General features: G+C 50.4%; 1 protein-coding gene and 16 non-coding genes across 17 annotated transcripts; 10 read left to right on the top strand and 7 right to left on the bottom strand.

Annotated features, from left to right (window-relative positions):
• The first annotated feature begins 15894 nt into the window (after positions 1-15894).
• TRNAQ-UUG (transfer RNA glutamine (anticodon UUG)) lies at positions 15895-15966 on the top strand. The gene has a single exon. It is a non-coding gene; the product is annotated as a tRNA-Gln (tRNA).
• A 624-nt stretch (positions 15967-16590) lies between these two features.
• On the top strand, positions 16591-16662 carry TRNAQ-UUG (transfer RNA glutamine (anticodon UUG)). Its single transcript has one exon. It is a non-coding gene; the product is annotated as a tRNA-Gln (tRNA).
• Positions 16663-32338: 15676 nt separating this feature from the next.
• TRNAQ-UUG (transfer RNA glutamine (anticodon UUG)) lies at positions 32339-32410 on the top strand. Its single transcript has one exon. It is a non-coding gene; the product is annotated as a tRNA-Gln (tRNA).
• A 518-nt stretch (positions 32411-32928) lies between these two features.
• Positions 32929-33000, top strand: TRNAQ-UUG (transfer RNA glutamine (anticodon UUG)). Its single transcript has one exon. It is a non-coding gene; the product is annotated as a tRNA-Gln (tRNA).
• A 46-nt stretch (positions 33001-33046) lies between these two features.
• TRNAQ-UUG (transfer RNA glutamine (anticodon UUG)) lies at positions 33047-33118 on the top strand. Its single transcript has one exon. It is a non-coding gene; the product is annotated as a tRNA-Gln (tRNA).
• Positions 33119-46911: 13793 nt separating this feature from the next.
• TRNAQ-UUG (transfer RNA glutamine (anticodon UUG)) lies at positions 46912-46983 on the bottom strand. Its single transcript has one exon. It is a non-coding gene; the product is annotated as a tRNA-Gln (tRNA).
• Positions 46984-47029: 46 nt separating this feature from the next.
• Positions 47030-47101, bottom strand: TRNAQ-UUG (transfer RNA glutamine (anticodon UUG)). The gene has a single exon. It is a non-coding gene; the product is annotated as a tRNA-Gln (tRNA).
• A 164-nt stretch (positions 47102-47265) lies between these two features.
• Positions 47266-47337, bottom strand: TRNAQ-UUG (transfer RNA glutamine (anticodon UUG)). Its single transcript has one exon. It is a non-coding gene; the product is annotated as a tRNA-Gln (tRNA).
• A 15801-nt stretch (positions 47338-63138) lies between these two features.
• On the bottom strand, positions 63139-63210 carry TRNAQ-UUG (transfer RNA glutamine (anticodon UUG)). The gene has a single exon. It is a non-coding gene; the product is annotated as a tRNA-Gln (tRNA).
• Positions 63211-63370: 160 nt separating this feature from the next.
• On the bottom strand, positions 63371-63442 carry TRNAQ-UUG (transfer RNA glutamine (anticodon UUG)). Its single transcript has one exon. It is a non-coding gene; the product is annotated as a tRNA-Gln (tRNA).
• A 393-nt stretch (positions 63443-63835) lies between these two features.
• Positions 63836-63907, bottom strand: TRNAQ-UUG (transfer RNA glutamine (anticodon UUG)). The gene has a single exon. It is a non-coding gene; the product is annotated as a tRNA-Gln (tRNA).
• Positions 63908-64814: 907 nt separating this feature from the next.
• On the bottom strand, positions 64815-84391 carry LOC144114516 (uncharacterized). The gene is made up of 4 exons (XM_077648315.1): positions 84042-84391; positions 83715-83954; positions 83459-83537; positions 64815-64980 (listed from the first exon to the last, which is right to left on the bottom strand). The coding sequence occupies exons 1-4, from the start codon at positions 84271-84273 to the stop codon at positions 64815-64817; spliced, it is 717 nt and encodes a 238-aa protein (XP_077504441.1). The 5' UTR covers positions 84274-84391.
• A 16864-nt stretch (positions 84392-101255) lies between these two features.
• On the top strand, positions 101256-101327 carry TRNAQ-UUG (transfer RNA glutamine (anticodon UUG)). The gene has a single exon. It is a non-coding gene; the product is annotated as a tRNA-Gln (tRNA).
• A 20588-nt stretch (positions 101328-121915) lies between these two features.
• Positions 121916-121987, top strand: TRNAE-UUC (transfer RNA glutamic acid (anticodon UUC)). Its single transcript has one exon. It is a non-coding gene; the product is annotated as a tRNA-Glu (tRNA).
• A 3-nt stretch (positions 121988-121990) lies between these two features.
• On the top strand, positions 121991-122062 carry TRNAQ-UUG (transfer RNA glutamine (anticodon UUG)). Its single transcript has one exon. It is a non-coding gene; the product is annotated as a tRNA-Gln (tRNA).
• Positions 122063-126535: 4473 nt separating this feature from the next.
• Positions 126536-126607, top strand: TRNAQ-UUG (transfer RNA glutamine (anticodon UUG)). The gene has a single exon. It is a non-coding gene; the product is annotated as a tRNA-Gln (tRNA).
• Positions 126608-126651: 44 nt separating this feature from the next.
• Positions 126652-126723, top strand: TRNAQ-UUG (transfer RNA glutamine (anticodon UUG)). The gene has a single exon. It is a non-coding gene; the product is annotated as a tRNA-Gln (tRNA).
• Positions 126724-137193: the final 10470 nt, after the last annotated feature.

The raw sequence follows: 137193 nt of genomic DNA on the forward strand, positions 1-137193 counted from the left end.
ATATGGGTTCCTGCTCATGAGGGCATTCCGGGGAATGAGGCTGCTCACATCCTTGCTCGAGAATTATACATCCGAGCTGCTCTTGAAGTACCCCTAAGTGGGCATAAAGACCCTCTCATAACGTATAAAGAAATAACCGAAACACATAGACTGGATCGGATCGAGAACACTCTAACATCCGGATAGGTCACTCCCTTCAAAGGAGTGCAGGACTTACAGGAGGCTTCAGGTCAACAGATTCTTCCCGTACTCTATACTACACGATGAAGACAGTGGGGAGCCTGCGCTCTGCAGTAGGTGCCACAGAATGACTTCGCAAAATCACTTAATCTGGGAGTGTCACGATTCCCCTGGGGTGAAATCACAAAGCATCCCAGACCTTGCCACCTGTTAAGAGCTGATCCGGAGCCACGACCCGGATCAGCAGACTCCTCATCCGTCAGGCGGAGACAGACAGCTCACTATAAGACTCTCTCCGCGGTCTCCGGTGCTGAGCGCCTGCTGGGAGAGGCACCCCCCTCCTTCCTCATTGCTGCTCCCCGACCGTGAGGCCCCATGATGAAGGAAATAAAGTTCATTCATTAATTCATGAAACGAGGAAAAATGCGCCGTTTTTTGATATTCAATTAATTAGTTAATAATGAAAGTGTTACGCGTGAATTAGGCAAATTAAAGTGGATTGATAATGCATTAATTGTCAATTAAAGGTGTTAATGGTGAACAGGGGAGTTTATATTGAACTAAGGTTTACTGACGGTGAATTAAGGGAAATCAATAGTGCAACGTTGCGGCGCGGACGATGCCACGACAAGCGTGAAATGAGTATACGACCCATCCGCCTCGACGAGTCGCTCTTGCGCCTTTGGCGGTTTGCTTGCTGAAGTGACGCCATGATCACGTGAGACACTCGGAGCGACGGCGCACCAAAAAAATTTGATATGAGTGTACGGCCCCTTCCGCGCTTGTACGGCAGTCGGTCTCTCGCCGCTGCCGCGTGCAGATGCTGTGTGCGCGTGAGTTGATTCCGTGGTGCTCAATCGCGCGTTGCGTGAGCGTGTGGCATCATGTTTAAGCAGTCTGTGCCATCGCATAGTGCATCTTCAACGTCCAGAGCACATCTAAAGAGAGGAAAAGAGAATCAAAGAAAGGCGACAAGTGCCGAGGAGGCGTCAGTGCTTTCGCATTACTCCAATGCCGGTTGCCGCAGTGATCTCTAATTTTTCTGTCTGCGACTGTATGTTAACTGCAGGCACATTCCCTCTTTTGCAGACAGACTCGCAACGATAAACCCAGCCTAGTGGCGCCATCTGCTTGACAAGTAGCGGCAGAATCGTCACTCGGCCGCTACTATAGGTGAGGTGAGAAGAAGCGTCAGAGCGGTTCCCCATTTATGGCCAGTGAACGCGCTGCAAAAGGCAGCAACAACGACGAAACCATTCCGAGTCGAGGTGTCCTGATTCGAAGGGTGCCGCCATGTTTGCCGCCGCGGATTTTTTCAGGAGGCGAAAATCGGTCCCGGACCGATCGGCCTCGCCGCGCCGCTCAAATGCGGCCGAATCCGCTTCGCTCGTCGGATTTTTGGACAAGTGTGGACGCGGCCTGACGCGATCGTTCGGTGCCGCGGTGTGCACATGCGTGCGCTTTTTTAAGTGTGGCAAGTCACAAAACGATTTGAACTGCTGTCGACACCGAATAATTTTGGGCGACTTGGTGTTTTACTTGCTGGAACTGCATGGATGGGTGGAACAGCACCGATCGAGGACGCTGCCCAGCCATCCTTCCGAGCTCGTAATCGATATGCGTTCACTGCAAAGTTTTGTCTGTCATCCGCACGAATGATTAGAGCATAGTTAACGATACCGACTCTTAAATATAAAAGGTTGGCCGCAACGCGCATGCTCCCAGATTTGGGCCAATGAGTATACGGATACATTCAGACATTGCTTGAGCACTGTAATGCGCCGACGCTGTGAGATATGATGTCCGCCGTGCAGAGAACATGGTTCACTTCGGCCAACTGGGGTTCTTTAATGTGCAGATAAACCTCAAGGGCGTTTCCGCATTTCCTCTGCATCAGAAATATTGCCTCCGCAGCCAGGAACAGAACCCGCGCTCCTGTGCAGCGTTGCGGAATTAACGCCTCCACCGAAAAAGCACAGGGACCGAAAGAAAACCAAGTGTGCATTTGCGACGTTTTAAGGGCTAGTGCAGTGCACTCTTAGCTACGCGACGCGAAGATGGTTAGTGGAAACCCCTTCCTCCTGCCAAGCTAATGCTGGGCTGCTGTCTCCCTCGAGGCAAGACTGGCGTGCACCATACTTGCGCCACTCTATATAGTCTGGGATGTCGGCTGAGAGCAGTTGGCCACTTGTTGGCCTCAACAATGCCGGGCCACGAAATTCTCCATCCATAGTTCCATTGTGCAGCAAATTATGCAGCTGCATATTTGCTATAAATGTTACCGGCATGTCATACCATGTTTTGTGCCACCAAAATCTACAGCGGATGGAAACTTGCCACGAGATCGCCGACCGAAATTAATTTATCCGCTGCCATGGCATGTCCAGGGAACGCTGAGCACCTATAGAATTTTGAGTACCCGGACCAGTGCACAAGAAAACAAACCTTAGCACCATTAGTGCCGATGAATACGGAGCTTCCACCTGAACGAAAAGGCGCCTCAAAGTTTCATGGTGGGAGGAGAGCATGTTTGTTGATCAGCTGACACGCATGATGTACTCCAGTCATCTGTGCGCAATTTCTTGCGAGGGCTCGATGATGGAACGGCGTCTTTTTGTTTACAACAGGGCGTCCCCGAGGGCAGTGCGACAGCGCCGAGTGCGGGCCGCTTGCTTGAGTGCTTGGCACACGTGGCTGCAGAGTGTCGTTTTCTAGGAAGCTTTATTGAACTTGTCTTTTTTGTTAGATATTTTGGACACCCAGGAAAAATACTGGGCACACCATTCGCCGACACCACAGGTTTCTTGGGTGCATTTAAAAGTGCCTTGCCATTGCACTGGGCGTAGAACTACTTTATATCGCATATATGCTCGGAAAAGTGCTTCGCGAAGACGTGGTCGCTCGGTTGCAGTATCCTATCTACTCTGGGGACTGCCTGCCGCCGAAGTTCTAGGCGAGCAGAATCCGACGGAGCTTTGAAACATGACACTTTGTCCGGACAGCTCTGGTAGGCCGATTTGCATTTGGGTACGAAGCACTGCCTGCCCATATTCGCGTCTAGTAGGCTTCTGGACCCGGCTCGACCCCTCTGGTGTGCCACAGCTACGACATACACATATCAGTCACTATTGAATAAACCAAGACGACCTTCCACAGCGTCGGCCCGCGCCCCCATGCGCGTTTGCACTGCGATCTCTGCGGCTGGTCCCAGACCGGACACAGAAAGATACTTCTAGCAAACTTAGTTCGTGTGCACTGTGCCTACCACAACGTGGAAGCCAAGACCCTAGCTTCCACACCTTGTGATTCACTCTGTCAGCGCAAAACACCGGCAAAAACAGCCTAAAACGGCACCGACAGCCGTGCAAACCGCTTGGTCGCGTCTGCCGCTGCGCAAGCAAATGGCCACTAGGGACTCTAATCGCAACTAGTGTTCCCGTATATGCTCCCGCAGTAGCATATGCTCATTGTGAGAACATATACAGTAACACTAATGGATGGATAAGACTGAACCCTTTAAATCGGGCGGTGGCTCAACCCACCTAGTCATGACTTATAAAATTTTACTCTTGTCTTGATTTTAGCTATCCATCAGATAACCTTCGCTTGTTTACTTCTACCCGCTTAAAATCTACTTTCCCTTCACTGTCCTTAAACCCCAATGCCTTGGATAAATCAGCCCCGCTGCTTTCCACTGTAGGGCGAAGCCCTTTACAGAAGCCCTTTAATGGCCACTGCTCCACTGAGCCCCCGCACCGCAGAGGTCGGCGCGTGTACTAGAGGGCGAACGTAATCTGTGCGCGCTCTCCACTGCGGCGTGCGGTCAGTGTAAACACCTAAAATATTCTTACACCGTGATCTGGACTTAAAAACGAGCGAGCATCTTCACTTTGAACCGGCGGCAGCGACGGAACTCTGTAGCTGAAGACGCGTGTCCCTTCTTCTTCATGCAAGCTGGCAGTTAATATTTATAATTTCACTCCGTTCCTAGTCCCGTCTACAGGACTCTATTCCCTGTTGCGAGACTGCCTTGTATTGCTTTGCCTTGCTCAATAGTATAGGGCCTGAAGTAGTCCTGAAAGAAATGCGCACGTATTCAGGGAAGAGCAAAGAGAAGTCAACTCCAGCCTTGATTTTTTTTCAGCTTATGTTTTCAAGAGACGACCAGTGAGGACAAAGCTATTGCGGAAGAGATCGCCGAGTATAACAGCGGCGACCCGATGTTTCAAAGAACCCGCGAGCCGCGTACCCCCGACACCCCTCCGCCGTCTACCTCCCGCGAACGTGCAAGAGACGACCAGTGGGGACAAAGCTATTGCGGAAGAGATCGCCGAGTATAATAGCGGCAACCCGATGTTTCGAAGAACCCGCGAGCCGCGCACCACCGACACCCCTCCGCCGACTACCTGCCGTGAATGTGGACTCGCCTGTTTGCGTGCTGCGTTAATTCCGCCACGGTGGGCCTGCGCGCTTCCTTTCTATCAGTTTTCATGCCTATCAGAGCAAAGCTTGTGTTCACAGTGAGTTGACGAGGCTGCTCCGCGGCGGAGCCGCTCGAAGGGAACCCCCCTCACGCGTGCACGCATTTATTCTCTCCATAGCTATTTCGCGATAGGGGCAGACAATGCTTTCAGCGCCCTCAAAATGTCTACACTCAGAAATGCGGTTAACTCGACAACTCGTGAAGCCGCTGGATTGTGTTCTAACGGCGAACCCCTGTAAAACCACGCGAGTAGCTCAGATGCGCGTGGCGAGGAAGACGTGTCATGCAGTGGATCCGGAGCACAAGGTGATGCTGACCAGCTTGGAGACAGCGGACGCGCCAACAGCTCGACGATGCGCTGTACCAACTGACCAGAATTCAGGCTGGAAGAGAAGGCCTCGGCGCAACGGCATCACCGCTACCAACGCTGACACCACCTACATACAACGCAGCCCGACCAGAGGACGAGCGATGCTATCCTGGGGCAGCTCACGCAGGCATTCTCGACCGTGACACGCATTGATGGAGCGGACGGCTACGCAAACCGCGCGCCAACCATTCAAGTGAGTCCTGACCCGTCAAACGCAATTCGCGAATTCACAGGATATGACACCCATGTTGCGGCAGAAGAAAATCTGTCAGAATTCACGCATGTCGCTGACCAGGCTAACTGGTCAGATCAACAAAAGTTGACTATTACCCATTTGAATCTAAAAGGGACGAAGAATGGCTCACATCAGCAACGAGCTACTTAATGCCACAAAGTCATACGAGGAATTCGCTGAGAGCCGGAAAAGGCAGTTTTCTACAATGCGAGGAACCGATACAGGAAATTCAACACAAAACAAATCTCACCAAGAGCTCGGAAAAACACGCAGAGCTAAACTTCACTGCGCCGATACACAGGGTGTCCAGGCTAACTTAGCTAACGGTTATAAGATAAAATATTTGAGGCAGGCTAGGGAAACCACTTACATACACCTATACCAACCGACTTGCGCATCATTGGCAATTTTTGTTTTGCAATTAATTAATTAGCAATTAAGATTTTTGCTTTTCACAGTAAATGTTAATAGCAAAGTTGGAGACCACCTTCACAAAACAAAGTTCTATTTATTTGCGATAAAGAAAGCCCTCGAAATAGAAAAAAAATCACGTGACTAGCGCATTCATGCGCCACTATTGTGTTGCTCTAAATCCTGGCGCCCGAATGCGCTAGTCACGTGTTTTTTTCTGTATTTCGCGGGCTTTCTTTGGAACTCGCAAAAAAAGATACACGTGAGGCTTTCTTTATCGCAAATAAATGGAATGCGGGTTTCTGAAATTGCTCTCCAAATTTGCGATTCACATCTGCTCTCTAAAGTCAATATTTACGCGATTAGAGAAATTATCTTAATCATTGCTTAATTAATAGCAGTGCAAATAATTTCCTAAATGCGCAAGCTGGCTGGTAGCTGTATGGAAGTGGTTTCCCTGGCCTAGCTCAAATATCTTATTTTTTATCCCTTGGATAAATTTAGCCTGGAGACCCTATATAAGTTAAAGCAGTGGCGTTGTTAGCACCAAGAACTTCAATAACACTTCTGTCGGGCCTAGTTGGTGCATGATAACACTACAGATGATCGATGTGCGCAAAACGTCAGACAATCCACGTACACCTGTCCTTGTGTTTCTCTTGTGTACGTGAAATGTCTAATGTTTTGCGCACACCTATCATCCGTACCACCAAGAAGTTTGTACGCTCGAATAAGAACATTTATTTTCCCGCTTGAAGTCCTCTGTTGGCTGGAGAAAACACTAAGCAGTTTTCGTAGTCGTGACGTACTTCCTGAGGCCAGTTTCAGCCTAGTCTCCTCTAGTTACGTTTTATTTAGAAGCGAAAGCTTCACTACGCTAGGTAAAACCGCTCTTCGCATGTCGCTAAATTTGACCTTCCCAGAGCCAATAATAATAATAATAATAATAATAATAATAATAATAATAATAATAATAATAATAATAATAATAATAATAATAATAATAATAATAATAATAATAATAATAATAATAATAATATTAATAATAATAATAATAATAATAATAATAATAATTTTGGGGGAAGGAAATCGCGCAGTACCTGTCTCATATATCGGCGCACACCTGAACCACACCGTAAGGGAAGGGGGAAAGGAGAGAGTGAAAGAAGAAAGGAAGAAAGAGATGCCATAGTGGAGGGCTCCGGGATAATTTCGACCACCTGGGGATCTTTACCGTGCACTGACATCGCACAGCACGCGGGCGCCTTAACGTTTTTCCTCCATAAAAACTCAGCCGCAAGAGGTGATGCTTTCGCGTGGTTGATGTGTCCACCGAGATGTCGAGATCTGAGATCTACTGCGCCCTTTCCTTTCTTAATAATAATAATAATAATAATAATAATAATAATAATAATAATAATTGGTTTTGGGGGAAAGGAAATGGCGCAGTATCTGTCTCATATATCATTGGACACCTGAACCGCGCCGTAAGGGGAGAGGGATAAGAGAGGGAGTGAAAGAAGAAAGGAAGAATTAGGTACCGTAGTGGAGGGCTCCGGAATAATTTCGACCACCTGGGGATCTTTAACGTGCACTGACATCGCACAGCACACGGGCGCCTTAGCGTTTTTCCTCCATAAAAACGCAGCCGGCGCGGTCGGGTTCGAACCCGGGAACTCCGGATCAATAATAATAATAATAATTGGATTTGGGGGAAAGGAAATGACGCAGTATCTGTCTCATATATCTTTGGACACTTGAACTACGCCGTAAGGGAAGGGATAAAGGAGGGAGTGAAGGAAAGGAAGAATAGGTGCCGTAGTGGAGGGCTCCGGAATAATTTCGACCACCTGGGGATCTTTAACGTGCACTGACATCGCACAGCACACGGGCGCCTTAGCGTTTTTCCTCCATAAAAACGCAGCCGCCGTGGTCGGGTTCGAACCCGGGAACTCCGGATCAGTAGTCGAGCGCCCTAACCACTGAGCCACCGCGGCGCGGTAGACTGGCTGGGCTCGCGGCGCCTGCGCGTTCGTTCGCTGCTCTGTTCCACGCAAGACGATGGCAAGCGCCGACCGGCATGAGTTTTGCCGCTCCTATTTCGACGAGCTTGTGGGGCCTACGCGGGCTCGGTACGAATCCAAGGTGGAAATGTGCGGCGGCGTGGACCCCTACGCACTACGCGTTGGGACGGACTCCGCCCCCGATGCCGACATGCTGCCAAGCAGGACGCACGTTGATATCATCAATTACCTAGTGTTATCAACTAGCTACGTGTCTCTGGAGCAGATGAAGGCATACAAGTCTCTTGAGGCCCATAATTACTTCACCAGTGGACGGGTAAAAAATGTGACTGCCACGCGAGTGCCATCGACGCGTGTCGTCGTTCTGAGCGAGTTGAGCTTCCTTAACGTCGAAGCATGTATGCGCGGAAGCGCGCATTTGTGTGTCTGGGTATTTAAAATATCGATTTGTACTCTAATATTTGTGGCTAACGTGCCGTCCTCAGCACGCATTAGACTATGCGGTCGCTTTGTTTCGAATAGCAGATAAAAGTTCGCGTATGTAGGGTACGTGCGAGTACAAAATTATTGCAATTGAAAGAAATGGAGCTATCGGCATACATTTACAGCCTCAGATGAAATGCTGGAATGCACTGTAGCCTTAAATTATCGATGAAATTCGTAGTTGGGTGTTTGACGTACTCATGCTGTAGCTGGGCAACTAGTCATGCCGTAGAGACAGGCATGCCACTGACCTGAAATGTCCGAGACAGTGTATGAACGCGCATACTTCATCAGCTGGTAACATTACCAGGCAACTCGGTCACGAGGCAGTGGTATACAGTATTTTTTCCCCGAGGACACGCATCCCGATAACTTTTTCGGGCGATAGAATGTTTCTGCATTTTATTCCAATCGAAATGCGGCTGCCGGGGTCAGAATCGTGCTAGCAATCCTCAGATCAGTGACATCTTATGAAGTATGTGGATTGCTGTCAACACCTAATTACTGGTCATTTTTTCTCAGGTCACCCATTCACAAAGGCTAAGGGAGGCACCACTGAAAGTGTGGGTTCTGGCTGAGCCTGACGGAGCCATCGTGACAGTGCACTGCACTTGCATGGCCGGTGCATGCGAAGCCTGCTCTCACATTGGTGCTACATTGTTCACTGTTGAGACGGCAGTACGTCTCAGAGACTCACGAGTGTGCACGGACATAAAAAACATGTGGCTTCTTGCGCACAGCTCTGGGGCTGGCAATAAGAGGATCAGAGACATTGACTTTTCGTCATAAAAGAAAAAGGAACAGCATATAGATAGTATTCACCTGAAGCCAGGCGTTTAGCACGTACCTGAAGGCATAGCACAAGCATTGCCACCTGTGCCGCCCCCAACAGAAGAAGAGCTGAAGGCATTTTACGGTAAAGTTGCGGATGCTGGTGCTACACCAGCATTCTTAATGCTGCACCCACAGCACAGCGCCATGTTTGAGCCACCGTGTAGAAGAGAACCTCTTCTCCTTCGTGATTTGTTATGCTTAGAAACACAGCCGGAACACCTGCCTACACTCATCATCCGTGCTCAGAAAATTGTTGCCGAACTTTCGATCAGCAAAGAAATGGTGAAGAGCGTTGAGGAATGCACGCGGGAGCAATCGAAGTGTGCAAAATGGTACGCTTATCGTGCAGGCAGGATCACTGCTTCAGTCATGAGGAATGTACACTTCACAAGTGTGCATGAACCATCAATGATTTTACTAAAAATATGCTATCCAGAGCAACACACTTTTTCGACTCCAGCCACAGCATGGGGATTACAACACGAGGCTGCTGCAATCGCATGCTACGCCGAGGAAATAATAAAGAACCACACAGACTTCACCCATAAAAAGTCTGAAGTTTATTTAATTGTGAAGTACCCGTATATGGCAGCTGGTCCAGACAGTTCTGTCTTTTGTACATGCGGCGGAATGGGCATGGTGGAAGTGAAATGTCCCTTTTCACTCTGCAACTGTACGATACTAGAAGCTGTGAAGGACCGCAACTTCTGCTTGGAGGAAACTGATGGCTGCCTGCGTTTAAAGCGACAGCACTCTTATTTGTTTTCAAGTGCAAACGCAGATGGCAGTGTGCGGCGTTCCATACTGTGATTTTATTGTATGGGCTTCATTGTCAGTATTTATAGAAAGGGTGCAGAGAGATGACGCGTTTTTTTTTTCAGGATATTGTGCCAACACCATTACATTTTCTTACTCGTGCAATCCTGCCAGAACTTTTCGCTCAACACTTCTCAAAAAGGATAACAAGAAAGCCAACAGCTGACGCCAACATATCCTGCTACTGCCAAGGTCCAGAGGCAGGGAAGATGCTTGCTTGTGATGGCCCACAGTGCAGCTATGGGTGGTTTCATTACAGTTGCTTGGGGATTAAGTGAGCCCCGAAGGCGAAGAAATAGTTGTGCCAAGAATGTTCTACAGGAAAGAATGATGTCTTGCAGTGAGCTGTTTGCCTTCTTTCTGCAATGTTTCCAGCTGCAGAGCTTTACGCCTGCCGTAATGTATTGATAATAAACATTGCATATACTTCAAGTACAGCCTCATGTAACATACCATGCATTGCAGCCAAAAACACCTAAACAAGCCAAACAAGCATGGTACCACTTGGCCTCTTTTTGTACATCTCCACCTGGTGAAAAGCGCCTCAATTCAGTTAGTTAATTCACAGTTGTTCATATCAAAGATCAATGGAAACACTGCACTGCAGATATTGCTTGATATGTATGCAGCAAACACTTATCAGACTAGATTCATAATTACTAGGTTAGCTTGTTCCATGCTTTCACTTCAACCAGAAAACAAAGGTAACAAAATTTTACCCCTTTCCAATGGGTTCACATGTACACAGAGAAGCACTGATGAGACTTCAAACGCAAGGCATGCAGTAGTCACAAAACAGTACACATGTGCCTCATTTAGAGCACTATAAAGATGGCCATTTTCAGCCCACATTTAGTAAATAAATAAAATGGGTACACATCTACATAAACAGAATCACTAATGAGAATTCAAGGAATGCATGCAATAATAACAAAATACATTTGTCTGATTTAGAGCACTATGTAGGTGACCATTTTCAGTCTACAATGGACAAAAATATAATATGAACATACAGCTGTTCTTAGGAGTTGGAACGGCAACGCACCAGAAGTGAAAACAGCTCAGTTCCCAAGCAGTGCAAACCAAGTGGTGCTGGATACGTGCATTCTGCAATTGTTGAAGCGAGAATACCTGAAACGTTAAGCTGGTTTTGTGCTTTATATGAAGGCACACTTATTTTAAATAAGGAAGAAAACTTGCTGGTTCACTGTGAACGTGTTTGCATTTGATACTGAGCACATAGAAGAACATTTGTCTCCAGTTTTTCACATAAGCTTATAAGCACACTGCATGGCTTCATGACCAAGGCATTGTCAATGGCTGCACGATTAAACAGCAGTAACCACAACATTACCGCAGACACAGGCTATACAAGCATGTAAGCAGACTATCCGCAGTTTAAAAAATTCATGCGGATGCTTGCTGGTTTGCAGGTACTATGGATGGGCAGATATTTGTGAGGGCACAGCCCACCAACACATTTTTGTCTAGTGGAGAATACCTGTGTCCCTGCTTGCATGCCACAAAGTCTGTACAGCCCCCATGATAGTGTACTTATTCCGTACCATACCAATCACCCGTTTTACATGAATTCGTACATTTGCAAGCCGTCTGGTCGTTTCCACTTCTAAAGCAGTAAGCTGCCTTTTGACTTTAGTGAAGGCAGGAATGTGCAGTTTAGCGCAGTAGAGCACTAAAGTATCGGCTGTATCGGAACCCCTGTCTGCAAGGACAACGTCACCTTGTGTTAAAATATCTAAAATGCCACAGTTTTCAGTGATGTGTTTGTCACCTGCCCTGCCACCTCAGCCTTTTGAAATGAAGGATATCACTCCTTGTGCGCAAATTCCAATAAGATACTTTGAGGTATTGCTGCCCTTGTAATTGGACCACGTCTCACTCCTTGCCTCAAGTGATGATGGCCTTTCAATCCTGATTTCAAAACAGTCTATTATGACTGCCACCTTTGACCCAAAAGAATCGAGGAATGCCTGAGGCATAGTCTTTTGAATCTCCTGTCTCGAAGGCCATCTAATTTGCGATTTCAAACGCCGAAAAGCTGCGTGCAGCCATTTGTCGAAAATTCTGCTCACTGTCGGGTCTGAAACAGAGAAACGGTATGCAAGATCTTGCACAGGGAAATTCCACTTAAGCTTCATGAGGAACACAATAAATTCCTCTAACTTTCCAAGGCTATTTTGTGCAGTGTGCTTTACATGACATTCCACAAGCTCGAAAATAGCAAACAGCATGGGAAAGCTATTCAATCCCGTATAAAACGTAACCTTAGCGACGTCACCATGAAATGATTGCTCTGACATCTCTAGCTTGTTTTTTTCTGCCGTTGTGGCACGCAGCTCTGCAGCAAGTCGCTTGTTGTCGTCCTCAACAGCTTGGATGTCTTGTATAGCCATGTCAGTCTGTACTGCTATCTCTGCAACATGGGAAGTAAAATTATTATCATTAGCTCTACAGGTTACAGATATTGTAATATCTCACTTATGAGAATGCTGTGTTTTGTGTGTTAGAACCGACCTGCTCTCGACTCCAGGCGCAAACTGCAGCTTTCGTGCGGCGGGTCATCTGCAGGCGTCACCTCTGCAGTGCATTCGTCCTCCGATGGCTGGCGCGCCGCTGCATCGGCGATAGCTTTAGCGGCTGCTTTCTACTGCCGCGAATTCGTCCGTGCAATACGGGAGGACATGCCAACAGCTGGTCTTTCGCCGGGCCCGTAACCCAGGTGCTGCGTTGGCACCCAGTCCGTGTTCACGTCATCCATAAGGCCTGAAGGTCTTCCTGGAAAATTTAAAGTTGGTGCCGTGCGCACAATGTTACACATACTGACTCATTTTGCTACGAAGAACACCGTCTCAGCAAACACATAGGCGACGGCGAGGCTCGTGTACCAACGTTCATTACCAGCTGCAGCTGTCACGGTAAACATCTTCGACAGCGACCGTATGTAGGCTTATGTCTATCAATAAAGTTTACTTTTTCTTACCTATGATGAAGTGCCGACCGCATACGCGAACGTTGTCCAGGTTTTTCTAGCCTTTCCCGTTGATCCGTGCCAGCCAAAGGCTTCGGCGCTTCTCCGAAAGGAGCTTCGTGCGCTTGCACTGCCAACTAATCAGTTTCGGTAAACAGTGAAGTCCAACGCCCGGCTCGGTGTTTGTTTTCTGCGCAGAAGACTTGCTTCTGCTTGCGCAGCCGAACATGGAACTCATCGGCATGATGACACCGCACAGAACCAGAAATACGAACGCACGGACGGAACGCGTCCCCTGTTGCTTTGCTTGGCATGGCGCTCTGCGCCGGCCGTTCCGCTCAGTAGCTAAAAATGGCGACACGTATCCCAGAAGCCCTCGTATGTGACGTCCGTGAAAATTATGTATAGTTAAATCGCACCGAATTTTTTGAAGCGAAAAGCTTCACTACGCTAGGCAAAGCAGTCTTCGAGTAGGCCAGAGAATGACCGTGAACGACCTTCAGCCCAACCACGCGTATCCCTTCCGGCGTGGTTCGGGTGTTCTCCGACATATGTGAGACAGTTATTACGCGGTTTCCTTTAATAATAATAATAATTGGTTTTTGGGGAAAGGAAATGGCGCAGTATCTTCCTCAAAACGAATTTTCATTTACATTTCGGCGCCTGCAGTAAGCCGCAGTCGACTACTGATCCGGAGTTCCCGGGTTCGAACCCGACCGCGGCGGCTGCGTTTTTATGGAGGCAAAACGCTAAGGCGCCCTTGTGCTGTGCGATGTCAGTGCACGTTAAAGATCGCCAGGTGGTCGAAATTATGCCGGAGCCCTCCACTTCGGCACCTATTTCTCTCTTTCTTCTTTCACTCCCTCCTTCATCGCTTCCCTTACGGCGTGGTTCAGGTGTCCAACGATATATGAGACAAATACTGCGCCATTTCCTTTCCCCGAAAACCAATTTTTATTATTATCTTTAACGTGCGCTGACATCGCACGGCACACGGGCGCCTTAGCGTTTCGCCTCCATCGAAACGCAGCCGCCGCGGTCGGGTTCGAACCCGAAAATGCACGCGCTGTGTCCCCCTTTCCACTGCCAACAAGAATCTCAAATTGCTGCGCGTAGCAACAGTAACGTCACTCGTGCTCCAGATGGAGCCAGTGCGCGCGTCAGCGGCACGCGCGGCGACGCTACTTCGTCAGACGTCTCGTTGCAGTCGAGTGAGTTGGATGGCTCCCAAGCGGCCCAGTGATTCCACGGCAAGCGGTTCATAGAAGCACCAAAGGAAGCCCGTTTTCCCAATACCGAACGCCAGAAAAAACTGAGACACTTTGGAAATTCTAATGTGTGTTCGGCTAAATCTGTGGCCATTCGACTGGGGTGACATGTGCAAAAAAATTGGCTGTGGTTTAGCTCTGGTTAACCCTAGTTGATATGCAAGAGCTTCGATCGTTTCCTCGGCACATCGGCTACGCAGCGTCTCAGTCCGACGCCCTCGAGAACTCAAACCGGTCTCTTCCGCAGTTGAAGAGAACACTCCGCGACGTGGCACGACTTCTTCTAGGCGCATCTTCGTTACGACGCTTCTCCACTCGTGCGGCGGGTTACTCTGGCGTTCCTTGAGCGCGATCTCTCTTCCTCGATTCGTTCTGTCGTTGTTGCCTATCTTTCGCGTTCTATATATATATATATATATATATATATATATATATATACCCCACGAGGCCGCCACGGTGGCTGAGTGGTTATGGCGCTCGGCTGCTGGACCGAAAGACACGGTTTCGATCCCGGCCGCGGCGGTCGAATTTCGATGGAGGTGAAATTCTAGAGGCCCGTGTACTGTGCGACGTCAGTGCACGTTAAAGAGCCCCAGGTGATCGAAATTCCCGGAGCCCTTCACTACGGCGTCTCTCATAGCCTGAGTCGCTTTGGGACGTTAAACCCCAATAAAGCAATCCAAACCAAACACCCCCGCGAGCCGAAACCTCCTCTCCCTCTACCCCAGAGGAGCACATCTGGTGGAGCCAGCGGAGATGGCAACGGCGTCGACAGCGGCGCCATCTGTTGGAGCGCGGCTGCGGCGTTGCTACGCAACTTCAGCTCAAGGTCGTTCGTCGGCCACGGCATATGGCATACGGATGAAGAGCGCGACCAGCCAAAATGGCTCGTAGGCTGGCGTAGTAAGCTTTCGCTTTAAAAAAATAAGAGATGGGCATGGTCGGTCTAATGGCCACAGGGTTTCGCCGAACACACCCAATAAATTCCAAAGTGTCTCAATTTTTACCTCTCCGTTCCCTTTCACCCTCTAGATAAATGTAAAACGCCGTGTTGTGCGTGCAGGCTACTTGCCTTCTATTTACCATCGACGATCGATGCCTGTAGCGGCTGCCTTCTGTCACTACAAAGCCATGTGTAGTTGCGTACAATATCTAATTCTTCTTTACACCTCCGGCGTTTACGGCGCAAAAAAGAGTACCCGAACTATTTCTTCTATTTATTAAAGTCCACTGCGTAAACGAGACAGCTTTTAATTACCCTTTTACAGTGAAATTCGATGCGCAACTAAACTCGTGGCTGGAAATTTATTTTCTCGCGTTGGCCGTGCTCCATTTTTCGTCAGAGAGCAAAAGCGCCGCTCTGTGGCGCCGGTGCACATTTCGCTGCCGCGACCGCAACGCAGTGACATCTGCCACCGCTCACAGTCACAGCCGAACCGACATCCGCTTCCGGTGTATCGAAAAACCAGCTGTGTTCGCTGCGGCAGATTCTCACGCTTTTTATTATGACACAAACTCGGAATACGGACCGTGGACTCAGAATTCAGAAATCCTGCTTTGTCCAGCGTAGATGTGCGTTTATTTTTAGGTTTTTTTTCGGATATGTTTTGACCGCTCATTAAGCTCCCGAAAGCACAAATTTCCTGTGTGCCGGCGTGGTCTAGTGGCTAGCATACCTGGCTTTCAGCCAGGAGACCCGGTTTCGAGCCCCGGCGCCGGAGTTTGGCCTTTTGGTGTAATGGTTAGCACTCTGAACCAAAGTTTTTTTCGTTCCCGGGTTCAAACCCCGGCGTCGGGGTTTGGTCTCATGGTGTGATGGTTAGCACTCTGGACTTTGAATCCAGCAATCTGAGTTCGAATCTCGGTGGGACCAGCGTTTTTTCGTTCCCGGGTTCGAACCCCTGCGTCGGTGTTTAGTCTCATGGTGTAATGGTTAGCACTCTGGACTTTGAATCCAGCAATCCGAGTCCGAATCTCGGTGGGACCAACGTTTTTTTTTCGTTCCCGGGTTCGAACCCCGGCGTCCGAGTTTGGTCTTATGGTGTAATGGTTAGCACTCTGGACTTTGAATCCAGCAATCTGAGTTCGAATCTAGGTGGGACCAGCGTTTTTTTTTCGTTCGCAGGTTCGAACCCCGGCGTGGGAGTTTGGTCTCATGGTGTAATGGTTAGCACTCTCGACATTGAATCCAGCAATCTGAGTTCGAATCTCGGTGGGACCAGAGTTTTTTTTCGTTTGGGGTTCGAACCCCGGCGTCGGAGTTTGGTCTCATGGTGTAATGGGTTAGCACTCTGGACTTTGAATCCAGCAATCTGAGTTCGAATCTCGGTAGGACCAGCGTTTTTTTTTGGTTCCCGGTTTCGAACCCCGGCGTCGGAGTTTGGCCTCATGGTGTAATGGTTAGCACTGGACTTTGAATCCAGCAATCCGAGTTCGAATCTCGGTGGGACCAGCGTTTTTTTTTCGTTCCCGGGTTCGAACCCCGGCGACGGAGTTTGGTCTTATGGTGTAATGGTTAGCACACTGGACTTTGAATCCAGCAATCCGAGTTCGAATCTCGGTGGAACCAGCGTTTTTTTCTTCGTTCTCTTTTTTGCCACATTTAGGTTGTTTGAGCGAATGCTTTACAAAATAACTATAATTATTGTTCGAAAAAAGAAAAATATTTTCACAGGCAAACTGTAAGCCGAGGTGGAAGGCCGTTACTATGTAAATCATCATAATTAGGTAATAGATTCACCAAACTAATTAACATGTAACTATAACGGTCTGGTGGCTAGCGCCAAATTGAGTTTGAAGCGGCAGACAAGACGACACGTCTGCTTTTGAATCAAAGAATAAATGCTTTGAAGGCCTGCAGCGGGATGAGATGCGGCGTCTTTTGCATACAAAGCTATAACTAATCGCATATGACACGCAAGAAACCCGGTAGAAACGCAGCGTCCACAGATGACCTGTTGCAGTGCCTACTGTGCCCAAACAGGACCGCGGCAGCTGTGTTTCGATGGAGGCGAAACGCTAAGACGCCCGTGTGCTGTTCGATGTCAGTGCACGATAAAGATCCCCAGGTGGTCGAAATTATTCCGGAGTCCTCCACTACGGCACCTCTTTCTTCCTTACTCCTTTCACTCCCTTTTTATCCTTTCCCTTACGGCGCGGTTCAGGTGTCAGCCGATATGTGAAACAGCTATAGTGCTAATTTCCTTCCCCCAAAAACCAATTTTCAGCCGCCGCGGTGGCTCAGTGGTTAGGGCGCTCGACTACAGATCCGGAGCTCCCGGGTTCGAACCCGACCGCGGCGGCTGCGTTTTTATGGAGGAAAAACGCTAAGGCGCCCGTGTGCTGTGCGATGTCAGTGCACGTTAAAGATCCCCAGGTGGTCGAAATTATTCCGGAGCCTTCCAGTACCGAACCTATTATCCTTTCTTCTTTCAGGGGACTCGGACGCCGGCGTCGAGGAGAGTGGACGCATCCTATGTGCGCTCCGCAAATTTTCGATGTTTTCGTCGGTTTTGTCGTTTGTGCTCGCAAACTACTGAGCTATTTCAACGCCGGAAGTCTTCGCGACCACCGGGATGCCACTCTTTCGGCAAGTGCAGCCCTCTTTTGCAATTTCTACAGACTTTTGGACTCACGCCACCCGGCCAGGCTCTTAGCCTAACCTGGTGAGAGGCTCTTCGAGCCGCCCGCCGAGCGGACGCACAGGCTGGCTTGTCGCGGTGTAACTCAGCTGCGCCATGTCTCGCATGGAAGTAACTGTGGAAGGAGAGAGTATCCAGCCTAAAGAGCTTCACTCTCAAGTAGGTTGGTTTAAGGTTAATTATTCCAAAGTCAAGGCCCTCTCGAAGACAGGCGAGGGAGAGCAAGCTGGCGACCCGACCCGAGATGGGAGGCAAGACAAAGCTTCAGCGCACATAATGGCGATAAAGAGAGAGGGAAGGAAGCTGGAGAGGCAATCTGTTGACACGCAGCAGCCGCGCCTCTCCCCCGAGCTTCATAAAATAGTGCTCAGACCAAAAGGGGGTCTCAAACTGATCATGGAACGCACTGACGCAACAGTGGCGGACGCGGTGAAGATAGCGGCAGGTTTCAAACCGGCGGAAGTTAAGGAAGAAATCGTGCTCGTCAACCACAAGCAAAACTCGATTCTCATAGGCACTGACAGCCAGGAGAGGATGCAAAAGTACCTGAAAATCGGCTCCATTCCAACGCCAAAGGGACGCGTTGACGCGTTCGTCTACCTGGCTACTCCGGACGGCTGTGGGGTAGGAGTTATACATGGAATTCCGGTCTCGCACGCCGTGGAATTCATTCAAGATATGTTGAAGTGCTCGCGTAACCCGGAGGTGATGGGAGTCAGGCGACTTGGCCGTGAGTCTCGCAGCGTGTTGTTACTCTTTGTAGATGAGACAGTGCCGCACTGGGTTTATTATGGAGGTATGCCGCTACGCTGCCATCTCTACAAGAAAAAATATGAGGTTTGTGTGACATGTGGCCAACTCGGACATCGAGCCGACGTATGCCCGAACCCAGACAACATTAAGTGCCGAGGATGTGGTATGAGCAACCCCCCTCGGGAACATACTTGCGACCCAAAGTGTGCCCTATGTGGGAAAGGGCACATACTCGGAGACAGGAAGTGCCGGGAACTGTACAGAACCCCGCACATAATTAAGAAGCGACACTGGAAGGAACGAACGCAAGACAATGAGAGCAAGGCAACAACAGACAGCGAGAACAACGCATCTGGACGACAGAGCAGACCAAGAACCAGGGCAGAAGGGGGATTTCACATGCAACAGGACTGCTTCCCGCGCCTGGTGTCGGGGACAGGCTCTGGTGGTCACGGCCAGTCGACGGGACGCTCCAACTCCCGAGGTCGCTCGGGTTCCCGGGACCGCCTCAGCTGCAAGGGCCCTTCCAGCTCCCAGGGTCGTTCCAGTTCCCGGGGTCGTTCCGGTTCCCGGGGTCGTTCCAGCTCCTGGGGCCACTCCAGCTCTCGCAAGCGCTCCGCTTCCAGGGGGCGGGACAACACTGGCACCAAATGGAACATCGGAGCCCGGCCCAAAATCGAGGGACGCTCTGAGTGTCATCAGCAAGGGTCAACGCCAACCACGGACAAGACCAACGTGCCGGATGACCACAAGAGGGTGAGCTTTGTAGATAAGGTCTCCCATACTCATCCACCCGGTGGGTCTAAGGACATCTCACAACTTAAACGCATGGTGGAAAAATTAACCGGGGCGGTTACGGCCCTTCAAAATGAAAACGCGGAACTTAGGAAGCAGCTGCCGCTTAAGATCCAGCTAGATAAGAAACGACAGGAAGCCGAAAAACCTCCACATAATACCCAGGAGAGTACGATGGTGGTGGAGAAATCCCTACCATCACCCAGCAAGAGAAAATCGTTTGAGGGCGCACAACCCGAATTTACGCTGAAGGAAGTCTGCCATAAACTGGAGACCAACATTCAGACCCAGATTCAGGCCCTGGATACCAAAATACAAGCGCAATTTCAGGCATTGGAAACTAACATGCAAAACCAAATTCAGTCGATTCTCTCCGCAATACAGGGACTCACAGACGTAACACAAGGACACAGGAATGAGCTCTTAGCCATCAATATATGGCAGCAAACTGTGGAACATACCATTCAGCAAATTCAACATGGCCATATACACAAAGAATAACAAGTACTTGCTGTGGCAATGGAACTGCCGGGGATATCGGCGGAAAAGGCCGATCCTCCAGCAGCTCCTTGCGTCTCTGAAGGTCCACCCAGAGGTTAGCGCCCTCCAGGAGACTGGAGGCGCGTCAAAATTAATTGGTTATCAAGCTTTTAACGCCATAGGCGACAAACCTAATGTTACCACATTCGTTAGAAGGAACATTACGGCCATTGAACATGACACGGGCATCCGCCACATAGAGCACGTCCTCGTCGAACTTATTCCGGCCACAAAGGCTCAACGCAGTCTTTTCATTCTGAATATTTATAGCACTCCAAGTCAAAAGAAAGTTAAATTCGACTCCCTCTTCAGGAAAGTGATGCGTATCGGCAACAAGCACGCACTGGTTATTCTAGGTGACTTCAATGCCCACCACCCTGCGTGGGGCTACCCGCGGCCCTGTACGAAGGGGAGAGAGCTATGGCTAGACATACAGCAAATGGGCTTCACCCTACTCACGGATCCTCTTACCCCCCCAAGAATGGGTAACAGCGTGTGCGCTGACACGTCCCCAGACCTCACCCTGGTGAAGAATGCGGGTACAGCTAATTGGTCCAACTCCTTGCTAAACCTAGGCAGTGACCATTACATACTTGTCACGGAAACTGACGTTGGTCCTGCCAAGCGCCAAACGCGCTCCCCGCATATTATCGAATGGGACGCTTTCCGCGACGCTCGTAACCAGGACGGGAGAAAGGCAGAAATCACAAACATAGAACAATGGGCGGAGGAACTCCGCAGGGATGCCAAGAATGCGACTAAAACGCTCGACGACAACGCGGAACTTGAAGTACTAGACAGCCGCCTTCTTCATACGTGGGAGGCCAAAGCTAGTATGGAAAAGCGATTAAAGAGACAAAAGTGGAATCGCAATCTCAGAAGACGCCTAGCGCGCCACAACAAAGCGATTGAGGCATATGCACTCAGACTCTGCGATCAGAACTGGGAAACAATGTGCGACCAGCTTGAGGGCAATATCGGCCTCGCCAAAACATGGAACCTCCTTCGGCACCTCCTCGATCCAGAAGGTAGCAAATTAACATAGCGACAAAATTTACAGAAATTAGGTTATAAATTTGAAGGTTCGGAGCAGGAACTCCTCGATGCAATTCGTTGTCGATATATAGGCTCCGCCACCAAAACTACCTTACCGCGCTATGAGGGTAAATCCAACAGCGAACTAGACGCCCCTATTAACGAATTCGAGGTTCGAGCAGAAATACTAAAACTGAAAACCAAATCAGCCCCCGGACCCGATGGTGTAACCAACAAAATGCTTAGAAACCTAGATGACAAATCTATAACGGCGCTGACCAATTTCATGCAAGAATGCTGGGAGAAGGGTGAGATTCCCCAACACTGGAAAACCGCTAAGGTAATTTTCATACCTAAGCCAGGGAAACCGCTCAATCTAGAAAATCTAAGGCCTATATCCCTCACCTCTTGCGTTGGAAAACTGATGGAACATGTCATACAAACGCAACTAAACAATTTCATGGAAGACAACGACTTATACCCCCATTCGATGATAGGTTTTAGATCGCATTTGTCCACGCAAGGTGTCATGATACAGCTCACACATGACATATTAGACACTAAGTCGATGGATGCGAAAGTAATAGTGGGACTTGATCTCACTAAAGCTCTCGATAATGTAAAACACGAGGCGATACTAGAAAACCTGGCTCTTTTAAACGTCGGGGAGCGCACATACAACTACATTGCCAATTTCCTTTCGGACAGGATAGCGCGCATCCACTTTGGTGAAAGTCAGTCTCAAGACATACACTTGGGCAGCATAGGCACCCCTCAGGGTTCGGTACTTTCCCCTATTCTCTTCAACGTGGCCATGATACGGCTCCCGACGAGACTGGAGGGGATAGATGGCTTGAATTTCTGCATGTATGCGGACGATATCACTATGTGGATGACCCGTGGCCACGACGCGCACATCGAAAGTACGCTACAGAAGGCCATAAATGAGGTCGAAAACTATGTCAGCCGTAGGGGCTTGCAATGCTCGCCGCAGAAGTCTGAACTTATTTTTTATAGACCTCTGCATCAAAGACAAACTAGAACCATCCCTAACATCAAATTACAAACTCAAGGGGCGGAGATTCCTCATGTTGAAAAAATCAGAATTTTAGGAATGATTATACAAAGCAACGGGTATAACGGTGATGCAATAACTAAGATGGAAAACTGCGCGCAACAAACTATGCGGCTTATACAGCGGATTGCCAACAGAAGACACGGCATGAAAGAGCAGAATCTCCTACGGCTGGTACAGGCGTTCGTAGTAAGCCGTATCTCGTATGCTGCCCCCTTCCTTGATCTTAAAGTTTCAGAAAAGGAAAAGATAAATGGAATTATCAGGCGATGCACGAAACAAGCTCTAGGATTGCCCATCCGTACATCCACTCACCGCCTCCTAGAGCTGGGAATGCATAATACCCTGGAAGAAATTACGGAAGCAGTGAGAACGTCCCAAATCGAACGCTTAGCTGGGACCACAACCGGCAGGGCCATTCTAGAAAAACTCAATCTTAGCCGAGATAACAGAACAACCGCCAAAGTTGACATGCTCGGAAAAATTCGAGACAATATAGTTTTACCCCCATTACCCAGGAATATGCATCCTGTCCATCACTCAGTGCGCCGGGCCAAGCGGGCAGAGGCGCTAGAGAAACGCTTCCGCTCCTACAAAGACGAGGACGTGGTCTACGTGGATGCCGCTGAGTATGGTAAGAACACGATGACCGTCGCGGTCGTCAATAATAAACAACTCCTCAAAATCAGTGCCTCCATACTCTCGGGTAACCCAGAGACTGCAGAGGAAGCTGCCGTAGCACTGGCTTGTGTAGGCACAAAAGCGAGATACATCATCTGTGACTCAAAAGTTGCCATACTAAATTTCAGCAGGGGCCGGGTCTCCCCTCTAACGAATACAATTATAAGCCGTCATGTAATAGACCGGAAAATTACGCTAGTCCGGACACCAGCACATGCATCCCTGCCTGGTAATGAGACGGCCCACGAGTTCGCCCGAGGCTTTTCTTTCCGGGCGGACCCGAGCGAGGTGGTCTTTACAGACATGGATCGCATGGTGACCTACAGAGAAATTACACAACACTATCGTTTGCAACGAGCTAGACTTCCTCCAGCGGATAGATCCTTGTCCAGATACCAAGCCATCAACTGGCGCCGGTTACAAACTTACACATTTCCAAACCCGGCCCTCTGGAGTCTTATGTACCCAGGGCAATTTTCAGAAAAATGCGCGAACTGCGAACTTAGGGCCACCTTGGACCACATACTATGGGAATGCCCTCATGCTCCCCGGGAGGGACGAGGTATTAACACAAAAGATCAATGGGAGACCTTACTACTGAGCTCCGACCCGGCGACTCAGTTACAACTCGTCCGACTGGCCGAAGCCGCCGCCGAGAGTCAAGACCTTTCGGCCGTCGTCTAGGCGGGTAGCCCTTCGGCTACCCTCTTTCTGTTGGATATTAAAAGTTTTCCTATGCTATCCTATCCTATCTTCTTTCACTCCCTCCTTTATCCCTTCCCTTACGGCGCGGTTCAGGTGTCCAACGATATATGAGACAGATACTGCGCCATTTCCTTTCCCCAAAAAACCAATTATTATTATTACGCCCGCGGCGGCTGCGTTTTTATGGAGGAAAAACGCTAAGGCGCCCGTGTGCTCTGCGATGTCAGTGACCGTTAAAAATCCCCAGGTGGTCGACATTATTCCGGAGCCCTCCACTACGGCACCTCCTTCTTCCCTTTTTTTTCACTCCCTCCCTTGTCCCTTCCCTCACGGCGCGGTTCAGGTGTCCAACGATATATGAGACAGATACTGCGCCATTTCCTTTCCCCAAAAACCATATTTTATTTATTTATTTTGGGTCCTACAGTAAGCCACAGCCTATGTCAACTGTCCACCACAAGCGGCCGCCAGGCGTATCAAGACCACGGTGTAAGAATATCTTCAGGTGCTGACACTGTACACGGCGGCGCGGCCAGATCTTGTTCGCTCCTTTTTGCGCTTCTCTCGAACGCGAACAGATAGCGCCACACAATGAGGGTTTCTCTAGTCGCCGAGCTGCGGCGGCCGTTATGCAAATGTTTGGGCGCGTTCTCACGTGTCCTAAAATCTGGCTATCGAAGCGGATTCGCTCACCGGAAAACATGGACCTGTTCTCATCTGTTGATGCCTGGGCGAAGCGGAATCGCCGCGCCGCTGCTGTTTCTCGCTTTACCACACACTTCCCGGCCACCACGCCACCGCTCGCGCCGTACACAGATATGGATAGAAAAGAGCACAAATCGACGCTGTCTGTGTACCATAACCGTATACGCACGCTTACGTACAGTCACGGACAGAATAAAATTGTCTAAGGCTCCGGTTAAAAAGCGCGGGTCAGCGCCATCTAGTGGAAAAGCTGCCTGGTGTCGAGATCTATCCATGAGCATGCGCGCCTTATCTAACTCGAAACCTCTGCCAACTGCTCACTTCTGCTCGTTACGATCAAATCGTAGCGAGTAGCGCGAGATGTCGCCGCTTTAGGTGCCGCAGATGATGCGCTGTCGGAATGGCTTGCCGCGTGCAATCGTTCTTCCGCTTTCCGCGTCCAGCTCTTGGTTCTGGTGAAAACATTTATTATGTAACCATATATAGAGAGAGGTGTTGGGAGTGGAGACGATGGTGTTGGATCGGCTGTCCGAGTACCTCCAGCTCTTGCGGCAGCTGTCTCCTTCTGCGTCGGTGCCGCCGCCGCGGCAGCATTCATTTTTTCTACCGCGTGAAGACAAACCCGCATAGACGGAGGCCGAATGGCGCGGCGTGTCCCCTGGTAGGTTAGGAATTCTCTGTTAGCTGCGGGTCGCGAGAACGAGGGCGCACGATCCACTGTAGATACTGGCCGCACGGACACTGCAGGTTTTTTTAGCTGTAGATGTAGCTTCTTGCGTCTGCGTTTTCTACAGATAAACCCCACTGACCACTCTGCTCTTTTTTTCCCTGGAACATGAAGTGCTGGACGCCGTGCGAACCACACGTCAGGCTTGAAGTTCTACCGCTGAACTTTGCCCATGCAAAGTTTTCAACGCAAATGAATTCTATGAACGCCGTCGGCTCACTTGTTTGGTTTTTGAGGAAAGGAAATGATAGAGTAACCGTCTCACATAGGTAGGTAGGAAAGACTTTTAATGCTCTAGAAAGGTGCTAGTAGCAGACGAGAAAGAAGAGGTCCATCTTCCTTCTTCTCACAGGGTCGGTGCCCCTATTCCAGGGCTCCGCTGAGCTTCGCTGCTCGTTGGGCGTGCTGGATCAGACCTTGTTGGCAACCCAGATCGCCGCTGGAGAGCCGGCTCTCCCACTGTTCCGCACTCGGGTCTTTGCGAAAGCTGTCGTTTTTACTGCATTCCCACGTGATGTGGTACAACGATGGTTTGCTGCCACATCACGGGCAAGTGTCCCGATATTGCGTCGGGTAAATCTTGCTAAGGATATGCAGGTTTGGGAATGTTCCTGTCTGCAATCTTCGCCAATACACTGCCTCTAGTTGATTTAGATCAGGATGAGGCGGCGGATAGCGGATCCGTACCCCCTTATAGTAGTTGAGAATGTCTGAGTACGTAGGACTGACTCGGTCGGGTAGATCGTCCGATTGGGAGGAAGCTCGGCTCGTATACCCTCGAGCTACCTCGTCGGCGCGTTCGTTCCCCGCTATGTCGGTGTGTCCTGGCACCCAGTAAATTCTATGTATGACTTTTGGTGGGGTCGCGCTCTGGAGGAGCCGGAGCGCGGCGCGACCTATGCGGCCGTTCATGTAGTTACGGCACGCTTCTCTCGAATCTGTAAGGATGGTAAGGGACATGTTGCTTCGATAACCGGCTACCGCCGCTAGAGCTACGGCCAGCTCCTCCCCTTCGGTTACCGTGCAATCCCTCACTGAGGCGCTAGCTAATTCCTTTAAGTTCGAATCAATAACTACCGCCACTGTGCTGTTATGTGAGCTTCTTGTATACGGAGCCGCGTCCGTGTATACCGTTGTGGATTTTGTAGCTAGATTTTGTTGTACATACCTCGCCCGGGCTGCCCTACGGGCCGCATGCAAGTTGGAGTCCATGTTCCGGGGAAGGGAGCGAACCTTTAGCGTCTGGCGGATTGCGTCCGGTATGCTCGCAGTACGATTCTCGAATTCCGCAGTTCCGCCTAGCCCCAGTCGGCTAAGGAGCGAGCGCCCCGTAGGAGTCTGCTGGAGCCTAGCTAACTGCGTGACCAGTTGGGCTTCTTTGATCTCTTCGAAGGTGTTGTGAATTCCAAGAGCCAATAGTTTTTCGTTGGAGGTGTTCATTGGTAGATGCAGGGCTGTCTTGTAAGCTTTGCGGAGTATGGTGTCTGCACTATCCACTTCTCCTTTGTTGAGGTTGAAGTACAGGAGGGCGTAACCCACGCGACTAACCACCAGGCTCTGAACCAGGCGCAGGGTATCCCCCTCTCGCATGCCGCTCCGCTTCTGCGACACGCGCGTGATCATTCTGGCGACCTGAGTGGTCGATTGCTTGAGAAGGCCGAGCGTATGGCCGCATCGCTGGTTGCTCTGCAGCCACATTCCCAAGACGCGTATCTTGTCTCGTTCGGGAATTAGCTGTCCTTCGAGGGAGACATTGAGGGACCCTTCCTTGTGTTTCCCTTTGTGGACTCGCAGAAGTTCTGATTTTTCGGTGGAGCAGGCGAGGCCTCGTGCACTGGCATATTCTTCCACGCAGGTAGCCGCTGCTTGCAGTCGTTCTTCTTTCTGGCCGAGCGACCCAGTGGTAGCCCAGACCGTGACGTCGTCAGCGTATATTGCGTGCTGTATGCCTTCGATCTTCTCGAGTTGTCTTGCGAGGCCGATCATAGCCACGTTGAAAAGTAGTGGCGAGATGACGAACCCTTGAGGTGTGCCTTTGTTTGGGGTCGAAAATTTAGCGCTACGAAGGTCTCCGAGCCCAACCGTTGCAGTGCGGTTGGAGAGAAAGGCCTTCACGTAGCTGTGAATTTTCTCGCCGCAGTGGAGGTTGTAGAGTCCTTCCATTACAGCCGTGTGGCTAACGTTGTCAAAGGCTCCTTTGATGTCGAGGGTCATAACCACGTTCTCGCCTACGCTCGGGACGTTGGTGAGGACTTCCTCTTTGAGTTGTAAGAGGATGTCCTGGGTGGAGAGGTGGGCTCGGAAGCCGAACATACTGTGGGGGTACAGGTCTTCGTCTTCCATGTAGCTTTGGAGCCTCCGAGTAACGACTCGCTCGTAGAGGTTGCCTAGGCAGGAGGTGAGTGAGATAGGTCGGAGATTTTCGATCTGGAGTTTCTTACCCGGTTTGGGGATCATTACGACCTCTGCATGCTTCCACTCTTCAGGAACCGTTCCTGCGGCCCAGTGCCCGTTGAGGAAGGTGGTCAGTTGGTCGACCGCCTCGTCGCAGAGGTTGCGTATGAGTGCGTTCTGGATCTTGTCTGCTCCCGCCGCAGTGTTGCGCGTGCATGCCTTTATGGTAGCGAACACTTCTTCCCTGGTGATCGGCCTGTCTAAGTGGGTGTTCGGTTTCCCCAGGTATGGTTTCGCGTATGCCGCAGGCAAGGTCGTGCCGTAGCATTTCTCTTTGGCCTTATCTAGCAGTTCCTCTTCCGTACCCTCGAAGGTGTGGACGAGTCTGCGGATAGCTTTCCCGCTTTCGGCCCTGGTTTGAGTAGGGTCGAGGAGGGTCTTGAGTATACGCCACGTTTTGGCCGTGCTGAGGGTGCCGTCCAGCGAGCTACTGAACTGCTGCCAGCTCTGCCTGGCCAGTTGGGTCGCGTACTCCTCCGCTATCTTGGTGACTTCTGCGATCTTGAGCTTGAGCTTCCTGTTAAAGCGCTGCTTCTTCCAGCGCTTGGTGAGTCCTCGACGTGCCTCCCACAGCCTGATGAGCCGAGGGTCCACCTCAGGTGTTTGCTCGGTGCGATCCACTTCCTGAGTGTACCGCTTCTGGATGTCTTTAAGTTGTTGACACCAATCATCTATGGAAGTAATCCCCCCTTCCAGGTCCGCGCAAGCCTTGCGGAAAGCCGGCCAGTTGGTGATCTTGGCCGTGCCGAGCTTGCGCTTGATGTTGGTGGCTGCTATCGTGGTCTTCAGGATATAGTGGTCACTGCCTAGATTCTCCAGCAGATTCTCCCACGTTGCGTGCTTCACTCCCCTGACAAACGTTAAGTCCGGACACGTATCCGGGCAGATCGAAGTGCCAAGGCGCGCGGGATGAAGTTGGTCTGTTAAGAGGGTACATTGGATCGCTTCCGCCGCGTCCTCGACCTGTATACCTTTGTGATTATTAGTGGGGTATCCCCATTGCTGTCCGCGAGCGTTGAAGTCGCCTACAATGAGCAACGAGTTGCTTTTCGCAAGTTTGCTGGCCCCTAGAAAGAGTATATCAAAATTCGCATCCCGCTGGCGAGGCGGGCTATAGAGGTTTACTAGAAAGACACTCTTTTCCTTACGCTTCTTTTTGGGAATAATTTCCGTCACTAAGTGTTCAATTTTGGTGTTGGGAATTGGGTCATGGGCTATGGCTACCAACTTTTTGCTGACCAAGGTTGCCGTGCGTCCGCTATCGTAGCACGTATATCCCCTGAGTGACGGTGTCGTGTTAGTTTCCTGTAAAGCTATTATATCGGGTGTTGAACCTTGCGTATGTAAAAACTGCATTAGGAGTCCCTGCTTTTGGCGGTACCCCCTGCAGTTCCATTGCCAGATTTCTAGTGGAGTTTGTTTAGCCATTGTTTTGGGCATTGTTCTGATTGGAGCCTTCAGTTCCGAAACGGCGCTCGTGTATGAGCCTGTCCCGGGCCTCGTTTGTTATTCGTTGCGTATTTTGACTTTTGACGTGGCTGCGGAAACTTTGGTCCTGCAACGCAACTTTTTGCTGTAGTAATGTGATGTTCTGTTCTGACAGGCTGAGTTGGACCTGCATGGCATCTAATCTTGCATGAGTTTGTCGGAACTGTCCTTCGGTGCGAATCATGAAATCCTCCATGCGCTGCATGAAAGTTCTGAATTCTTCGGGGCTCACTTCTAAGGGGGTTGGAGATCGTTGCACTTCGGCCGCCGGAGTCGGGGGCCGCGGTATGTGCCCTGTTCTCTGAGCCTGCATCTCTTTAATGAGGTCATCGATTTTTTTTCGGAGATGTGCATTCTCCTCTCTTAGAGCTTTAATTTCCTTCGAGTTACGCGTAATATTATCCTGATCCGAGCGCGGAATCAGTGGGTTTGGAGAGCCCGCTCCCCAGCTCACCTTGACGCCGCCCTTCTTCTGTTGTTTCTGCGGCGGCTGCTGCTGCTGCTGCTTCGGCTTGGCCGTTGACCGGTTTAGCGGCGGGAAAGAGTCATCCCTGGATCGGCTCTGGCTGTGATCTCGCACGGTGCTACGGCCTCGGCTCGAGGAGCGGCCATGGTCCCGCTCCGAGCTAAGCCACCTGGGTCGGCGCTCTCGACTCAGGTGCGGGTTCTGTTGCTGCTGCTGCGGTTGTTGCTGCTGCGGCAGTTGGTGCTGCTGCTGCTGCCATTGTTGTTTCCGGGACTGCCGGCCGCCGGTCGTGCTGCCCCGGAGCTCCTCAGTAGTCTTGAGGCGTCGACGGCACTCCGTGGTGACGTGGTCGCCTTCGCACACCATGCATTTGGCCTTGCACGGGTGGCCTTCTGGTGGGTCGTGTGTGCCGCACGTCCTGCAGAGCTTGGTGTTCGGCGTTGGACAGACGTCCGAACGATGGCCTTGCTCTCCGCACACGTAGCAGATCTGTCTCGTAGGATGATATGGGTAGGTCTTGAATTCTCAGGATCGGTAGATGACCCACTGCGGGATATACGGGCCATCGAACGTGATGAGCGCCGTTTCCGACTTGCCCAGCATTCTCGCTTCCAGGATCTTCACTCCTTGTGATCGAAGCCGCAGCCTCGATTTCAGTAGGGCCGGTGATTGCCCCGGCATGACGCCGTGAATTACCGCACGCTTCAGGTCGTCCGGTAGGGCTGGATAGGTGTTGGTTGCATAGGTCTGGTCATTGGTCGTGAGCTTTTCGATCTTCCTGAGCACGTCGCCGATGTCCAGGTCGGGCGTGCTCGCAATCATGATGTTCGATCCGGGCCGGAGTCTCATGATGAAGTCTTCTTCCTTGATCGTTCCTCCGCTGGCCGCGACGAGGGCTTGCGTTGCCTGGTCGACACGGATTTCGCTGATTTTGAGGCCTCCCTTGGGGCAATAAATAATTTTGATATCATCCTTCGGTAGCGGCGGCGGACGTGGCCTGATCTGCCGCTGCGCTCCCGCTAGATGTGGTTTTAATGTAAAGCGTGGCACGCCACTCGCTCGCGTCTCTGCTCCGCCAGCTGCGGCTGTCGGCGCTATCTTGTTGCTTGCTTCTTCCCGGGGATCGCCTGGCCCCTTCGAGCCTTTCTTCGAGCCTTTCCTTTTTAGGCGCCGTTTGTAAGAAACAAGCTGCCAACGATCCATGTCTTCGTCTTGCAGTGGGTCGATGTCGGCCCCGTCGTCCCGCTGCGGTGGCGAGGTCTCCATGGCCTCGGTCACTGCGTCCCCAAGTCCGGGGCTCGCATTGACCGGCGGCGCGGCAGGAGATTCGTCCGTACTTTCAATCTCAGTGGACACCCGATCCGTGCCGTAAAGGAAGGGATAAAGGAGGGAGTGAAAGAAGAGAAAACTGAAAGTTGCAATTTGAGGAAAGGCGAGGCGCTATATATATATATATATATATATATATATATATATATATATATATATATATATATATATATATATATATATATATATATATATATAGGCCCCGCGAGGCGACACCTCTTGGCCTTGTTCACATATTCCACAACGTATGAAACACAGGCATAAACGTCCAGTATGACCTGTAGGTACATGTTTGATTTCAGCACCGAGGCTATCCAAGGATTGAACGGGTCGCGTCACTCTTACGCCTATTCTCTAGGCTAACGGCACGTTGTTCTTCGGTTTCTTGAGCCCGCCGCTGAAATCTCTTGGTCGCATTCCATTGTTCATCACGGGCCGTCTTCAGTGAAACAGGACTCAGGTCTCCCCTCCGGCTGCTGTCGCTGCTGCTAGCGGTCGAGACACCGGACGTTAAACGTGCCTCTCTCCCGGCGCCATATTCACGGCGGCGTTAACCAGTCGTCCGGCGCGCTGTTCGTCTGTTTCCTGGGCGATTCGTTTCCTCTTCATCTCGTTCCGATGTTGATTCCAGGCCTCCTCCAGCCTATCAGAATTGTCGCCGTCCATACAGTCGCCTCAACTGTGGTTGCGGCGCATGCCAGCTCTCCTTTTCAATCCTGTGACATCTTATCACGCATGCGACGCAGCTGTCGAAGCGAGCGGAGGCGAGCGCAACGACGAGGAATGCGGTGTCCCGTCCTACCAAACGGCGGCGGCGGCGAGGCGCGCGTTGTGACGTCACGTGCCTCGATGGAGTACCGCCACGGCGAAATCGCGTGTTTGTGGTCGTGTCCCCTCACCTCTTTCAATTCATTTCTCCTTTCTGCCTGATATCCTTTATTTCCGCTGCCTCGGCTCAGTTGCTTCAGTATCGATGGCAGATGCCGGGGCGAGCAAAATTTTTTTCCATCTTTTCTTTTGGTCGGCGCCTTCTTCTTTCGTCAATAAACCTTTCGCGTTAAAAAAATGACATGGGCATAGTCATGCAGTCGAATGGCCACAGGCTTTCGCCAACACACTCAAGAAATTCCAAAGTGTCTCAATTTTTACCTCTCCGTTCCCTTTCACCCTCTAGATGAATGTAAAACGCCGTATTGTGCGTGCAGGCTAGCTGCCTTCTATTAACCATCGGCGATCGATGCTGTAGCGGGCGCCTTCTGTCACTGCAAATCCATGTGTAGTTGCGCACAATATCTAATTCTTCTTTTACAACACCTCCGGCGTTTACGGCGCAAAAAAAAAGTACCCGAACTATTTCTTCTATTTATTAAAGTCCACTGCGTAAACAAGACAGCTTTTAATTACCCTTTTACAGCGGAATTCGATGCGCAAATAAACTCGTGGCTGGAAATTTCTTTTCTCGCGTTGGCCGTGTGAGAGAGCAACAACGCCACTCTGTGGCGCCGGTGGACATTTCGCTGCCGCGACCGCAACGCAGTGACAACTGCCGCCGCTCACAGTCACAACCGAACCGACATCCGCTTCCGGTGTATCGAAAAACCAGCTGTGTTCGCTGCGGCAGATTCTCACGCTTTTTATTATGACACAAACTCGGAATACGTACCGTGGACTCAGAATTCAGCGATCCTGCTTTATCCAGCGTAGATGTGCGTTTCTTTTTAGTTTTTTTTTCGGATATGCTTTGACCGCTTTCCCGAAAGCACAAATTTCCGGTGTGCCGGCGTGGTCTAGTGGCTAGCATACCTGGCTTTCAGTCAGGAGACCCGGGTTCGAACCGCGGCGCCGGAGTTTGGTCTCATGGTGTAATAGTTAGCACTCTGGACTTTGAATCCAGCAATCCGAGTTCGAATCTCGGTGAGACCATGGTTTTTTTTTTCGTACCCGGGTTCCAACCCCGGCGTCGGAGTTTGGTCTCATGGTGTAATGTTTAGCACTCTGGACTTTGAATCCAACAATCTGAGTTCGAATCTCGGTGGGGCGAAGGCTTTTTTTCGTTCCCGGGTTCTAACCCCGGCGTCGGAGTTTGGTCTCATGGTGTAATGCTTAGCACTCTGGACTTTGAATCTAGCAATCTGATGAATTCGAATCTCGGTGGGACCAGCGTTTTTTTTTTTTGTTCCCGGGTTCGAACCCCGGCGTCGGAGTTTGGTCTCATGGTGTAATGCTTAGACTCTGGACTTTGAATCCAGCAATCCGAGTTCGAATCTCGGTGGGACCAGGGTTTTTTTTTTCGTTCCGGGGTTCGAACGCCGGCGTCGGAGTTTGGTCTCGTGGTGTAATGCTTAGCACTTTGGGCTTTGAATCCAGCAATCCGAGTTCGAATCTTGGTGGGACCAGCGTTTTTTTTTCGTTCCCGGGTTCGAACCCCGGCGTCGGAGCTTGGTCTCATGGTGTAATGCTTAGCACTCTGGACTTTGAATCCAGCGATCCGAGTTCGAATCTCGGTGGGACCAGCGGTTTTTTTTCCGTTCCCGGGTTCGAACCGCGGCTTCGGAGTTTGGTTTCATGGTGTAATGGTTAGCACTCTGGACTTTGAATCCAGCGATCCGAGTTCGAATCTCGGTGGCACCAGCGTGCTTTTTTCCGTTCTCCTTTTTTGCCAGATTTAGGTTGTTTGAGCGAATGCTTTCCAAAATACATATAAATAGTGAGTTCCAAACAGAAGAAAAATATTTTCAGAGCCAAACAGTCACCCGAGGTGGAAGTCAGCTTTGGAGCGCTGCAGGGCGATGAAATGCAGCCCTTTTTTGAGCACAAAGCCAAAACTAATCACGTATGGCACGCAAGAAACCCGGTAGAAACGCAGCGTCCACTGATGACCTGTTGCAGTGCATACGGTGCCCAAATGGGACCGCGCCGGCTGCGTTTCGATGGAGGCGAAACGCTAAGAAGCCCGTGTGCTGTTCGATGTCAGTGCACGTTAAAGATCCCCAGGTGGTCGAAATTACTTCCGCAGCCCTCCACTACGGCACCTCTTTCCTCTTTCACTCCCTCTTTTATCCCTTCCCTTATGGCGCGGCTCAGGTGTCCACCGATATGTGGAACAGCTATAGTGCCATTTCCTTTCCCCAAAAACCAATATTCGTTTTTATTTCTGGTCCTACAGTAAGCCGCAGCCTATGTCAACTGTCTACCACAAGCGGCCGCCGGGCGCATCCAGACCACGATGTAAGAATATGTTCAGGTGCTGACACTGTGCACGGCGGCGGGGCCAGATCTTGTTCGCTCCTTTTTGCGCTTCTCTCTAACGCGAACAGATAGCGCCACACAATGAGGGTTTCTCTAGTCGCCGAGCTGCGGCGGCCGTTATGCAAACGTTTGGGCGCGTTCTCACGTGTCCTAAAATCTGGCTATCGAAGCGGATTCGCTCACCGGAAAACATGGACCTGTTCTCATCTGTTGATGCCTGGGCGAAGCGGAATCGCCGCGCCGCTGCTGTTTCTCGCTTTACCACACACTTCCCGGCCACCACGCCACCGCTCGCGCCGTACACAGATATGGATAGAAAAGAGCACAAATCGACGCTGTCTGTGTACCATAACCGTATACGCACGCTTACGTACAGTCGCGGACAGAATAAAATTGTCTAAGGCTCCGGTTAAAAAGCGCGGGTCAGCGCCATCTAGTGGAAAAGCTGCCTGGTGTCGAGACCTATCCATGAGCATGCTCGCCTTATCGAACTCGCAGCTTCTGCCAACTGCTCACTTCTGCTCGGTACGATCAAATCGTAGCGAGTAGCGCGAGATGTCGCCGCTTTAGGTGCCGCAGATGATGCGCTGTCGGAATGGCTTGCCGCTTGCAATCGTTCTTCCGCATTCCGCGTCCAGCTCTTGGTTCTGGTGAAAACATTTATTATGTAACCATATATAGAGAGAGGTGTCGGGAGTGGAGCCGATGGCGCGGGATCGGCTGTCCGAGTACCTCCAGCTCTTGCGGCAGCTGTCTACTGCTGCGTTGGTGCCGCCGCCGCGGCTGCATTCATTTTTTTCTACCGCGTGAATACAAACCCGCATAGACGGAGGCTGAATGGCGCGGCGTGTCCCCTGGTAGGTTAGGAATTCTCGGTTAGCTGCGGGTCGCGAGAATGACGGCGCACGATCCACTGTAGATACTGGCCGCACGGACGCTGCAGGTTTTTTTAGCTGTAGACGTAGCTTCTTGCGTCTGCTTTCTCTACAGATAAACTCCACAGACCACTGTGCTCTTTTTTTCCCTGGAACATGAAGTGCTGGACGCCGTGTAAACCACACGTCAGGCTTGAAGGTCTACCGCCGACAGCTGGAAATTATAGGGCTTTCCTAAGATTGACTGGCAGTCACCTTGAGGCTTATTGGTGGGTAACGAGTGCGATGGGCATGGCATAGCAGGAGCTCTCTCGAACCTTATTTCTCTCCATTTACAGGCACATATCAGAGCTGACATACAGCGCACAATTTCAAAAAAGTAAACGTTGGTGACCTAGTCATCGATACTCTACCGCACTACAGGACTACCCCACAGCAGGAGAGCATTGTATGCGTGTTTTGCTGAGTTTTATTGATATTAACAGACGGCTACCGCTCTCTGTGATGAACGCCTTTTATGCACTTCTTTCGTTGCGCTTGTATCCTGTGCCGTCGCTTAGAAGGGCGACCAAGTTATCAATGGCAGCGACGGAGAAAGCGCGCTTGCTAATTCGCACTGGAAGAAAATCATCTCGGATTGCTTGCTAGCGACACCTTCTTCGCGTGCTGCATATTCAGTAACCTACAAAGTTTCCTTCAGCAGCCAAAACTTGTGCTACGTAGACAGAGAGCGCAGATTCGTCCGTAGAAACTTGTCTTAAATTTTCGATGGTGCACTCAGCCACTTTTCCTGCGTATTCCAGCCTTGTCCTTCTTTGTGATTCTGTGATTCGGGGCTTCTGGGCAGCCATATGGTTCTGCAGAGCAGCTTGTTGCAGCTCCCTCTGAATGGTTTTGCATGACACATGCAGGGAGAGCGCCTCTCTGATGTCTCTTTCAGAAAGAAAAGGGTCTCCCACAGCCGCGGCAACTATCAGCTGGTCCTCTTTTGTTATGCTTCGTCGCCCTGTACGGCGTGCATCCCAGAGTCTGGCTTCGTCTCGGTACGCTTCGTTGTGCGACTTACTGCGGTTCTTGTTATTCCTGCATGCGCCTGCAGATTTCTCTCTGGCTTACACCTTCGATGTAAATTCGTACTATTAATCTCCGTTCCTCAAGAGGCACTAGAGCCGGCATATGAGGTCAAGTTTAAATTCCTGGTCCTCGTTTTTTTGTTTCTTGCAGCCCATCAGGCGGCTTGCGATGTAGTACTCAAGATTTGTGAAAAACGTTTTGCATGCAGCCGCCGCGGTGGCTCAGTCGTTATGGTGCTCGGCCACTGACCCGAACAACGTGGGAGCGATCCCGGCCGCGGCGGTCGAATTTCTATGGAGGCGAAATTCTAGGGGCCCGTGTACTGTGCGATGTTAGTGCTCGTTAAAGACCCCCCCCCCTCCCCCAGCTGGTCGAAATTTCCGGAGATCTTCACTACGGTGTCCCTCATATAGCCTGAGTCGCTTTGGGACACTAAACCCCTATAAACCAAACCATCTTACATGCCTTAACGAAGTGCGTCCCAGAACGATGGTCGTTCCGACTACCGGCGAGAGACAACTAAGTGAGCATTCTGTACCGCTTCAGTCATGCTCATTTCCTTTCAAGGATATGACAAGTTTGTCAGCGCCGGCTCCGCTGCCGTCTACTCTTCGGTGTGGACTGCAAGCCACTCGTCGTGTCTGGATTCGGGCACCGCGGGCCCGGCTATTTTCTTTTCCGTTTACTCTCCTCACCATTTCTTTCACGTCTTTATCTGTACGCTGTTAGTTTTGCTGCCGGCGACACCAAGGCGACAGTCCTCGGCGCGAGAGTAGACTGCGGAGAACGATCTAACCGGCAAGAAATTCCGACAGCGCATCAGCAGTGTAACCTCGCGCTAGTTGCTACGATGAAAGAGCGCACAAAGCGAAGTGAGCGATTTGGATAGGCTGAGAGCTAAGAGGGCGCACGTGGTCACGCAGAAGTCTTGGCACCAGGCAGCGTTTCGACTTGATGGCGCAGACCCACTTTTTTTTAACCGGAGCCGTGGTCCCTTTTCTTGGCTATGTTGACATGGTCGTGTCCGCAAAAACGTGTCCGCTGCAGTCGTGGGGAACTCAGAAGAAGTAGCGTCAAACGAGTGGTTGTAATCGAAAGAGGATGATGTCAGGATGCTGCGGAAACAAAGACTTCCGTAATCGGACGAATAGTTAATTAGAGCCAAAAATGTACAAAAAGTGAGCGGGGCCAAAGCAAAAGTGGCGCCAAATTTGAAAACGCCGGAAGTGTGGGACCACGTGCCTGAAAGTGTGGGCAGAGCCAACGCGTGGCGCCACATTTGAACTCCCGAAATGAATGCTGAGATGAAACGACGGCTAAGGAAGCTGTTCACAACTTTTGTAGGGGGGGGGGGGGGGGGGTCTCCAGTCAAGCCACCAAATTACTAAGAAGATACCCCTCAAGCAGAGAGGTCTCCCTCATATGGGTTCCTGCTCATGAGGGCATTCAGGGAATGAGGCTTCTCACAGCCTCGATCGAGAATTATACATCCGAGGTGCTCTGGAAGTACACCTGTGTGGGAATTAAGTCCCCCGCATAACGTTTAAAGGAATAACCGGAACACCTAGACTGGATAGGAGAACACTCTAACTTCCGGATAGGTCACTCACTCCAAAGCAGCGCAGGGCCTGGAGGAGGCTTCAGGTCCAAAGATTCTTCCCGTACTCTATACTACACGATGAAGACACTGGGGAGCCTGCGCTCTGCAGTAGCTGTCACAGAATCACTTCGCAAAATTGCTTAATTTGGGAGTGTCCCGATTCTCCTGGGGTGAAATCACAAAGCATCCCAGACCTTGCCACCTGGGAAGAGCTGATCCGGAGCCACGACCCGGATCAGCAAAGAATCGATCCTCATCCGTCAGGCGGAGACAGCTTACTACAAGACTGTCTCCGCGGTCTCCGGTGCTGAGCACCGGCTCGGAGGCACCCTTCTCCTTCCTGATTGCTGCGCCCCTACCATGAGGCCCCATGATGACAGAAATAAAGTTTATTCATTAATTCATGAAACGAGGGAAAATGCACCGGTAATCAAAATTCAATTAGTAATGAAAAGTGCTGCGTGTTAATTAGACAAATTAAAGTGATATAATGAATAATTGATTGTGAATTAAGCGTGTTAATTGGGAATATTAGCGTTAATTGGGAATATTAGCGTTATATGTGAATTAAGGTTAATTAATGGTGAATTAAGGGAAATCAATAGTGTAACGGTTGTTAGGTGTGGGGCTCCAACCCCATAGCAGGCCACCGGTGTTGGGGGATTGCGCTTCGATCCCACCGCTGCCACCAGTTGTTAGATGCGGGCCCTAGGTTCGCCTGGGCCGTCTCTCGTCAAGGTCGATGTACACGGGTTCCGGATCGGGAGACTACCGTTATGTGGTGACGAAGAGACGAGATGGGCTTCGAGGTGGAGAAGAGACTGAAAGGGTTTATTTGAATTTTTGCAAAGTTCTAAAGAGTAAATCGGGAGCTGGTTGATCGCATGCCAGCTCGTTGCCTAAATAGGGTCCCCTGTCCCCAGGTCCCAGGTTGGGGAATTTAGTTCATTAAAAATGCGTACAATCACTGTGATGTAGATCACGTGTCCAGTCTTTAGAGTCCGCCTTCCAGGACGCCCACAACAACACACTCGTGCCACTTCTGGCAAGATCGGACCGATCGGATTCGGCCGCTTTTGAGCGGCGCGGCGAGGCCGATCGGTCCGGGACCGATTTTCGCCGCCGAAAAATTCCGCGATGACAAACATGGCGGCGCCCTTCGAAGCAGGACCCCTCGTCTCGGAATGAACTCGTCGTTGTTGCTGCCTTTTGCAGCGCGTTGACTGGCCATATTTGGGGAACCGCTCTGACGCTTCTTCTCAAGTCACCTATAGTAGCGGCCGAGTGACGATTCTGTCGCTACTTGTCAAGCAGATGGCGCCACTAGGCTGGGTTTATCGTTGCGAGACTGCTTGCAAAAGAGGGAATGTGCCTGCAGTTAACGTACAGTCGCGGACAGAAAAATTCGCGATCACTGCGGCAACCCGCATTGGAATAATGCGAAAGCACTGACGCTTCCTCGGCACTCGTCGCCTCTCTTTGATTCTCTTTTCCTCTCTTTAGATGTGGTCTGGACGTTGAAGCTGCACTATGCGATGGCACAGGCGGCTTAAACATGATGCCACACGCTCACACAACGCGCGATTAAGCACCACGGAAGCAACTCACGCGCACACAGAATCTGCACGCGGCAGCGGCGAGAGAGCGACTGCCGTACAAGCGCGGAAGGGGCCGTACACTCATTTCAAATTTTTTCGGTGCGCCGTCGCTCCGTGTGTCTCACGTGATCATGACGCCACTTCAGCAAACCGCCAATGGCGCAAGAGCGACACGTCGAGGCGGATGGGCCGTATACTCGTTTCACGTTTGTCGTGGCATCGTCCGCGCCGCACCGTGTTACGTTTGGAGGCGCCAACATGCCAAGCATATTCAAGCCACGAGAAGCATCAATCGACCGAAGCTTCAAAGGGCCGTCGAAGTGGTGTCGGCGCCACGAATGCAGGTGATGGCGTCTGCAAGGGACCTCCCCCCCCCCCCCCCCCCCCTGCTGTCTACGGGGTGAATCCGCCCTCCGCTGCCTGAGAACGGCTTTCGGGAACTTGCCGTTTGTTCTCAACGCCGGACCCACCCGGGACATAACGACTTCCTTTTCCCGGAGGGGACGGCGGGGGATTTTCGGATTGGAAAACGTTTATTATCGGCTTGAGCTATAAATGGGTTTGTTGATCTTGTTAGGTGGCCGTCAGTGAAGACTGGCGGCGACCTCTTCGGCTCTCGTCACCACTAGTACTTGGGTTTCCAGGTCGGAGCTGGGCAACAAGGTCTCCCAGGGGCCCGGGAGCGCGAGCCTCTTGAGCGATATTGGTGGGGGATCTCTCGGACAGTCCCAGAAGATGTGGTCTACGGTGGCTTTGCCACCGCATTTGCTGCACTCCGGCTTAAATCTATTCGGGTACACATGGCTTAGGACAGCTGGATTAGGGACAGTTTTTGTTTGAAGTTGTCTCCACACTACCTCCTGATCTTTGTTTAGGCTTTTATGGGGAGCAGGGAAAGTTAGCCTTTCTAGCCTGTAATGATGAGTAATCTCATGTTAGGTATTAAGGCCGTCTCTCGTCCTTTCGACTTCCGAGTTAGCGTCCACAGCTCGGCCGGTGGATACTCGAGCTTTATCGTGGGCTGCCTCGTTCCCCGGGTTTGACGAGTGAGCCGATACCCAGACCAATTCCACGTCTGTCCTGTCTTTCGGGTAATTCCTGAGAATTCCCAAGGAGATGGAAGATATTCTGCCCTTGGCGAAATTGCAATGGCTGCTTTTGAATCGCTCACAATCACTTCTGCTCGCGGGTTTGTCAACGCCGAGGCGATTGCCGCTTCTTCGTGTATTTCTGAAGAGTTGGTGCGTACTGTCGCGTTTGCTATGAGTTGGCCTTCCTCGGTCACCGCGGCTATCGTGAATGCTTTCTCGGGTGTTGGGTAAGCTGCCGCGTCTACGTAGACTACGTCCTGTCGGCCCTCAAGTTTCTTAGCTAGGCCTTTTGCTCTGGCCTTGCGTCTGTCTTCGTGATGGACGGGGTGCATACTTTTCGGTAATGGTTTTACCGTGATTGACCTTCGGAGGTTGGACGGGATTTTTCGAGTATCCGCGTTGAGCGGTTCCGCGTTTATTCCGAGCCTTTCTAGGATTGCTCTACCCGCATTGGTTCTAGTGAGCCTGAGCTCTTGCATTCTACGATGGGCCTCAGTCAATTCGTCAAGCGTGTTGTGTAGGCCGAGTTGCAGTAACTTCTCAGTGGAGGTGTTGACTGGTAGACCTAGGGCTGCCTTGTAGGCCTGCCTGATGAGTCCTTCAACTTTGAGTTTCTCAGCGTTGCATAACTGTAGATAGGGGAGGGCGTAATTCATCCTGCTGATGACAAAGGCTTGCACCAACCGACATAGATCCTTTTCCTTAACTCCCGTTCTCTTGTTAGCTATGCGTCGGATCAGTCTAATGGTTTCTTGAACCTAGGCGTTTAATTTTTCCTTTATTTCGGTATTTTGGCGGTTCTCTTGGATTATCACTTTAAGGATTCGGATGGAACTCACTTGTTTAATTACTTTGCCTTGCATTTTTATGATTCTGTTGGCTGGCGGGAGGTTGAATTTCTGTCCTCTCAGAATGTCTCTTTTAATTAGGAGCTCCGATTTGGGATGAGAACATTCTAGTCCTACCGTTTTAACGTAGGCTTCTATGGTATCGACGGCCTTTTGTAGGGTCTCTTCTATCTCCCAATCATTTCGCTTCGTAATCCAGAGGGTAATATCGTAGGCATAGAAAGTGTGTCTGAGATTAGGGATGGCCTCGAGGTGTTTCGGTAGTTCTACGAGGGGCAGGTTAAATAAGAGCGGCGAGAGTACCGAGCCCTGCGGGGTCCCCCGACATCACCCCAACGAGCGATATGTCTGCCGTTCTTTGGTCCAGAAACGATCTTATGTAATTTAAGGTTCTGAATCCTGGATTTAGCCTCGATAGGTTAGTGAGGATGGCCTCGTGTGACACGTTGTCAAATGCCTTGTTTAAGTCTAATCCAAGGATAGCTCTCGTGTTCTTGCTTTTGGGGATTACATCTTCACTAAGTTGAATCATGATGTCCTGAGTGGACAGTTGGGCTCTAAAGCCAAGCATTGAGGGGGTAGGAAGATTGGGACGGCGGGGGACGCGGCAAGCGGAGAGCGGCGCTGGGCTGCAAATGAGCCGTGGCAAATGCGGCCGTGTTTGACTAAGCCAACGAAGCCGGAATCCTCGTGCTTCGAAAACAGTCTCGTCTTACCCTAAGTGCTTTTCCTTATACGTGGAACCCTCTGCAAAGTGCCGTGGCAGCCTTTCTTTCGCACGCTACCGCTGTGAAGAGCAGGTGACTGACCTTCGACGCTGCTTGGGGCCCGCTTCAGGCTATTCATCACTGCTGCCTGGACAGCGCGGACCATATCTTGCCAGAAGTGGCACGAGTGTGTTGTTGTGGGCGTCCTGGAAGGCGGACTCTAAAGACTGGACACGTGATCTACATCACAGTGATTGGACGCATTTTTAATGAACAAAATTCCCCAACTAGGGACCTGGGGACAGGGGACCCTATTTAGGCAACGAGCTGGCATGCGATCAACCAGCTCCCGATTTACTCTTTAGAACTTTGCAAAAATTCAAATAAACCCTTTCAGTCTCTTCTCCACCTCGAAGCCCATCTCGTCTCTTCGTCACCACATAACGGTAGTCTCCCGATCCGGAACCCGTGTACATCGACCTTGACGAGAGACGGCCCAGGCGAACCTAGGGCCCGCATCTAACAACTGGTGGCAGCGGTGGGATCGAAGCGCAATCCCCCAACACCGGTGGCCTGCTATGGGGTTGGAGCCCCACACCTAACAACCGTTACACTATTGATTTCCCTTAATTCACCATTAATTAACCTTAATTCACATATAACGCTAATATTCCCAATTAACGCTAATATTCCCAATTAACACGCTTAATTCACAATCAATTATTCATTATATCACTTTAATTTGTCTAATTAACACGCAGCACTTTTCATTACTAATTGAATTTTGATTACCGGTGCATTTTCCCTCGTTTCATGAATTAATGAATAAACTTTATTTCTGTCATCATGGGGCCTCATGGTAGGGGCGCAGCAATCAGGAAGGAGAAGGGTGCCTCCGAGCCGGTGCTCAGCACCGGAGACCGTGGAGACAGTCTTGTAGTAAGCTGTCTCCGCCTGACGGATGAGGATCGATTCTTTGCTGATCCGGGTCGTGGCTCCGGATCAGCTCTTCCCAGGTGGCAAGGTCTGGGATGCTTTGTGATTTCACCCCAGGAGAATCGGGACACTCCCAAATTAAGCAATTTTGCGAAGTGATTCTGTGACAGCTACTGCAGAGCGCAGGCTCCCCAGTGTCTTCATCGTGTAGTATAGAGTACGGGAAGAATCTTTGGACCTGAAGCCTCCTCCAGGCCCTGCGCTGCTTTGGAGTGAGTGACCTATCCGGAAGTTAGAGTGTTCTCCTATCCAGTCTAGGTGTTCCGGTTATTCCTTTAAACGTTATGCGGGGGACTTAATTCCCACACAGGTGTACTTCCAGAGCACCTCGGATGTATAATTCTCGATCGAGGCTGTGAGAAGCCTCATTCCCTGAATGCCCTCATGAGCAGGAACCCATATGAGGGAGACCTCTCTGCTTGAGGGGTATCTTCTTAGTAATTTGGTGGCTTGACTGGAGACCCCCCCCCCCCCTACAAAAGTTGTGAACAGCTTCCTTAGCCGTCGTTTCATCTCAGCATTCATTTCGGGAGTTCAAATGTGGCGCCACGCGTTGGCTCTGCCCACACTTTCAGGCACGTGGTCCCACACTTCCGGCGTTTTCAAATTTGGCGCCACTTTTGCTTTGGCCCCGCTCACTTTTTGTACATTTTTGGCTCTAATTAACTATTCGTCCGATTTCGGAAGTCTTTGTTTCCGCAGCATCCTGACATCATCCTCTTTCGATTACAACCACTCGTTTGACGCTACTTCTTCTGAGTTCCCCACGACTGCAGCGGACACGTTTTTGCGGACACGACCATGTCAACATAGCCAAGAAAAGGGACCACGGCTCCGGTTAAAAAAAAGTGGGTCTGCGCCATCAAGTCGAAACGCTGCCTGGTGCCAAGACTTCTGCGTGACCACGTGCGCCCTCTTAGCTCTCAGCCTATCCAAATCGCTCACTTCGCTTTGTGCGCTCTTTCATCGTAGCAACTAGCGCGAGGTTACACTGCTGATGCGCTGTCGGAATTTCTTGCCGGTTAGATCGTTCTCCGCAGTCTACTCTCGCGCCGAGGACTGTCGCCTTGGTGTCGCCGGCAGCAAAACTAACAGCGTACAGATAAAGACGTGAAAGAAATGGTGAGGAGAGTAAACGGAAAAGAAAATAGCCGGGCCCGCGGTGCCCGAATCCAGACACGACGAGTGGCTTGCAGTCCACACCGAAGAGTAGACGGCAGCGGAGCCGGCGCTGACAAACTTGTCATATCCTTGAAAGGAAATGAGCATGACTGAAGCGGTACAGAATGCTCACTTAGTTGTCTCTCGCCGGTAGTCGGAACGACCATCGTTCTGGGACGCACTTCGTTAAGGCATGTAAGATGGTTTGGTTTATAGGGGTTTAGTGTCCCAAAGCGACTCAGGCTATATGAGGGACACCGTAGTGAAGATCTCCGGAAATTTCGACCAGCTGGGGGAGGGGGGGGGGGGTCTTTAACGAGCACTAACATCGCACAGTACACGGGCCCCTAGAATTTCGCCTCCATAGAAATTCGACCGCCGCGGCCGGGATCGCTCCCACGTTGTTCGGGTCAGTGGCCGAGCACCATAACGACTGAGCCACCGCGGCGGCTGCATGCAAAACGTTTTTCACAAATCTTGAGTACTACATCGCAAGCCGCCTGATGGGCTGCAAGAAACAAAAAAACGAGGACCAGGAATTTAAACTTGACCTCATATGCCGGCTCTAGTGCCTCTTGAGGAACGGAGATTAATAGTACGAATTTACATCGAAGGTGTAAGCCAGAGAGAAATCTGCAGGCGCATGCAGGAATAACAAGAACCGCAGTAAGTCGCACAACGAAGCGTACCGAGACGAAGCCAGACTCTGGGATGCACGCCGTACAGGGCGACGAAGCATAACAAAAGAGGACCAGCTGATAGTTGCCGCGGCTGTGGGAGACCCTTTTCTTTCTGAAAGAGACATCAGAGAGGCGCTCTCCCTGCATGTGTAATGCAAAACCATTCAGAGGGGGCTGCAACAAGCTGCTCTGCAGAACCATATGGCTGCCCAGAAGCCCCGAATCACAGAATCACAAAGAAGGACAAGGCTGGAATACGCAGGAAAAGTGGCTGAGTGCACCATCGAAAATTTAAGACAAGTTTCTACGGACGAATCTGCGCTCTCTGTCTACGTAGCACAAGTTTTGGCTGCTGAAGGAAACTTTGTAGGTTACTGAATATGCAGCACGCGAAGAAGGTGTCGCTAGCAAGCAATCCGAGATGATTTTCTTCCAGTGCGAATTAGCAAGCGCGCTTTCTCCGTCGCTGCCATTGATAACTTGGTCGCCCTTCTAAGCGACGGCACAGGATACAAGCGCAACGAAAGAAGTGCATAAAAGGCGTTCATCACAGAGAGCGGTAGCCGTCTGTTAATATCAATAAAACTCAGCAAAACACGCATACAATGCTCTCCTGCTGTGGGGTAGTCCTGTAGTGCGGTAGAGTATCGATGACTAGGTCACCAACGTTTACTTTTTTGAAATTGTGCGCTGTATGTCAGCTCTGATATGTGCCTGTAAATGGAGAGAAATAAGGTTCGAGAGAGCTCTTGCTATGCCATGCCCATCGCACTCGTTACCCACCAATAAGCCTCAAGGTGACTGCCAGTCAATCTTAGGAAAGCCCTATAATTTCCAGCTGTCGGCGGTAGACCTTCAAGCCTGACGTGTGGTTTACACGGCGTCCAGCACTTCATGTTCCAGGGAAAAAAAGAGCACAGTGGTCTGTGGAGTTTATCTGTAGAGAAAGCAGACGCAAGAAGCTACGTCTACAGCTAAAAAAACCTGCAGCGTCCGTGCGGCCAGTATCTACAGTGGATCGTGCGCCGTCATTCTCGCGACCCGCAGCTAACCGAGAATTCCTAACCTACCAGGGGACACGCCGCGTCATTCAGCCTCCGTCTATGCGGGTTTGTATTCACGCGGTAGAAAAAAATGAATGCAGCCGCGGCGGCGGCACCAACGCAGCAGTAGACAGCTGCCGCAAGAGCTGGAGGTACTCGGACAGCCGATCCCGCGCCATCGGCTCCACTCCCGACACCTCTCTCTATATATGGTTACATAATAAATGTTTTCACCAGAACCAAGAGCTGGACGCGGAATGCGGAAGAACGATTGCAAGCGGCAAGCCATTCCGACAGCGCATCATCTGCGGCACCTAAAGCGGCGACATCTCGCGCTACTCGCTACGATTTGATCGTACCGAGCAGAAGTGAGCAGTTGGCAGAAGCTGCGAGTTCGATAAGGCGAGCATGCTCATGGATAGGTCTCGACACCAGGCAGCTTTTCCACTAGATGGCGCTGACCCGCGCTTTTTAACCGGAGCCTTAGACAATTTTATTCTGTCCGCGACTGTACGTAAGCGTGCGTATACGGTTATGGTACACAGACAGCGTCGATTTGTGCTCTTTTCTATCCATATCTGTGTACGGCGCGAGCGGTGGCGTGGTGGCCGGGAAGTGTGTGGTAAAGCGAGAAACAGCAGCGGCGCGGCGATTCCGCTTCGCCCAGGCATCAACAGATGAGAACAGGTCCATGTTTTCCGGTGAGCGAATCCGCTTCGATAGCCAGATTTTAGGACACGTGAGAACGCGCCCAAACGTTTGCATAACGGCCGCCGCAGCTCGGCGACTAGAGAAACCCTCATTGTGTGGCGCTATCTGTTCGCGTTAGAGAGAAGCGCAAAAAGGAGCGAACAAGATCTGGCCCCGCCGCCGTGCACAGTGTCAGCACCTGAACATATTCTTACATCGTGGTCTGGATGCGCCCGGCGGCCGCTTGTGGTAGACAGTTGACATAGGCTGCGGCTTACTGTAGGACCAGAAATAAAAACGAATATTGGTTTTTGGGGAAAGGAAATGGCACTATAGCTGTTCCACATATCGGTGGACACCTGAGCCGCGCCATAAGGGAAGGGATAAAAGAGGGAGTGAAAGAGGAAAGAGGTGCCGTAGTGGAGGGCTGCGGAAGTAATTTCGACCACCTGGGGATCTTTAACGTGCACTGACATCGAACAGCACACGGGCTTCTTAGCGTTTCGCCTCCATCGAAACGCAGCCGGCGCGGTCCCATTTGGGCACCGTATGCACTGCAACAGGTCATCAGTGGACGCTGCGTTTCTACCGGGTTTCTTGCGTGCCATACGTGATTAGTTTTGGCTTTGTGCTCAAAAAAGGGCTGCATTTCATCGCCCTGCAGCGCTCCAAAGCTGACTTCCACCTCGGGTGACTGTTTGGCTCTGAAAATATTTTTCTTCTGTTTGGAACTCACTATTTATATGTATTTTGGAAAGCATTCGCTCAAACAACCTAAATCTGGCAAAAAAGGAGAACGGAAAAAAGCACGCTGGTGCCACCGAGATTCGAACTCGGATCGCTGGATTCAAAGTCCAGAGTGCTAACCATTACACCATGAAACCAAACTCCGAAGCCGCGGTTCGAACCCGGGAACGGAAAAAAAACCGCTGGTCCCACCGAGATTCGAACTCGGATCGCTGGATTCAAAGTCCAGAGTGCTAAGCATTACACCATGAGACCAAACTCCGACGCCGGGGTTCGAACCCGGGAACGAAAAAAAAACGCTGGTCCCACCAAGATTCGAACTCGGATTGCTGGATTCAAAGCCCAAAGTGCTAAGCATTACACCACGAGACCAAACTCGGACGCCGGCGTTCGAACCCCGGAACGAAAAAAAAAAACCCTGGTCCCACCGAGATTCGAACTCGGATTGCTGGATTCAAAGTCCAGAGTGCTAAGCATTACACCATGAGACCAAACTCCGACGCCGGGGTTAGAACCCGGGAACGAAAAAAAGCCTTCGCCCCACCGAGATTCGAACTCAGATTGTTGGATTCAAAGTCCAGAGTGCTAAACATTACACCATGAGACCAAACTCCGGCGCCGCGTTTCGAACCCGGGTCTCCTGACTGAAAGCCAGGTATGCTAGCCACTAGACCACGCCGGCACACCGGAAATTTGTGCTTTCGGGAAAGCGGTCAAAGCATATCCGAAAAAAAAACTAAAAAGAAACGCACATCTACGCTGGATAAAGCAGGATCGCTGAATTCTGAGTCCACGGTACGTATTCCGAGTTTGTGTCATAATAAAAAGCGTGAGAATCTGCCGCAGCGAACACAGCTGGTTTTTCGATACACCGGAAGCGGATGTCGGTTCGGTTGTGACTGTGAGCGGCGGCAGTTGTCACTGCGTTGCGGTCGCGGCAGCGAAATGTCCACCGGCGCCACAGAGTGGCGTTGTTGCTCTCTCACACGGCCAACGCGAGAAAAGAAATTTCCAGCCACGAGTTTATTTGCGCATCGAATTCCGCTGTAAAAGGGTAATTAAAAGCTGTCTTGTTTACGCAGTGGACTTTAATAAATAGAAGAAATAGTTCGGGTACTTTTTTTTTGCGCCGTAAACGCCGGAGGTGTTGTAAAAGAAGAATTAGATATTGTGCGCAACTACACATGGATTTGCAGTGACAGAAGGCGCCCGCTACAGCATCGATCGCCGATGGTTAATAGAAGGCAGCTAGCCTGCACGCACAATACGGCGTTTTACATTCATCTAGAGGGTGAAAGGGAACGGAGAGGTAAAAATTGAGACACTTTGGAATTTCTTGAGTGTGTTCGGCGAAAGCCTGTGGCCATTCGACTGCATGACTATGCCCATGTCATTTTTTTAACGCGAAAGGTTTATTGACGAAAGAAGAAGGCGCCGACCAAAAGAAAAGATAAAAAAAATTTTGCTCGCCCCGGCATCTGCCATCGATACTGAAGCAACTGAGCCGAGGCAGTGGAAATAAAGGATATCAGGCAGAAAGGAGAAATGAATTGAAAGAGGTGAGGGGACACGACCACAAACACGCGATTTCGCCGTGGCGGTACTCCATCGAGGCACGTGACGTCACAACGCGCGCCTCGCCGCCGCCGCCGTTTGGTAGGACGGGACACCGCATTCCTCGTCGTTGCGCTCGCCTCCGCTCGCTTCGACAGCTGCGTCGCATGCGTGATAAGATGTCACAGGATTGAAAAGGAGAGCTGGCATGCGCCGCAACCACAGTTGAGGCGACTGTATGGACGGCGACAATTCTGATAGGCTGGAGGAGGCCTGGAATCAACATCGGAACGAGATGAAGAGGAAACGAATCGCCCAGGAAACAGACGAACAGCGCGCCGGACGACTGGTTAACGCCGCCGTGAATATGGCGCCGGGAGAGAGGCACGTTTAACGTCCGGTGTCTCGACCGCTAGCAGCAGCGACAGCAGCCGGAGGGGAGACCTGAGTCCTGTTTCACTGAAGACGGCCCGTGATGAACAATGGAATGCGACCAAGAGATTTCAGCGGCGGGCTCAAGAAACCGAAGAACAACGTGCCGTTAGCCTAGAGAATAGGCGTAAGAGTGACGCGACCCGTTCAATCCTTGGATAGCCTCGGTGCTGAAATCAAACATGTACCTACAGGTCATACTGGACGTTTATGCCTGTGTTTCATACGTTGTGGAATATGTGAACAAGGCCAAGAGGTGTCGCCTCGCGGGGCCTATATATAAATATATATATATATATATATATATATATATATATATATATATATATATATATATATATATATATATATATAGCGCCTCGCCTTTCCTCAAATTGCAACTTTCAGTTTTCTCTTCTTTCACTCCCTCCTTTATCCCTTCCTTTACGGCACGGATCGGGTGTCCACTGAGATTGAAAGTACGGACGAATCTCCTGCCGCGCCGCCGGTCAATGCGAGCCCCGGACTTGGGGACGCAGTGACCGAGGCCATGGAGACCTCGCCACCGCAGCGGGACGACGGGGCCGACATCGACCCACTGCAAGACGAAGACATGGATCGTTGGCAGCTTGTTTCTTACAAACGGCGCCTAAAAAGGAAAGGCTCGAAGAAAGGCTCGAAGGGGCCAGGCGATCCCCGGGAAGAAGCAAGCAACAAGATAGCGCCGACAGCCGCAGCTGGCGGAGCAGAGACGCGAGCGAGTGGCGTGCCGCGCTTTACATTAAAACCACATCTAGCGGGAGCGCAGCGGCAGATCAGGCCACGTCCGCCGCCGCTACCGAAGGATGATATCAAAATTATTTATTGCCCCAAGGGAGGCCTCAAAATCAGCGAAATCCGTGTCGACCAGGCAACGCAAGCCCTCGTCGCGGCCAGCGGAGGAACGATCAAGGAAGAAGACTTCATCATGAGACTCCGGCCCGGATCGAACATCATGATTGCGAGCACGCCCGACCTGGACATCGGCGACGTGCTCAGGAAGATCGAAAAGCTCACGACCAATGACCAGACCTATGCAACCAACACCTATCCAGCCCTACCGGACGACCTGAAGCGTGCGGTAATTCACGGCGTCATGCCGGGGCAATCACCGGCCCTACTGAAATCGAGGCTGCGGCTTCGATCACAAGGAGTGAAGATCCTGGAAGCGAGAATGCTGGGCAAGTCGGAAACGGCGCTCATCACGTTCGATGGCCCGTATATCCCGCAGTGGGTCATCTACCGATCCTGAGAATTCAAGACCTACCCATATCATCCTACGAGACAGATCTGCTACGTGTGCGGAGAGCAAGGCCATCGTTCGGACGTCTGTCCAACGCCGAACACCAAGCTCTGCAGGACGTGCGGCACACACGACCCACCAGAAGGCCACCCGTGCAAGGCCAAATGCATGGTGTGCGAAGGCGACCACGTCACCACGGAGTGCCGTCGACGCCTCAAGACTACTGAGGAGCTCCGGGGCAGCACGACCGGCGGCCGGCAGTCCCGGAAACAACAATGGCAGCAGCAGCAGCACCAACTGCCGCAGCAGCAACAACCGCAGCAGCAGCAACAGAACCCGCACCTGAGTCGAGAGCGCCGACCCAGGTGGCTTAGCTCGGAGCGGGACCATGGCCGCTCCTCGAGCCGAGGCCGTAGCACCGTGCGAGATCACAGCCAGAGCCGATCCAGGGATGACTCTTTCCCGCCGCTAAACCGGTCAACGGCCAAGCCGAAGCAGCAGCAGCAGCAGCCGCCGCAGAAACAACAGAAGAAGGGCGGCGTCAAGGTGAGCTGGGGAGCGGGCTCTCCAAACCCACTGATTCCGCGCTCGGATCAGGATAATATTACGCGTAACTCGAAGGAAATTAAAGCTCTAAGAGAGGAGAATGCACATCTCCGAAAAAAAATCGATGACCTCATTAAAGAGATGCAGGCTCAGAGAACAGGGCACATACCGCGGCCCCCGACTCCGGCGGCCGAAGTGCAACGATCTCCAACCCCCTTAGAAGTGAGCCCCGAAGAATTCAGAACTTTCATGCAGCGCATGGAGGATTTCATGATTCGCACCGAAGGACAGTTCCGACAAACTCATGCAAGATTAGATGCCATGCAGGTCCAACTCAGCCTGTCAGAACAGAACATCACATTACTACAGCAAAAAGTTGCGTTGCAGGACCAAAGTTTCCGCAGCCACGTCAAAAGTCAAAATACGCAACGAATAACAAACGAGGCCCGGGACAGGCTCATACACGAGCGCCGTTTCGGAACTGAAGGCTCCAATCAGAACAATGCCCAAAACAATGGCTAAACAAACTCCACTAGAAATCTGGCAATGGAACTGCAGGGGGTACCGCCAAAAGCAGGGACTCCTAATGCAGTTTTTACATACGCAAGGTTCAACACCCGATATAATAGCTTTACAGGAAACTAACACGACACCGTCACTCAGGGGATATACGTGCTACGATAGCGGACGCACGGCAACCTTGGTCAGCAAAAAGTTGGTAGCCATAGCCCATGACCCAATTCCCAACACCAAAATTGAACACTTAGTGACGGAAATTATTCCCAAAAAGAAGCGTAAGGAAAAGAGTGTCTTTCTAGTAAACCTCTATAGCCCGCCTCGCCAGCGGGATGCGAATTTTGATATACTCTTTCTAGGGGCCAGCAAACTTGCGAAAAGCAACTCGTTGCTCATTGTAGGCGACTTCAACGCTCGCGGACAGCAATGGGGATACCCCACTAATAATCACAAAGGTATACAGGTCGAGGACGCGGCGGAAGCGATCCAATGTACCCTCTTAACAGACCAACTTCATCCCGCGCGCCTTGGCACTTCGATCTGCCCGGATACGTGTCCGGACTTAACGTTTGTCAGGGGAGTGAAGCACGCAACGTGGGAGAATCTGCTGGAGAATCTAGGCAGTGACCACTATATCCTGAAGACCACGATAGCAGCCACCAACATCAAGCGCAAGCTCGGCACGGCCAAGATCACCAACTGGCCGGCTTTCCGCAAGGCTTGCGCGGACCTGGAAGGGGGGATTACTTCCATAGATGATTGGTGTCAACAACTTAAAGACATCCAGAAGCGGTACACTCAGGAAGTGGATCGCACCGAGCAAACACCTGAGGTGGACCCTCGGCTCATCAGGCTGTGGGAGGCACGTCGAGGACTCACCAAGCGCTGGAAGAAGCAGCGCTTTAACAGGAAGCTCAAGCTCAAGATCGCAGAAGTCACCAAGATAGCGGAGGAGTACGCGACCCAACTGGCCAGGCAGAGCTGGCAGCAGTTCAGTAGCTCGCTGGACGGCACCCTCAGCACGGCCAAAACGTGGCGTATACTCAAGACCCTCCTCGACCCTACTCAAACCAGGGCCGAAAGCGGGAAAGCTATCCGCAGACTCGTCCACACCTTCGAGGGTACGGAAGAGGAACTGCTAGATAAGGCCAAAGAGAAATGCTACGGCACGACCTTGCCTGCGGCATACGCGAAACCATACCTGGGGAAACCGAACACCCACTTAGACAGGCCGATCACCAGGGAAGAAGTGTTCGCTACCATAAAGGCATGCACGCGCAACACTGCGGCGGGAGCAGACAAGATCCAGAACGCACTCATACGCAACCTCTGCGACGAGGCGGTCGACCAACTGACCACCTTCCTCAACGGGCACTGGGTCGCAGGAACGGTTCCTGAAGAGTGGAAGCATGCAGAGGTCGTAATGATCCCCAAACCGGGTAAGAAACTCCAGATCGAAAATCTCCGACCTATCTCACTCACCTCCTGCCTAGGCAACCTCTACGAGCGAGTCGTTACTCGGAGGCTCCAAAGCTACATGGAAGACGAAGACCTGTACCCCCACAGTATGTTCGGCTTCCGAGCCCACCTCTCCACCCAGGACATCCTCTTACAACTCAAAGAGGAAGTCCTCACCAACGTCCCGAGCGTAGGCGAGAACGTGGTTATGACCCTCGACATCAAAGGAGCCTTTGACAACGTTAGCCACACGGCTGTAATGGAAGGACTCTACAACCTCCACTGCGGCGAGAAAATTCACAGCTACGTGAAGGCCTTTCTCTCCAACCGCACTGCAACGGTTGGGCTCGGAGACCTTCGTAGCGCTAAATTTTCGACCCCAAACAAAGGCACACCTCAAGGGTTCGTCATCTCGCCACTACTTTTCAACGTGGCTATGATCGGCCTCGCAAGACAACTCGAGAAGATCGAAGGCATACAGCACGCAATATACGCTGACGACGTCACGGTCTGGGCTACCACTGGGTCGCTCGGCCAGAAAGAAGAACGACTGCAAGCAGCGGCTACCTGCGTGGAAGAATATGCCAGTGCACGAGGCCTCGCCTGCTCCACCGAAAAATCAGAACTTCTGCGAGTCCACAAAGGGAAACACAAGGAAGGGTCCCTCAATGTCTCCCTCGAAGGACAGCTAATTCCCGAACGAGACAAGATACGCGTCTTGGGAATGTGGCTGCAGAGCAACCAGCGATGCGGCCATACGCTCGGCCTTCTCAAGCAATCGACCACTCAGGTCGCCAGAATGATCACGCGCGTGTCGCAGAAGCGGAGCGGCATGCGAGAGGGGGATACCCTGCGCCTGGTTCAGAGCCTGGTGGTTAGTCGCGTGGGTTACGCCCTCCCGTACTTCAACCTCAACAAAGGAGAAGTGGATAGTGCAGACACCATACTCCGCAAAGCTTACAAGACAGCCCTGCATCTACCAATGAACACCTCCAACGAAAAACTATTGGCTCTTGGAATTCACAACACCTTCGAAGAGATCAAAGAAGCCCAACTGGTCACGCAGTTAGCTAGGCTCCAGCAGACTCCTACGGGGCGCTCGCTCCTTAGCCGACTGGGGCTAGGCGGAACTGCGGAATTCGAGAATCGTACTGCGAGCATACCGGACGCAATCCGCCAGACGCTAAAGGTTCGCTCCCTTCCCCGGAACATGGACTCCAACTTGCATGCGGCCCGTAGGGCAGCCCGGGCGAGGTATGTACAACAAAATCTAGCTACAAAATCCACAACGGTATACACGGACGCGGCTCCGTATACAAGAAGCTCACATAACAGCACAGTGGCGGTAGTTATTGATTCGAACTTAAAGGAATTAGCTAGCGCCTCAGTGAGGGATTGCACGGTAACCGAAGGGGAGGAGCTGGCCGTAGCTCTAGCGGCGGTAGCCGGTTATCGAAGCAACATGTCCCTTACCATCCTTACAGATTCGAGAGAAGCGTGCCGTAACTACATGAACGGCCGCATAGGTCGCGCCGCGCTCCGGCTCCTCCAGAGCGCGACCCCACCAAAAGTCATACATAGAATTTACTGGGTGCCAGGACACACCGACATAGCGGGGAACGAACGCGCCGACGAGGTAGCTCGAGGGTATACGAGCCGAGCTTCCTCCCAATCGGACGATCTACCCGACCGAGTCAGTCCTACGTACTCAGACATTCTCAACTACTATAAGGGGGTACGGATCCGCTATCCGCCGCCTCATCCTGATCTAAATCAACTAGAGGCAGTGTATTGGCGAAGATTGCAGACAGGAACATTCCCAAACCTGCATATCCTTAGCAAGATTTACCCGACGCAATATCGGGACACTTGCCCGTGATGTGGCAGCAAACCATCGTTGTACCACATCACGTGGGAATGCAGTAAAAACGACAGCTTTCGCAAAGACCCGAGTGCGGAACAGTGGGAGAGCCGGCTCTCCAGCGGCGATCTGGGTTGCCAACAAGGTCTGATCCAGCACGCCCAACGAGCAGCGAAGCTCAGCGGAGCCCTGGAATAGGGGCACCGACCCTGTGAGAAGAAGGAAGATGGACCTCTTCTTTCTCGTCTGCTACTAGCACCTTTCTAGAGCATTAAAAGTCTTTCCTACCTACCTATGTGAGACGGTTACTCTATCATTTCCTTTCCTCAAAAACCAAACAAGTGAGCCGACGGCGTTCATAGAATTCATTTGCGTTGAAAACTTTGCATGGGCAAAGTTCAGCGGTAGAACTTCAAGCCTGACGTGTGGTTCGCACGGCGTCCAGCACTTCATGTTCCAGGGAAAAAAAGAGCAGAGTGGTCAGTGGGGTTTATCTGTAGAAAACGCAGACGCAAGAAGCTACATCTACAGCTAAAAAAACCTGCAGTGTCCGTGCGGCCAGTATCTACAGTGGATCGTGCGCCCTCGTTCTCGCGACCCGCAGCTAACAGAGAATTCCTAACCTACCAGGGGACACGCCGCGCCATTCGGCCTCCGTCTATGCGGGTTTGTCTTCACGCGGTAGAAAAAATGAATGCTGCCGCGGCGGCGGCACCGACGCAGAAGGAGACAGCTGCCGCAAGAGCTGGAGGTACTCGGACAGCCGATCCAACACCATCGTCTCCACTCCCAACACCTCTCTCTATATATGGTTACATAATAAATGTTTTCACCAGAACCAAGAGCTGGACGCGGAAAGCGGAAGAACGATTGCACGCGGCAAGCCATTCCGACAGCGCATCATCTGCGGCACCTAAAGCGGCGACATCTCGCGCTACTCGCTACGATTTGATCGTAACGAGCAGAAGTGAGCAGTTGGCAGAGGTTTCGAGTTAGATAAGGCGTGCATGCTCATGGATAGATCTCGACACCAGGCAGCTTTTCCACTAGATGGCGCTGACCCGCGCTTTTTAACCGGAGCCTTAGACAATTTTATTCTGTCCGTGACTGTACGTAAGCGTGCGTATACGGTTATGGTACACAGACAGCGTCGATTTGTGCTCTTTTCTATCCATATCTGTGTACGGCGCGAGCGGTGGCGTGGTGGCCGGGAAGTGTGTGGTAAAGCGAGAAACAGCAGCGGCGCGGCGATTCCGCTTCGCCCAGGCATCAACAGATGAGAACAGGTCCATGTTTTCCGGTGAGCGAATCCGCTTCGATAGCCAGATTTTAGGACACGTGAGAACGCGCCCAAACATTTGCATAACGGCCGCCGCAGCTCGGCGACTAGAGAAACCCTCATTGTGTGGCGCTATCTGTTCGCGTTCGAGAGAAGCGCAAAAAGGAGCGAACAAGATCTGGCCGCGCCGCCGTGTACAGTGTCAGCACCTGAAGATATTCTTACACCGTGGTCTTGATACGCCTGGCGGCCGCTTGTGGTGGACAGTTGACATAGGCTGTGGCTTACTGTGGGACCCAAAATAAATAAATAAAATATGGTTTTTGGGGAAAGGAAATGGCGCAGTATCTGTCTCATATATCGTTGGACACCTGAACCGCGCCGTGAGGGAAGGGACAAAAGAGGGAGTGAAAAAAAGGGAAGAAGGAGGTGCCGTAGTGGAGGGCTCCGGAATAATGTCGACCACCTGGGGATTTTTAACGGTCACTGACATCGCAGAGCACACGGGCGCCTTAGCGTTTTTCCTCCATAAAAACGCAGCCGCCGCGGGCGTAATAATAATAATTGGTTTTTTGGGGAAAGGAAATGGCGCAGTATCTGTCTCATATATCGTTGGACACCTGAACCGCGCCGTAAGGGAAGGGATAAAGGAGGGAGTGAAAGAAGATAGGATAGGATAGCATAGGAAAACTTTTAATATCCAACAGAAAGAGGGTAGCCGAAGGGCTACCCGCCTAGACGACGGCCGAAAGGTCTTGACTCTCGGCGGCGGCTTCGGCCAGTCGGACGAGTTGTAACTGAGTCGCCGGGTCGGAGCTCAGTAGTAAGGTCTCCCATTGATCTTTTGTGTTAATACCTCGTCCCTCCCGGGGAGCATGAGGACATTCCCATAGTATGTGGTCCAAGGTGGCCCTAAGTTCGCAGTTCGCGCATTTTTCTGAAAATTGCCCTGGGTACATAAGACTCCAGAGGGCCGGGTTTGGAAATGTGTAAGTTTGTAACCGGCGCCAGTTGATGGCTTGGTATCTGGACAAGGATCTATCCGCTGGAGGAAGTCTAGCTCGTTGCAAACGATAGTGTTGTGTAATTTCTCTGTAGGTCACCATGCGATCCATGTCTGTAAAGACCACCTCGCTCGGGTCCGCCCGGAAAGAAAAGCCTCGGGCGAACTCGTGGGCCGTCTCATTACCAGGCAGGGATGCATGTGCTGGTGTCCGGACTAGCGTAATTTTCCGGTCTATTACATGACGGCTTATAATTGTATTCGTTAGAGGGGAGACCCGGCCCCTGCTGAAATTTAGTATGGCAACTTTTGAGTCACTGATGATGTATCTCGCTTTTGTGCCTACACAAGCCAGTGCTACGGCAGCTTCCTCTGCAGTCTCTGGGTTACCCGAGAGTATGGAGGCACTGATTTTGAGGAGTTGTTTATTATTGACGACCGCGACGGTCATCGTGTTCTTACCATACTCAGCGGCATCCACGTAGACCACGTCCTCGTCTTTGTAGGAGCGGAAGCGTTTCTCTAGCGCCTCTGCCCGCTTGGCCCGGCGCACTGAGTGATGGACAGGATGCATATTCCTGGGTAATGGGGGTAAAACTATATTGTCTCGAATTTTTCCGAGCATGTCAACTTTGGCGGTTGTTCTGTTATCTCGGCTAAGATTGAGTTTTTCTAGAATGGCCCTGCCGGTTGTGGTCCCAGCTAAGCGTTCGATTTGGGACGTTCTCACTGCTTCCGTAATTTCTTCCAGGGTATTATGCATTCCCAGCTCTATTAGGCGGTGAGTGGATGTACGGATGGGCAATCCTAGAGCTTGTTTCATGCATCGCCTGATAATTCCATTTATCTTTTCCTTTTCTGAAACTTTAAGATCAAGGAAGGGGGCAGCATACGAGATACGGCTTACTACGAACGCCTGTACCAGCCGTAGGAGATTCTGCTCTTTCATGCCGTGTCTTCTGTTGGCAATCCGCTGTATAAGCCGCATAGTTTGTTGCGCGCAGTTTTCCATCTTAGTTATTGCATCACCGTTATACCCGTTGCTTTGTATAATCATTCCTAAAATTCTGATTTTTTCAACATGAGGAATCTCCGCCCCTTGAGTTTGTAATTTGATGTTAGGGATGGTTCTAGTTTGTCTTTGATGCAGAGGTCTATAAAAAATAAGTTCAGACTTCTGCGGCGAGCATTGCAAGCCCCTACGGCTGACATAGTTTTCGACCTCATTTATGGCCTTCTGTAGCGTACTTTCGATGTGCGCGTCGTGGCCACGGGTCATCCACATGGTGATATCGTCCGCATACATGCAGAAATTCAAGCCATCTATCCCCTCCAGTCTCGTCGGGAGCCGTATCATGGCCACGTTGAAGAGAATAGGGGAAAGTACCGAACCCTGAGGGGTGCCTATGCTGCCCAAGTGTATGTCTTGAGACTGACTTTCACCAAAGTGGATGCGCGCTATCCTGTCCGAAAGGAAATTGGCAATGTAGTTGTATGTGCGCTCCCCGACGTTTAAAAGAGCCAGGTTTTCTAGTATCGCCTCGTGTTTTACATTATCGAGAGCTTTAGTGAGATCAAGTCCCACTATTACTTTCGCATCCATCGACTTAGTGTCTAATATGTCATGTGTGAGCTGTATCATGACACCTTGCGTGGACAAATGCGATCTAAAACCTATCATCGAATGGGGGTATAAGTCGTTGTCTTCCATGAAATTGTTTAGTTGCGTTTGTATGACATGTTCCATCAGTTTTCCAACGCAAGAGGTGAGGGATATAGGCCTTAGATTTTCTAGATTGAGCGGTTTCCCTGGCTTAGGTATGAAAATTACCTTAGCGGTTTTCCAGTGTTGGGGAATCTCACCCTTCTCCCAGCATTCTTGCATGAAATTGGTCAGCGCCGTTATAGATTTGTCATCTAGGTTTCTAAGCATTTTGTTGCTTACACCATCGGGTCCGGGGGCTGATTTGGTTTTCAGTTTTAGTATTTCTGCTCGAACCTCGAATTCGTTAATAGGGGCGTCTAGTTCGCTGTTGGATTTACCCTCATAGCGCGGTAAGGTAGTTTTGGTGGCGGAGCCTATATATCGACAACGAATTGCATCGAGGAGTTCCTGCTCCGAACCTTCAAATTTATAACCTAATTTCTGTAAATTTTGTCGCTATGTTAATTTGCTACCTTCTGGATCGAGGAGGTGCCGAAGGAGGTTCCATGTTTTGGCGAGGCCGATATTGCCCTCAAGCTGGTCGCACATTGTTTCCCAGTTCTGATCGCAGAGTCTGAGTGCATATGCCTCAATCGCTTTGTTGTGGCGCGCTAGGCGTCTTCTGAGATTGCGATTCCACTTTTGTCTCTTTAATCGCTTTTCCATACTAGCTTTGGCCTCCCACGTATGAAGAAGGCGGCTGTCTAGTACTTCAAGTTCCGCGTTGTCGTCGAGCGTTTTAGTCGCATTCTTGGCATCCCTGCGGAGTTCCTCCGCCCATTGTTCTATGTTTGTGATTTCTGCCTTTCTCCCGTCCTGGTTACGAGCGTCGCGGAAAGCGTCCCATTCGATAATATGCGGGGAGCGCGTTTGGCGCTTGGCAGGACCAACGTCAGTTTCCGTGACAAGTATGTAATGGTCACTGCCTAGGTTTAGCAAGGAGTTGGACCAATTAGCTGTACCCGCATTCTTCACCAGGGTGAGGTCTGGGGACGTGTCAGCGCACACGCTGTTACCCATTCTTGGGGGGGTAAGAGGATCCGTGAGTAGGGTGAAGCCCATTTGCTGTATGTCTAGCCATAGCTCTCTCCCCTTCGTACAGGGCCGCGGGTAGCCCCACGCAGGGTGGTGGGCATTGAAGTCACCTAGAATAACCAGTGCGTGCTTGTTGCCGATACGCATCACTTTCCTGAAGAGGGAGTCGAATTTAACTTTCTTTTGACTTGGAGTGCTATAAATATTCAGAATGAAAAGACTGCGTTGAGCCTTTGTGGCCGGAATAAGTTCGACGAGGACGTGCTCTATGTGGCGGATGCCCGTGTCATGTTCAATGGCCGTAATGTTCCTTCTAACGAATGTGGTAACATTAGGTTTGTCGCCTATGGCGTTAAAAGCTTGATAACCAATTAATTTTGACGCGCCTCCAGTCTCCTGGAGGGCGCTAACCTCTGGGTGGACCTTCAGAGACGCAAGGAGCTGCTGGAGGATCGGCCTTTTCCGCCGATATCCCCGGCAGTTCCATTGCCACAGCAAGTACTTGTTATTCTTTGTGTATATGGCCATGTTGAATTTGCTGAATGGTATGTTCCACAGTTTGCTGCCATATATTGATGGCTAAGAGCTCATTCCTGTGTCCTTGTGTTACGTCTGTGAGTCCCTGTATTGCGGAGAGAATCGACTGAATTTGGTTTTGCATGTTAGTTTCCAATGCCTGAAATTGCGCTTGTATTTTGGTATCCAGGGCCTGAATCTGGGTCTGAATGTTGGTCTCCAGTTTATGGCAGACTTCCTTCAGCGTAAGTTCGGGTTGTGCGCCCTCAAACGATTTTCTCTTGCTGGGTGATGGTAGGGATTTCTCCACCACCATCGTACTCTCCTGGGTATTATGTGGAGGTTTTTCGGCTTCCTGTCGTTTCTTATCTAGCTGGATCTTAAGCGGCAGCTGCTTCCTAAGTTCCGCGTTTTCATTTTGAAGGGCCGTAACCGCCCCGGTTAATTTTTCCACCATGCGTTTAAGTTGTGAGATGTCCTTAGACCCACCGGGTGGATGAGTATGGGAGACCTTATCTACAAAGCTCACCCTCTTGTGGTCATCCGGCACGTTGGTCTTGTCCGTGGTTGGCGTTGACCCTTGCTGATGACACTCAGAGCGTCCCTCGATTTTGGGCCGGGCTCCGATGTTCCATTTGGTGCCAGTGTTGTCCCGCCCCCTGGAAGCGGAGCGCTTGCGAGAGCTGGAGTGGCCCCAGGAGCTGGAACGACCCCGGGAACCGGAACGACCCCGGGAACTGGAACGACCCTGGGAGCTGGAAGGGCCCTTGCAGCTGAGGCGGTCCCGGGAACCCGAGCGACCTCGGGAGTTGGAGCGTCCCGTCGACTGGCCGTGACCACCAGAGCCTGTCCCCGACACCAGGCGCGGGAAGCAGTCCTGTTGCATGTGAAATCCCCCTTCTGCCCTGGTTCTTGGTCTGCTCTGTCGTCCAGATGCGTTGTTCTCGCTGTCTGTTGTTGCCTTGCTCTCATTGTCTTGCGTTCGTTCCTTCCAGTGTCGCTTCTTAATTATGTGCGGGGTTCTGTACAGTTCCCGGCACTTCCTGTCTCCGAGTATGTGCCCTTTCCCACATAGGGCACACTTTGGGTCGCAAGTATGTTCCCGAGGGGGGTTGCTCATACCACATCCTCGGCACTTAATGTTGTCTGGGTTCGGGCATACGTCGGCTCGATGTCCGAGTTGGCCACATGTCACACAAACCTCATATTTTTTCTTGTAGAGATGGCAGCGTAGCGGCATACCTCCATAATAAACCCAGTGCGGCACTGTCTCATCTACAAAGAGTAACAACACGCTGCGAGACTCACGGCCAAGTCGCCTGACTCCCATCACCTCCGGGTTACGCGAGCACTTCAACATATCTTGAATGAATTCCACGGCGTGCGAGACCGGAATTCCATGTATAACTCCTACCCCACAGCCGTCCGGAGTAGCCAGGTAGACGAACGCGTCAACGCGTCCCTTTGGCGTTGGAATGGAGCCGATTTTCAGGTACTTTTGCATCCTCTCCTGGCTGTCAGTGCCTATGAGAATCGAGTTTTGCTTGTGGTTGACGAGCACGATTTCTTCCTTAACTTCCGCCGGTTTGAAACCTGCCGCTATCTTCACCGCGTCCGCCACTGTTACGTCAGTGCGTTCCATGATCAGTTTGAGACCCCCTTTTGGTCTGAGCACTATTTTATGAAGCTCGGGGGAGAGGCGCGGCTGCTGCGTGTCAACAGATTGCCTCTCCAGCTTCCTTCCCTCTCTCTTTATCGCCATTATGTGCGCTGAAGCTTTGTCTTGCCTCCCATCTCGGGTCGGGTCGCCAGCTTGCTCTCCCTCGCCTGTCTTCGAGAGGGCCTTGACTTTGGAATAATTAACCTTAAACCAACCTACTTGAGAGTGAAGCTCTTTAGGCTGGATACTCTCTCCTTCGACAGTTACTTCCATGCGAGACATGGCGCAGCTGAGTTACACCGCGACAAGCCAGCCTGTGCGTCCGCTCGGCGGGCGGCTCGAAGAGCCTCTCACCAGGTTAGGCTAAGAGCCTGGCCGGGTGGCGTGAGTCCAAAAGTCTGTAGAAATTGCAAAAGAGGGCTGCACTTGCCGAAAGAGTGGCATCCCGGTGGTCGCGAAGACTTCCGGCGTTGAAATAGCTCAGTAGTTTGCGAGCACAAACGACAAAACCGACGAAAACATCGAAAATTTGCGGAGCGCACATAGGATGCGTCCACTCTCCTCGACGCCGGCGTCCGAGTCCCCTGAAAGAAGAAAGGATAATAGGTTCGGTACTGGAGGGCTCCGGAATAATTTCGACCACCTGGGGATCTTTAACGTGCACTGACATCGCACAGCACACGGGCGCCTTAGCGTTTTTCCTCCATAAAAACGCAGCCGCCGCGGTCGGGTTCGAACCCGGGAGCTCCGGATCTGTAGTCGAGCGCCCTAACCACTGAGCCACCGCGGCGGATAACCGCGGCGGCTGAAAATTGGTTTTTGGGGGAAGGAAATTAGCACTATAGCTGTTTCACATATCGGCTGACACCTGAACCGCGCCGTAAGGGAAAGGATAAAAAGGGAGTGAAAGGAGTAAGGAAGAAAGAGGTGCCGTAGTGGAGGACTCCGGAATAATTTCGACCACCTGGGGATCTTTATCGTGCACTGACATCGAACAGCACACGGGCGTCTTAGCGTTTCGCCTCCATCGAAACACAGCTGCCGCGGTCCTGTTTGGGCACAGTAGGCACTGCAACAGGTCATCTGTGGACGCTGCGTTTCTACCGGGTTTCTTGCGTGTCATATGCGATTAGTTATAGCTTTGTATGCAAAAGACGCCGCATCTCATCCCGCTGCAGGCCTTCAAAGTATTTATTCTTTGATTCAAAAGCAGACGTGTCGTCGTCTTGTCTGCCGCTTCAAACTCAATTTGGCGCTAGCCACCAGACCGTTATAGTTACATGTTAATTAGTTTGGTGAATCTATTACCTAATTATGATGATTTACATAGTAACGGCCTTCCACCTCGGCTTACAGTTTGCCTGTGAAAATATTTTTCTTTTTTCGAACAATATTTATAGTTATTTTGTAAAGCATTCGCTCAAACAACCTAAATGTGGCAAAAAAGAGAACGAAGAAAAAAACGCTGGTTCCACCGAGATTCGAACTCGGATTGCTGGATTCAAAGTCCAGTGTGCTAACCATTACACCATAAGACCAAACTCCGTCGCCGGGGTTCGAACCCGGGAACGAAAAAAAAACGCTGGTCCCACCGAGATTCGAACTCGGATTGCTGGATTCAAAGTCCAGTGCTAACCATTACACCATGAGGCCAAACTCCGACGCCGGGGTTCGAAACCGGGAACCAAAAAAAAACGCTGGTCCTACCGAGATTCGAACTCAGATTGCTGGATTCAAAGTCCAGAGTGCTAACCATTACACCATCAGACCAAACTCCGACGCCGGGGTTCGAACCCCAAACGAAAAAAAACTCTGGTCCCACCGAGATTCGAACTCAGATTGCTGGATTCAATGTCGAGAGTGCTAACCATTACACCATGAGACCAAACTCCCACGCCGGGGTTCGAACCTGCGAACGAAAAAAAAACGCTGGTCCCACCTAGATTCGAACTCAGATTGCTGGATTCAAAGTCCAGAGTGCTAACCATTACACCATAAGACCAAACTCGGACGCCGGGGTTCGAACCCGGGAACGAAAAAAAAAACGTTGGTCCCACCGAGATTCGGACTCGGATTGCTGGATTCAAAGTCCAGAGTGCTAACCATTACACCATGAGACTAAACACCGACGCAGGGGTTCGAACCCGGGAACGAAAAAAACGCTGGTCCCACCGAGATTCGAACTCAGATTGCTGGATTCAAAGTCCAGAGTGCTAACCATCACACCATGAGACCAAACCCCGACGCCGTGGTTTGAACCCGGGAACGAAAAAAACTTTGGTCCAGAGTGCTAACCATTACACCAAAAGGCAAAACTCCGGCGCCGGGGCTCGAACCCGGGTCTCCTGGCTGAAAGCCAGGTATGCTAGCCACTAGACCACGCCGGCACACAGGAAATTTGTGCTTTCGGGAGCTTAATGAGCGGTCAAAACATATCCGAAAAAAAACCTAAAAATAAACGCACATCTACGCTGGACAAAGCAGGATTTCTGAATTCTGAGTCCACGGTCCGTATTCCGAGTTTGTGTCATAATAAAAAGCGTGAGAATCTGCCGCAGCGAACACAGCTGGTTTTTCGATACACCGGAAGCGGATGTCGGTTCGGCTGTGACTGTGAGCGGTGGCAGATGTCACTGCGTTGCGGTCGCGGCAGCGAAATGTGCACCGGCGCCACAGAGCGGCGCTTTTGCTCTCTGACGAAAAATGGAACACGGCCAACGCGAGAAAATAAATTTCCAGCCACGAGTTTAGTTGCGCATCGAATTTCACTGTAAAAGGGTAATTAAAAGCTGTCTCGTTTACGCAGTGGACTTTAATAAATAGAAGAAATAGTTCGGGTACTCTTTTTTGCGCCGTAAACGCCGGAGGTGTAAAGAAGAATTAGATATTGTACGCAACTACACATGGCTTTGTAGTGACAGAAGGCAGCCGCTACAGGCATCGATCGTCAATGGTAAATAGAAGGCAAGTAGCCTGCACGCACAACACGGCGTTTTACATTTATCTAGAGGGTGAAAGGGAACGGAGAGGTAAAAATTGAGACACTTTGGAATTTATTGGGTGTGTTCGGCGAAACCCTGTGGCCATTAGACCGACCATGCCCATCTCTTATTTTTTTAAAGCGAAAGCTTACTACGCCAGCCTACGAGCCATTTTGGCTGGTCGCGCTCTTCATCCGTATGCCATATGCCGTGGCCGACGAACGACCTTGAGCCGAAGTTGCGTAGCAACGCCGCAGCCGCGCTCCAACAGATGGCGCCGCTGTCGACGCCGTTGCCATCTCCGCTGGCTCCACCAGATGTGCTCCTCTGGGGTAGAGGGAGAGGAGGTTTCGGCTCGCGGGGGTGTTTGGTTTGGATTGGTTTATTGGGGTTTAACGTCCCAAAGCGACTCAGGCTATGAGAGACGCCGTAGTGAAGGGCTCCGGGAATTTCGATCACCTGGGGCTCTTTAACGTGCACTGACGTCGCACAGTACACGGGCCTCTAGAATTTCACCTCCATCGAAATTCGACCGCCGCGGCCGGGATCGAAACCGTGTCTTTCGGGCCAGCAGCCGAGCGCCATAACCACTCAGCCACCGTGGCGGCCTCGTGGGGTATATATATATATATATATATATATATATATATAGAACGCGAAAGATAGGCAACAACGACAGAACGAATCGAGGAAGAGAGATCGCGCTCAAGGAACGCCAGAGTAACCCGCCGCACGAGTGGAGAAGCGTCGTAACGAAGATGCGCCTAGAAGAAGTTGTGCCACGTCGCGGAGTGTTCTCTTCAACTGCGGAAGAGACCGGTTTGAGTTCTCGAGGGCGTCGGACTGAGACGCTGCGTAGCCGATGTGCCGAGGAAACGATCGAAGCTCTTGCATATCAACTAGGGTTAACCAGAGCTAAACCACAGCCAATTTTTTTGCACATGTCACCCCAGTCGAATGGCCACAGATTTAGCCGAACACACATTAGAATTTCCAAAGTGTCTCAGTTTTTTCTGGCGTTCGGTATTGGGAAAACGGGCTTCCTTTGGTGCTTCTATGAACCGCTTGCCGTGGAATCACTGGGCCGCTTGGGAGCCATCCAACTCACTCGACTGCAACGAGACGTCTGACGAAGTAGCGTCGCCGCGCGTGCCGCTGACGCGCGCACTGGCTCCATCTGGAGCACGAGTGACGTTACTGTTGCTACGCGCAGCAATTTGAGATTCTTGTTGGCAGTGGAAAGGGGGACACAGCGCGTGCATTTTCGGGTTCGAACCCGACCGCGGCGGCTGCGTTTCGATGGAGGCGAAACGCTAAGGCGCCCGTGTGCCGTGCGATGTCAGCGCACGTTAAAGATAATAATAATAATTGGTTTTCGGGGAAAGGAAATGGCGCAGTATCTGTCTCATATATCGTTGGACACCTGAACCACGCCGTAAGGGAAGCGATGAAGGAGGGAGTGAAAGAAGAAAGAGAGAAATAGGTGCCGTAGTGGAGGGCTCCGGCATAATTTCGACCACCTGGCGATCTTTAACGTGCACTGACATCGCACAGCACAAGGGCGCCTTAGCGTTTTGCCTCCATAAAAACGCAGCCGCCGCGGTCGGGTTCGAACCCGGGAACTCCGGATCAGTAGTCGACTGCGGCTTACTGCAGGCGCCGAAATGTAAATGAAAATTCCTTTTGAGGAAGATACTGCGCCATTTCCTTTCCCCAAAAACCAATTATTATTATTATTAAAGGAAACCGCGCAATAACTGTCTCACATATGTCGGAGAACCACGCCGGAAGGGATACGCGTGGTTGGGCTGAAGGTCGTTCACGGTCATTCTCTGGCCTACTCGAAGACTGCTTTGCCTAGCGTAGTGAAGCTTTTCGCTTCAAAAAATTCGGTGCGATTTAACTATACATAATTTTCACGGACGTCACATACGAGGGCTTCTGGGATACGTGTCGCCATTTTTAGCTACTGAGCGGAACGGCCGGCGCAGAGCGCCATGCCAAGCAAAGCAACAGGGGACGCGGTCCGTCCGTGCGTTCGTATTTCTGGTTCTGTGCGGTGTCATCATGCCGATGAGTTCCATGTTCGGCTGCGCAAGCAGAAGCAAGTCTTCTGCGCAGAAAACAAACACCGAGCCGGGCGTTGGACTTCACTGTTTACCGAAACTGATTAGTTGGCAGTGCAAGCGCACGAAGCTCCTTTCGGAGAAGCGCCGAAGCCTTTGGCTGGCACGGATCAACGGGAAAGGCTAGAAAAACCTGGACAACGTTCGCGTATGCGGTCGGCACTTCATCATAGGTAAGAAAAAGTAAACTTTATTGATAGACATAAGCCTACATACGGTCGCTGTCGAAGATGTTTACCGTGACAGCTGCAGCTGGTAATGAACGTTGGTACACGAGCCTCGCCATCGCCTATGTGTTTGCTGAGACGGTGTTCTTCGTAGCAAAATGAGTCAGTATGTGTAACATTGTGCGCACGGCACCAACTTTAAATTTTCCAGGAAGACCTTCAGGCCTTATGGATGACGTGAACACGGACTGGGTGCCAACGCAGCACCTGGGTTACGGGCCCGGCGAAAGACCAGCTGTTGGCATGTCCTCCCGTATTGCACGGACGAATTCGCGGCAGTAGAAAGCAGCCGCTAAAGCTATCGCCGATGCAGCGGCGCGCCAGCCATCGGAGGACGAATGCACTGCAGAGGTGACGCCTGCAGATGACCCGCCGCAGGAAAGCTGCAGTTTGCGCCTGGAGTCGAGAGCAGGTCGGTTCTAACACACAAAACACAGCATTCTCATAAGTGAGATATTACAATATCTGTAACCTGTAGAGCTAATGATAATAATTTTACTTCCCATGTTGCAGAGATAGCAGTACAGACTGACATGGCTATACAAGACATCCAAGCTGTTGAGGATGACAACAAGCGACTTGCTGCAGAGCTGCGTGCCACAACGGCAGAAAAAAACAAGCTAGAGATGTCGGAGCAATCATTTCATGGTGACGTCGCTAAGGTTACGTTTTATACGGGATTGAATAGCTTTCCCATGCTGTTTGCTATTTTCGAGCTTGTGGAATGTCATGTAAAGCACACTGCACAAAATAGCCTTGGAAAGTTAGAGGAATTTATTGTGTTCCTCATGAAGCTTAAGTGGAATTTCCCTGTGCAAGACCTTGCATACCGTTTCTCTGTTTCAGACCCGACAGTGAGCAGAATTTTCGACAAATGGCTGCACGCAGCTTTTCGGCGTTTGAAATCGCAAATTAGATGGCCTTCGAGACAGGAGATTCAAAAGACTATGCCTCAGGCATTCCTCGATTCTTTTGGGTCAAAGGTGGCAGTCATAATAGACTGTTTTGAAATCAGGATTGAAAGGCCATCATCACTTGAGGCAAGGAGTGAGACGTGGTCCAATTACAAGGGCAGCAATACCTCAAAGTATCTTATTGGAATTTGCGCACAAGGAGTGATATCCTTCATTTCAAAAGGCTGAGGTGGCAGGGCAGGTGACAAACACATCACTGAAAACTGTGGCATTTTAGATATTTTAACACAAGGTGACGTTGTCCTTGCAGACAGGGGTTCCGATACAGCCGATACTTTAGTGCTCTACTGCGCTAAACTGCACATTCCTGCCTTCACTAAAGTCAAAAGGCAGCTTACTGCTTTAGAAGTGGAAACGACCAGACGGCTTGCAAATGTACGAATTCATGTAAAACGGGTGATTGGTATGGTACGGAATAAGTACACTATCATGGGGGCTGTACAGACTTTGTGGCATGCAAGCAGGGACACAGATATTCTCCATTAGACAAAAATGTGTTGGTGGGCTGTGCCCTCACAAATATCTGCCCATCCATAGTACCTGCAAACCAGCAAGCATCCGCATGAATTTTTTAAACTGCGGATAGTCTGCTTACATGCTTGTATAGCCTGTGTCTGCGGTAATGTTGTGGTTACTGCTGTTTAATCGTGCAGCCATTGACAATGCCTTGGTCATGAAGCCATGCAGTGTGCTTATAAGCTTATGTGAAAAACTGGAGACAAGTGTTCTTCTATGTGCTCAGTATCAAATGCAAACACGTTCACAGTGAACCAGCAAGTTTTCTTCCTTATTTAAAATAAGTGTGCCTTCATATAAAGCACAAAACCAGCTTGACGTTTCAGGTATTCTCGCTTCAACAATTGCAGAATGCACGTATCCAGCACCACTTGGTTTGCACTGCTTGTGAACTGAGCTGTTTTCACTTCTGGTGCGTTGCCGTTCCAACTCCTAAGAACAGCTGTATGTTCATATTATATTTTTGTCCATTGTAGACTGAAAATGGTCACCTACATAGTGCTCTAAATCAGACAAATGTATTTTGTTATTATTGCATGCATTCCTTGAATTCTCATTAGTGATTCTGTTTATGTAGATGTGTACCCATTTTATTTATTTACTAAAAGTGGGCTGAAAATGACCATCTTCATAGTGCTCTAAATGAGGCACATGTGTACTGTTTTGTGACTACTGCATGCCTTGCGTTTGAAGTCTCATCAGTGCTTCTCTGTGTACATGTGAACCCATTGGAAAGGGGTAAAATTTTGTTACCTTTGTTTTCTAGTTGAAGTGAAAGCATGGAACAAGCTAACCTAGTAATTATGAATCTAGTCTGATAAGTGTTTGCTGCATACATATCAAGCAATATCTGCAGTGCAGTGTTTCCATTGATCTTTGATATGAACAACTGTGAATTAACTAACTGAATTGAGGCGCTTTTCACCAGGTGGAGATGTACAAAAAGAGGCCAAGTGGTACCATGCTTGTTTGGCTTGTTTAGGTGTTTTTGGCTGCAATGCATGGTATGTTACATGAGGCTGTACTTGAAGTATATGCAATGTTTATTATCAATACATTACGGCAGGCGTAAAGCTCTGCAGCTGGAAACATTGCAGAAAGAAGGCAAACAGCTCACTGCAAGACATCATTCTTTCCTGTAGAAGATTCTTGGCACAACTATTTCTTCGCCTTCGGGGCTCACTTAATCCCCAAGCAACTGTAATGAAACCACCCATAGCTGCACTGTGGGCCATCACAAGCAAGCATCTTCCCTGCCTCTGGACCTTGGCAGTAGCAGGATATGTTGGCGTCAGCTGTTGGCTTTCTTGTTATCCTTTTTGAGAAGTGTTGAGCGAAAAGTTCTGGCAGGATTGCACGAGTAAGAAAATGTAATGGTGTTGGCACAATATCCTGAAAAAAAAACGCGTCATCTCTCTGCACCCTTTCTATAAATACTGACAATGAAGCCCATACAATAAAATCACAGTATGGAACGCCGCACACTGCCATCTGCGTTTGCACTTGAAAACAAATAAGAGTGCTGTCGCTTTAAACGCAGGCAGCCATCAGTTTCCTCCAAGCAGAAGTTGCGGTCCTTCACAGCTTCTAGTATCGTACAGTTGCAGAGTGAAAAGGGACATTTCACTTCCACCATGCCCATTCCGCCACATGTACAAAAGACAGAACTGTCTGGACCAGCTGCCATATACGGGTACTTCACAATTAAATAAACTTCAGACTTTTTATGGGTGAAGTCTGTGTGGTTCTTTATTATTTCCTCGGCGTAGCATGCGATTGCAGCAGCCTCGTGTTGTAATCCCCATGCTGTGGCTGGAGTCGAAAAAGTGTGTTGCTCTGGATAGCATATTTTTAGTAAAATCATTGATGGTTCATGCACACTTGTGAAGTGTACATTCCTCATGACTGAAGCAGTGATCCTGCCTGCACGATAAGCGTACCATTTTGCACACTTCGATTGCTCCCGCGTGCATTCCTCAACGCTCTTCACCATTTCTTTGCTGATCGAAAGTTCGGCAACAATTTTCTGAGCACGGATAATGAGTGTAGGCAGGTGTTCCGGCTGTGTTTCTAAGCATAACAAATCACGAAGGAGAAGAGGTTCTCTTCTACACGGTGGCTCAAACATGGCGCTGTGCTGTGGGTGCAGCATTAAGAATGCTGGTGTAGCACCAGCATCCGCAACTTTACCGTAAAATGCCTTCAGCTCTTCTTCTGTTGGGGGCGGCACAGGTGGCAATGCTTGTGCTATGCCTTCAGGTACGTGCTAAACGCCTGGCTTCAGGTGAATACTATCTATATGCTGTTCCTTTTTCTTTTATGACGAAAAGTCAATGTCTCTGATCCTCTTATTGCCAGCCCCAGAGCTGTGCGCAAGAAGCCACATGTTTTTTATGTCCGTGCACACTCGTGAGTCTCTGAGACGTACTGCCGTCTCAACAGTGAACAATGTAGCACCAATGTGAGAGCAGGCTTCGCATGCACCGGCCATGCAAGTGCAGTGCACTGTCACGATGGCTCCGTCAGGCTCAGCCAGAACCCACACTTTCAGTGGTGCCTCCCTTAGCCTTTGTGAATGGGTGACCTGAGAAAAAATGACCAGTAATTAGGTGTTGACAGCAATCCACATACTTCATAAGATGTCACTGATCTGAGGATTGCTAGCACGATTCTGACCCCGGCAGCCGCATTTCGATTGGAATAAAATGCAGAAACATTCTATCGCCCGAAAAAGTTATCGGGATGCGTGTCCTCGGGGAAAAAATACTGTATACCACTGCCTCGTGACCGAGTTGCCTGGTAATGTTACCAGCTGATGAAGTATGCGCGTTCATACACTGTCTCGGACATTTCAGGTCAGTGGCATGCCTGTCTCTACGGCATGACTAGTTGCCCAGCTACAGCATGAGTACGTCAAACACCCAACTACGAATTTCATCGATAATTTAAGGCTACAGTGCATTCCAGCATTTCATCTGAGGCTGTAAATGTATGCCGATAGCTCCATTTCTTTCAATTGCAATAATTTTGTACTCGCACGTACCCTACATACGCGAACTTTTATCTGCTATTCGAAACAAAGCGACCGCATAGTCTAATGCGTGCTGAGGACGGCACGTTAGCCACAAATATTAGAGTACAAATCGATATTTTAAATACCCAGACACACAAATGCGCGCTTCCGCGCATACATGCTTCGACGTTAAGGAAGCTCAACTCGCTCAGAACGACGACACGCGTCGATGGCACTCGCGTGGCAGTCACATTTTTTACCCGTCCACTGGTGAAGTAATTATGGGCCTCAAGAGACTTGTATGCCTTCATCTGCTCCAGAGACACGTAGCTAGTTGATAACACTAGGTAATTGATGATATCAACGTGCGTCCTGCTTGGCAGCATGTCGGCATCGGGGGCGGAGTCCGTCCCAACGCGTAGTGCGTAGGGGTCCACGCCGCCGCACATTTCCACCTTGGATTCGTACCGAGCCCGCGTAGGCCCCACAAGCTCGTCGAAATAGGAGCGGCAAAACTCATGCCGGTCGGCGCTTGCCATCGTCTTGCGTGGAACAGAGCAGCGAACGAACGCGCAGGCGCCGCGAGCCCAGCCAGTCTACCGCGCCGCGGTGGCTCAGTGGTTAGGGCGCTCGACTACTGATCCGGAGTTCCCGGGTTCGAACCCGACCACGGCGGCTGCGTTTTTATGGAGGAAAAACGCTAAGGCGCCCGTGTGCTGTGCGATGTCAGTGCACGTTAAAGATCCCCAGGTGGTCGAAATTATTCCGGAGCCCTCCACTACGGCACCTATTCTTCCTTTCTTTCACTCCCTCCTTTATCCCTTCCCTTACGGCGTAGTTCAAGTGTCCAAAGATATATGAGACAGATACTGCGTCATTTCCTTTCCCCCAAATCCAATTATTATTATTATTATTGATCCGGAGTTCCCGAGTTCGAACCCGACCGCGCCGGCTGCGTTTTTATGGAGGAAAAACGCTAAGGCGCCCGTGTGCTGTGCGATGTCAGTGCACGTTAAAGATCCCCAGGTGGTCGAAATTATTCCGGAGCCCTCCACTACGGTACCTAATTCTTCCTTTCTTCTTTCACTCCCTCTCTTATCCCTCTCCCCTTACGGCGCGGTTCAGGTGTCCAATGATATATGAGACAGATACTGCGCCATTTCCTTTCCCCCAAAACCAATTATTATTATTATTATTATTATTATTATTATTATTATTATTATTATTATTATTATTATTATTATTATTATTATTATTATTATTATTATTATTATTATTAAGAAAGGAAAGGGCGCAGTAGATCTCAGATCTCGACATCTCGGTGGACACATCAACCACGCGAAAGCATCACCTCTTGCGGCTGAGTTTTTATGGAGGAAAAACGTTAAGGCGCCCGCGTGCTGTGCGATGTCAGTGCACGGTAAAGATCCCCAGGTGGTCGAAATTATCCCGGAGCCCTCCACTATGGCATCTCTTTCTTCCTTTCTTCTTTCACTCTCTCCTTTCCCCCTTCCCTTACGGTGTGGTTCAGGTGTGCGCCGATATATGAGACAGGTACTGCGCGATTTCCTTCCCCCAAAATTATTATTATTATTATTATTATTATTATTATTATTATTATTATTATTATTATTATTATTATTATTATTATTATTATTATTATTATTATTATTATTATTATTATTGGCTCTGGGAAGGTCAAATTTAGCGACATGCGAAGAGCGGTTTTACCTAGCGTAGTGAAGCTTTCGCTTCTAAATAAAACGTAACTAGAGGAGACTAGGCTGAAACTGGCCTCAGGAAGTACGTCACGACTACGAAAACTGCTTAGTGTTTTCTCCAGCCAACAGAGGACTTCAAGCGGGAAAATAAATGTTCTTATTCGAGCGTACAAACTTCTTGGTGGTACGGATGATAGGTGTGCGCAAAACATTAGACATTTCACGTACACAAGAGAAACACAAGGACAGGTGTACGTGGATTGTCTGACGTTTTGCGCACATCGATCATCTGTAGTGTTATCATGCACCAACTAGGCCCGACAGAAGTGTTATTGAAGTTCTTGGTGCTAACAACTCCACTGCTTTAACTTATATAGGGTCTCCAGGCTAAATTTATCCAAGGGATAAAAAATAAGATATTTGAGCTAGGCCAGGGAAACCACTTCCATACAGCTACCAGCGAGCTTGCGCATTTAGGAAATTATTTGCACTGCTATTAATTAGGCAATGATTAAGATAATTTCTCTAATCGCGTAAATATTGACTTTAGAGAGCAGATGTGAATCGCAAATTTGGAGAGCAATTTCAGAAACCCCCATTCCATTTATTTGCGATAAAGAAAGCCTCACGTGTATCTTTTTTGCGAGTTCCAAAGAAAGCCCGCGAAATACAGAAAAAAACACGTGACTAGCGCATTCGGGCGCCAGGATTTAGAGCAACACAATAGTGGCGCATGAATGCGCTAGTCACGTGATTTTTTTTCTATTTCGAGGGCTTTCTTTATCGCAAATAAATAGAACTTTGTTTTGTGAAGGTGGTCTCCAACTTTGCTATTAACATTTACTGTGAAAAGCAAAAATCTTAATTGCTAATTAATTAATTGCAAAACAAAAATTGCCAATGATGCGCAAGTCGGTTGGTATAGGTGTATGTAAGTGGTTTCCCTAGCCTGCCTCAAATATTTTATCTTATAACCGTTAGCTAAGTTAGCCTGGACACCCTGTGTATCGGCGCAGTGAAGTTTAGCTCTGCGTGTTTTTCCGAGCTCTTGGTGAGATTTGTTTTGTGTTGAATTTCCTGTATCGGTTCCTCGCGCTGTAGAAAACTGCCTTTTCCGGCTCTCAGCGAATTCCTCGTATGACTTTGTGGCATTAAGTAGCTCGTTGCTGATGTGAGCCATTCTTCGTCCCTTTTAGATTCAAATGGGTAATAGTCAACTTTTGTTGATCTGACCAGTTAGCCTGGTCAGCGACATGCGTGAATTCTGACAGATTTTCTTCTGCCGCAACATGGGTGTCATATCCTGTGAATTCGCGAATTGCGTTTGACGGGTCAGGACTCACTTGAATGGTTGGCGCGCGGTTTGCGTAGCCGTCCGCTCCATCAATGCGTGTCACGGTCGAGAATGCCTGCGTGAGCTGCCCCAGGATAGCATCGCTCGTCCTCGTTTCGGGCTGCGTTGTATGTAGGAGGTGTCAGCGTTGGTAGCGGTGATGCCGTTGCGCCGAGGCCTTCTCTTCCAGCCTGAATTCTGGTCAGTTGGTACAGCGCATCGTCGAGCTGTTGGCGCGTCCGCTGTCTCCAAGCTGGTCAGCATCACCTTGTGCTCCGGATCCACTGCATGACACGTCTTCCTCGCCACGCGCATCTGAGCTACTCGCCTGGTTTTACAGGGGTTCGCCGTTAGAACACAATCCAGCGGCTTCACGAGTTGTCGAGTTAACCGCATTTCTGAGTGTAGAAATTTTGAGGGCGCTGAAAGCATTGTCTGCCCCTATCGCGAAATAGCTATGGAGAGAATAAATGCGTGCACGCGTGAGGGGGGTTCCCTTCGAGCGCCTCTGCCGCGGAGCAGCCTCGTCAACTCACTGTGAACACAAGCTTTGCTCTGATAGGCATGAAAACTGATAGAAAGGAAGCGCGCAGGCCCACCGTGGCGGAATTAACGCAGCACGCAAACAGGCGAGTCCACATTCACGGCAGGTAGTCGGCGGAGGGGTGTCGGTGGTGCGCGGCTCGCGGGTTCTTCGAAACATCGGGTTGCCGCTATTATACTCGGCGATCTCTTCCGCAATAGCTTTGTCCCCACTGGTCGTCTCTTGCACGTTCGCGGGAGGTAGACGGCGGAGGGGTGTCGGGGGTACGCGGCTCGCGGGTTCTTTGAAACATCGGGTTGCCGCTATTATACTCGGCGATCTCTTCCGCAATAGCTTTGTCCCCACTGGTCGTCTCTTGAAAACATAAGCTGAAAAAAATCAAGGCTGGAGTTGACTTCTCTTTGCTCTTCCCTGAATACGTGCGCATTTCTTTCAGGACTACTTCAGGCCCTATACTATTGAGCAAGGCAAAGCAATACAAGGCAGTCTCGCAACAGGGAATAGAGTCCTGTAGACGGGACTAGGAACGGAGTGAAATTATAAATATTAACTGCCAGCTTGCATGAAGAAGAAGGGACACGCGTCTTCAGCTACAGAGTTCCGTCGCTGCCGCCGGTTCAAAGTGAAGATGCTCGCTCGTTTTTAAGTCCAGATCACGGTGTAAGAATATTTTAGGTGTTTACACTGACCGCACGCCGCAGTGGAGAGCGCGCACAGATTACGTTCGCCCTCTAGTACACGCGCCGACCTCTGCGGTGCGGGGGCTCAGTGGAGCAGTGGCCATTAAAGGGCTTCTGTAAAGGGCTTCGCCCTACAGTGGAAAGCAGCGGGGCTGATTTATCCAAGGCATTGGGGTTTAAGGACAGTGAAGGGAAAGTAGATTTTAAGCGGGTAGAAGTAAACAAGCGAAGGTTATCTGATGGATAGCTAAAATCAAGACAAGAGTAAAATTTTATAAGTCATGACTAGGTGGGTTGAGCCACCGCCCGATTTAAAGGGTTCAGTCTTATCCATCCATTAGTGTTACTGTATATGTTCTCACAATGAGCATATGCTACTGCGGGAGCATATACGGGAACACTAGTTGCGATTAGAGTCCCTAGTGGCCATTTGCTTGCGCAGCGGCAGACGCGACCAAGCGGTTTGCACGGCTGTCGGTGCCGTTTTAGGCTGTTTTTGCCGGTGTTTTGCGCTGACAGAGTGAATCACAAGGTGTGGAAGCTAGGGTCTTGGCTTCCACGTTGTGGTAGGCACAGTGCACACGAACTAAGTTTGCTAGAAGTATCTTTCTGTGTCCGGTCTGGGACCAGCCGCAGAGATCGCAGTGCAAACGCGCATGGGGGCGCGGGCCGACGCTGTGGAAGGTCGTCTTGGTTTATTCAATAGTGACTGATATGTGTATGTCGTAGCTGTGGCACACCAGAGGGGTCGAGCCGGGTCCAGAAGCCTACTAGACGCGAATATGGGCAGGCAGTGCTTCGTACCCAAATGCAAATCGGCCAACCAGAGCTGTCCGGACAAAGTGTCATGTTTCAAAGCTCCGTCGGATTCTGCTCGCCTAGAACTTCGGCGGCAGGCAGTCCCCAGAGTAGATAGGATACTGCAACCGAGCGACCACGTCTTCGCGAAGCACTTTTCCGAGCATATATGCGATATAAAGTAGTTCTACGCCCAGTGCAATGGCAAGGCACTTTTAAATGCACCCAAGAAACCTGTGGTGTCGGCGAATGGTGTGCCCAGTATTTTTCCTGGGTGTCCAAAATATCTAACAAAAAAGACAAGTTCAATAAAGCTTCCTAGAAAACGACACTCTGCAGCCACGTGTGCCAAGCACTCAAGCAAGCGGCCCGCACTCGGCGCTGTCGCACTGCCCTCGGGGACGCCCTGTTGTAAACAAAAAGACGCCGTTCCATCATCGAGCCCTCGCAAGAAATTGCGCACAGATGACTGGAGTACATCATGCGTGTCAGCTGATCAACAAACATGCTCTCCTCCCACCATGAAACTTTGAGGCGCCTTTTCGTTCAGGTGGAAGCTCCGTATTCATCGGCACTAATGGTGCTAAGGTTTGTTTTCTTGTGCACTGGTCCGGGTACTCAAAATTCTATAGGTGCTCAGCGTTCCCTGGACATGCCATGGCAGCGGATAAATTAATTTCGGTCGGCGATCTCGTGGCAAGTTTCCATCCGCTGTAGATTTTGGTGGCACAAAACATGGTATGACATGCCGGTAACATTTATAGCAAATATGCAGCTGCATAATTTGCTGCACAATGGAACTATGGATGGAGAATTTCGTGGCCCGGCATTGTTGAGGCCAACAAGTGGCCAACTGCTCTCAGCCGACATCCCAGACTATATAGAGTGGCGCAAGTATGGTGCACGCCAGTCTTGCCTCGAGGGAGACAGCAGCCCAGCATTAGCTTGGCAGGAGGAAGGGGTTTCCACTAACCATCTTCGCGTCGCGTAGCTAAGAGTGCACTGCACTAGCCCTTAAAACGTCGCAAATGCACACTTGGTTTTCTTTCGGTCCCTGTGCTCTTTCGGTGGAGGCGTTAATTCCGCAACGCAGCACAGGAGCGCGGGTTCTGTTCCTGGCTGCGGAGGCAATATTTCTGATGCAGAGGAAATGCGGAAACGCCCTTGAGGTTTATCTGCACATTAAAGAACCCCAGTTGGCCGAAGTGAACCATGTTCTCTGCACGGCGGACATCATATCTCACAGCGTCGGCGCATTACAGTGCTCAAGCAATGTCTGAATGTATCCGTATACTCATTGGCCCAAATCTGGGAGCATGCGCGTTGCGGCCAACCTTTTATATTTAAGAGTCGGTATCGTTAACTATGCTCTAATCATTCGTGCGGATGAAAGACAAAACTTTGCAGTGAACGCATATCGATTACGAGCTCGGAAGGATGGCTGGGCAGCGTCCTCGATCGGTGCTGTTCCACCCATCCATGCAGTTCCAGCAAGTAAAACACCAAGTCGCCCAAAATTATTCGGTGTCGACAGCAGTTCAAATCGTTTTGTGACTTGCCACACTTAAAAAAGCGCACGCATGTGCACACCGCGGCACCGAACGATCGCGTCAGGCCGCGTCCACACTTGTCCAAAAATCCGACGAGCGAAGCGGATTCGGCCGCATTTGAGCGGCGCGGCGAGGCCGATCGGTCCGGGACCGATTTTCGCCTCCTGAAAAAATCCGCGGCGGCAAACATGGCGGCACCCTTCGAATCAGGACACCTCGACTCGGAATGGATTCGTCGTTGTTGCTGCCTTTTGCAGCGCGTTCACTGGCCATAAATGGGGAACCGCTCTGACGCTTCTTCTCACCTCACCTATAGTAGCGGCCGAGTGACGATTCTGCCGCTACTTGTCAAGCAGATGGCGCCACTAGGCTGGGTTTATCGTTGCGAGTCTGTCTGCAAAAGAGGGAATGTGCCTGCAGTTAACATACAGTCGCAGACAGAAAAATTAGAGATCACTGCGGCAACCGGCATTGGAGTAATGCGAAAGCACTGACGCCTCCTCGGCACTTGTCGCCTTTCTTTGATTCTCTTTTCCTCTCTTTAGATGTGCTCTGGACGTTGAAGATGCACTATGCGATGGCACAGACTGCTTAAACATGATGCCACACGCTCACGCAACGCGCGATTGAGCACCACGGAATCAACTCACGCGCACACAGCATCTGCACGCGGCAGCGGCGAGAGACCGTCTGCCGTACAAGCGCGGAAGGGGCCGTACACTCATATCAAATTTTTTTGGTGCGCCGTCGCTCCGTGTGTCTCACGTGATCATGGCGTCACTTCAGCAAGCAAACCGCCAATGGCGCAAGAGCGACACGTCGAGGCGGATGGGTCGTATACTTATTTCACGCTTGTCGTGGCATCGTCCGCGCCGCAACGTTGCACTATTGATTTCCCTTAATTCACCGTCAGTAAACCTTAGTTCAATATAAACTCCCCTGTTCACCATTAACACCTTTAATTGACAATTAATGCATTATCAATCCACTTTAATTTGCCTAATTCACGCGTAACACTTTCATTATTAACTAATTAATTGAATATCAAAAAACGGCGCATTTTTCCTCGTTTCATGAATTAATGAATGAACTTTATTTCCTTCATCATGGGGCCTCACGGTCGGGGAGCAGCAATGAGGAAGGAGGGGGGTGCCTCTCCCAGCAGGCGCTCAGCACCGGAGACCGCGGAGAGAGTCTTATAGTGAGCTGTCTGTCTCCGCCTGACGGATGAGGAGTCTGCTGATCCGGGTCGTGGCTCCGGATCAGCTCTTAACAGGTGGCAAGGTCTGGGATGCTTTGTGATTTCACCCCAGGGGAATCGTGACACTCCCAGATTAAGTGATTTTGCGAAGTCATTCTGTGGCACCTACTGCAGAGCGCAGGCTCCCCACTGTCTTCATCGTGTAGTATAGAGTACGGGAAGAATCTGTTGACCTGAAGCCTCCTGTAAGTCCTGCACTCCTTTGAAGGGAGTGACCTATCCGGATGTTAGAGTGTTCTCGATCCGATCCAGTCTATGTGTTTCGGTTATTTCTTTATACGTTATGAGAGGGTCTTTATGCCCACTTAGGGGTACTTCAAGAGCAGCTCGGATGTATAATTCTCGAGCAAGGATGTGAGCAGCCTCATTCCCCGGAATGCCCTCATGAGCAGGAACCCATATGAGGAAGACCTCTCTGCTTGAGGGGTATCTTCTTAATAATTTGGTGCCTTGACTGGAGACCCCCCCCCCCCCCCTTGCAAAAGTTGTGAACAGCTGCCTTAGCCCTCGTTTTATCTCAGCATTCATTTTGTGTGTTCAAATTTGGCGCCACGCGTTGGCTCTGCCCACACATTCAGGCACGTGGTCCCGCACTTCCGGCGTTTTCAAATTTGGCGCCACTTTTGCTTTGGCCCCGTCACTTTCTGGACCTTTTTGGCTCTGATTAACTGTTCGTCCTATATCGAAAGTTTTTGTTTCCGCAGCATCCTCACATCAACCTCTTTCGATTACAACCACTCGTTTGACGCTAATTCTTCTGAGTTCCCCACAACTGCTGTGGACACGTTTTTGCGTACACGACCATGTCAACATAGCCAAGAAAAGGGACCACGGCTCCGGTTAAAAAAAAGTGGGTCTGTGCCATCAAGTTGAAACGCTGTCTGGTGCGAAGACTTCTGCGTGACCACGTGCGCCCTCTTAGCTCTCAACCTATCCAAATCGCTCACTTCGCTTTGCGCGCTCTTTCATCGTAGTAACTAGCGCGAGGTTACACTGCTGATGCGCTGTCGGAATGGCTTGCCGGTTAGATCGTTCTCCGCACTCTACTCTCGCGCCTAGGACGGTCGCCTTGGTGTCGCCGGCAGCAAAACTAACAGCGTACAGATAAAGAGGTGAAAGGAATGGTGAGGACAGGAATGAGAAAAGAAGATAGCCTGCAGTCCCGCACGCCACGGGCCCGCGGTGCCCGAATCCAGACACGGCGAGTGGCTTGCAGTGCAGAGCGATGAGCAGACGGCAGCGAAGCCGGCGCAGACAAACTTGTCGCATCCTTAAAACGAAATGAGCATGACTGCAGCGGTACAGAATGCTCACTTAAATGTCTCTCGCCGGTAGTCGGAACGACCATCGTTCTGGGACGCACTTCGTTCAGGCATGTAAGGTGGTTTGGTTTATAGGGGTTTAATGTCCCAAAGCTACTCAGGCTATATGAGGGACGCCGTAGTGAAGGTCTCCAGAAATTTCGACCACCTGGGGGGGTTCTTTAACGAGCACTGACATCGCACAGTACACGGGCCCCTAGAATTTCGCCTCCATAGAAATTCGACAGCCGAGGCCGGGATCGCTTCCGCGTCGTTCGGATCAGTGGCCTGGCGCCATAACCACTGAGCCACCGCGGCGGCTGCATGCAAGATGTTTTTCATATAAACTTCACATCATCTAAAGGGAAAAAGCGGCAGCTTGATAGCAATTCCTTTGAGGCAGGTCCAGTCAAGGAGCGGGCTCATGTCCCGCCACTTTCAGAGCAGGAGCGTACCAAGCTTTACGGCTCAATTCAGGATGCCGGCATTGTTCCTTCAATTTTTTCAGTCCTCCTCGGATATGATGGACACTTTCAAAATCCTGTACCGATGCATGATGCCCGTTTGAGAAACCTCTACTCCGAAGAAATGTTGGCGCATGATTTGGATGTTTTGGTTAAGAAAGCCAATGATGTCATGCCATCAATAATTATAAGTGAAGAGACCGTAAAGGCCGTTGAAGCTTTGACAAGGCAACAGAGCAGCTCGTCTAATTGGTTTTTGTACCGAGCGGGCAGGGTGACTGCTTCTGTAATGAAAAGGGTGTGCCACACAAGCATTGATAACATTAGCATATCACTGCTAAAACTGATATGCTATCCTGAAAAGCAGTCGCTGAACACGCCTGCCATCACATGGGGAGTGAAAAATGAGCCCCGTGCCTTCAGGCCATACCAAACCAGTGAAGCCGAGAAGCACGACATGTTCAAGTGCTCCAAGTCGGGGCTGCACCTGAGTACAATATATCCGTTTGTTGGAACAACACCAGACGGTCTTGTTTGTTGCGCATGCTGTGGGAAGGGTGCTGTTGAACTTAAGTGCCCATTTTCGCTCAGGGAAGTGAAGGACGTTACAGAGAGGGCTACTGCAGGTTCCTGCCTGGAAACTGTCAATGGTGTAGTCCAGCTACGGCGACAACACGGATATTTCTACCAAGTGCAGACACAAATGGCTGTATGTGATGTTCAGTGGTGCCACTTCGTGGTGTGGACAAATAATTTGTTGCACGTGGAGAGAATACAGAAAGACAGGCACTTTTGTGAGGAAATTCTGGCTGCTGGAAAAAAATTCTTCATTCATGCAATCCTGCCCGAGCTTTTCAGCACCTACTTCACCAGGCAGCATGCTGGTCCAGTGGTAAACTCTCCCAGTGATGTCTACTGTTTTTGCCGTGGACCAGAAACTGGAAAGATGGTTGCTTGCGACAACGCATCCTGCCACTACAAATGGTTCCACTTTTCATGCGTGGCACTCAAGCGAGCACCAAAAACTACACTGTGGTTTTGTCCAGAGTGCAAAGGACCCAAAGGCTAAGCAACCTGTAACACAACTTGGACAGCTGCCTCATGTTTCAACCTTGGAAGTTCGTCTTGAGGCTGGAACACACGTGGCCCATATGGGAAACGCTGAAATCTGGCGTTGAGAAATGACAATGCCGTCAGCAGATTCTGAGTTTGCTTTATTCAGACATGCAGGAGCAGGACTCACAATCACTTATCCACTGAGGCCGAAGCCTGCTGTCCAGTGCTTTATTCAGACATGCTGAAGCAGGATTCACAATCACTCATCCACTGAGGCTGAAGCCTGCTGTCCAGTGGCTTCCTTTGGTGCAGCAACAATTGATGCACACAAGTTAGATAGCACACAACACACAGTTACAATTTTGTCGAGTGGTGCGACTTCATCTCCTGGCCGGCACACAACGTAATCGATTGGCACGACAGACATCAGAAAAACAAACTTATTCCTAATGAGTCCAATTACTCTTTCCACGTGTATTCGTACGTTTGCGAGCTTTCTTGTGCTCTGCACATCTTCTGCTGAAAGTTGTTTCTTTCCCCTGGTAAACGCTGGCACGTGAAGCTTTGCACAGTAGAAACCAACGCTTTCGCTGATGTTAAAACCCCTGTCTGCGAGTACAACGTCTCCAGGCACCAAGTTGTCCAAAAACCAACAGTGTTCGGTGATATGTTTGTCACTTGCCCTGCCTCCCCAACCTTCGGATATATATGTAACAACACCTTGTGGAGCAATCCCAATCAGGAACTTGGCTGTATTGCTACCTTTATACTGGGACCATGTTTCACATCTTGGAAGATACGATGATGGCCTTTCTATCTTGATTTCGAAGCAATCGATGATGACTGCTACATTCGCACCAAACGAGTCGTAGAATGCCTGTGGCATTGTCTTTTGCAAAGTATCTCGTGTGGGCCAGATTATTTCATCTTTAAGTCCGCAATACGCCACGTGCAGCCACTTGTCGAAAATGCGCGATACTGTAGCCTCTGAAATATTGAACCGAAATGCAAGGTCAGCGTTTTACAGATTTACTTTTAGCTTCATCATGAACAGAACGAATTCTTGAAATTTTGTGAGCTTATTGTTGACATTATGTGAAATGAAGCTTGCTAGTGCTTCGAACACAGCAAATAAAACTGCAAAGTTTGGCATCCCAGTGTACAGTCGCACCTTTGCTTCACAAATTTTCAGTGAGTCTTCAGTCACCTCGAGCTGCTCTTTCTCTTTCTGCAATGTGTACAGATGTTCATTCAGCAGTACAGAATGCTTTTCCAGTGCCTGTATGTCTTGCGTGGTCATGTCGGTTTGAACAGCGATTCCTGTATAAAAAAAAAAGTTTATAAGCTCGTAAACTAGAGTAGCAGCCAGCGAAACTGCATGCTGGCTAGGCATCACAAGCACTAGGTAAGCGGACCGACGCACCAAAGGCCTTGGAATGCATCGTAAGCAAAAACAAATGACCATGCATTACTATGAAAAAAAAAATGCCTACTGACCTGTCTCATTTTCATCGGCGCTGACTTCCTCGGCTTGCGGTGGCTGTGGGGAATCGGGACAGGCACGCGGCGACGCCTCCGATGCCACTGCTGTCGCTTCAACATCGGCCCGTCGCTTGTGAGCGAGTCTTTTTGCTCTGCGATCGTGCCGCGCGGAATCAGCATGCCTGGTCCCGTGGCCGAGACTGAGAGACGGGGCCCAGTCTGGATTTGTCTCGTCGAACAGGTTGGACGGTTCTCCTGCGGACGCAAAGCTGTTTTCAAAGCGTTCCACGTAGTCGTGTTGGCTTTTTTTCTATAAAACGGAGATACATACAGTGGGCTCACCTTTTATGAAATGCACACCGCAGACGCGCACATTGGGGCTTTCGTGGTTGAAATTAGCACGTTTTATGCGTGCTAACCACAAGCTGCGGCGCTTCGCACTCAGAGTCTTGGTTCGCTCGCACTGGTTTTCGATCACTTTCGGCAGAGAGAAAAACCTCGCGCTAGTTGGCCTTTTCTTTCTCCCTGTAACGTCGCTGCGATTGGAGCAGCCCACAACGGCGCAGTTGACCATGCTGAGACTGCAACGCTTACGCACACGCGGAAAACAACACGAGCTGGCACTACCGCGACCACTCCAGTGCGCACGGAGCGGCGGTGGGTCATGAATATGGCGGCCGCGTATCCCAGCATTCCTGTTGATGACGTCGGTGCAAGCCATGTATAATGTTTCCGGCATGTCTTACCATGATTTGTGGCACCAAACTCTACAGCGGGTGGAAACTTGCCACGAGATCGCCGACCGAAATTAATTTATCCGCTGCCATGGTCAGCACAGGGAACGCTGAGCACCTATAGAATGTTAAGTACCCGGACCAGTGCACAAGAGAATAAACCTTAGCACCATTAATGCCGATGAATACGGTGCTTCCACTTGAATGAGGATCGAGGCGCCTCCAAGTTTCATGGTGGGAGGAGAGCATGTTTGTTGATCGCATGATGTACTCCAGTCATCTGTGCGCAGTTTCTTGCGAGGGCGCGATGATGGAACGGCGTCTTTTTGTTCACAACAGAGCGGCCCCGAGGGCAGTGCGACAGCGCCGGGTGCGGGCCGCTTGCTTGGGTGCATGGCACACGTGGCTGCAGAGTGTCGTTTTCTAGGAAGCTTTATTGAACTTGTCTTTTTTGTTAAAAATTTGGGCACCCAGGAAAAATACTGGGCACACCATTCGCCGACCCCCACTGGTTTCTTGGGTGCATTTAAAAGTGTCTTGCCATTGCACTCGGCGTAGAACGATTTTATATCGTATGCTCGGGAAAGTGCTTCGCGCAGACGTGGTCGCTCGGTTGCACTATCCTATCTACTCTGGGGACTGCCTGGCGTCAAAGTTCTAGGCGAACAGAATCCGACGGAGGTTTGAAACATGACACTTGATCCGGACAGCTCTGGTAATTGGTTGGTTTTTTGGGGGGAAAGGAAATGGCGCAGTATCTGTCTCATATATCGTTGGACACCTGAACCGCGCCGTAAGGGAAGAGATAAGAGAGGGAGTGAAAGAAGAAAGAAAGAATTAGGTGCCGTAGTGGAGGGCTCCGGAATAATTTCGACCACCTGGGGATCTTTAACGTGCACTGACATCGCACAGCACACGGGCGCCTTAGCGTTTTTCCTCCATAAAAACGTAGCCGCCGCGGTCGGGTTCGAACCCGGGATCTCCGGATCAGTAGTCGAGCGCCCTAACCACTGAGCCACCGCGGCGGCTGAGCTCTGGTAGGCTGATTTGCATTTGGGTACGAAGCACTGCCTACCCATAATCGCATCTAGTCAGCTTCTGTGCCCGGCTGGACCCCTCAGGTGTGCCACAGCAACGACATACACATATCAGCCACTATTGAATAAACCACGACGTCCTTCAACGGCGTCGGCCCGCGCCCCCACGCGCATTTGCACAGCGATCACTGCGGCTAGTCCCAGACCGCGACACAGAAAGATACTTCTAGCAAACTTATTTTGTGTGCACTGTGCCTACCACAACGTGGAAGCCAAGAACCTAGCTTCCACACCTTTTTATGCACTCTGGCAGCGCAAAACATCGACAAACACAGCCTAAAACGGCACCGACCGCCGTGCAAACCGCTTGGTCGCGTCCGCCGCTCCGCAAGCAAATGGCCACTAGGGACTCTAATGGCAACTAGTGTTCCCGTATATGCTCCCGCAGGTAGCATATGCTCACCGTGGGAACATATACAAGAACACTAATGAATGAATAAGGCTGAACCCTTTAAATCGGGCGGTGACTGAAGCCACCGAGCCATGACTTATGAAATTTTACTCTTATCTTGATTTTAGCCACCCATCAGATAACCTTCGCTTCGTTACTTCTACCTGCTTATAATCTACTTTCCCTTCTGTGTCCTACAACCCTAATGCCATGGATAAATCAGCCCCGCTGCTCTCCACTGTAGGGTGAAGCATTTTACAGAAGCCCTTTAATGGCCACTGCTCCGCAGAGCCCCCGAACCGCAGAGGTCGGCGCGTGTACTAGAGGGCGAACATAATCTGTGCGCGCTCTCCGCCGCGGCGTGCATTCAGTGTAAACACCTAAAATAATCTTTCCCCGTGATCTGGTCTTTAAAAAAAAACAGCAAGCGTCTTCTCTTTGAACCGTCGGCAGCGACGGAACTATACAGCTGAAGACGCGTATCCCTTCTTGTTGCAAGCTGGCAGTTAATATTTATAATTTCACTCCGTTCCTAATCACGTCTACAGGACTCTATTCGCTGTTGTGAGACTGCCTTGAATTGCTTTGCATTGCTCAATAGTATGGGGCCTGAAGTAGTCCTGAAAGAAATGCGCACGTATTCAGGGAAGATCACAGGGAAGACAACTGCTGCCTTGAGTTTTTTTCAGCTAATGTTTTCAAGAGACGACCAGTGGGGACAAAGCTAACGCGCAAGAGATCGCCGAGTATATATAACAGCGGCGACCCGATGTTTCGAATAATCCGCGAGCCGCGCACCCGCGTTTTCCTCCCGTGAATGTGCAAGAGATGACCAGTGGGGACAAAGCTATTGCGGAAGAGATCGCCGAGTATAACCGCGGCGACTCGATGTTTCGAAGAACCCGCGAGCCGCGCACACCCGACACCCCTCCGCCGACTGCCTCCCGCGAATGTGGAAGAGACGACCAGTGGGGTCAAAGCTATTGCGGAAGAGATCGCCGAGTATAACAACGATGACCCGATGTTTCGAGGAACCCGCGAGCCGCGCACAACCGACACCCCTCCGCCGACTACCTCCCGTGAATGTGCAAGATACGACCAGTGGAGACAAAGTTATTGCAGAAGAGATCGCCGAGTATAACAACGATGACCCGATGTTTCGAAGAACCCGCGAACCGCGCACCCCTGACACCCTTCCGGCGACTACCTCCCGTGAATGTGCAAGATACGAACAGTGGGGACAAAGCTATTGCGGAAGAGATCGCCGAGTATAACAACGATGACCCGACGTTTCGAAGAACCCGCGAACCGCGCACCCCCGACACCCTTCCGGCGACTACCTCCCGCGAATGTGCAAGAGACGACCAGTGGAGACAAAGTTATTGCGGAAGAGATCGCCGAGTATAACAACGATGACCCGATGTTTCGAGGAACCCGCGAGCCGCGCACAACCGACACCCCTCCGCCGACTACCTCCAGTGAATGTGCAAGATACGAGCAGTGGAGACAAAGTTATTGCAGAAGAGATCGCCGAGTATAACAACGGCGACCCGATGTTTCGAGGAACCCGCCAGCCGGGCACCCCCGACACCCCTCCGCCGACTACCTCCCGTGAATGTGGACTCGCCTGTTTGCGTGCTGCGTTAATTCCGCCACAACGGGCCTGCGCGCTTGCTTTATATGAGTTTTCTTGCCTATCAGAGCAAAGCTTGTGTTCACGGAGCGCATTCGTACATTGAGTTGACGAGGCTGCTCTGCGGTGGAGCTGCTCGAAGGGAACCCCCCCCCCCCCCTCACATGTGCACGCATTTATTCTCTCCATAGCTATTTCACGATAGGGGCAGACAACGCTTTCAGCGCCCTCAAAATTTCTACACGCAGAAGTGGGGTTAACTCAACAAGCCCGTGAAGCCGCTGGAATGTGTTCTAACGGCGAACCCCTGTAAAACCAGGCGAGTAGCTCAGACGCGCGTCGCGAGGAAGACGTGTCATGCAGTGCATCCGGACCACAAGGTGATGCTGACCAGCTTGGAGACAGCGGACGCACCTACATCTCGACGATGCGCTGTACCAACTGATCAGAATTCAGGCTGAAAGGGAAGGACTCGGCGCAACGGCATAACCGCCACCAACGCTGCCACCACCTACATACAACGCAGCCCTACCAGAGGACGAGCGATGCTATCCTGGGGCAGCTCACGCAGGCATTCTCGACCGTGACACGCATTGATGGAGCGGACGGCTACGCAAACCGCGCCGCCAACCAATCAAGTGAGTCCTGACCCGTCAAACGCAATTCGCGAATTCGCAGGAGATGACACCCATGTTGCGGCAGAAGAATGGCTGTCAGAATTCACGCAGTTCGCAGACCAGGCTAACTGGTCAGATTAATAAAAATTGACTGTTATCCATTTGAATTTAAAAGGGCCGAAGAATGGCTCACATCAGCAACTGGATGTATCGCGACCTGGCCACAATTCGCCGCTTCCTTCAAATCTGCGTCTGTCATCACGGAAATCATTTCTGATTAGTGGAGAAAACTGGCACAGCGGGTACAACGTCGCGGCGAAGATGTCCTCAAGTATGTGCGTGGAAAAAGAAAGGATGTGCACTAAATTAAAGTTGGGCATCCTGGAAATTATCGCCGAAGCATTCAGGTGCTTGTGGTAAACAAAAATGAGCTTCGCACTGCGAGACCGGAACTATGCAAGCGTTGACGAGCTACTTAAAGCCACAAGGTCATACGAGGAATTCGCTGAGAGCCGGAAAAGGCCGTTTTCTACAGCGCGAGGTACCAATATAGGAAATTCAACGCAGAGCGAATCTCACCAAGAGCTCGGAAAAACACGCAGAGCTCAACTTCACTGCACCGATACACAGGCTGTCCAGGCTAACTTTAGCTAACGGTTAACTTATAAGATAAAATATTAGAGGTAGGCCAGGGAAACCACTTACATACACCTATACCAACCGGCTTGCACATCATGGGCAATTTTTATTTTGCAATTGATTAATTAGCAATCCACCTTTTTCACGACCCGACTGCGCATGCGACCATCCCCTGGTGGCGGTGTCGCAAATCATATTGGAAGGGTCGCGCGCTCCACTCGAGACCGGCCGTGGAAGTGTAAACATACCGGCTTCTTACGCGGAAGGAAGGAAGGAATACGTTTATTGAGCTCTAGAGAGTAGGTGAGCAATTTGGCGGAGTCAGGTGTGTCGTCCGTATTCTTAGCAATGGTCGTCTGCCCCTAGTCCAGGGCTCCGCTGGATGCCGCTGCCAGCTGTGCTCGCCGGATTAGCCCAGGTTGGACGTCCTGACGGTCGCTGGAGAGCATTCCTTCTCATTGCTCCGCACACGGGTTTGGTATTTTTTGTGCCACCTCTATTTTCTGGCAGGCCCACGTTATGTGATAGAGCGTGGGTGTTTCATGGCACCATGGGCATTTGTCTGTGTATTGTGTGGGTTGAAATTTGTTTAGTGTATTTAGATTCGGGTATGAGACCGTCTGTAGCAGCCTCCAGGCGACGGCGTCTTCCCTGGAGAGAGATTTATGTGGTGGGGGGTACCGTTTCCTGCAGCCCTTGTAGTGGTTTATATTGCCGAGTAATCTCTAGGGACAGGTTCGGCTTCCTCGAGGTCGCTTGTGGAGAGAGCTCGGTAGAAAGTGTACCCTCGAGCTACCCTGTCGACCGCTTGGTTGCCTTCCACACCCGCGTGTCCCGGCGTCCATACCATCGTATGTTTTATTGGTTCTTCTTCTGTGCTTTGTTTGGGTCGGTCCCCACAGCGGAGTATGCGGAGCGCTTTGTGACCTATTCTGCCCAACATGAAGTTTCGGCATGCCGTTTGAGAGTCGGTTAGTATTGTTAAGGATCGCTTAGTCCGGTAGCCCTCCGCTGCCGCTAGAGCGACGGCCACTTCTTCAGCCTCGACTACCGTGTAGTCCCGTAGCGACGCGCTGATGATTTCCCGCATGTCCGAGTTTATCACAGCCGCTACCGCGTGTGGGTTGTTTTGTCCCGTCCTTCTGGGGTATGTGGCTGCGTCCACATACACCGTTGTTGTCTGGCGGGCTAGTGATTTTTGGATGCACACGGCTCCCGCCTTTCTGCGTTCTTCGTGTAGGTAGGGGTCCATGTTCTTGGGGATGGGAGTCACTCTAATTGTGCCTCGTATGCCGTCCGGGATAGTCGCGGTTCACTGGATTTCTTGTATTTGTTCGTTGCATCCCAACTTCCGCAGAAGCTCCCTGCCAGACGGAGTCTGCTGTAGTCTCTGCAACTGGGCGACGTGTTGTGCTTCTCTCAGTTCTTCAATGTTGTTATGAAGTCCTAGTGCTAAAAGCTTCTCTGTGGATGTGCATTGCGGTAGATGGAGTGCTGTTTTGTATTCTTTGCGTATAATCGCATCAATCTGTTGGATTTCGCTTTTGATTGGGTTGTAGTATGGAAGACTGTAGGTGATTCGGCTGATCACCAGGCTCCTGACCAGCTTTAGCGTGTCTTCGCGCATGCCCGAGCGTTTATGAGAGACGCGCGTGATCATGCGGGCAACTTGTAGGGTGGAAGCTTTGAGTAGAGCAAGTGCATGTGTACACCGTTGGTTTGATTGTATCCACATGCCCAAGATTCTTATGAGTGTCTTCTCTGGTATGGATTTTCCCTCTAGGTAGACGTTGAGCCTAAACTCGTCGCTGTTCGGGACTGTGCGGTTTTGTTTCCCTCTCCAGACTCTGAGCATTTCTGATTTTTCGGTGGAGCATGCTAGCCCTCTCGATTTTACGTAGTTCTCTACGCAGGTCGCGGCCTCCTGTAGTCTTTCTTCCTTTTCTTTTAGTGAGCCCGTATTTGTCCAGATGGTGATGTCATCGGCATACATGGCATAATGTATTCCTTCGACTTCCTTAAGTTGTTTTGCAAGGCTGATCATTGCAACGTTAAAAAGAGTAGGTGAGATGACCGAGCCCTGGAGAGTTCCCTTGTTAGGGGTGTGGAACTTCTCCGAGCGGAGTTCTCCCAGCCCTATCGTCGCTGTTCTATCGGAGAGGAAAGCTTTGACGTAACCGAAGACCCTCCTGCCGCAGTTCAGATCGTCCAGGCCTGTCAGGATGGCTTCGTGGCTTACGTTGTCAAAAGCTCCTTTGATATCCAGTGCCATTATTACGTTCTCTCCGTCCATAGGGACGTTACTTAGAACTCCTTCTTTGATTTGTAGAAGTACGTCTTGGGTCGGCAGCTTCGCCCTGAATCCGAACATACTGTGGGGATAGAGTTCGTGATCCTCCATGTATTGTTGTAGCCTTAATGTTACCACTCTCTCGTACAGCTTGCCGAGGCACGATGTGAGGGAGATGGGTCTTAGGTTTTCGATTTGTAGCATTTACCCGGTTTTGGAATCATAACCACCTCTGCATGCTTCCAATCCTCGGGAACGATCTCCGCTGCCCAGTGCTTGTTGAGGAGATCGGTTAATTCTGCGACTAGCTCGTCACTGAGGTTGCGCATGAGTGCGTTGTTGATTTTGTCCGCACCCGCTGCCGTATTCCTAGTTGTGGTTCGAATTGCTGCATAGACTTCTTCTCGTGTAATGGGTCTATCTAGGTTTGGATTTTCTTTCCCCTGATAATCTCTTGCATAGGTTCTCGGGTTTGTGTCCCCGAAGCACTTGATGCGCACTTTGTCCAGGAGTTCCTCATCGGTTCCTTCGAACTGGTGGATTAATCGGTATATTTCTTTATTTTTTTCTGCTTTGGTTTTGGTCGGATCGATGAGCGCTTTCAGGATATGCCATGTCCTAGCTGTGCTCAGAGTTCCGTTGAGGGAGTCACTGAATTGCTGCCAGTTCGTTTTCGCCAACTGTACTGCGTACTCCTCTGCTTTCGTTGTAATTTCTGCTATTTTATGTTTGAGCTTCCTGTTGTGTTTCTGTTTTTTCCACCTCTTGATTAGACCACGCCTGGCTTCCCATAGCCTAAGGAGCCTAGCGTCTACTTCGGGTGTCTGTGTTGTTCTCTTGATCTCTTTGGTGTGCTCATTTTGCCTTTGCTTGAGTATGTTTCCCCATTCTTCTAACGACTGAATCCCTCCTTTGATGAGGTGTTCGTCGCATGCTTCTCTAAAGGCGTTCCAGTCTGTGATTTTAGCCGTGCCTAGTTGCCGCTTTAGTCGGTCGGAGGCCACTTGGATTTTGATTATGTAGTGGTCACTCCCCAGATTTTCCATCGGGAACTGTGCAGCGATGCTGGTCACTGCCCTTAATCGTGGATTTAAACCTATACGCACAGAAATGCAGCAGGCTCGTGACAGGGGGAGTTGCCGTCTACACCTGCTATATGGGCCTTAATAAAGTATCTGAAACCAGGAGCGGTTAGCGAGCGCTCTAAATTAAAGTAGGGTGCTGTAACCCGTGTCCCAAACAGTTCGCGTTATACAGTTTTGCAAAAATCTGAGAGAGGAATGCGAAAGCATGTGTTTTGAGGAAAGGTGGTGGTGGTGGTAGTGGTTTTATTAAAAATAATAGTAAAAAGGAAGGAAAAGATTTTTGCTAGCCCCGGCATCTGCCATCAATACTGAAGCACCTGAGCTGGGGCAGCGGAAATAAAGGACAGCAGGCAGAATGGAGAAATGAAATGAAAGAGGTGAGGGGACAGGAATAGAAGACAGGGGGAGAAGTAATATGTACAAACTATTTACACAATAAATAATGTGTCTAGGTTGTGCGCGTGATTAGTTCATTTTAGAGGAATTAAATCACACACGCGCACAGCACTGTGCAGGTTAAAACTGGAGTGGGGCGTCCAGTTATTAATCGTTCAAGGTAGAACTCGCGGAGCGTTCGGTCACTGCGTGTAACTACCTGACGGAGAACAGACGGGACGTCAAGCCCGTGTGTTCGAGGAATGCACAGAGGCTCACCAAAGTTCGCTCACGAGTGCGCGCACTGCCCTGCGGCCACAATAGCGTCTTGATGGAGTCTGGTAGTATGCCCTGCGCCCTATAGGCCGCGAGCATATCGCGACGAGCATCGACGAACGCGGAGCAGCGAAGGAGCAGATGTTCTAGTGTTTCCACTGCACCGCATCCGTCACACACATCACTCGTCGCGATTCCGTGACGCACCCGTCGTTCCCCGGGCCACACGCAGCCAATGCGCGCGCGGAGGATCATTGCACGTTGCAACCGTGTAAGTGCGCGACAGCCGGTGACACTGTCGATGCGCTCACCTCCCGCGATGCGTGGGTCGGGGTGCTGCTTTCGGAGATGGTCGTGAATGGCCGCACGCACGTCCTCCAGCGCAAGGGGCAGATCGCTGGGAGGTAGTTGGTGTGCAGCGGTCGCGAGGTCGTCAGCTTCTTCGTTGCCGGCGATGCCGCAGTGACCGGGCACCCACTGTGCACGCACGGCACAACCTCTCTGCGCGAGGCGCTCGATGCGCGAGCGAATGTCCCGCACTAGTGGGGTACCGCGGCCGTTAGATTGCAGGCGCTGAGGGCGGCGCGGGAGTCGCACAGCAGAGCACTCCTGGGCGGCGGAGGGCCGAGGGTGAGCAGCAGGTCCAGCCCGAGCCGGATCCCCATCAACTCCGCCGTGGTGGAGGAGCCCAGGAAGGTTGCGTGTTGCTGGCTGTGCAGTCGCAGGGCGGGGATGGTGGCCGCCGCAGCAAGGGAGCAGCTGTCGCGGGCCACTGAGCCGTCGGTGTACACGAGGAGATGGTCCTGGAGCTCCTCGTGTATGACGGCTCTGGCCAGCTGCTGCACAGCGCAGAGGGGTGTGCTCCGCTTTCCCGCGATGCCGACGATCTCTCGCTGTACCTCCGAGGCAGCAGGCCAGGGCGCGCAGGAGCCGTAGGGGGGTGGGCCTTGGGTCAATTGCTCATACTCGAGCAGCGCCGCGCCCATTCGTGAGCGCGGGTGCGAGCGCATACGCTGCAGCAGCGAGCCGCCGTCCGGTGCGCGGTGAAGCCGGTCGATGTGATTCAATGCCCTGCGCGCTGCTTGGAGCTCAAGGGGCCACGCTCCTGCCTCGGCCAACGTTGCTGCGCACTGCGAGTTTTTGGGCAGGCCTAGGCACACGCGCAGGGACTTGCGGTGCTGAAGCTCGAGCTTCTTCCAGCACGGCTTGCGCACCGTGACTAGTGGCAGCGCATAGAGCACCGCCGCCAAAGCTGCGGCATTGTATAGACGCCGCGCGGCTTGCTGGGAGATGCCCTGGCCTCGAGCGGTGAGCTTGTGCACGGCGGCGGTGATCCTCTTCATCTGCAGACAGGCCTTGGTCGCCGCGGGGCGGAAGGAAAGGCGCCAGTCGATGTCCAGGCCAAGGTACCGCACCGATTTACGCCAAGGAATCGGAGTCCCGTCCAGTGACAGTGGCGCAAGGTGCGCGCGCGAGCGCGAAACGCAGGCCATGGCCACCGATTTGCCCGCGCTCAGCGACAGACCAAGGCCGCGCAAGCTGGCCTCGATTGCGGTCAGGGCTCCCTGAAGGCACCCCCGCACGCGGAACGCCTCGCCCGCTGGTCCCCGGCACCACAGAGCTATGTCGTCTGCATATATGGACATGTACACGTGGTGTCGCCCGCTCGTGGGGAGGGAGGCCGGCACCACCGACATGGCCACATTAAACAGAAATGGTGATAGGACAGAGCCCTGCGGCACGCCCATGTCGACCGGGCGAGGCTTGGAGAGCTTACCCCCTACTCGAACGCGCATGGTGCGCCCGCTCAGGAAGCCATGAACGTATCGCAAAAGGCGCCCGCTCACACCGGCCCCCTCAAGCACCGCGAGAATTGGTGCGCGGTGAACGTTGTCAAAAGCGCCCGAGACGTCCAGCAGCAGCAGCAGCGCAACCTGGCCTGCTGCCCTGGCATGCTCCAGCGCTGTAACAACGTCCGATATAGAATCAGCCGTGCACCGCATCCCACGGAAACCCGTCTGCCGCTCGTCAAACAAATCAGCCTCCGCAGCCCGCTCGTTCAGACGCTGCAACGCCATATGCTCCATGAGCTTACCTGCCGCCGATGTTAATGCCACTGGCCGGTATCCGCTCAGCTCCGTAGGTGGGCGCCCTGCCTTTCGGATGGGACAAACGACCGCGGTTCGCCAATCCGCCGGTAGCTCCCCGCGTTCCCACACCAGGTTGATCTGCTGCAGGAGGATCTGTCGTTGCTGCGCATCCAGGTTTCGCAGAATTTGGTATGTCACCCCGTCCGGTCCGGGCGCCGAGCGGCGGCGGCAGCGCTGCAGCGCATTGTTCAATTCCGCCGCGGTGAACGGCGCATCACATGGACCTTCCGAGGCGACGGGCGAGGGACTGGCGTCGCTTCTGGGGCTCTCAGGAGCAGCTATGTTAGCGGCGTTTGCGGGGCTGGGCGGCGCGAACCGATCGGCAAACCGCTCTGCCAATTCTACAAAGCTGAGCCCGCTGGAGATTGCGAGGGCGGCCAGCGGTTGACGGTTTGCCTGTGGTTCGATGATGCGCCGCAGGGTGTCAAACAGCCTCCGCGAGCTGACATCTTCCTCCATCCTTTGGCATAGTGAAGCCCACTGCCGGCGGTATAGCTTGTTGGCGTGGCGGCGCGCTGCTGGACGCAGTAGCTCTAAGATCTCGACATCTCGGTAGACACCTTACCGCGCCTTAAAGTATGCACTTGAAGGTGCGTATGTCATTGGTACGAACCCCTGCCGCTGGCTAGCCTCGAACTTGACTAAAACATGTAAGCTATATGCAAAGAGAAATGCTATGACACCACCCAGAATGCTGTACGACGAACGGTTGATAAAAATTTTGGTGCATGTATTCGGGAATGCTGTCACCACATAGGAGTCCACCAGTGATGATATGGCGGGGATTTCATCTGCTCCAGCGATCTCCCTTGTTCAGTCCGGTCCTGCTTGCTTACGACGGACGCAATTTTGCTGTGTGCGCCGCTTTCTATCATTAAATAGTGATGATGTTACCGGTTTTGATTTTGTGAAACTGCACTAATTTCTAACTGCTTTTACTAATTAACGGTGTGACGGCATCATTCTTCACCATGGTACATAACACCATTAATTTATTGCTCGTTATCACTAAACTTTCACACATCATTGTGTGGACACATTTGGCGGGCAAGTTTTGCGTAAACAACTGAGCCATATAATGCTTTCCAAGGAGCTCTTCACTGCACGCGGTGGCGGAGTGGTTATGGCGCTCGGCTGCTGGCCCGAAAGACGCGTGTTCGATCCCGGCCGCGGCGGTCAGATTTTGATGCAGGCGAAATTCTAGAGGCCCGTGTACTGTGCGATGTGAGTGCACGTTAAAGAACCCCAGGCGGTCGAAATTTCCGGAGCCCTTCACTACGGCGTCCCTCATAGCCTGAGTCGCTTTGGTACGTTAAACACCTATAAACCTAAAAATCTTTACTGCACGATTTTTTGTTTCATGATAAAATTATTTCGGAAGACGCAGGCCGCCGAAAGAATCACCATGTGCACATGGAAAATTGATACAGTGGTTTTGTTCAGTTTTTATTGACCCAAAATAGGTAGGTTGCATATTTGCAATAACATGCAATAAAAACAGCACATTACAAAATGAACGCCGCTGTTGATTATAATGAAATACAAATAATGAGTATTGAATCAGACACAACAAAAGCGTCATTTCGCCGTGTGGTACAAAAGAAAACAATTCCTCTTGTTTGTCGATGAGAGGTAAGTGCCACATTTCGAGCAGTAGCTCACAGAGATTCCTGTGCATGTGGGAAACTTGCAAAACTGCCTCTTCTGGCTCCAAAAGACCAAGTGATTAACCTGAAAACAGAAATTCAATTATTAGCTTTGAAATGAGGCATGACGATTCAGAAATTATACGTGATCTACCTTGACATCCTGTGTTGGAGTGGGTGCTTGTTGGGTCATGTGCAGAAGAGATAACCTACGAACATGAGATTGATGGTTATGTTTATAGGGTTTACCGTTCCAAAGCAAGTTAGGCTATGAGGAACGCCATAGTGAAGGGCTCCGGATAATTTCTATCACATGGGATTATTTATGACAGCATCACCAAACCGTATAAGAGCAGTCCAGTGCGTTCACACGAAGCAAACATGGGTTCCAAAAGGAAATAACAAATAATTTCAGAGAAATAACAGCGCGTATGCAAACCAGGCTTTCAGGTGCGCAGGTTTTTTATTTAAGGGTTGGGTGACGGTTTCATATTAATAATAATAATAATAATAATTGGTTTTGGGGGAAAGGAAATGGCGCAGTATCTGTCTCATATATCGTTGGACACCTGAACCGCGCCGTAAGGGAAGGGATAAAGGAGGGAGTGAAAGACGAAAGGAAGAAGAGGTGACGTAGTGGAGGGCTCCGGAATAATTTCGACCACCTGGTTATCTTTAACGTGCACTGACATAAAAGATACCCAGGTGGTCGAAATTATTCCGGAGCCCTCCACTACGGCACCTCTTCTTCCTTTCATGATGACTCTGAAATTTGCACTCTATTTTTGTGTCCTTCGGTCTTCAGAGAAAAATATCTTGATGTGATTGGTGGCTGGGAGGGATAAATTTGTTTGCTTTGGTCTCAAAAATATTCGAGTGGCACTACGGTGCGTTATCTTTACGTCTATCTTCCTCTACTGTGTGTTTTCGCTCTGGTTTCTTCGAACTCTTGATGTGCGCTCCTCCTGTCCGAGAGATCAGCTGCTAATGCCCCGCGCAAATTATTCAGGGCATGCAGCTTTCGTGGTAGTCACTGCGCCTATTTTAGCGCTTTCGGTATGCATCCTTGTTAATGCAGGCCCGTTCTTACGCGGGGTGCGTTGCTGCAGCCGTCGGGCGTTCAGCGCGACGCATTTGGCGATGCATACGACATGTGTTACATACGACTGAAATGCCCAATATGTAAAGGGAAGCAAACTGGGATTTTTTCGCTTTCCGAACGCTTCCCGGGACCGCCTTCAACGCAAAGCGTGGATAAAGGCAGTTTGCCGGCTCGACGATCGTGGCCGCCCTTGGGCACCGCCAAGCACGTCAAGACTGTGCGGGAATCACTTTGTGACACGTACGGACGAGGTACTGCGTTTAAATACATATGCAGTCTATCACAAAAGATTTTATTCATGGCCAGGAAGGCCTCGAATGTCACTGCGGCATTTAGACTTCGTTGCGACGCTTTTTTTGTTTCTCAAGCAAGAAGGCCGAATGGGCAAGTGCTGTGAGCCGCTTTCAACGCGCGATGGAGCGTACAACGAAAAAGAAGCTACGAGAGCATTCACGCATGATGCTAAAATTTTGTCATAATCTCCTATGGAAATTTCCTTCTTTATGCCACTACACCCTGGCCAATCCCCCGGTGTGGGTATGTGCCACGTATTAAGAGGCAGAAGAAGAAGAAGGTGCGTTATGCGTGTGTTCGCATCTTATCCATAATGAAGAGCGCCGCGTGGTATCGCCGGAATTACTCAATGTGCGCCCCTCGCGCTCGTCATTATGGACGCGCTTGCTTGTTTAACCTATGTAGCGGTGTGCTGTGGAAAAATGAAGTGAAATTCTAGTAGAGCTGCCATGTTGCGAGTGCGCTTGTGCTTGTTTATAGTTCGTGTAGCTATTCAGCAGCGCATGAACACAATTGCTTGTGAAAACTGTTGCCCCCAGTCGTTTTCTGTGCTACGGCGTGCACGATGTAGTATCCACCTTTCAATAGATGACAGGCGTATACAGCGGAACACGCCAACCTCACTGATCGGGGATATTTCATAGAACATTATGTTCTGAATGTAGCCTTCTACTATGAAGCGGCGGCCCTTGCTCAGCTGGCGTTCGCATCGCATGCCGGTTGATCGGATATACTGAAGAACTTGCTCTTCGGTGGGCACAGCAGCCTGCCTCGGACTTCGCACCGAGCCATCAGTCAATCCTAGAAATCATCCAGGTACCAGGTGCTGCCCAGGACACGCCATCGTTGACAGATTCCAACAAAACGTGCTCCGCAGCGGCACTCAGTCCGGCAGATTTGGGCGCACAGTACCCTTCCAGTGAGCTTCCAGCGTTGTACGCGAGGTGGCAGCACAGGAATATGAAAAATGCGGATTAAGATAAGTTTTCAAAATACGTAAATATTGACCTTAGACTGTAAATGGGAATAGCAAAGTTTGAGAGCACCTTCACAAAACACCGTTCTGTTTATTTGCGATATAGAAAGCCTCACGTGTATCTTTTTCTTCGAGCTATAAAGAAAGCCCGCGAAATACAAAAAATATCACGTGACAAGGGCATTCGCGAGCCACTATTGTTCTGCTTTAAATCCTGGCGCGCGAGTGCGCTAGTCACGTGATTTTTTTTGTGTGTGAACAGCCTTTGCAAAGTCGTCAACGCAAATGAATTCTATGAACGCCGTCGGCTCACTTGTTTTGTTTGGTTTTTGAGGAAAGGGAATGACAGAGTAACCGTATCCCATATCTCAGCGGACACCCGAACAGTGCCGTAAAGGAAGGGATAAAGGAGGGAGTGAAAGAAGAGAAAACTGAAAGTTGCAATTTGAGGAAAGGCGCGGCGCTATATATATATATATATATATATATATATATATATATATATATATATATATATATATATATATATATATATATATATATAGGCCCTCGCGAGGCGACACCTCCTCTCCCTCTAAGCCGGTTGGCCTTGTTCACATATTCCACAACATATGAATCACAGGCATAAACGTCCAGTATGACCTGTAGGTCCACGTTTGGTTTCAGCACCTAGGCTATCCAAGGATTGAACGGGTCGCGTCACTCTTACGCCTATTCTCTAGGCTAACGGCACGTTGTTCTTCGGTTTCTTGAGCCCACCGCTGAAGAGTCTTGTTCGCATTCCATCGTTCATCACGGGCCGTCTTCAGTGAAACAGGACTCAGGTCTCCCCTCCGGCTGCTGTCACTGCTGCTAGCGGTCGAGACACCGGACGTTAAACGTGCCTCTCTCGCGGCGGCATATTCACGGCGGCGTTTAGCCAGTCGTCCGGCGCGCTGTTCGTCTGTTTCCTGGGCGATTCGTTTCCTCTTCATCTCGTTCCGTTGTCGATTCCAGGCCTCCTCCTGCTTATCAGAATTGTCGCCGTCCATACAGTCGCCTCAACTGTGGTTGCGGCGCATGCCAGCTCTCCTTTTCAATCCTGTGACATCTTATCGCGCATGCGACGCAGCTGTCGAAGCGAGCGGAGGCGAGCGCAACGACGAGGAATGCGGTGTCCCGTCCTATACAAACGGCGGCGGCGCAGAGGCGCACGTTGTGACGTCACGTGCCTCGATGGAGTACCGCCACGGCGAAATCGCGTGTTTGCGGTCCTGTCCCCTCACCTCTTTCAATTCATTTCTCCATTCTGCCTGATATCCTTTATTTCCGCTGCCCCGGCTCAGTTGCTTCAGTATCGATGGCAGATGCCCGGGGGAGCGAAATTTTTTTCCTTCCGTTTTACTATTATTTTAGTAAGAAACCACTACCCCCAAAATCACGAATAAACCTTTCGCGTTATAAAAATGACATGGGCATAGTCATGCAGTCGAATGGCCACAGGCTTTCGCCGAACACACTCAAGAAATTCCAGTGTCTCAATTTTTACCTCTCCGTTCCCTTTCAACCTCTAGATAAATGTAAAACACCGAGTTGTGCTTGCAGGCTAGCTGCCTTCTATTAACCATCGACGATCGATGGCTGTAGCGGCCGCCTTCTGTCACTGCAAAGCCATGCGTAGTTGCGTACAATATCTAATTCTTCTTTAAGTACACCCCCGGCGTTTACGGCGCAAAAAAGAGTACCCGAACTATTCCTTTTTTATTTATTAAAGTCCACTGCGTAAACAAGACAGCTTTTAATTACCCTTTCACAGTGGAATTCGATGCGCAACTAAACTCCTGGCTAGAAATTTCTTTTCTCGCGTTGGCCGTGTTCCATTTTTCGTCAGAGAGCAACAGCGCCGCTCTGTGGCGCCGGTGGACATTTCGCTGCCGCGACCGCAACGCAGTGACATCTGCCGCCACTCGCAGTCACAACCGAACCGACATCCGCTTCCGGTGTATCGAAAAACCAGCTCTGTTCGCTGCGGCAGATTCTCACGCTTTTTATTATGACACAAACTCGGAATACGGACCGTGGACTCAGAACTCAGCGATCCTGCTTTATCCAGCGTAGATGTGCGTTAATTTTTAGGTTTTTTTTCGGATATGTTTTTACCGCTCATTAAGCTCCCGAAAGCACAAATTTCCTGTGTGCCGGCGTGGTCTAGTGGCTAGCATACCTGGCTTTCAGCCAGGAGACCCGGGTTCGAGCCCCGGCGCCGGAGTTCGGTCTCATGGTGTAATGGTTAGCACTCTGGACTTTGAATCCAGCAATCCGAGTTCGAATCTCGGTGGGACCAGAGATTTTTTTTGTTCCCGGGTTCAAACCTGGGGGTGGGAGTTGGGGTCTCATGGTGCAATGCTTAGCACTCTGGACATTGAATCCAGCAATCCGAGTTCGAATCTCGGTGGGACCAGCGTTTTTTTTTCGTTCCCGGGTTCGAACCCCGGCGTCGGAGTTTGGTCTCATGGTATAATGCTTAGCACTCTGGACTTTGAATCCAGCAATCCGAGTTGGAATCTCATGGGACCAGGGTTTTTTTTCGTACCCGGGTTCGAACCCCGACGTCGGATTTTTTCTCATGGTGTAATTCTTAGCACTCTGGACTTTGAATCTAGCAATCCGAGTTCGAATCTCGGTGGGACCACCGTTTTTTTTCGTTCCCGGGTTCGAACCTCGGCGTCGGAGTTTGGTCTCCTGGTGTAATGCTTAGCAATCTGGACTTTGAATCCAGCAATCCGAGTTCGAATCTCGGTGGGACCAGGGTTTTTTTTCGTTCCGGGGTTCGAACGCCGGCGTCGGACTTTGGTCTCATAGTGTAATGCTTAGCACTCTGAGCTTTGAATCCAACAATCTGAGTTCGAATCTCGGTGGGACCAGCGTTTTTTTCGTTCCCGGGTTCGAACCCCGGTGTCGGAGTTTGGTCTCATGGTGTAATGTTTAGCACTCTGGACTTTGAATCCAGCTATCCGAGTTCGAATCTCGGTGGCACCAGCGTGTTTTTTTTCGTTCTCCTTTTTTTGCCAGATTTAGGTTGTTTGAGCGAATGCTTTCCAAAATACATATAAATAGTGAATTCCAAACAGAAGAAAAATATTTTAATAGCCAAACAGTCAGCCGAGGTGGAATTCAGCTTTGTAGCACTGCAGGGCGATGAAATGTGGCTCTTTTTTGAGCACAAAGCCAAAACTAATCACGTATGGCACGCAAGAAACCCGGTAGAAACGCAGCGTCCACTGATGACCTGTTGAAGTGCGTACGGTGCCCAAATGGGACCGCGCCGACTGCATTTCGATGGAGGCGAAACGCTGAGAAGCCCGTGTGCTGTTCGATTTCAGTGCACGTTAAAGATCCCCAGGTTGACGAAATTACTTCCGCAGCCCTCCACAACGGCACCTCTTTACTCTTTCACTCCCTCTTTTATCCCTTCCCTTATGGCGCGGCTCAGGTGTCCACCGATATGTGAAACAGCTATAGGGTCATTTCCTTTCCCCAAAAACCAATGTTCGTGTTCATTTCTGATCCTACAGTAAGCCGCAGCCTATGTCAACTGTCAACCACAAGCGGCCGCCGGGCGCATCCAGACCACGATGTAAGAATATGTTCAGGTGCTGACACTGTGCACGGTGGCGCGGCCAGATCTTGTTCGCTGCTTTTTGCGCTGCCCCGCCGCGGTGGCTCAGTGGTTAGGGCGCTCGACTACTGTACCGGAGTTCCCGGGCTTGAACCCGACCGCGGCGGCTGCGTTTTTATGGAGGAAAAACGCTAAGGCGCCCGTGTGCTGTGCGATGTCAGTGCACGTTAAAGATCCCCAGGTGGTCGAAATTATTCCGGAGCCCTCCACTACGGACCTATTTGTTCCTCTCTTCTTTCACTCCCTCCTTTATCCCTTCCCTTACGGCGAGGTTCAGGTGTCCAACAATATATGAGACAGATACTGAGCCATTTCCTTTCCACCAAAAACCAATGATTATTATTATTATTATTATTATTATTATTATTATTATTATTATTATTATTATTATTATTATTATTATTATTATTATTATTATTATTATTATTATTATTATTTTGCGCTTCTCTTGAACGCGAATAGATAGCGCCACACAATGAGGGTTTCTCTAGTCGCCGAGCTGCGGCGGCCGTTATGCAAATGTTTGGGCGCGTTCTCAGGTGTCCTAAAATCTGGCTATCGAAACGGATTCGCTCACCGGAAAACATGGACCTGTTGTCATCTGTTGATACCCGGGCGATGCGGAATCTCCGCGCCGCTGCTGTTTTTCGCTTCACCACACACTTCCCGGCCACCACGCCACCGCTCGCGCCGTACACAGATATGGATAGAAAAGAGCACAAATCGACGCTGTCTGTGTACCATAACCGTATACGCACGCTTACGTACAGTCGCGGACAGAATAAAATTGTCTAAGGCTCCGGTTAAAAAGCGCGGGTCAGCGCCATCTAGTGGAAAAGCTGCTTGGTGTCGAGACCTATCCATGAGCATGCGCGTCTTATCTAACTCGCAGCCTCTGCCAACTGCTCACTTCTGCTCGGTACGATCAAATCGTAGCGAGTAGCGCAAGATATCGCCGCTTTAGGTGCCGCGGATGATGCGCTGTCGGAATGGCTTGCCGCGTGCAATCGTTCTTCCGGTTTCCGCTTCCAGCTCTTGGTTCTGGTGACAACATTTATTATGTAACCATATATAGAGAGATGTGTCGGGAGTGGAGCCAATGGCGCGGGATCGGCTGTCCGAGTATCTCCAGCTCTTTCGGCAGCTGTCTGCTGCTGCGTCGGTGCCGCCGCCGCGGCTGCATTCATTTTTTCTACCGCGTGAAGACAAACCCGCATAGACGGAGGCCGAATGGCGCGGCGTGTCCCCTGGTAGGTTAGGAATTCTCGGTTAGCTGCGGGTCGCGAGAATGACGGCGCACGATCCACTGTAGATACTGGCCGCACGGACACTGCAGGTTTTTTTAGCTGTAGATGTAGCGTCTTGCGTCTGCTTTCTCTACAGATAAACCCCACAGACCACTCTGCTCTTTTTTTCCCTGGAACATGAAGAGCTGGACGCCGTGCAAACCACACGCCAGGCTTGAAAGTCTACCACCGACAGCTGGAAATTATCGTGCTTTCCTAAGATTGACTGGCAGTCGCCTTGAGGCTTTTTGGTGGGTAGCGAGTGCGATGGGCATGGCATAGCAGGAGCCGTTGCGAGAGCTCTCTTGAACCTTATTTCTCTTCGTTTACAGTCACATATCAGAGCTCAGATATAGCGGACAATTTCAAAAAAGTAAAAGTTGGTGACCTAGTCATCGATACTCTACCGAACTACAGGACTACCCCACAGCAGAACAGCATTGTTTGCATGTTTTGCTGAGTTTTATTGATAATAACAGATGGCTACCGCTCTCTGTGATCAATGCCTTTTATGCACTTCTGGCGTTGCGCTTGTGTCCTGCGCCGTCGCTGTGGAGGGCGGTACGCTTCATTATGCGACTTACTGCGGTTCTTGTTACTCCTGCATGCGCCTGCAGATTTCCCTCTGGCTTACACATTCGATGTAAAGTCGTACTATTAATCTCCCTTCCTCAAGAGCCACTCGAGCCGGCATATGCGGTCAAGTTTAAATTCCTTGTTCTCGTTTTTTGTTTCTCGCAGCCCATCAGGTGGCTTGCGATGTAGTACTCAAGATTTGTGAAAAACATCTTGCATGTAGCCGCCGCGGTGGCTCAGTCGTTATGGCGCTCGACCACTGACCCGAACAACGTGGGAGCCATCCCGGCCGCGGCGGTTGAATTTCGATGGAGGCAAAATTCTAGAGGCCCGTGTACTGTGCGATGTCAGTGCTCGTTACAGAACCCCCCCCCCCTTTTCCCCCTTTCCGGAGGTAGAAATTTGCGGAGACCTTCACTACGGCGTCCCTCATATAGCCTGAGTCGCTTTGGGACACTAAACCCCTATAAACCAAACCATCTTGCATGCCTGAACGAAGTGCGTCCCAGAACCATGGTTGTTCCGACTACCGGCGAGAGGCAATTAAGTGAATATTCTATACCGCTGCCGCAATGCTCATTTTCTTTTAAGGATGTGACAAGTTTGTCTGCGCCGGCTCCGCTGCCGTCTACTCTTCGCTCTGCACTGCAAGCCACTCGTCGTGTCTGGATTCGGGCACCGCGGGCCCGTGGCGTGCGGGACTGCCGGCTATTTTCTTTTCAGTTTACTCTCCTCCCCATTTCTCTCACCTCTTTATCTGTACGCTGTGAATTTTGCTGCCGGCGCAACCAAGGCGACAGTCCACGGCGCGAGAGAAAAGTGCGGAGAACGATCTAAGCGGCAAGCCATACCGACACATACCTCGCCATGATCACGAGTGCTCACTCAGGCTCTCTCACAAAAGTTTGGTCAGCCTACGAGCTCACTCAAACTCACACTCCCAGTGGCCTGGGCTCACTCGAACTCATGAACTCAAGCTCATTTTTGATAAAAACTAACTTGGGCTCACTCACAGTCACCACTCATTTGGGGCAAACCACTCATAGCGACTCACGTCTCGCTCAGACTCACAACTCACCTGGACTCACGGCTCATCTGTGCTCACTCATTTGGGCTCACTCGCCCCTTTAAACTCATGACTCAGCCTGTCTCTCCTTGACTTACGACTCATATAAGCTCACTCATCGGACAGATGAATCTGCTTTACGCCCAACGGCTGATGTTACGCGCCTGAAAGAACATTTACATGTGGCAACTATGGCACCTGTACTTGTACTTTTCTGTGGTTTTGCGCTCTAGAATTCACTAACAATTTTGGGCAACTTTTAGAACATAAATTCTGCTTTTGATGTTTCAGTATTTTTGCTTTTATTGTCTTTGATTTGTTTATATGTTGTGCGACCCTTTCTCCAAAATTAATCCTATTGTCAAGCCTCTAAATCTGTCTGTTTCTGTTATTGAAACATATTTTACGCCCCTCTCAAGAGCAGCGAGAGCCTCCCGTACGGACTTTAGAACTGCTGCGTTACTGTTATTTACGTCACTGCTATCTATACAGTTATTATAAACTAATTTTCCTATTACACAGCTTTTCTCCTCTGCGACCCTTCTTCCTTATATCCCTTAACGGATCCCATCTGGAGTATTGTTCAGCCTCATTGTCAGGGTTGCATTCTCTGCCGTTTTCTTTCTTATCCGCACTTCATGGACGGGAGCAAATATTGTGCCTTCTAAGGTGTGATCAGCCCACCAAACAACTCGGGTCCAAGCTTCACCGGTTCACTACGAACACACAAACGCTCGTGTAGCGTTGCGGCTCGCATACATCTGCAGGTAGGAGAGAGGCGAGGCGCGCCTCCGAAAACAGGCTCCCTAGTTCACAAAAATTATGCCGGCACCTAAGCAATTCTTATGATGCGTAAATGCGAGAACACTGCTTGTCTGAGTTTTTGTCGGGGGCTTGGGAGGTGAACGTTGTTTCACTGCGTTGGTCGCGTACTTAATCGGCAATGATCTGCTGCCTCCGGTCAAGCTTTGCTGTCCCGCCTGATGGCGTAGACGCAAGCGATTCAACTGAAGGCCAAATCACCGCGGCGGCGAGTACTTTCCCTTTTGTGTAATCTCTAGCCATGTTTATATGAATACATGAATACGATAGGGGCGCATCCTATTTCCTGTGTATCTCGCGGAGGCGACACGCCAATGTTTACATGTACGTCAAGTCATGCGGGACAGTGGTATCGCCAATGCGGCTGAGGGGGTCAGCCGCTCCCATCTTGAGCCAACACCCACTGGGGTACTTTGCTTGAGCTTGGTCTGCTTTTTTCTCTGAGTGAGGGCGTATTGTAGCCAAGGCAGGAGGAGGGTCGCCTCCAGACCTGTTTCCATTCATCGCGGAAGTTGTCTTACCCTTCTCGGAAGGAGAGATTCGCAATAATAATAATAATTGGTTTTTGGTGGAAAGGAAATGGCGCAGTATCTGTCTCATATATACTGCGCCATTTCCTTTTTACCAAAAGCCAATTATTATTATTATTGCGAATTTCTCCTTCCGAGAAGGGTAAGACAACTTCCGCGATGAATAGTGATGACGTTTCTCGCGTGCAGCGTCTCTGCCACGCATGCCTTCCGCGGCTTTCTGGCTACGGCCCGGTTTTCGCACTAGCCAAATTATGCTCTAGCTAACTGTCAATCACCCTGTTTCGGGGACGCGCAGCAAGCAAGGCGCCACGGCGCGCTCAGGGTGACATGAACAGCGACGTCGCCAGCACGCCGCACCGGTAGGAGGCCGCCTCGCGACAGTGCTGTGATCTCTCTTGCAAGGCGCGGTACGTGTGTTGAATATCACTGGACTGCGTAAACTGATATTCACTGGAAAGCTTTCTGGGCTTCTCTCCTGTGTACTTTCAAAAACTTCCCTTCCATACAGCTAAAGAGGCACCTAGCTCCTCACCTTCTTTTCGAACAAGGCTGTGAACATATCGTCTGTGAACGAGGGTTTTCATTTGGAGCGCGCTCAATATTCTGCAACTTGTCCATGCGGCAACAGAAAAACGACGCTCACGACTTCACAAGTGAGCATAATCGGATACTCGAATATTCCAAGGACTCAGACCATATAATCAACTTTGACGAAAGCATCATCCTCAGAACCGCAGCAAATTACCAAAAAGACTCTTACTGGAATCTTGGCACATTCAAACGATTCCGAACCAGCAAAAAAAAAAAACCTGCCATCGACCGTCCCGCACCTTTTCCATCATCGCTTTCCTCCTTTCTGCCACTTTGCGCCCTACCATGGAAATTTAAAGATATGCCAGTCACTGAGGAATAGGAGAAGTGAGCGAATAAATGGTTTGCAAGAAATGTTTGCCGTGCTTGTCTTCATGTCGTCTTTCTCCGTTTGTTTGGTGCAGAGTTTGGTCGATTTCGTGCCGCGCTGTAAATGCAAGAATATTTTTCGCGTTTCCATTCCCTATTGAAAAATGTGTACAGGTTTGAATAGGTAGACAAATAGGATTATGGCACATTTCGTTTAACATTATAGGATGAAGCCTCCAAAGCGATTCAGCCTTTGAGAGACTCCTTAGTGGAGGGCTCCGTATAACTTCGATTACCTGTGGTTAATTACCATGCACTTACATCAGACAGTGCATGCAAGTCGTGGGTTCGAACCCGTCCGCTACGGTAGCACTTCGATGGAGGAAAGATGTGAAAGGTCCGCGTACTGTGCGTTGTTAGCGCTCGTTAAGGAGCCCTTTCTACGGCGTCCCCCATAGACTGAGCCGCTTTGGAACGTCCATCCTATAAAGCCAAACCAAATGTGTCATAATCCAATTTGCTGACCCATTCAAACCTATATACATTTTTCATTAGGGTTACTCCGGTATGGCGCGGAATAATTAAACAAAAACAAATCCGCATTTAGTTCCGACAATCGCATGTACGAATTCCTTTCTTGCAGGTAAGGTGTAGCCTTCTGACCGTGCGTCCAGTATGTTTTGGGACATTGTATGCATAAAAAAGAAAGTATTAAAGGTAAAAAATATGGTGCTATGGGCAACAAAACTGGGTAAAGTTCAGACCTAGTGACTTATATAAGTTAAAATGGAAAAAAAATGCTAACACTGCGATGCGATGAGCTCTTAACTACAGCTAACCTGTAGGGAGGCCTCCCTGAGAGGCCTATATCTGCCCCTAAAGGGACGCAAAAATCTGAGGCCGCCGCATGCGTTTTGCAGCTCATTAATAAACAGCAAAAGAACTACAGCAAGCGCGTTACATCCAGACACAGGCATTATCCAAAGAGACCAAGCGCGGCGGCCAATAAACATTCCTCGTGTTTTAATAACCTAGAGTGCAACAGCCACAGAAATTACATATCAGGAAACAATGAGATTGCATTGCATCATCATCTGGATTAGAAGGTTAATAAGTACTACGAGTGCACAGGAAACTCGACTGGACTGACCACGACTGATGATGATCTGAATGTGACCCTGGACTCACCAAAACTCAGATCATGATTTCAATGTGAGCCCGGACTCATGGCTCAGATTGCGATCTGAATGTGAGCCCGGACTCACGACTCAGATCATGATCTGAATGTGAGTTAGGACTCACTCACGACTCAGATCACGATCTGAATATGAGTTCCGACTCACTCACGACTCAGATCATGATATAAACGTGAGTCCGGGCTCACTCATGACTCAGATCATGATCTGAACGTGAGTCAGGACTCACTCACGACTTACATCATGATCTGAAATTAGTGTGAGTGAGCCCGGGTGAGTCCACTCATGAGTGAGTTCGCCTACCTTTCTTCCGACAGCGCATCAGCAGCGGCGGCTACAGCAGCGTAACCTCGCGCTAGTTGCTACGATGAAAGAGCGCACAAAGCGAAAGTGGGCGATTTGGATAGGCTGCGAGCTAAGAGGGCGCACGTGGTCACGCAGAAGTCTCGGCACCAGGCAGCATTTACACTAGATGGCGCTGACCGGCTTTTTTTAAACCGGAGCGGTGGTCCATTTAATTAAAGCGAACGCTTTACTTGGCTATGTTGACATGGTCGTGTCCGCAAAAACGTGTCAGAAGCAGTTGTGGGGAACTCAGAAGAGGTAGCGTCAAACGAGTGGTTGTAATCGAAAGAGGGTGATGTGAGGATGCTGCGGAAACAAAACCTTCAGAAATCGGACGGATAGTTAATTAGAGCTAAAAATGTCCAAAAAGTGAGCGGGGTCAAATCAAAATTGGCGCCTAATTTCAAACCGCCGGAAGTGTGGGACCACGTGCCTGAAAGTGCGGGCAGAGCCAACGCGTGGCGCCGCATTTGGACACCCAAAATGAATGCTCAGATGAAAGGAGGGATAAGGCAGCTGTTCACAACTTTTGTAGGGGGGGGTCTCCAGTCAAGCCACTAAATTACCAAGAAGAAACCCCTCAAGCAGAGAGGTCTCCCTCATATGGGTTCCTCCTCATTGAGGTCATTCCGGGGAATGAGGCTGCTCACATCCTCGCTCGAGAATTATACATCCGAGCTGCTCTGGAAGTACCCATGAGTGGGAATAAAGACCCCAGCATAACGTATAAAGGAATAACCGAAACACCTAGACTGGATAGGAGAACGCTCTAACTTCCGGATAGGTCACTCACTTCAAAGGAGTGCAGGGCCTGGAGGAGGCTTCAGGTCAACAGATTCTTCCCGTACTCTATACTACACGATGAAGACACTGGGGAGCCTGCGCTCTGCAGTAGCTGCCACAGAATGACTTCTCAAAATCACTTAATCTGGGAGTGTCACGATTCTCCTGGGGTTAAATAACAAAGCATTCCAGACCTTGCCACCTGGAAAGAGCTGATCCGGAGCCACGAGCCGGATCTCAAAGAATCGATCCTCATCCGTCAGGCGGAGACAGCTAACTACAAGACTGTCTCCGCGGTCTCCGGTGCTGAGCGCTGGATGGGAGGCACCTCCCTCCTTCCTGATTGCTGCGCCCCTACCGTGAGGCCCCATATGATGACGGGTATAAAGGTCATTCATTCATCCATGAAACGAGGGAAGATGCGCTGTTAATCGAAATTCAATCAATTAATGAATAATGAAACGTGTTAAGCGTGAATTAAAGAAATTAACAGTGAATTAGCAGTGGAATAATTGTTAATTAAGGGTGTTAATGGGGAATAGGGGTGTTTATGGTGAATTAAGGTTAATTAAGGGTTAATTAAGGGAAATCAGTAGTGTAACGGTGTGGCGCGGGCGATGCCACGATAAACGTGAAATGAGTAACGGCCCCATCCGCTTCGACGCGTCGCTCTTACGCCATTGGCGGTTTGCTGAAGTGACGTCATGATCACGTGAGACACACGGAGCGACGGGGCACCAAAAAACTGGAAATGAGTATACGGCCCCTTACGCTTCGGCGCGCGGCTTGAACGCTAGTCGCTCTCTCGCCGCTGCCGCGTGCAGATGCTTTGTGCGCGCGAGTTGATTCCGTGGTGCTTAATCGCGCGTTGTGTGAGCGTGTGACATCATGTTTAAGCAGTCTGTGCCATCGCATAGTGCAGCTTCAACGCCCAGACCACATCTAAAGAGAGGCAAATAGAATAAAAGAGAGGCAACGAGTCAGTGCTTTCGCATTACTCCAATGCGGGTTGCCGCAGTGATCTCCAATTTTTCTGTCCGCGACTGTACGTTAACTGCAGGCACATTCCCTCTTTTGCAGACAGACTCGCAACAATAAACCCAGCCTAGTGGCGCCAACTGCTTGGCAAGTAGCGGCAGAATCGTCACTCGGCCGCTACTATAGGTGAGGTGAGACGAAGCGTCAGAGCGGTTCCCCAACTATGGCAAGTGAACGCGCTGAAAAAGGCAGCAACAACGACGAATCCATTCCGAGGCGAGGGTTGCTTCGAAGGGCGCCGCCATGTTTGTCTCTGCGGAATTTTTCCGGCGGCGAAAATCGGTCCTGGACCGATCGGCCTCGCCGCGCCGCTAAAAAGTGGCCGAATCCGCTTCGCTCGACGGATTTTTGGACGAGTGCGGACGCGCCCTCACGCGATCGTTCGGTGCCGCGATGTTTACATACGTGCGCTTTTTTAAGTGCGGAAAGCCACAAAACGATTTAAACTGCTGTCGACACCGAATAATTTTTGGCGACTTGGTGTTTTACTTGCTGGAACTGCATGGATGGGTGGAACAGCACCGATCGAGGACGCTGCCCAGCGATCCTTCCGAGCTCGTAATCGATATGCGTTCACCGCAAAGTTTTGTCGTTCATCCGCACGAATGCTTATAGCATAGTTAAAGATACCGACTCTTAAATATAAAAGGTCGGACGCAACGCGCATGCTCCCAGATTTGGGCCAAGGAGTGTACGGATACGTTCAGACATTGCTTGAGCAGTGTAATGCGCCGACGCTGTGAGGTATGATGTCCGCCGTGCAGATAACATGGTTAACTTCGGCCAACTGGGGTTCTTTAATGGGGAGATAAACCTCAAGGGCGTTTCCGCATTTCGTCTGCATCACAAATATTGCCTCCGCAGCCAGGAACAGAACCCGCGCTCCTGTGCTGCGTTGCGGAATTAACGCCTCCACCGAAAGAGCACAGGGACTGAAAGAAAACCAAGTGTGCATTTGCGACGTTTTAAGGGCTAGTGCAGTGCACTCTTAGCTACGCGACGCGAAAATGGTTAGTGGAAATCCCTTCCTCCTGCCAAGCTAATGCTGGGCTGCTGTCACCCTCGAGGCAAGACTGGCGTGCACCATACGTGCGCCACTCTATCTAGTCTGGGATGTCGGCTGAGAGCAGTTGGCCACTTGTTGGCCTCAACAATGCCGGGCCACGAAATTCTCCATCCATAGTTCCAAGGTCCGGCAAATTATGCAGCTGCATATTTGCTATAAATATTGCCGGCATGTCTTACCATGTTTTGTGGCATCAAAATCTACAGCGGGTGAAAACTTGCCACGAGATCGCCGACCGAACTTAATTTATCCGCTGCCATGGCATGTACAGGCAACCCTGAGCACCTATAGAATGTTAAGTACCCGTACCAGTGAACAAGAAAACAAACCTTAGCACCATTAATGCCGATGAATACGGCGCTTCCACTTGAATGAGGAGGCGCCTCCAAGTTTCATGGTGGGAGGAGAGCATGTTTGTTGATCAGCTGACACGCATGATGTACTCCAGTCATCTGTGCGCAGTTTCTTGCAAGGGCTTGATGATGGAACGGCGACTTTTTGTTTACAACAGGGCGGCCTCGAGGGCAGTGCGACAGCGCCGGGTGCGGGCCGCTTGCTTGGGTGCTTGGCACACGTGGCTGCAGATTTTCGTTTTCTAGGAAGCTTTATTGAACTTGTCTTTTTTGTTAGATATTTTGGACACCCAGGAAAAATACTAGGCACACCATTCGCCGACACCACTGGTTTCTTAGGTGCATTTTAAAGTGTCATGCCATTGAACCCGGCGTAGTACGATTTTATATCGTATGCTCGGGAAAATGCTTCGCGCAGACGTGGTCGCTCGGTTGCAGTATCCTACCTACTCTGGGGACTGCCTGGCACCAAAGGTCTAGGCGAGCAGTATCCGACGGAGATTTGTAAATTGACTCTTGGTCCGGACAACTCCGGTAGGTCGATTGACATTTGGGTACGAAGCACTGCCTACCCATAATCGCGTCTAGTCGGCTTCTGGACCCGGTTGGACCCCTCGGGTGGCCAGAGCGACGACATACACATATCAGCCACTATTGAATAAACCAGGACGACCTTCCAGAGCGTCGGCCCGCGCCCCCACGCGCGTTTGAACAGCGATCACTGCGGCTGGTTCCAAACAGCGACACAGAAAGATACTTCTAGGAAACTTATTTCGTGTGCACTGTGCCTACCACAACGTGGAAGCCAAGAACCTAGCTTCCACATCATGAGATGCACTCTGGCAGCGCAAAACACCGACAAACACAGCCTAAAACGGCACCGAGAGCCGTGCAAACCGCTTGGTCGCGTCCGCCGCTCCGCAAGCAAATGGCCACTAGGGACTCTAATGGCAACTAGTGTTCCCGTATATGCTCCCGCAGGTAGCATATGCTCCCCGTTGGAACATATACAGTAACACTAATGGATGGAAAAGGCTGAACCCTTTAAATTGGGCGGTGGCTCAAGCCACCTAGCCATGACTTATGAAATTTTACTCTTGTCTTGATTTTAGCCACCCATCAGATAACCTTCGCTTGGTTACTTTTATGCAAAAGCACCGAAGTTTGGGCCAGTTGGTAATGATCCATCATGAGAAAACGAAGCAGCACGAAAAAACGCGGACGAAAAATACACACATACGACAGGACGAATGCTGCACTTCCAACTGATTTTTATTGAGAATACTAAAGCTTAAGTACAGCGCTACTATCGCGTCGTGGCAATCAACCGCAATGATTCAAAAACGCCATTTCATTATCAAGAAGAGACAAGGAAGCGGTGCTGACACACTGACCACCTGCTTTTCTGATGTGATATGCTTCAATAATCTCTCTTTCCATCCGATCTCTTCCACGCCCAAGAATTTTAGCTTTCCGAAATATGGGTTCACGCTTACAATCCCGGCAGTGGATAGCAAGATGGCCACTTTTCCCTTCTTTCACCAGATTATAATGCTCCCTAGCTCTCTCATTAAAACAGCGTCCCGTTTGACCAATGTACACTCTATTGCAAGTGAGCGGAATGCTGTACACTACCTTAGTAGTGCAACGGGTGAAAACAAGTTGGTGGTTTATAGTGAAAATCGGCCTTTTCTTACTAATCATCATTGGGCAAACTTCGGTGCTTTTGCATAGTATTTCTTCTACACTGGGCTCTTTCCTATCCCACCAAACCATGCAGAGTCCTATTGTCACGTGTGTGAATTTAATAGCAGTGACCACATCCCAGTGCCGGACTCTCTCTTTTTGCATCAAGCAAGGCGTTGTTCCCCTCGAAGTTCAAGCACTGCTGGGACTTGTGTTGCCGTCTCTGGGCCATGCAAGAAGACTGTAAGATAATGAAGTCTGAAGGATGGCGTCAAGTTCGACTTTACGAGGATTGGCTTCGTGTGCTCACCCAAGAAGGAAAAGATCCATGCGGAGCTGCAAGATTGTTCCGTGACTACAAGAAATTGGCTGCACAGAGTACGGAGTTTTTGTGGCATCGGGTCCGCCATTCCTTTCCGGCAAGGAAGAAAAACCAGACGGCACCTAGCAAGGCCGACGTCGTGGGTGACGTGGAGCTCTCGGATGAAGTTCGCGGAATCCTTGAGAAAGCTCCAAAATTCTGCTTTGAGCCGAATGCCGGAAAGCCGGAACTACTGGCTATGGTGCAGCATATAGCCGGAAGAACCAAGGAGCGAGACAAAGACAAAGCCATTTCTGATGGAGCTCAATCCGTGGCAAACAACGCGAGTCGAACTTCAAAGCGCGTTCCTCAACAGAAAAAGGTTGTCAGCCACCTAAAACGACACCGCTTAATGATAGTACAGTCCGACAAAGAGGGTGGTTTTGTTGTGCTTCCCAAAGGAACGTGTGAAGAGAAAGCTATTCAAGCAATCGAGAAAAATTTCAAGAAGACCAAATTTAAGAAGAGAATACAGAAGGCTACAGCGCTCAAGTTGTTGCAGGATCTTCACCTGGAATCACTTGCGAGTAGTGTCAAAAATTCGGATATTTGCACCCTGGAAGCATTCTTCTCATGCAAAACGCACAAGCCCGATCTCCCGTTTAGGGCTATAGTTTCAGAAAAGGGTAGCTGGCACTCAGCTATAGGAAAGTACCTTCAGAAGACGCTGGCGACATTGACGATTGAAGACCCCTTCCTTGTTAGAAGCTCTCACAAGTTAGCCGAAGAACTGAAGCAAGGGCTCAGCATGACTTCACCAGCCACCTTCGGGTTCTCCATTGACATAGAAGATCTTTATTACTCCATACCCCACAAAGAACTATTTAAGGCGGTTAGATCCGTAAGTGAGGATTCGGGAGAAGTGCCTTTTCAAAACGGGGCGGGTGTGAACATCTACCGTTTCTTAGCCCTTTTAGAGTTTTATCTACAGTCAACTGCCATTATATTTAACAACCGGTTTTACACACAAAAAGCAGGAATATGCATCGGGTCGTGCGTAGCTCCCGTTCTTTCTGACATTTTTCTTTCTTGCATTGACAAAAGCTTGCATAGCTTACTTCCTAACCTACGCATTTTTAGATATGTTGACGATTATTTGGTGATAATGGACAAGCCGCATGTTTTATCTATTGACGAAGCTGTTGCTGATGTTCTCGCATCGTTCAAAACTGTTGCAAAAGGCTTAAAGTTTACCTTTTAACTCCCTAGTGGAAACTGTATACAGTTCCTTGACCTGAGAATTCATTTCTTGGAAGGGCATATATGCTGTATGTACAATCCTAGGTCACAAAAGGCACTCCTCCCTTACAGTAGTGCTCAATCAAAAATAATCAAAAGAGCAATAGCCATGAATTGCCTCAATTCCGCTTTGAAAAAGTCATGTCCTCATCAAATGTTTGAAAGTGTCCAAATGCAAACTGAGCGACTGCGCATGTCCGGCTTTCCTACAGATTTATTGTCAGCTGTTGCAGAGACGCTGCTACAAAAGAAAAAGTGCATCAAAAAGACGGATAAGCAAGACCAGAAGCTGCCAACTCAAGTAATTCCATATCTTCACAGAGTTTCTCATAATCTTAAGAAAGTTGGAAACAGATACGGTGTTAACGTGCTCTTCTCCGCCCCAAGCAAGCTTTCAAAAGTTTGCCCAATGATGATTAGTAAGAAAAGGCCGATTTGCACTATAAACCACCAACTTGTTTTCACCCGTTGCACTACTAAGGTAGTGTACAGCATTCCGCTCACTTGCAATAGAGTGTACATTGGTCAAACGGGACGCTGTTTTAATGAGAGAGCTAGGGAGCATTATAATCTGGTGAAAGAAGGGAAAAGTGGCCATCTTGCTATCCACTGCCGGGATTGTAAGTGTAAACCCATATTTCGGAAAGCTAAAATTCTTGGGCGTGGAAGAGATCGGATGGAAAGAGAGATTATTGAAGCATATCACATCAGAAAAGCAGGTGGCCAGTGTGTCAGCACCGCTTCCTTGTCTCTTCTTGATAATGAAATGGCGTTTTTGAACCATTGTGGTTGATTGCCACGAGGCGATAGTAGCGCTGTACTTAAGCTTTAGTATTCTCAATAAAAATCAGTTGGAAGTGCAGCATTCGTCCTGTCGTATGTGTGTCTTTTTCGTCCCCGTTTTTTCGTGCTGCTTCATTTTCTCAAGATGGTTACTTCTACCTGCTTAAAATTTACTTTCCCTTCAGTGTCCTTAAACCCCAATGCCTTGGATAAATCAGCCCCGCTGCTTTCCACTGTAGGGTGAAGCTCATTACAGAAGCCCTTTAATGGCCACTGCTCCACAGAGCCCCCGCACTGGCACCGCAGAGGTCGGCGCGTGTACTAGAGGGCGCCCATAATCTGTGCCCGCTCTCCGCCGCGGCGTGCGGTCAGTGTAAACACCTAAAATGTTCTTACTCCGTGATCTGGACTTAAAAACGAGCGAGCGTCTTCACTTTGAACCATCGGCAGCGACGGAACTCTGTAGCTGAAGACGCGTATCCCTTCTTCTTCATGCAAGCTGGCAGTTAATATTTATAATTTCACTCCGTTCCTAGTGACGTCTACAGGCCTCTATTCGCTGTTGCGAGACTGCCTTGTATTGCTTTGCATTGCTCAATAGTATAGGGCCTGCAGTAGTCCTGAAAGGAATGCGCACGTATTCAGGGAAGAGCACAGAGAAGTCAACTCCAGCCTTGATTTTTTTTTCAACTAATGTTTTCAAGAGACGACCAGTGGGGACAAAGCTATTGCGGAAGAGATCGTCGAGCATAACAGTGGCGACCCTATGTTTCGAAGAACCCGCGAATCGCGCACCACCGACACCCCTCCGCCGACTACCTCCCGTGAATGTGGACTCGCCTGTTTGCGTGCTGCGTTAATTCCGCCACGGCGGACCTGCGCGCTTGCTTTTTATCAGTTTTCATGCCTATCAGAGCAAAGCTTGTGTTCACGGAGCGAATTCGTACATTGAGTTGACGAGGCTGCTCCGCGGCGGAGCCGCTCGAAGGGAACCCCCCTCACGTGAACACGCATTTATTCTCTCCATAGCTATTTCGCGATAGGGGCAGGCAACGCTTTCAGCGCCCTCTAAATTTCTACACACAGAAGTGGGGTTAACTCGACAAGCCCGTGAAGCCGCTGGAATGTGTTGTAACGGCGAACCCCTGTAAAACCAGGCGAGTAGCTCAGACGCGTAGCGAGGATGACGTGTCATGCAGTGCATCCGGACAACAAGGTGATGCTGACCAGCTTGGAGACAGCGGACGCACCAACAGCTCGACGATGCGCTGCACCAACTGACCAGAATTAAGTCTCAAAGGGAAGGCCTCGGCGCACCGGCATTACCGCCACCAACGCTGCCACCACCTACATACAACGCAGCCCGACCAGAGGACGAGCGATGCTATCCTGGGGCAGCTCACGCAGGCATTCTCGACCGTGACACGCATTGATGGAGCGGACGGCTACGCAAACCGCGCCGCCAACCAATCAGGTGAGTCCTGACCCTTCAAACGCAATTCGCGAATTCACAGGATATGACACCCATGTTGCGGCAGAAGAATGGCTGTCAGAATTCACGCAGGTCGCTGATCAGGCTAACTGGTCAGATTAATAAAAATTGACTGTTACCCATTTGAATCTAAAAGGGCCGAATAATGGCTCACATCAGCAACTGGATGTTTCGCGACCTGGCCACAATTCGCCGCTTCCTTCAAATCTGCGTCTGTCATCACGGAAATCATTCCTGATTAGTGGAGAAAAATGGCAGAGCGAGTACAGCGTCACGACGATGTCCTCAAGTATGTGCGCGAAAAGGAAAAAATGTGCAATAAATTAAAGTTGGGCATTCCGGAACTCATCGCCGAAATCATCAGGTGCTTGTGGTAAACGAAAATGAGCTTCGCACTGTGACACCGAAGCTATGCAAGCGTTGACGAGCTACTTAAAGCCACAAAGTCATACGAGGAATTCGCTGAGAGCCGGAAAACGCCGTTTTCTACAGAGCGAGGAACCGATATAGGAAATTCAACGCGGAGCGAATCTCACCAAGAGCTCGGAAAAACACGCAGAGCTCAACTTCACTGCGCCGATACACAGGCTGTGCAGGCTAACTGTAGCTAACCGTTGTAAGAAGAAATATTTGAGGTAGGCCAGGGAAATCACTTACATACCAGTACCAACCGGCTTGCGCACCATAGGCAATTGTTTTGCAATTAAGATGTTTCCTAAATGCGTAAACATTGACCTTAGACAGTAAATGGGAATAGCAAAGTTGGAGAGCGCCTTCACAAAACACCGTTCTATTTATTTGCGATAAAGGAAGCCTCACGTGTATTTTTTTATTAATAATAATTAGTTTTTGGGGAAAGGATATGGTGCAGTATCTGTCTCATATACCGTTGGACACCTGAACCGCGCCGTAAGGAAGGTATAAAGGAGGGAGTGACAGAAGAAAGCAAGAAGAGGTGCCTTAGTGGAGGGCTCCGGAATACTTTCGACCACCTGGGGATCTTTAACGTGCACTGACATCGCACAGCAAACGGGCGCGTTAGCGTTTCGCCTCCATCGAAAAACAGCCGCCGCGGTCGGGTTCTAACCCGGGAACTTTTTTCCTAGCTCCAAAGAAAGCCCGCGAAATACAAAAAAAAATCACGTGACTAGCGCATTCGCGCGCCACTATTGTGCTGCTCTAAATCCTGGCGCACGATGCGCTAGTCCCGTGATTTTTTTTTCTTTTCGCGTGCTTTCTTTGGAGCTCCCAAAAAAGATACACGTGAGGCTTTCTTTATCGCAAATAAATGCAAGGGGGTTTCTGAAAGTGCTCTCCAACTTTGCGATTCACATCTGCTGTCTAAAGTCTCTTCCCTTACGACGCGGTTCAGGTGTCCAACGATATATGATACAGATACTGCGCCATTTCCTTTCCCCCCAGAACCAATTATTATTATTATTATCCCTTCCTTACGGCGCGGATCGGGTGTTCACCGACATATATGACACAGTTATTGCGCGGTTTCCTTTCCTCAAAACCAACCTTTAAAACCACTCAAATTTTCCTCGAAAGCGAAAAAAAAATCGAAAAGAAAGGAAAGGCGCATAACTGGCCGCCTGGGACATTGGACACCTCAATCGCGCTTTAACCCATTTTCTTCAAAAGCAAAAAACGTTATAGATCACTGCGGCAACCCGCATTAGAGGAATGTGTACGCATTGACGCCTCTCTACACTATTTGCCCCTCTTCGATTCTTTTTGCCCTTCTTTGCCTTGCAGCGGACCCATTCTGGTGACACACTTTGGTGACACGACCCCGTAAACATAGCATAGAAATGTTTTCGCATTAATAACTGGCTCCCATGGGACAGTGGACACCTCAGTCGCGCTTTAACCTTTGTGGCGGCTGTGACAGATGGGCGCTGCATACATTGGCAATCACAACGTTGCAGCAGAAACGCGGCACTGAAGCTATAGACCGTTGGCGTTCATTGCATGTGTTCATTGCCGTTGGCAACGTTCTAAACTCCGATGATTTTCAGGAACGGAAGGCGCATAACTGGCTCTCTGGGGAACACCTCAGTCGCGCTTTCATGTACGTCGTCGTGGTGAGAGAGAGAGATATGGGCTTCTTGCCTTAGCACTGACAAAAAGTTACAGGATTGCCGCCGCGGTCGGGTTCGAACCCGGGTACTCCGGATTAGTAGCTGGTTCAGTAGCTCGTTAGGGCGCCCGGCTACTGATCCGGAGTACCTGGATACGAACCCGACCGCGGCGGCCGTGTTTCGATGGAGGCGAAACGAAAAAATTGCTGGCGGTTTAGCGCCGGTTAACCCTGGTCGAAAGCGAAGAGCTGCATCTCCCTGGCTACGTTTGTGGTCAAGGGACTGGCAGTTTCCATAGATAGCCATACTGACACACACACACACACACACACACACACACACACACACACACACACACACACACACACACACACACACACACACACACACACACACACACACACACACACGCGCGCGCGCCCGCACTCACGCACACATACACACTGTTACGAACGTAGGTTGCGTTGCCTCCGCAGAATAAAGATTTAAGTGGGCACTTCAACAAAGACACATTTATTTATCAACGTTTCGACCGCGGTGCGCTCTTCTTCAGGACTCCTTCAGGTCTTCTTCAGGTCTACAAGTGAAGAAGACCGCACCGCGGTCGAAACGTTAATAAATAAATGTGTCTTTGTAGAAGTGTCCACTTCTCTTAAATCTATATATATATTTATATCTATACACACCTCCCGCGAGGCGAAACCTCCTCTCCCTCTACCTCAGCGGAGCACATCTGGAGGAGCGAGTGGTGATGGCAACGGCGTCGACGGCGGCGCCATCTGTTGGAGCGCGGCGGCGGTGTTTCTATGCAATGGCGGCTCAAGGTCATACGTCGGCCACGGCATACGGCTGAAGTGCGCGACCAGCCGAAGTGGCTCGCAGGCAGGTGTAGTAAAGCTTTCGCTTAAAAAAAAAGACATGGGCATAGTCAGTCGAAGGGTCAGAGCCTTTCGCCGAACACGCTGAATAATTTCCAAAGTGTCTTTCAATTTTTCCTCTCCGTTTCCTTTCACCTTCTAGGTAAATGTAAAACGCCGTGTTGTACGTGCAGGCTAGCTGCCTTCTATTTACCATAGGCTATCGACGGCTGTAACGGCCGCCTTCTGTCACTGCAAAGCCATGCGTAGTTAAGTACAATAACTAATTCTTCTTTAAATACACCTCCGGCCTTCACGGCGTAGAAAAGAGTATCCGAACTATTGCTCTATTTATTAAAGCCTACTGCGTAAACAAGACAGCTTTTAATTACCCTTTTACAGTGGAATTCGATGCGCAACTAAACTTGTGGCTGAACATTTCTTCTCTCGCGTTGACCGCGTTCCATTTTTCGTCAGAGAGCAACAGCGCCGCTCTGTGGCGCCGGTGGACATTTCGCTGCCGCGACCGCAACGCAGCGACATCTGCCGCCGCTCACAGTCACAACCGAACCGACATCCCCTTCCGGTGTTTCGAAAAACCAAGCTGTGGCCGCTGCGGCAGATTCTCACGCTTTTTATTATGACACAAACTCGGAATACGGACCCGGGACTCAGAATTCAGCGATCCTGCTTTGTCCAGCGTAGATGTGCGTTTCTTTTTAGGTATTTTTTCGGATATGTTTAGACCGCTCATTAAGCTCCCGAAAGCACAAACTTCCTGTGTTCCGGCGTAGTCTAGTGGTTAGGATACCTGGCTTTCACCCAGGAGACCCGGGTTCGAACCCCGGCGCTGGCGTTTGGTCTCATGGTGTAATGGTTAGCACTCCGGACTTTGAATCCAGCAATCCGAGTTCGAATCTCGGTGGGACCACCATTTGTTTTTTCGTTCCGCTCTTTTTTTGCCACATTAAGTTGTTTGAGCGAATGATTTCCAATATACACATAAATAGTGAGTTAGAAAGAAAAGAAAAATATTTTCACAGCCAAACTGTCAGCCGAGGCTTAAGTCAGCTTTGAAGCGCTGCAAGGCGAATAAATCCGGCCCTTTTTTGAATACTAAGCCAAAACTAATCACTTAAGGCACGCAAGAAACCCGGTGGCAAACGCAACGTCCACAGCTCACCTGTTGCAGTGCCTACGGTGCCCAAATGGGACTGCTCGCGCTACTGTACCGCGTCTTTTCCATTCTTTTGCTCGCCACTTGGTGCAAGGGCAGTGATAGACACCGCCGACTGCGTGGTCGTTATTTCTGAGAGCGACGAAGCAAACGAATGTGCATGCCCTGGTAGTTGTTGTTCTCAGGTGGAATGGCTATGCCGTGATACAATTCGCGCTACAGGGATTAGAGAACAACTCTCTCTTCGTTTCTTATAGTTGACACGCATCATCTTTTCTGTGCCTACGAACTCGCCATCGACATTGCATCCGCCAGAATTTGTTTATTTAAATGTTAATCAGTAAATAGTAATTATTTGACTAGCTGATTCGTATGATTTATTGAATGACTGACGTCCGACGCGGCTAATAGTATGCCCCTGAAAATATTTCCTTTCGATTTCGGTCACTATACGTTTAGGAGTTTGTGAAAGTGGTCGCTGAATTAGACGCCTGGTGTATAATGTTTTGTCGACCTATTTTGCTCCCGCTTGCAGCATTCCTCTGTTCCGGCAGGCTATGTGTGACTGTTCGAAAGATATCTACCAGAGCGACAATTTGGAACGAAATTTGAAATATCTTCCAATTACACCGCATGGAATACATCTGCTTCCTGTAGAAAACGAGGGGGCGAGTTCCAAAGTATGTTTATGCTTCTGCATAACGTGTGGACGGCTCGAATGGCTGTCAGGCACGAGGATGTCGATGTTACTTACGTCAACGCGAGACTCAGATATCATTGGTTTTATTAAAGTTTTCTACAAGTATCAGAGAGAATAGCCTGCTTGGTATTGCGGTAATCGGCTGCGGCAGAGATGGAACTATATAGCCGATGACGCCATCCCTTCCTTGTTTTGCAGGTTACTTCTCACTGCTGATATCGCCACCGATCGTATAGCCTGTCATCAATCCATCTCGTACCGCGGCGGCTGCGTTTCGATGGAGGCGAAACGCGAAGGCGCCCGTGTGCTATGCGATGTCAGTGCACGTTAAAGATCCCCAGGTGATCGAAATTACTTCCGCAGCCCTCCACTACGGAACCTCTTTTTTCTTTCAATCTCACCTTTATCCTTTCCCTTACGGCGCGGTTCCGGTATCCGCCGATATGTGAGACTGATACTGCGCCATTTCCTTTCCCCCAAAACCAATTTTCATTTCCATATCGGCGCCTGCAGTAAGCCGCAGCCTGTGTCACCTATCTACCGCAAGCGGAAAAATGAAAATGAAAATTGGTTTTTGGGGAAAGGAAAAGGCGCAGTATCTGTCTCACATATCGTCGGACACCACAACCGCGCCGTAAGGAAAGGGATAAAGGAGGGAGTGAAAGAAGAAAGAGTTACCGTAGTAGAGGGCTCAGGAATAATTTCGACCATCTGGGGATCTTTAACGTGCACTGACATCGCACAGCATACGGGCGCCTTAGCGTTTCGCCTCCATCGAAACGCAGCCGCCGCGGTCGAGTTCGAACCCGGAAATGCACGCGCTGTGTCCCCCTTTCCACTCCCAACAATAATATATGGTTTTTGGTGAAAGGAAATGACGCAGTATCTGTCTCATATATCGTTGGACAGCTGAACCGCGCCGTGAAGATTGGGATAAATGAGGGACTGAAAAAAGAAAGGAACGAAGAGGTGCCGTAGTGGAGGGCTCCGGAATAATTTCGACCACCTGCGGATCTTTAACGTGCACTGACATCGCACAGCAGATGGGCGCCTTAGCGTTTTGCCTCCATAAAAACGCTGCCGTCGTGGTCGGGTTTGAACCCGGGAACTCCGGATCAGAAGCCGAGCGCGCTAACCGCTGATCCACCGCGGCGGGTGCCACTCCCAACAAGAATGTCAACTCGCTGCGCATAGCAACAATAACGTCACTCGTGCTCCAGATGGAGCCAGCGCGCGCGTCAGCGGCACGCGCGGCGACGCTACGTCGTCAGACGTCTCGTTGCAGTCGAGTGAGTCGGAGGGCTCCCAAGCGGCCCAGTGATTCCACGGCAAGCGGTTCATAGAACCACCAAAGGAAGCCTGTTTTCCCAATACCAAACGCCAGAAAAAGTTGAAAGACACTAGAAATTCTAAAGTGTGTTCGGCGAAATCTGTGGCCATTCGAGTGGGGTGACATGTGCAAAAAAAATGGCTGTGGTTTAGCTCTGGTTAACCCTAGTTGAAGTGCGAAAGCTTCGATCGTTTCCTCGGCACGTCGTCTACGAAGCGTCTAATTCCGACGCTCTCGAGAACTCCAACCAATCTCTTCCGCAGTGGGAGTCGCTCCGCGCCGTGGCACGACTTCTAGCCGCATCTTCGTTACGACGCTTCTCAAGTCGTGTGGCGCGTTCTTATTTCGTAACTTGAGCGCGATGTCTCTTCCTCGCTTCGTTCTGTCGCTGTTGCGTCTCTTTCGCGCTCTCCAAAAAGACTACAATACACTCATGCGAAGCGTATATATATATATATATATATATATATATATATATATATATACACACCTCCCGTGAGGCGACACCTCCTCTCCCTCTACCATAGCGGAGCACATCCGGTGGAGCGAGGAGCGATGGCAACGGCGTCGACGGCAGCGCCATCTGCTGGAGCGCGGCTGCGGTGTTGCTGGACAACGGCGGCTCAAGGTCGTTCGTCGGCCACGGCGTACGGCATACGGCTGAAGTGCGCGTCTAGCCGAAATGGCTCGCAGGTTGCCGTAGTAAAGGTTTCGCTTAAAAAAAAAGGGCATTGTCAGTCGAATGACCACAGGCTTTCGCCGAACACAGTGACGAAATTCCAAACTGTCTCAATTTTTTCCTCTCCGGTCCCTTTCGCCCTCTAGATAAATGTAAAACGCCGTGTTTTGCGTGCAGGCTACCTGCCTTCTATTTACCATCGGCGATCGACGGCTCTAGCCACCGCCTTCTGCCACTGCAAAGTCATGCGTAGTTGCGTTCTTTAAATACATATCCGGCCTCTACGGCGCAGAAAAGAGTATCGGAACTATTGCTTCTAATTATTTAAGTCCACTGCGTAAACAAGACACCTTTTAATTACCCTTTTACACTGGAATTCGATGCGCAACTAAACTTGTGGCTGAACATTTCTTCTCTCGCGTTGGCCGCGTTCCATTTTTCGTCAGAGACCAATAGCGCCGCTCTATGACGCTGCTGGACATTGCGCTTCAGCGACCGCAACACACATAGAGTTTCTTATTATTAACTAGAGGGAAATCTGGCGCCCTGCCTATGGGAGTTTGCATGGAGCTTCCTCGAGACCACCTGTACCACCATGGGCGCTCTAAGCACCATGGGGCGGAGAGCTACTAACTGCAGAACTACAATTTTTGGCCAAACAATATTTAAAAAAAAACTTTGCTCGATAATCAAGAATATCCTATCATTCAATATCCTGTCCATAAATCGTAACAAACGAGCAAAAAAGCATGTAAATGAAAATTTTGCTCAGAATAAGCAGTGGCTTGCTCTCCTATTGGCCAAGCATTGCTGACCACAAAAGCCAATATTTCGTGCTCGACAGACGCAATTTTAAAAAGATATATGTTTTTTAAAAAAATTTGTCGCTTTAACAACTTAAAAGGTTTTTCCACTGTATTTCAGAAAACAAAAACCTTTTATTGGCGTCCTGTGCTGTTGCGTTTTCGCTACTATCACTTTTGCACACTACTTTCCCGCCGAAGTCGTCTGCGCGTGGAGCGCGCCTTGGACGAATGGGACGTCTTTAGTAACTCCTCTCTCTGTTCCTAAAAAAAACCTACCGTTCCGCACCAAGTAGCTCATCGCCCCATGATGCTTTGCGCGCCCATGGAGGGGCAGGTGCAGTGCCGTTAGCTTTCCCTCTAGTTAATAGTAAGAAACTCTATGGCAACCCAGTGACATCGTCGCTGATCACAGTCGCAAGCGAACCGACATCCGCTTCCGGTGTTTCGAAAAACCAGCTGTGTTCGCTGCGGCAGATTCTCACGCTTTTTATTATGACACAAACTCGGAATACGGACCGTGGGCTCAGAATTCAGCGATCCTGCTTTGTCCAGCGTAGATGTGCGTTTCTTTTTAGGTTTTTTTTTCGGATATGTTTTGACCGCTCATTAAGCTCCCGAAAGCACAAGTTTGCTCTGTGCCGGCGTGGTCTAGTGGCTAGCATACCTGGCTTTCAGCCAGGAGACCCGTGTTCGAACCCCGGCGCCGGAGTTTGGTCTCATGGTGTAATGGTTAGCACTCTGGACTTTGAATCCAGCAATCCGAGTTCGAATCTCGGTGGGACCAGCGTTTTTTTTCGTTCCCTGGTTCGAACCCCGGCGTCGGAGTTTGGTCTCATGGTGTAATGGTTAGCATTCTGGACTTTGAATCCAGCAATCCGAGTTCGAATCTCGGTGGGACCAGCGTTTTTTTTTCATTCCCTGGTTCGAACCCCGGCGTCGGAGTTTGGTCTCATGGTGTAATGGTTAGCACTCTGGACTTTGAATCCAGCAATCCGAGTTCGAATCCCGGGTGACCAGCGTATTTTTTTCGTTCTTTTTTTTTGCCACATTTGGGTTGTTTGAGCGAATGCTTTCCAATATATATATATATATATATATATATATATATATATATATATATATATATATATATATATATATATATATATATATATATATATATATTTATATATATATATAGTGAGTTCGAAACAAAAGAAAAATATTTTCACAGCCAAACTCTCAGCCGAGGTGGAAGTCAGCTTTGAAGCGCTGCAAGCGATGAAATGCGGCCCTTTTTTGAATACAAAGCCAAAACTAATCACGTAAGGCACGCAAGAAACCCGGTACAAACGCAGCGTCCACAGTTCACCTGTTGCAGTGCCTACGGGGCCCAAATGGGACCGCGGCGGCTGCGTTTCGATGGATGCGACACGCTAAAGCCCCAACTCTATGAACACTTCCGAGGCGTACACGCGAAGCGCCTACGCGCCAGCGGCGCGCCGCGACGGACGTCGAAAGCGGTGCGAATCTCCATGGCCAGTTGCTGGTGCGCGCTTGTGCTCGCGTATCGCTCGCACTGCCGTATCGTTGCTAGACTGCATAGGCTAAAATCGGCCGAACCTTTTTGACTACCACTTGAAGCGTTTAGCTTTTTAAAGCGGCAGGAGGAGTAAATTCATTTACAAACTGAATTGTAGTTTGCACAATAGATTTTTATGCAAACAAACACGCATCTCCTCGCAGTTTTCTTCGGTGTTTAGCGTAATCTGCAGCACCATCGACATAACATCGCTTGGATCCCTGTTCAGCTCGTCGGTATTGCGCTCCTCTCCAAGCATCAATATTTGCAATAATGCTAGCAGTGTGAGCACGAAGACGAGTTTTACTGCTTGTGATAAGGACAGCACTTGTGCTCATGAGGAGGAGGCAGGAGCGTCGCCAGCGGAGACGACACCGCTGGTGGGTTCTGCCCGTGTTCGTGGCGCGCAGGCAAGAAGGATTATATAACACTGCGGTATCTTCGTTTCCTCTGTAAGTGTAAAAGGTCCGTGTAGAGTATTGAGAAGACATTTAGCGCAACAGTTCGGCGGCCTAGTGGTTAAAACATCCGACTCCTATGCCGTAGGCGCGCAGTTCGGTCGCCAGTGCCGCCTGGTGCCCACTATGATACACTGGGTACAGAGGTACAGAGATCCTTTCCCCTGGTCTGGTGGTCGGCTTCTCTGCATTAATCTGCTTGGAAAATGTGCCTTTGTCTGCACCTTGTGCAAACAAGAATGCTTTGTCTCGTGGGGCTATTTCATCAATGGTTTGGTTGCGTCTACACAGTGCAGTCACTTATAGGTCCCCTAACGACAGCGGACGTAATCTAGCTAACAAGTTAAAGCCACGCAACAGCAAGTATTGCAACATTTTGTGGTGCTGTGCAGTGGTACGTGCTGACGGAATTCTAGCAGCAGGTACATTGTCGGCTGTGCACTGTGAAAAAGAAAAGTTCGTCGCTGTTGTAGCTGTGTCCAAAATGAACAGCAACTGCCACCCTGTGACAACAAATCCAAACTGAAACAAACATAACTGCTTGGATTTGAGGTGTAATGGTTATGAAAAAAAAAGCCAGCTACCAATACGCCATCATGCATGTTTTAATGTTCTGTAGTGGTGTCCACACATACCGTTAACATAAGAAGTGACATTCAGCAGCGGGAGTGGGTGTGAGAGGGTATAGTGCCAAAAGGAATGGAGGTTTTGGTACAGGCGGAACTGCACTGCCAGTAATTGCTGTGTTTGATGGGACTAAAATAGCAGTTGTGTTCCATCTGAAGTGAATGCTAGGCACTTAGTGCATATATATATATATATATATATATATATATATATATATATATATATATATATATATATATATATTGGAATGAAGAAGATGATCCAGCCCCGAAGCCAACGACGACGAAGCGCTCGCGCCGCCGGTTGGATGCTCGTGCTGGATGGAACACTGCCGCTTGTGTCTGGTCTCTCGGCTCTCTGCCTCGTAGATTGCCTCTGCAAAGGTCTTCGTAGCCGGCGCTGCCATCGTGCCAATAAACCGCTCTACATTTGGTGGAGGTTGCTGTGTTCCCCTTTTCACCATCACCGTGGACCTTCGCAGCCGCACCATCCCGATGTCCACTACCAAGGCCAGTCAACAGCCCGCCGCCACGTCGCAGCCAGTCATCTGCTCCGATGCCGTCCGGCAGCGCGACCCCGCTGTCTTCAGCGGCCTTAGCGACCAGGACGTGGAAGATTGGCTGGAATCATACGAACGGGTGAACCGCCACAACAACTGGGACGACCGCGTCAAGCTTACCAACGTCATCTTCTACCTCAGCGATGTCGCGAACCTCTGGTTCCGCAACCACGAGGCCGACATTCCCACTTGGGCCGTTCTAAAGAGCACCCTTGAGGAGGTTTTCGGCCATCCTGCAGTGCGGAAATTGCGCGCTGAGCAAAGCCTGCGCGTCCGAGCTCAGCACACGGATGAGACTTTCACCAGCTACATTGAAGACGTAGTAGACCTCTGCAAGCGTGTTGATCCGGCTATGTCCGAGGCTGACAAGATCAAACACATCATGAAGGGTGTCGATGACGATGCTTTTCTGCTGTTGTTAGCGAAGAGTCCCACCACCGTTACCTCGGTGTATACCCTTACATAAAGTTACAACCCCATCTTCTGGACTCTCACTACGTTCCGCCAGCGCCGATACCGTTCATCCCTCTGCCGCTTGCACAGCACGCGTCGTCATCGCCGATGTTTTGTATGTTGTCGAATTTTTAGTCCTCCGTGCCAGCTCCCATGACGTCATCCTTGGATGAGATTTTCTCTCCCTGCACAGTGCCGTCATTGACTGTGCCCGTGCGCACGTCGTCTTCTCTCCACTCTGCGATGCGCTCCTCGACGAGCCTCCGATTCGTTGTGCTGCTAAGCTTGTTGTCGCCGCGGACACTGACATTCCCTCTGACAGTGCCGTGCTTGTCCCTGTTCGCGCCGCCTCAGTTTTTGACGCCACCGTTCTCTTCATGCCTTCCCCTGTACTTGCCTCTCGCTGACACCTATGTCTTCCCTTCGCCGTCATCGAAATTCACCACGGTGCTGCCGCCATCCTCGTCTCTAACACCTCATTCTCCGCGCTCTCCCTGCTCCGTGGCGAGTGCCTCGGCCAATTTGAAACCGCTGCTTTGATCTCTTCCTTCGACACTGATGTAACCTCCTCCAGTGTCGAAGTCGCTGCCCTCTCCCCACGTGGTGCTACTCCAGCTTTGTCATCGGACATTTTCGACCGCTGCATTGACCGCTCTCTCGACACTGCTCACCGCGCGCAGCTCCTTGCCCTGCTCAACCAGTTTCGCTGATCGTTTGACCACCAGTCGACTTCTTTGGGCCGTGCGACCACTGTCGAGCACCACATTGACACCGGAACCCATGCTCCTCTTCGTCAGCGCCCCTACCGTGTGTCGCCTCCCGAGCGCCGCGTCATAACTGAGCAAGTTGACGACATGCTACAACGCGGCATTATTCAACCTTCCGCCAGTCCTTGGTCGTCCCCAGTCGTCCTGGTTAAAAAGAAGGATGGCTCGATACGATTTGGCGTGGACTATCGCCGGCTCAACAAAATTACGCGCAAAGACGTCTACCCGCTACCACGTATTGATGACGCCCTTGACTGCTTGCAAGGCGCCGAGTTCTTCTCCTCCCTGGATCTCCGTTCCGGCTATTGGCAAGTCCCGATAGATGAGTACGACCGTCCTAAAACGGCGTTCGTCACCCCTGACGGACTCTATGAGTTCAACGTGATGCCATTCGGCCTCTGTAACGGTCCCGCAACGTTTGAACGAATGATGGACAACATCTTGCGCGGCCTGAAGTGGACTGTTTGTCTCTGCTATTTAGATGATGTTGTCGTGTTTTCGCCCGATTTTCCGACGCATCTCAAGCGCTTCCGCCAGATACTGAGCTGCCTCACCAATGCTGGCCTTCAACTTAATCTCAAAAAATGTCACTTTGGTGCCCGGCAGCTGACAATACTCGGCCACCTCGTCTCCAAAGACGGTGTCCTGCCCGATCCTGACAAACTCCGTGCTGTCGCTGACTTCCCTAAACCGACTTCTACAAAACAAGTGCACCGATTTGTGGGTATCTGCTCCTATTTTCGGCGATTTGTTCCCAATTTCGCCTCCATCGTCGCGCCCCTGACGAAACTTCTTAATGGTCCCGCCGACCTGTCTACGTGGGACTCGGCCTGCGACGACGCTTTTGCTGCGCTCCGTCGTTTTCTCACCTCACCACCTATCCTTCGACACTACGACCCCAGTGCCCCTACTGAAGTGCACACCGACGCAAGCGGAATCGGCCTCGGGGCTGTCCTTGCCCAGCGCAAGCCCGAATTTCCTGAATACGTCGTTGCGTACGCCAGCCGTGCCCTCACCAAGGCTGAGTCGAACTACACCGTGACGGAAAAGGAGTGTCTCGCCGTAGTGTGGGCTCTAACAAAATTCCGCCCATACTTATATGGCCGCCCGTTCACCGTCGTCACCGATCATCACGCTTTGTGCTGGTTGGCTTCACTCAAAGATCCCTCAGGGCGCCTAGGCCGCTGGGCCCTCCGTCTTCAGGAATTCGATATCACCGTAGTTTACCGATCGGGCCGCAAGCACTCCGACGCCGACGCCTTGTCCCGCTCCCCACTTCCCTCTCCTGCGCCCTCTTCGCCAATATCTGCATCCCTACTCGCAGCGCTCACTACCATGGACATGCCCCATCAACAACGCCAAGATCCATGGATTTCATCGTTGCTCGACGTACTTCGTGCTCCCTCTACGGCCTCCTTCCCTCGAGCACTTCGTCGCCAGGCTTCCCATTTTGCCCTTCGCGACGGTCTTCTGTACCGGCGCAACTATCGTCCAGATGGCCGCAAGTGGCTCCTCGTGATTCCCCGACATCTCCGCACTGAGATTTGTACGAAGATTTGTTTGAGAAACGTACGAGCGACTACGCCAGAGGTACTATTGGCGGGGCATGTACAACTTCGTTCGTCGCTACGTTCGCTCCTGCACGGCCTGTCAGCAGCGGAAGTCGACACCTCGCCCTTCGACTGCCCCGTTACAGCCAATAGCGTGTACGGCTCGCCCTTTTGATCGTGTGGGCATCGACCTATATGGGCCACTTCCCTTCACGACCGCTGGGAATCGCTGGATCATAGTCGCCGTGGACCACCTCACTCGGTATGCTGAGACCGCTGCCCTACCTGCGGCTACTGCTCGCGATGTAGCCTTCTTCCTTCTTCATCACTTTGTCCTGCGTCACGGCGCTCCTCGCGAACTTCTCAGTGACCGCGGCCGTGTTTTCTTGTCTGAAGTTCTTCACGAGCTTCTCGCTGCGTGCCACACAGTCCACCGCGCCACTACTGCTTACCACCCTCAAACCAACGGCCTCACCGAACGCTTCAACCGTACTCTTGGGGACATGATCGCCATGTACATTCACTCCGACAGCTCCAATTGGGATCAGGTTCTTCCGTTCGTCACCTATGCATATAACACCGCCTCTCAAGCAACCACCGGCTTTTCCCCATTCTTTCTTTTATTCGGACGCGAACCTTCTTGTATGTTGGATACAATCCTTCCCTACAACCCCGACAGCTCGGAATATGCTTCCCTCTCTGACATCACCCGCCATGCTGAGCAGTGCCGCCAGTTGGCTCGCTCCTTCACCTCCGAACGTCAAGGTCTCCGTACCCATGCTTCCGATCAAGACACGCCCGCGGTTCACTTCTCCACTGGCTCACTGGTCTGGCTCTCTGTTCCGAATACGTCCAAATTTTCGGCCAAGCACATCGGCCCTTACCGCATCTTGAAGCGTACGTCACCGGTCAACTACATTATCGAACCGGTGACACCTTCTTCGGACCATCGCCGCCGTGGCCGCGACGTCGTTCACGTCAGCCGCTTGAAGCCGTATTATAGCCCCCTCGTAGTCTCCTCTCCTTGAGTCGTCAGGATGGCTCCCTCTTTCCGCCGGGGCACTTGGAATGAAGAAGATGATCCAGCCCCGAAGCCAACGACGACGAAGCGCTCGCGCCGCCGGTTGGATGCTCGTGCTGGATGGAACACCGCCGCTTGTGTCTGGTCTCTCGGCTCTCTGCCTCGTAGATTGCCTGTGCCAAGGTCTTCGTAGCCGGCGCTGCCATCGTGCCAATAAACCGCTCTACAATATATACACTCTTGAAAGCATTGAGTTCCACTTGGAGGCCAACTATCATCCACCGTTGGAGATGTGAAGCAACTCGGATGCAGTACACGGCAGAGGAGTTTCAAGTCAGTGTATTCGAACATTGGCAACTGACGAATTAGCGCGGTCTTCGAAAGTTGGGGCTCCTCTCGGTGGTCTCCGGGGCACATCGCTTTTGCAAAACAGTGTCAGGAGAACCAAGGGGCATTAAAAATTGGCTGCTTCTGCACTGCTCGTGCAGAAGTGTAGTGCCTGCATTGCAGAGATGAAACTTTGAAATAATAAAGCTAGTGAGGCAGAAGGGCAGCACTGACATTGACGAGATGCAGGTTTGAAAACGACTTCAATACCTCAGCTGGCATAAATAATATGCACACCCCGTCAGGCCGTCAGGCCACAACTTTCACGTGTGCAATCAATGTCCCTTGAATGCTTCTTGTAGTGCAGCATTCAAGAATTAAGCTGCTCTCCAATCACAAGAAACCTAGCATTTCAAGGCTGTTTGGACATTAATAGCATCGTGATATCTCCATTGTGCGGCTTAAACAAAAATATTTGACCCTTAAGACTTTTCGCAAAAGCTGTACACAACAAGACTGCTTCATTCAGTCACAGAAACCACCCACAATATTTGTGCTGTAATACTGCATCATAGTGTATTGCAGTCATGCTGTCCGGTTTTGGCTTGTTGGCATAACAAACCACATATTTTGCCTCTACAGATGCGTCGCATGCGTGAAGGTAACCATGAACTTTTCCGAAAGTTTTTCCGGATGACTCCAGTGCTGTTTGATGAAGTGCTGAGATTTGTTTTGCCAGACCTCACACGGCAGCATGTTGTGAGAGAGCCCCTGGAGCCAGGCGAGCGACTGGCAATAGCATTGAGGTTTGTAAAGCTTGAGTCCTACATTCTGAGATGAAGCATTTCGGCACATATTTGTGTGATAGTTTGGCGAAATAAACATGCTACCCTTTAAGCCTTGTAATGGTCCTCTCAAAAAGTAAAAAAAATGAAAGGGCGAGATAGACCGGAGCAGCTGTTGCTGACAGAGCTGAAACCAATTGAGGCAAACAAAACAGTGCTAAATGCTCAAAAACATATTCTGAAAAATGCAAAGAAAAAAAAAGACAGATAAAAGCAATAAGTCACAACTGGAGAAACCATAACAAAAACAAAATGGTTAAGACGTGGCCAAAAGACTAGGGAATCCCTAGCAATGCAGGTGCACGGCACAGGAAGGCCGGGTGTAGCACCCAAGGACTTAACGAGCAAAGAAAGCAAGCAAATGCAGCCAAGGACAGTCTGAATGTGGCGAAAGTGAACAGAACAGGAACAAAATAAAGCTAGTGAAGAGCGTCACTACAGATAAATGGTAAGTTAACAGAAGCAGTGCAGTAGCACCAATGAGACACGGGCAAAATTTGGATGCATGGAGGGGCTAAACCTATAATCTAGCATTGCTAGAATCTAGGAGCTTCACATCATAAAATGACTTTCCCTGCCTTACCTCTACAAAATATGCATATAGAACTGAGACGCTGGCAGAAAAATCGAAAAAAGAGGAAAAATGGAGGCGCAAGGCAAGGTTACGTCTTGTCTTGATCCTTTTGCTCTGTTTTCTAGCTGTCTGGCTTCAAGGCAAGATATTTGCCATGTTCCTCTTGCGTTCCACGTGGGCATCGAGACAGCACGGTGGTGCATCCAAGAAATATCTCGGGATATTTGGCAACGACTGAAAGATTATTTCATGCAGGTGAGGTAGGCCTTTGCAATATTCTTCCACTCTGCTATGAGAGTGGGCGCTGGTTGTCTCTCAGAGGTGCACCCTTTCATGTGGCAGTTTTTCATGTTGTGAGCTTATAGCGGCTTTTCAACAGGCTTCATAGTCCCCTCGGTATTTTTAGGATTCGTCGTGAAGTACTGCTCTTGCACTGAAAGGAACTTAAAAGGGGAAACATTAGCAAAAAATCGTATTCCACATGTCTGTCATTGGATGTTGGCTTTTTGTCATGTAACATTTTGCAAGGTTGCCGCTGTCTATCTCACCCAAAGTGCTGCTGACCGCTTCCAGACACCTCCAAAAGTACAGTGGGAAGGAATTGCCAGGGATTTTGCCCTGCGATGGCAGTTTCCGAACTGCTTGGGAGCGGTTGACGACAAGCACGTGGCCATCGTCTGCCCTCCAAACTCCGGGAGCAAGTTCTATAGACCAGAATCAAGAGCCGCTCTCGGGCGCGGCCATTTTCCGCCGACTGGCGCGCCGCGGTGCGGGCGTTTCACTGGGGACTGCGGGTCTGCGGCAGCTCCGCGGGTCGCGCCTGCATACAGCCGTGAATTACTGCCCTGCGGGCGCTATAAAAACCTTGCCCAGCATACTTCCAAAGCGTGGTTGTATTGCAGGAAGTATTGGCGTTATCAAAAGGATAAAAACTGATGACATTTAGTTAGGCATTCGCGATAATTGTGCCGGCGATGAGCACGCGCTCGCGCTTATATCGCTACCGTCTTGGTGCTCCATCGCAAAGAAAAAAATTTATGGTCAGTATCAAGCATTATGTGCACAGCTAGCATGCAGTTTCAGCTCTAATGCGCTCTTCATCCTTAATGGCGGCCATTAAGCAGCCACCACAAATAGGGCTTTCTTGTCGCCAGCTACGTGGTGCGCCAGTTACATCAGCAATTTATTGTTGTGAGCTCAACTGACTGGCAGGGCTAACAGAAAGCAGTTTTAGTCATAATTTATGCTATATGGCGCACAAAAGCGTATTTTGAATCGATATTGAATCAATATTGAAGGACTGAATCAAAATCGGCAGGGATGCCAGCTTTCACTAATTCTGCGGCCTGAAGTCGCGTTTATTTTATTCGAAAGCTCTCGGCGCGTGTTACAGCGTCGCGTAGCCGCTTGGCCAAGTGTCAGAAAATGTAATAAAATCGTGCATATATTGCCGTGGTTCAAGCAGGTACCAACAGCAGAGAGATACTACGGTCAGCCTTTTACCCACCGATCCCTCTGAGATAGAAGTGGAAATAGCAACTTAAATTGGTAGCGGTCGTGCTTACATCCCTGTGCACGAAATGTGTTTAACGGGAACAAGAGCAAGCTCAGCGCACGGATGTCGAAGACGTATTGCTGATCGAAAACACGCGCTTCGCCTGGACAACCTTCGGCCTGCAGCTGGCCGATCCCGTTACAGCTTACACATCATTGCACCATCGAGTCAAATCAATAAATATACATCCTGATGCATAAAATTATCGTAGATGGAAGCGTACGTAAAACACGGCGACAAACGACACGCCAGCACAAAATGTGCTTGTAAGTACCTGTTTCGAATCTGCACCCTACCTGGTTGACTACCCTCGGATATGTGTGTAACAATGTGTGTCAGATAACCGTAGAACCGTGCCTGGGGAAATCTGAGTAGTGATGCACAGCACACATCCACATACGTCAGGTAATAGAGCGCATCAGCGACGGAAGCGAAGAACACGTAAACACGCATTCTACACGCCGTCGGCGCGACCCGCCCGCAGTCCAAGGTTCCGCGCGCGCCGACAGATGGCGACTGGTGTCGAGAGTAGGAGCGCTCCGGCAGCCTGCGCGCGAGGGTAAAAGAATCTGGTCTATAACTACAAGGTAAAATGTGCATGTTCTGTACACTACTTTCATTTAGATATGCTATGAAATGTCATATCTAAATGAACTGGCATTGACGACATGATTCTTGTATACACATTTGGAGCAACACATAATTGGACAAGTCATACTTGAGCTCCTTATACTCCATTTCATACACAGCAGGCAACGCTGCCAAAGCTAGCGTGCCTGTTCACACAGGCTGTCCGTGCCCTAAAGGCAGTTCACATTCAGTGAACATTACAGTAACGCTAGAGAGCTCGAAAACTTTAGTGCCCAACAGCATCTAATATGGTTTCGCGGCGGACGCATTATTTCCATAGGCTTCACAGCATTGCCTGCTATGTGTGAAACGGCATACAGTAACCAGGTGTCTCTTGTGTGCAAAGTTGTTAACATGGCAAACAGGGGAACCAACCAAACCATTCTCACATGTCTCTTATAACAGTGTCTCTTATAATGAGATTTTAATGTACCATGCTATAG

Source organism: Amblyomma americanum, chromosome 1 (genome assembly GCF_052857255.1).
Source record: "Amblyomma americanum isolate KBUSLIRL-KWMA chromosome 1, ASM5285725v1, whole genome shotgun sequence".
Taxonomy (NCBI): Eukaryota; Metazoa; Arthropoda; class Arachnida; order Ixodida; family Ixodidae; genus Amblyomma; species Amblyomma americanum.

Bases quoted from the DNA above. Each gene is read 5' to 3' on its own strand.
- LOC144114516 (XM_077648315.1), bottom strand. From the start codon at position 84,273: ATGGTCAACTGCGCCGTTGTGGGCTGCTCCAATCGCAGCGACGTTACA. The intron at 83,955-84,041 runs GTGAGCCCACTG...TTGCGTCCGCAG, and splicing joins CGGTGTGCATTTCATAAAAG to GAGAACCGTCCAACCTGTTC. The intron at 83,538-83,714 runs GTCAGTAGGCAT...TTTTTTATACAG, and splicing joins CGCCGATGAAAATGAGACAG to GAATCGCTGTTCAAACCGAC.